At 36.8% G+C, this 144,179-nt stretch overlaps 1 protein-coding gene across 1 annotated transcript; it reads left to right on the top strand.

Moving 5' to 3' along the window:
- The first annotated feature begins 39,865 nt into the window (after positions 1-39,865).
- On the top strand, positions 39,866-130,275 carry KLHL4 (kelch like family member 4). The gene is made up of 11 exons (XM_007537942.2): positions 39,866-40,400; positions 52,901-53,068; positions 54,098-54,234; positions 75,289-75,485; positions 81,469-81,681; positions 85,023-85,209; positions 101,718-101,942; positions 116,629-116,791; positions 120,637-120,849; positions 127,834-128,005; positions 129,781-130,275. The coding sequence occupies exons 1-11, from the start codon at positions 39,982-39,984 to the stop codon at positions 129,838-129,840; spliced, it is 2,154 nt and encodes a 717-aa protein (XP_007538004.1). The 5' UTR covers positions 39,866-39,981; the 3' UTR covers positions 129,841-130,275.
- The last annotated feature ends 13,904 nt before the right edge of the window (positions 130,276-144,179 follow it).

Raw genomic sequence — 144,179 nt, 5'->3', positions numbered from 1 at the left:
TCTATTGATATGACCATGTGGTTTTTGGTCTTGCTTTTATTGATGTGGTGGATCACATTGATTGATTTACATATATTAAACAAACTTGCGTCCCTGGGATGAACCCCACTTGGTCATGATGAACAATCTTTTTAATAGACTGTTGTATCCAGTTAGCTAGAATTTTGTTCAATATTTTAGCATCTACGTTCATCAGAGATATTTGTCTGTAGTTTCCTTTTTTGGTTGTGTCCCCATCTGCTTTTGGTATCAAAGTGATGTTGGCTCCATAGAAGCTGGAAGGGAGTATTCCAGTGTCTTCAATCTTCTGGAAGACTTTTAAAAATAGTGGTATTAGTTCTTTTTTGAAGGTTTTGTAGAATTCACTTGTAAAACTATCAGGTCCAGGACTTTTATTTTTGGGAAAGTTTATGACAACTGCTTCAATTTCATTAGCTGTGATGGGCCTGTTCATGTTATCTAGTTCCTCTTTACTTAATTGTGGAAGTTCATAGGTATCTAGGAAATCATCCATTTCTTCCAGGTTCTCCAGCTTGGTAGCATATAGTTGTTCATAGAAGCCTCACATGATATGTTGAATTTCTGTGGTGTCTGTTGTGATATCTCCTCTTTCATTTATAATCCAATATATTTGGGTCTTCTCTCTTTTTTGTTTTGTGAGTCTGGCTAAAGTTTGTCGATTTTGCTCTCTCATTTGAAGAACCAACATTTATGTTCGTTGATCTTTTGTATGCTTTTCTTACTTCTAATCTAATTTGCAATGCTATTTATTTTTGCCCTAACTTTGGTGATTTCTGTCCTTTTGGTTGCTTTATGGTTCCTTTCTTCTTCTTCTTCTTCTTCTTCTTCTTCTTCTTCTTCTTCTTCTTCTTCTTCTTCTTCTTCTTCTAAGGTGTTCAATAAGGCTGTTTATTTGTGTGGTTTTTTATATCCTAATATGTGCTTGTATGGCTATGAACTTTCCTCTCAGTACTGCCTAAGCTTAATTCCAAATATTTTGATAGCTTGTGTCTTCATTTTCATCGAACTCTTGAAACATTTTGATTTCTTCCTTTATTTCCTCTTTGACCCATGTAGTTGTCAAATAGTGTACTGTGTTGCTTCCACATATTGGGACCACTACTAATCTTTTGCTGATTCTTAAGTGTTAGTTTAATTCCACTGTGGTCTGAGAAGATGCTTGGGATGATTTCAATGTTCTTGAATTTGCTGATGCTATCTTTGTGGCCAAACATATGGTCTATCCTTGAAAATGACCCATGTGGAATTGAATAAAATGTGTATTCCAGTTTGTTGGGATGAATGACTATGAAAATGTCCAATAATTCTATTTTATCTATCTCATCATTTAGCCCCCTCATGTCTTTATTGATTTTCTGCCTGGATTATCTCTCAAGTTGAGAGAGTGGGGTGTTGAAGTTCCCTACTATGACTTTGTTGCTGTTAATATCTTGCTGTAGCTCTTTCAATAGATGTTTGATGTATTTAGGTGGCTTCTCAGTGGCACATAGATGTTAATAATTGTTAAGTTATCTTGATTTACTGATCCACTCAGTATTAAGTATTGTCCTTCTCTTATCTTTTTTAATTTTATGTATTTGAAAGTCTATCATATCAGATATGAGAATAGCAGTTCCTACCCCTTTTTGTGGGCCATTGGCTTGTATGATAGTTTTCCATCCTTTCACTTTGAGTCTATGTTTGTCTTGTTGAGTTAGATGGGTTTCCTGTAGACAGCATATTGTTGGGTTGTGTTTTCTGATCCATCTTCCTACTTTGTGCCTTTTAATAGGTGAATTCAGACCATTGGTATTTGCTGATATCAAGATTGAAGATATTTTAATGCCATTCTTGTAGAGTTTTAGAGTATTCTGTTAGGTGGCCTATTTATGGTGGTCTGCTTATAGGAGACCTTTCAGAACTTATTTCAGGGCAGGCTTGGTGATAGCTGATTCTTTCAACAGGTGCTTGTCTGAGAGGTTTTTATGCCTCCATCTAGTCTGAATGACAGTCACAGTATACAGTAGTCTTGGTTGAAAGCCTTTCTCATTGAGCACTCCATAGATATCTTGCCATACTCTTCTGGCCTGTAGTGTTTGTGTGGAGAAGTCTGCTGCTAATATTGGGTTTTCCTCTGTAGGTGACTCTTTGTTTTTCTCTTGAAGCCTTCAGGATCCTTTTTAATCCTTATTTCTTTCCATTCTCAATATGATGTGTCTTAGTGTCCTTACGTCTGGGTTAATTCTGTTTAGGACCTACTGGGCTTCTTGAACCTTTATGTCTTTTATGTTGTCTAGACTAGAGATGTTCTCACATATTATGTCCTGTAGAATGTTTTTTCCCTTCCCTCTTTTTCTTTCTCTGGTAAGCCAATAATGCGTATATTTTTCTTTTTAAGTCATCCCATAGGTCTCTGTTGTTGTTTTCAGTATCTCTTAATCTCTTTTTGAGTTCTCTTCTTGTTTAGTTGCCTCTAATTTCTCCTAGATCTTGCTAATCCTGTCTTGCTAATACTCATTTATTCTATTCTCTCTCCTCTCTATTGTTTTCTGGAGTTCATCTATTTTGTTACCCTGTTCTGATTCTGTTTTAGCTTGTTCAGCTATTTGTGTTCTGAGCTCAATTATGTCAGCTTTCAGCTCTCTAATAACCTTGAGATAATTAATGTTTTCTTCCAGAGTTTTATTTGTTGTTTCTGCATTTCTGATGACAATTCTTTCAAACTCTTTACTCACTCCTGTGATTATTTCCTTAACTAGTGCTTGGATGTTGACCTCATTATTTTTTGCTTCAACCTTTGGGGTTTTTTTAGCTGGACTCTTGCCCTGGTTCATTTCTCCAATATTTCTTCTTGTTGGTTAAACCATTCTATATAGTATGTTATGAGGTCCCTTTCTCAGTACTTTTCAAATTACTGATTACTCTTGTCTGAATTGACTAGTGTCTAAGTAAGGTACTTAAAGAGTTCACAGTTGTGCAAATTGACAGTTGTTTCAATAGTATTTTAATCCCTGAGTTGGAACTTAGTAGCTTAAATGCCTCTTTTGTTCTTTTTCTTCCCTGTAGGCTATGGGATCCTGAAGGATTTTAAAGTATAAGTAGGCTCCTTAGCTTAATCTCTGACTCCTGACCATGACATATACCAGGGTGGGGCAGAGATAATCCAGTGGTTATGCAGAGACACTTTCACAGCTCCACCTCTAGGCCACCAAGGTATAAATCTTCTTCTGAGTTTCCTCATTAGTTCTCTGTCCTCTGGTGTCAGCACAGGGCCTCCTCCCCCAACTCCCCCCAACCCGTTCCAGATTCTGAACGCAGTAGCAATGGAGACTCACAGTTGCATTTGGTGAGTCTCAGGGTGTCTTCTCCTATCTGACATTCCCTTGTTGTTGAAACAGACAGGAGGTGGTGTGTCAACTGGTAAACTGTCAGACTGTTACCAGCCACTTAATCTCTCCCTATCCTCCTCTCTGTCCACAAGCCACATGTGTTTGCACTCACTGGTGATTTGGTGGGTTCCTGAAGTCATTCTAGTCCTGTCCTGTTGCGGTCCCAGGTGGTTTCCTCATTTTATTTTATTATTTCACAATTTCTGCTGATATTTAGGTGTATTTGTTTATGTGATGTTTTTGTTTCATTTGTAATGTCAGTTTCTTTATTTTATATCTTTATTCTTTATTAATATGAAACTATATTGGTTTGAATATTTATTTATTCCCTTTTGTTGCCCTTGTTGTTTTATTGTTGTAGTTATTATTGTTGTTGTTACTGTTGTTCTCGTTGTTGGATAGGACAGAGAGATGTGGAGAGAGGAGGGGAAGACATAGAGAGGGAGAGAATTATTGACACTTGCAGACCTGCTTCACTTCCTGTGAAGCGACTTCCCTGCAAGTGGGGAGCCAGGGACTTGAACAGGGATCCTTACGCTGGTCCTTATACTTTGCGCCATGTGCATTTAACCTGCTGCATCTACCACACAACTCCCAAAAATATATTGATATGTATTTCCCTCTTAGAATTACTTTGCTGCACTTTACATTATTGACAACCTTGTTTCTTCATTTTGTTGTCCTCAAGATTATTATTATTTTTATTGATTTAATAATGATCAACAGGGCTGTAGGATAAGAGTCTATATCAGCAGTCTATATCACATCCCCTCCATTGGAAGCTTTCTTGTTCTTTATACCTCTGGGAGCATGGACCCAGGATTACTATGGGATGCACAGGGGCGTCGGTAGGTTGATCCATACTCCAGACTATTGCTATCTTTCTCTAGTGTGGCAGGTCTCTGCAGAGGTGAGGTTCCAGGTTAACTTGGTGAGGTCATCTGTACAGTGAATTCAGGTTGACATCATGGTAGCTTCTGCAACTTGGTGACTGAGAAAGAATTAAGATGTAAAGCAGAACAAATTGCTGAATTATCAAGAAACTAATGGTAAGGCTATAGCAGATAAGATTTTGGTCTCCATTTTGGAAAAACTAGTAGGTCTCTTTTAGGTATATTCAAAGACAGCTATGAATTTACTAATTTTTGCTTGATCCCGACAGCTAACATGCAGGTTGGTTAAAGGTATTGTCTTGAGAGATAGTGTCAGAGTGGGAAATAGGACAAGAAACCTAGGTCAGGGAAGAGAGTAGCTCCAAAATATGGGAAAAGTATATAAATATTGTAAACTGTAAACCTCATCAATCTGATCTGGGACCCATATTCAGTATAGGAGCCTGTTCTTCTTCTAGCGTTTGCCATAGAAGCCTGTGTAACTGTGTATCTCTTTGGGTTTGAGCTTGCATTCTATAGTCATAGCAAGGAATATTCCATACTGCACTCTTTGTATAGGACTGGGCTTCTTCAAGTGGAAGAGTATGTTGACCCAGCCTCCCTTCACAGAATGGGGCAGTCCCTACAAGTGTTGACCTACATTGATGGCAAGGTCATATAGAGGCCCACAAGAGGGTGACTATGTTGTTCCTGATGGAGATGACCAGTAACAGTGGAGAGAGGCATCTGTTAGAGGTCTAGGCTCAACATGTCTATGTGGGAAAGCCAGGATTCCCTGACTAAGGCCCTGGATTAAGGGGTGGCTTGGTAGTGAAAAGAGGTGCCATCATTAAAGTAAACCGGTCTCTTGTCCTTCCCCTGCTTTTGTAGTCTGATAAGATTAGCTTGTCTGATAAGATTAGCTTTGGGGTGACTGAGGGAAGTGAAATAGGAAGAAGATGAGGAAGGTATCTAGGTCTAAGTAGAAACTATTTGATTAAGTACTTTTTAGTGCTTAATCTTAAAAAGAGTTTTTTAGGCCTTTCTACTTGCTTGCTGCACTTACTGAGTCACTGCAAACTACTGTGCACGTTTACATTAAGGTATATGTTTCCCCTTAACCTATGGATACATGTGCACATGTACTCTGTCTCATGGGCCTTGGTCTACACGTAGGTTCTGTGACTTTGTTAGGAAGTGCACCATGTGATACGGAATTGAGGAGTCCTATGTGCTAGGAAAGGTCTCACTGTAGTACTGGAGCTGAAGGGTTGACATTCCACACCTGGTGTCTCTGGACACAGTTGGAGGTGAAACATGTCAAGGTGATACTAGTTGCATTTATTTTGTTGACCTCAGCAGATACAGTATCAAGTGGTATGGATAAGACTATCAGTAGAATTCTCCACACAAAATCTAAAAGCCAGAAAAAGAAAGGAAAGATATCTATAGAGCTTTCAATGTAAAAGAGTTTCAACCAAGTATAGTATATACTGCTAGACTGTCATTCAGACTAGATGGAGGGATAAAAACCTTCTCAGAGTAATGAAGCTGAAGGGTTGTCATTCTACACGTGAAGTCTCTGGACACAGTCTGAGGTGAAGCATGTTGAGGTGGCAATTGTTGTGTTGGTTAGGTTGTGATCGTCGGATGCAATATTATTTAGTATGGATTGGGAGAGGCATACGGGAAAGTGGGCCCTATCCAAGGGTTCCAGGACTGGGGGAAGTAGGGGCTCTATAGTGGAGATGCGAGGTTCCTGCTGTCTTAGGGTTCAAAAAGACAATCGATAGTTAATGTTATCATCACATTATTTGGTAATTGGGTTAACTTTGAAAAGTCCTTTTGTTATGGTTTTCTGTACAGTATCCAGTATCTTGTATTCACTTTCTAACAAAGTCCCATAACCTAGATATACACCAGCTTCTGTGAGAGAGAGCTTATGTTCACACGTATCCATAAACTACTGCAAAATATATACCTGAAAGCAGAAGTACACTAGAGTTTGCAGTGAGTACCTCCCTAACACTTCCTCTCCACTATTCCAAGCTTTGGGTCCATGATTGCTCAACAATTTGTTTGGCTTCGTATGTTAACTCTCTTTTCAATCACCAGGTTCCAGATGCCACCAGAATGCTGGCTAGGCTTCCCTGGAGTGAAGACCCCACCAATGTGTCCTGGAGCTCAGCTTCCCCAGAGACACACCCTACTAGGGAAATATAGAGGCAGACTGGGAGTATGGACCAACCAGTCAATGCCCATGTTCAGCGGGGAAGCAATTACAGAAGCCAGATCTTCTACCTTCTGCAACCCTCAATGACCCTGGGTCCATGCTCCCAGAGAGACAGAGAATGGGAAAGCTATCAGGGGAGGGGGTGGGATATGGAGATTGGGTGGTGGGAATTGTGTGGAGTTGTACCCCTCCTACCCTATGGTTTTGTTAACTAATCCTTTCTTAAATAAAAAAAAAACCTTCTCAGACTAGCAACAATTAAATTAGGTAACTATCACCAAGCCTGCCCTGAAAAAAGTTCTAAAAGACCTCCTATAAATATTATTAACATCACCAAAAACTTTACCATATATCAGAATACTCCAAAAAGTGTTGAATAATCACACTCAAATACCTTAAATCCATAATACAAGTTAATGTCAGTGACTTAACTTCACCCATTAAAAGGCACACAGTAGGAGGATGGATCAGAAAACACAGTCCAACCATATGCTGTCTGCAGGAATCCCACCACCTGACTCAATAAGACAAATACAGACTCAAAGTGAAAGAATGGAAAATTACTATACAAGTTAATGGAAAACACACACAAACACACACACACACACACACACACACACACAGAGACAGACAGACAGACAGACAGACACACACACACAAGGCAGGAACAGCTATTCTCTTCTTGTAGGTATGAGAGACCACTTCAGAAAATGTATTGATGGAGTTTCCCCTTTTGAATTTTCTCTTCACTCCCTCCTGCTCGTCATTGACAGTTGCCATTTCTGTTAATCTTTTCCCCAAGATTTAATGATGCCTTAGTACCGGGGACATACACATGGTTAAGCTGAACACTGGTAAACTAAGTTTATTTATATATCTAAAATGTTGTTTGTTATTAATAGTTTGTTACTAGATCGTAAGGTTACAATGTATAGTTCCACATAACACCTGCCACCAAACTTCTGTATCCTCACCCTCCCAAAGATAACAATATTACAACTCAAAAGTCTTACAATTTGTTTGCTTCTATTTTGTTTGAATATTTTTCTTTCTTTTTTAAATATTTATTTATTTCCTTTTGTTGCCCTTGTTTTATTGTTGCAGTTATTATTGTTGTTGTTATTGATGTCATCGTTGTTAGGACAGAGAGAAATGGAGAGAGGAAGGGAAGACAGAGGGGGAAAGAAAGACAGACACCTGCAGACCTGCTTCACCACTTGTGAAGTAACCCCCCCTGCAGATGGGGATCTCGGGGCTCAAACCAGGATCCTTAGGCCCGGTCCTTGCATTTTGTGCCACCTGCGCTTAACCCGCTGTGCTACTGCCCGACTCCCTTGAATATTTTTCATATAAATCAGATTTCTAGATTCCACATATGAGTGAAACCATCTGATAGTTGTCTTTCATCTCTTTAATTATTTCACTAAAGACCTCCAGTTCTATCCATTTTATTTCAAAAGACATAGTATCAGTTTTTATTACAGAGTAGTATCCTAATAATAAATAAAATAAACAGGCCTAAATTGAGGGTGAAAGTGTTCTGCAGACACTCATCATGGGGAGATTTGAAATCGTATCCATGTTTCAAGAATAAACTATTGTCCCCACTTAATAAAATGATTTTAAAAATTCCAAATAAAAAAACCTGAGAAAAAAAGAGCTGATCTTCTGCATAGAAGACATATAGATGCCAGCAGACACATGAAAAAAAAAATGCTCTCTATAATTTACAGTCAATGAAATGCAAAACACAAAAACCGTGGATAGATGAATGGTTCATATTGCATAATAGACAAGGAAGACCTAAGTCAGGGGTTAGAGTGCTCTGTGGAAAATTGAGAAATGTTACACATGTACAAACTACTATATTTTATTGTTTACTGTGAACCATTAATCCCCGCAGTACAGGAAAAGATGGTTCATAATATAAAGGTCAAAAACATCAATACAGATTTTTAGATGAAGTCAGAATGTTTTCCTCCTCACCTCCAACTCTCTTTTATTTTGTATTTGTCATTAAAGTAATAAATGAAATGGGAAGGGGTTGTGATAAAGCTAATTATTATGTAGGTAAACTCATTGTGAAAAAGAACAATGATTCTCATCTTGATTTTTTTTCCTTGCCATAGCTTCACTACTCTGAGCTATTTTTTTCAGATATCAACTAAGAAAGATACAGTACATGAAACAGTTATGATAGTAACAAATTTCCCCCAATGTCATAATAGTTCTATATAGTGTACAGTGAGTTGGAACCTGGTTTATTTGCATGACAAAGGAGGTACATTCACAGGTAAGCTTCTTTAATTATTTTTCTGAATTTCTGTATTGCTGTTGTGTAGACTTAATTGACATAGAGACAGGCTGGGAGTATGGATCGACCTGTCAACACCCATGTTCAGTGGGAAGCAATTACAGAAGCCAGACCTCCTACCTTCTGCACCCCATAGTGACCCTGGGTCCATACTCCCAGAGGGATAAAGAATAGAACAGCTGTGGAAGCACAGCGGGTTAAGTGCAAGTGGCACAAACCGTGAGGACTGGCATAGTCTTCTGTAATTTCTTCTCCACTGGATATGGGCATTAACAGGTTGACCCATACCTCAGACTGTTTCTGTTTTTCCCTAGTGGAGTACGGCTCTGAAGAGCTGAGGTTCCAAGACACATTGTTGAGATCATCTCCCCAGGGAAGTCAAGTTGGTTTCATCGTAACATCTGCAACTTGGTGGCAGAGTATTGGAGCTTGAGGGTTGATATCTCAGGCCTGGTATCTCTGTACACAGTCTAAAGTGAAACATGGCAAAGTAGCACCTGTTGAATTGATTTGGTTGAGATCAGAAGCAGAATCAAATGTTAGGGTCAAGAGAATCATGAAAGAGAAAAAGAAAAACCCCAAAGGTTCCAGGACTGGGAGAAATAAGGGTTTTGCAGAACATGAAGAAGGTTCATTGCTACATTAGATCTTAAGAAGCCAGTAGATAATGATTATAATAACCAAGTTATTTGGGAACTTAGTTTACTTTGAAAATTCCATTGTTAGGATTTCCTGTCTCTCTCTTTCCCTAGTGGGGCAGATCTCCAGGGAAGCAGGGCTCCAAGGTACATTGGTAGGATCATCTGCCAGGGAAGTACATTTGGAATTATGGTAGTGTCTGGAACCTGGTGGCTGAAAAAAATAGTTAACATATAAAGCCAAATAAATTGTTTACTAATCATGAACCTAAAGGTTCAGATTATTTCTAATGTTTCATCATTTTCTTCCTGAGACAAGATACCCTGAACCATAAGAAAGAAAACTGTTAATAGTCTTTTTTCTGATAAATATTTGAGAATAGTTAAAAACAAACAAAGCTGACTTGCAGACACCATAGAGTTAAGAAAATTTTCACCATTATTTTTTACTACAAAATGTGAGAATTTTACCTACAAAGGTGATACATTTCATGATGTTCTATTTTAGCTTGCTCCATTTAACAAGTGTTTCCTTTTAGAAGATATATCTGGCATTTTAGGATAGTTAAGATACTGAATGAAGTATATATCTTAAGGAAAGTTTTCTATATACTTCTTTTGTCACTGATACTATTAAAATTAATTTCCATATGAACTCACTTAATACCAGGGCTGACCATTTAGGAAGACAAAGAGAAAAGCAATTCATTTGTGTATGAAAAAGTTACTATAATAAATGGAGCAACATATCCACTCTCTCAGTTGTTGCAACACTTGATATTATGTAGTGTCATGGCTTTAGACAGTGTCATTTTTTATTTGCATTGAAATGTGATATCCAGCAAGACTCAGGGTAGGAGTTCTGAGTGATACTACAACTAAGAAACAAACAATAGCAGCAAGAAAAAAACAAAGGCATAGAAAAAAAGAGAGCAAAATTGGCAGTGATGAATGTTGGTGAATCACAACCAACTTTATTTTTTTCTTTTTTAATTTTAATTTTATTAGTTATTTAATAATGATCAACAAGATTGTGGGATAGGTTGACATTATGCAACTTGGTGACTGAAAAGCATTAAGATATAAAGCAGACCAAATTGTTTAATAATCAGGAACCTAAAGGTAATATAGCAGATGAAATTGGGGGCATTTATGTTAGAAGAAGCTCGGAAGCCTATTTTAGGTATATTCTTTTTAAAAATATATTATTTATTTATTTATTTATTCCCTTTTGTTGCCTTTGTTGTTTTTTATTGTTGTTGTAGTTATTATTGTTGTTGTTATCGATGTTGTCATTGTTGAACTAAAATCAATCCATTAAAATGCTTGAGGTATTCGATCTATTTTCCCCCTCTCATACTTATTAAGTAGAGATTTAAAAGACTATAATTTATGTACTATTGTCATAGGACAGAGAGAAATGTAGAGAGGAGGGGAAGACAAGACAGGGAGAGAGAAAGACAGACACCTGCAGACCTGCTTCACCGCCTGTGAAGCGACTAACCTGCAGTTAGGGAGTCGGGAGCTCGAACCAGGATCCTTATACTGGTTAGGTGTTTTTGTCATTTAATGCTATTTAAAAATAACTATATATTATATACTAACAAGACTGGTTGACTCTTGTCTCCTTGGACTAAGATTATAGGTGATTTAATGCTTTATTTAAAAAGTTATTATATGAAATGCCTTAACACTTTAAGCCCAATGTTAAAAGTCAATCCGTTTACTGATTTGAAATCTTAAGTGCTTAGAGTGAAGGAGTATATACTCAGAACTGAAGTCTATCCATTAAAATGCTTGAGGTATTCAATCTATTTTCCCCCTCTCATACTGATTAAATAGAGATTTAAAAGACTATAATTTAATAGTATATATTAGCACCATTCCCACCACCGAAGGTCTATGTCCCTATGCCCACCTCCATACAGTTTAATTGAAGATATACCCTCCCCCTACCCCACTCTTCTCTTTCTTATTTATCTCACTTAACATAATTACTTCTAGCTCCATCCAAGATGGGATAGAGAAGATGGATTTATTATTCTTAATGGCTGAATAGGATTTCATAGTGCATTTATACTACAACTCTCTCAGGCATTTATCTGTTGTTGGACACCTTGGTTGTTTCTAGGTTTGGGCTAGTATAAATTGTGATGCTATGAAGATAAGTGTATAGATATCTTTTTGTATGGGTGTGTTAGACTCTTTAGGATATATTCTTATGAGAGCAATTACTGGTTCATAAGGAAGGTCCATTTCTGGCCTTGTGAGGATTCTTCAGACTGTTGTCCACAGGAATTGGACTAATTTAATTTCCCACCAGTAGTGCAGGATAGTACCTTTGTGATACTATAACCAGGAAAACAAACAATAGCAACAAGAAAAACAAAGACATAGAAAGGAAGAGAGCAAAATTGGCAGAGTGATGCAGTCAAATGTTCTTGAATCATGACCATCTTGAAAAAGAACAATGTCAATATTGTAAGTTAGATACAAAGCCCATGATAAATATAAAACAAAATATAGAACAAAGACCCGTAGTAATCATAAATGTAGTAGATTTAGCTATTATAGAAAATCATCTACACAAAATAGCTAATAGAAAAAAACAGGAAAGACTGGGGAGATAGCATAATATTTATGCAAAAGACATGTCTGAGACAATGGTAGGTCCCTTATTCAATCCCCAGCACCACCATAAGCCATAGCTAAGCAGTACTCTGGTCCTTCGCTCTAAATATTTCTCTCTCTGTCTTTGTATCTCATTAAAATAAGAACAAAATAAAAAATATTGGAAAAAAGAAGCAAACAGGAAAAGAATCAACAGGAACATAATGCAACTTCAAACAGAAACTAGAATGGCTACATGTAAACTGGCATATATTAGTAATCACCCTAAATGTGAACAGCTTAGATTCACCAATTGAATGAATCAGAGTGACTGAGTGAATTAAAAAGTAGAATCCATATATTCCATGTCTCCAGAAAATACTCATCTAAAGGAGAGAGAAACAGAAGCTCAAATTGACATGCTAGAAGAAGGTGTTCCAAGCCAATAATGCTGGAAACACTAGAAGAACTGCAATTATGCTATCAGATAAAATAAACTTCTAAGCAAAGTAAATGTTGAGAGTTAGATAGATACTATATATTGGCCAACTTGTTCAGGAGATTGAAAGGCTAACTTTGACATTTCCCAGCTATCTATTTCATGAGTTCATCATGTAGTCTCTTAAAATAATTATAAGGAAACATATGTGATAGATATTTAATTCCTTATCTTCTTTATTAAGTTATGAGGTAGAAATTATATAGAAGTGAAGTTACAGAGTTAGTTTCCCTCAAAGGATAAGACCTCAGTTTACATATTTTTTAAAAGGGGCCTTTCTCTGTGAAAACTATCTCCTCTTAAACTTTACATATGTCACACTTATGCCAGCCTCCTATTGTCAAGCTGGAAGCACCATGTGTAGTCACCTTACCCAAATTCCTTCCACAGTGTGCAAGTTCTATGCTTGTGCAATAATCTTGTACCCTGATTCCCATGCCCCATGTGTGCAAACGTGGTACAACAAAGTATATATGTTCTCCATGGCTCTTCCTATGCTTTTCCTGATCTCAACAAGGTGATAAATCTACGAGAAGATACAGTCATTATATATTGAGACACACTGACTGATAGTAACACGATAATAGTAGGAGATCTCAATATATAACTCATAGCAAGAGATAGATTACGAAGACAAAAAGGAAACAGTGGCTTAAATGAAGTTTTATGGGGCTGGATGGTTGTGCACCTGTGGGATTATGTGAAAGCATGGTAGAGCATAGGGGAATTCCCCATCCTTGGGATGGAGGTCTGAAAAGACACCTCACTTGTCAGTCTCTCCCTTTCCAGGATAGAGCTTGGAGGAAAACACTTTCCTGACTTAGTTCCCCCTTGTCAGTCACCCAGGCTTCACAGAGGCCTGCAACCTCTAACACTTAACTGAGTCCTCTGCCGCAAACCAAATGGTTGCCTGCTTGAAAGTTCATTTAAAGTTCACTATAAGTTCACCATCTTTTGATCACATACAAAATATACTTCATCACTGCCTTGCCAGTAACTTAACAATGAGGCCCCCACACACCTTATTCCTCCTTCTTTGATCACCATGCTTTACATCAATGCTCTGCCTTTCTCTGCTTTATCTCACTTTGCTGGATTAACCACCATGTTTTTCTTAATGTCTTTAGATAATTAACATCTCTTGCTTCATGGAAACTAATTGCTTTGACCTTTTGGTATTTTATCAATTCCCATCATTCCTTAGCCCTCCCCGCCATAGGGTACTGACCTTTTGGAAACATATGATTACTGACATAGTGGAAAATGTTCTTTGTTCCACTTTGTTATATAAGCCTTTTCTTTTCCTGAATAAAATTGGAAGTTCATACCTGAATTTCTCCTGGTGTCCCCTTCTATATCACGCACATCCCTTGAATTGATGATGGGGAAGCCAGTGGCTTGCCTCTGTTGCGAGGCCACCCATGTGAGCACCAGCAGCACCCAGTAGAGCACACACATTACCATGCATAAGGACCCAGGTGCATACCCTGAGCCCCTATGTACAGGGCAGAAGATTCACAAGAGGTAAAAGAAGTGCTTCATTTCAGTCTCTTTCATACCCTATTTCCCCCTTCCCTTTCAATTTCCTTTTAATGTCTATCAAAATGTATAAACAAAGTAAAATATTTAAAAAAGTAAAATCATATATGAGTTAAACTTAAAAGATATTTTCAGGATGGCAGTATGGCTGTTGTGATATTACATTCTGGCTCACAATAGGAATTTGAACACAATTAGCATAAAGCTAATGTCAAGCTGGCATACTTATGTAAACCAAGTTATTTAACTTGCAGGTGGCCACAAGTCTGGTCTCTTCTTTACCTGGATCTCACTGTTCCTGGACTCTAATCTCCCAGCTCCCACTTTCCTGTGTGCTCATTGTGCCTGCATGGCTGCTTCTCCAGGGAATTGAACTCGTGTAACTGAGCTAGCCAGTAAACTTAGCTTATAAGACTCTCCTCTATGGTCATAATGACTAACATGTATCTCTGCTGATAATTGCCTAGTTTGCTGTACCTAAAATATACCATTCTGTAATACTGTACTGCCATGTAATAAATCTTGACTGTTTTAAATCTGCACCAAGCAACTGTGCTCCAGAAAATTCATTTTATTTTTTATTACAATAGATGGTGACTGCAGACTTAATTATGTTTACACAGTACTATTTACAAGGACCCATGCAAAAACCCAGGTTCTTTTTTTTTTAATTTTTTATTTAAGAAAAGATTAGTGAACAAAAGCATAAGGTAGGAGGGGTACAACTCCACACAATTCCCACCACCCAATCCCCATAACCCACCCCCTCCCATGGTAGCTTTCCCATTCTCTATCCCTCTGGGAGCATGGACCCAGGGTCATTGAGGGTTGCAGAAGGTAGAAGGTCTGGCTTCTGTAATGGCTTCCCAGCTGAACATGGGCGTTGACTGGTCGGTCCATACCCCCAGTCTGCCTCTCTCTTTCCCTAGCATGGTGTGTCTCTGGGGAAGCTGAGCTCGAGGACACATTGGTGGGGTCTTCAATCCAGGGAAGCCTAGCCAGCATCCTGGTGGCATCTGGAACCTGGTGATTGAAAAGAGAGTTAACATATGAAGCCAAACAATTTGTTGAGCAATCATGGATCCCAAGCTTGGAATAGTGGAGAGGAAGTGTTAGGGAGGTACTCACTGCAAACTCTAGTGTAATCCTGCTTTCAGGTATATATTTTGCAGTAGTTTATGGATACGTGTGCACATAAGCTCTCTCTCACAGAAACTGGTGTATATCTAGGTTATGGGACTTTGTTAGAAAGTGAACTACCTGAGATGAAATTAGAGTGTACTATTAAAGGAAAGGTCTCACCCGAGTAATGAAGCTGAAGGGTTGTCATTCCACACGTGAAGTCTCTGGATACAGTCTGAGGTGAAGCATGTTGAGGTGGCAATCGTTGCTTTGGTTAGGTTGTGATCGGCGGATGCAATATTATTTGGTTTGGATTGGGAGATGCATACGGGAAAGTGGGCCCTATCCAAGGGTGTCAGGACTGGGGGAAGTAGGGGCTCTATAGTGAAGATGTGAGGTTCCTGCTGTCTTGGGGTTCAAAAAGACAATTAATAGTTAATATTATTATCACATTATTTGTTAATTGGGTTAACTTTGAAAAGTCCCTTTGTTATGGTTTGCTGTACAGTACCCAGTATCTTGTATATAGCTGTGCTATTGGAAGCTTCTAATCTACTTGGTCTAGGTTTTTGAGAGAGTCCGCATATCAAATACATAGCCTATATATTAAAAAGATTCAGTTTGTCTTTTGAGAAACTTTGAGACATACAATTGACTTCCCCCTCTCATATTAATTAACTACTGATTTATATGTCTACATTTTGCTAGGAGTGTACATAAACACCATTCCCACCACCAAAGGACTGTGACCCATCCCTCCCGCCCACTCCCACCCCCCACTGGCCCAGGAAGCTACATGTCTAGCCCTCACCACTGGGTTTTTACTTTGGTGCCCTACTTACAATTTGATCAGGTCCTGCTTTTAGTTTCCCTTTCAGAAAAACCCAGGTTCTAACCCCTGCTTCCCACCTGCAGGAGAGATGCTTTACAAGCAGTGAAATAGATCGACAGGTCTTTATCTCTCTCTATCTTTATCCCCCTACCCTCTCAATTTTTCTCTGCCCTATCAAATAAAAATAGAGGAAAAAAGAAAAAAAAAATCACTTCCAGAAGTGGTGGGTTCATAGTGCAATCTTTGAACCCCAGTCATAAACCTTGATACAATGGCAACAACAAAATATTTTCAGAACCTGTCATCCCAAAATAAATGAATGTACAAAGAAAGCCTTAATTAATATGTGAATACTGAATTCAAAAAATGTCTTTTGACAATGTGGGTGTGAGATTAGGAATAAATCACAAAAAAGAAAAAAAGAAATACCTTTGAAGTATTGAGACTAAACAGTATACTTTTAAATAACACCTGTATCACTGTGGAAATCAAAAGAGACCTTAAAAATTATTTTGACAACAAAAAATAGCAAAACTTGTGGGACATGGCAAAAACAGTCCATAAATGGAAGTTTAGAGCAATATAGAACTGCATTAACAAAAAAGCAAATATTTCAAGTAAACTATTAAACATTGCAACTGAAGAAACTAGAAAAGGAGCAACAGAATGATAAAAAGTCAGCAGGAGAAGGGAAATAGTTGAAATAAATATAGAAATTAATGAAGTAGAAAAAATTAAAAATATTCAATAGGTTCAAAGGGATGAATAAAATAGGCACTCCACTGTATTGAATTTTAAAAAATAAAAATAAAACAGGAAGCTATGATAAAAATCATAAACTAGATAAGTGAAGTTAGTACTAATAATGGAGATATATAGAGAATTAAATGATAATATTATGAAGATCTCTATAGAAATAAATTGGATAACTTAGATGAAATAGATGCATTCAGGAGTTGGGTGCTAGTGCTGGTTAAGCATATGTGACGCAAAGTGCAAGGACCAGCATATGGATCCCGGTTCTAGCACCCAGCTCCCCACCTGCAGGGGCGTCCATTCACAGGTGGTGAAGCAGGTATGCAGGTGTTTATCACTCTGACTTCCCCTCCTCTCTCCATTTATCTGTCCTATCTGACAATAATAATAACTACAACAATAAAACAAAGGCAACAAAAGAGAATAAATAAATAATATTTTAATTATAAAAATAATAATAAAAAAGGAATAGATGCATTCCTAGAATCCTACCACCTGGATGTGAGGCCAAGATGGCTGCATGTAGACAGTGGTAGGCTAACTTTACTCAAGAAGTTTCTTCAGATACTGGCATCTCTGAATGGAAATAAGATCCCAAACCAGTAGGAGAGAAACAGCAGAGGAGGGAATAAAAAAATCATGAAGGAAATGTTTTAGGTGTATATGAACAGCAAAGAGTTCTGAAAAGGATAAAGGACAGTGATGAATTTTCTGCCTCATCCCCCCACACCTGATCTCATGGCCAGAATAGGGTCAATTCAGAGAGGCTTCTACATTTCAAAGGACCCCCAGAAGATAAATTACCTGGATGCATTCCAGGAGTAGGCTGTATCTCAGATCCCTACAAGAAAGAGTCTGTTTCTATCTACAGCTTAGACTTATGCAAGCAACAAAGCAGCTAATCTAAAACTTGACCCACTAAACTGGTACACTACTATCAAAGAAACTTGTGAACCAGGTTTTATTGTTTACCCCACCTTCATCTCAATTAAAGAATAGCCTTAAGTATACTGTTCCTCTGGGTTTCTGACAGAATTTTCCCCTGGGACTCACTTATATCTGCAGAGGAAATATGCTCCACATATCCTGCATAGAGATAAATACATTGCAGGTAACACCTGTAAAAAACTACATAGGTAAACACCCATGCCACAAATTTTAAAGTAACCAAATATAACCATAAGGCAAAGAAGAAGTGATCCAGCAATGAATAAGTTTCGGGGTGTCTCTCTCCTTCTCCGGCAGGGTGTCCTCCAGGGGAAAGGTAACGGGCTGGTTCTTTCTCGCTCACAACAGGGGTGACACGAAGTAAAAGATACCAGGGGACTCTTAGCGTGAATCTAGAATCTGAGTCCTTAGAGTCCCAGAATCCTAGAGTCCGTTTATTGGCAAAGTGGACATGAGTTAAATAGAAAAGCAATGGAGGTAATTATTGTTGCAATATGACAGAAATTACAGGTTTCTTAACAGTCAGCATGCCCCTAAGGTAGGGGGTTGGTATGACAGGAATTGATGAGATACAAGACAGTTGTTTTCCATAACACAAGCAACTTAATTATCCAAAGGTATTTGAGAGAAGCATAGGGGTTAAACCCATAGGGTGAGACAGAGAGAAGATGGATATCAAAAGGCCATATAGTTTGGAATTTCTCTTGTCTGGGCTCTGAGGTGTGTGATGAAGTGTGTGATAAGGTGTGTTCTTCTGTGATCAGAAGGTGACTTTGAATGAGTGAATCTGTGGCCATGTGGCCTGCAGTTAATGGAGGGAAGTACTGGGGTATCTGTGGGCCTGAGAGTCAAGAAGGAAAGACCAAGTCTGAGTTTCCCCCCTTATGCTCACCTCGGTTGAGAGAGACTTACCAAGAGGTTATCTTCTCAGACCTCCATCCAAAGATGGGGGTGGTTCTCCCTAAGCTCTATCAGGCTCACACATGTTCCCAACAAATAAGGGCATAATAAAAAATAAAAAAATAAATTAAAAAAGAAGCGAATATGAACTATGAAAAATTCAAACCTTAATCGATATGTTAATCATAGGTATAAAGACAGCCTTTGATGTAAATACTAATAGAGATGGGAAAACAACGAAGGAGACTGTGAGGGAAATCAGGAACTATTTTGAGGTAAAGAAAGAGCTAAAATCTGAAATAGCTAAGTTCAAAACTAAAACAATAACTGAGAAAGGTAACAAAACAGATGAACTAAGTTAAAGCTGAGAGAAGTGAGAGTAGAAAACTGAAATAGAAAACAGAATTAGAAGGACTGAGGACTAATTAGAGAAAACTAAAAATGAATTAGAAAAATTGAAAAAGACAATAAGAGACACTGAAAAGAACACCAGAGACATAAGGGATAACATCAGAAAAAGTAATATAAGCATTATTGGTCTTCCAGAAGAAGGCAAAAAGGAGAAAGAAAAAAAATTGGGTCAGATAATAGCAGAAAATTTCCCTGAACCAAGCAACTGGGTGGATATGAATACACTAAAAGAATACTAAAAAGAATCAAATCAGATCTACATACATCAAGGGCCCTAATTAAAATGGCTAAGAATAAAGATAAAAATTATTCTAAATATTCCAAGAAGAAAACTAAGAGTTAAATATAGAGAAAAATCTGTAAAATTATTAACAAATTTCTACACAAAATTCTAAAATTCAGAAGGAAATGACAGCATATACAGCAAGTACTCACTTAAAAAGCCTTTTAGCCAAGAATATTCTATATGCCACACTATAATTCAGATTATACAGAGAAATAAAAATTTACTCATAAAGCAATAGGTGAAAGAACCGGCCATCAACAAAACTGCTTTACAAGAACTTCTAAAAGTGGTCCTATATGCTATAGCAACAAAAACCTTGTCACAAATAAAACACCTGAGAATAGTTTAGAAAAACAGAATTGAACTATCTTAAATCCAAGATATCAATAAATATCAATGGTCTGAACTCACCTATTAAAAGGCAGAGAACAGGAAGATAAATGCTATAACATAAAATGACTATATGTTCTCTTCAGGAATCACATCTAACTCAAGACAAAAAAAATAATAAGAAGACTCAAAATAAAAGGATGGAAAACTATCATAGAATCCAAAAAGTGTAGAAACTCATCCATTCCTATGTGACACAACATATTCTAAAATAAATAAAGTAACAAAAGATAGGAATGGACATTACATAATGCTCAAAGGTTCAGTCAACCACGAGGACCTAACAATTATTAACATTTATGTGCCCAATGGGAGGCCAGCTAAATATGTCAAACACTGAAAGTGCAGCACAGAAATAGTAGGAAACTTCTACACTACATTCTCCCAAATAGACATATAATCCAGCATAAAGTTAATAAAAACAAAAAAATTAATTGAAGAAAAAGACTGATTAGAATTATTTGACATTTTTGGAGTCCTTCAACCTAAAAACTGGAATATATGTTTCTTTTGAGTCCGTATGGGACATTATCAAGGGTAGACCATATGTTATGCCACAAAAACAATGTGAGAAAATTCAAGCACTGGAGTTAAGCCAAACATCTTCTCAGACTATAGTGGAATAAACTAAGACAAGCAGAAAAATCAGTAAATTGAAAATCATTAAAAGTTCCAAAATATGATAACTCAACAGTATACTGCTTAACAACTACTGGGTCATAAAAGAAATTAAGTAAGAATATAAGTGTTGCTAGAATCAAATGAAAAATGAGATGTGATATATCAAAATATTTAGGATATATCTAAAACAATAACAACAGAGAAATTAATAGCCATACAGACATACATTAGGGAATAAGACCAAGCCCCACTCTCCTGGCAGGCTTCCTGTGGAGCTAGATTCTTTATCAAGATTCCTGGATCAGCAGGAGTGTCATCAAAAGGAGGAGGGATATCTCCTTAAGCAAAGATTTTTTTTTCTTTTTGAAGGGTGCTGAAGCTCTATTTGGGTGGCAGAATTAGGGCCTCAGCCTTGCTTGGGTTAGATTACCTGTATTTCTTCATCTACCTCTTGAGTTGGTTTGACAGTTGTTTCTTGTAATTGTTTGTTTTTGCATGGTTTAGGAAGAGGCTATGTGCAGTCAATATGGAGTGGTCTATTCAGCAGACTATTAAGGTTTTTAATTTATTATTATTATTATTATTATTATTATTATTATTATTATTATTTGCACTTGTCTTGTTTTCCCTATTCTCCAGGTTGACCAAAATAAGCTGTTGTTGCTTTTTTCCACTGATAGGTGACTGGGTGTGCTATCCATTGTGAGAGGAACTTGCTTTTATCTCTCTTTTCTCCACTTTCCTTTTTCTTTCCTCCTAGCTGATCCAAAAAATCATTTTCCTTTCACTGATTTCTTTTTCTTTCTCTTTCTATATTCATTTGCATTCATCTGTGAATTACTTGTGGAAGAAGTCTGACTGAGAGTGGACTCTTTATCTGTGTATGTGTCTCTCTATCTTTTCTACTTTATTTTCTCTTGACACTATCTCTAGAAATTGTAGTTGACAGTTGAATTGCATAATTGTCTATTCTTGTTTTGTCTCTTTTATTTTTTCTTTTCTTTTTTTTTTTTGGAGTGGAGGTGGTGCTTGGATAACTGGTTTTAGTTGAACTACATCAATCTTTGCTTCAGTTGCTATTGTTGTACTTCTTATGGTTTGTGACTTCATTTGTGAAAAGACTTCAGTTTAGTGTGATTTTCATTAACACAACAAAAACTGAAAGAAAAATACAAACAACATCAATAAAAATAAATAGTTAAATTGAGAGCAGATAAAACTGCTCAGACAATCAGGAGTGGAGCCCAGAAGAAACATCAAATAAGTCAGAAGCAAGTATAAATAAGGAAAGTATCCAAACAGTAATTGACAAATTAATTACAGAAATAAGGATAGATATTAAGGAAAAGACAATTAGAAATAGGGAAACAACAGATGAGACCCTTAAGGAAAATACTAGCTACCTCAAGGTAATTAAAGAACTGAAAGTTGAAATAGCTGAGCTAAGAAGCCAACAGGCAGAACAAGCAGGTAATGTAACTCAGCAAGGTAAAAAAAAAAAAAAAATCTGAACTAAAGAAGGAAGCTGAGGGAATGGAAAACAGATTATCAGAAGCAGAAAACAGGATTAGTCAGACAGAGGATGAGCTAAAGAAAAATAAGAAGGAGGTAAAAGAGCTAAAAAAGGAAATTGAGAGACAATGAAAACTATAACAGAAACATATGGGATGATCTCAAAATAAGTAGCATTCCCATAACTGACCTACCAGAGGAAGAAAGATAAGGAGGTGGAATTAAGTATCCTAGAGGAAATAATAGAAGAAAATTTCCCAGCCCTAAGCAACAGAACAGACATTAAGATTCAAGAGACTCTGAGAGTCCCAAACAGAATCAACCCAGACCTGAAGACACCAAGACACATAATAGTTACAACAAAAATAAGTAAGGATAAAGAAAGGGTTCTACCTTGCCCTCAATGTGGATCAATAATGGTAGAGAATGTTCCACTCTCCAAAGGGAGGTTGGACAACATACACCACCTACTACCTGAGGAAGATGGATCTTGAATTTAGTGCTGCCTGGAATGTTCCTAACAGTGACCACAGAATGTAAGCCTAGACCTACAGGGATGGAGAAGAACATAGGCTCCTGTGCTGATTATGGGCCCCAGATCAAAATTGACGGGCTTTACAATTAACAATATTTATAAACTTTCTCTATATTTGTGAACTACTTTCTTCCCTGATCCAGCTTTATAGTCCTGGGTCCACCTGCATATCAGATGTCAGGTTCAGGCAAAAACTAATAAAGTCATTGGCCCTCTGGAATATACCTAAAATAGACCTACTAGCTTTTTCCAAACTAGAGACCCCAATCTTCATCTGCAATATTCCAGCATTTAGGTTCATGATTAGCCAACAATTTTTTCTGCTTTACATCTTAACTACTTTCCAGCCACCAGGTTCTAGATGACACCATGATGCCAACATGAATTCCATGGGCAGAGGATCCCACCAACGTGTCTTGGAGAACTGCTCCCCAGGTCCCTGCCCCACTAGGGAATGAGAGAGACAGGTTGGGATTTTGGAACGACCTGCCAACACCAAGTTCAGCAGAAAAGCAGTTACAGAAGCCAGGCCTTCCACCTTCTGCATCCCACTGTGATCCTGGGTCCATATACCCAGAGGGATAAAGAATAGGAAAGTTATCAAGGGAGGGGATTGGATATGGGGCTCTGGGGGTGGGAATTGTGTGGAAATGTACCACTGAAATCCTATGGTCTTGTCAATGTTTCCATTTTATAAATAAAAATATGTACTAAAAAAGAAAAAGAAAGTTCCTAAATGCTGCAAGAGAAAAACAATAAGTCATATACAAGGGAAAACTCATAAGACTATCAGCAGACTTCTCCACTCAAACTCTAAAAGACAGAAGAGAATAGCAAGGTATCTATCAAGCCCTCAATGAAAAAGGGTTTCAACCAAGGATAATATATTCTTCTTGACTTTAATTCAGACAAGATGAAAGGATAAAACCTTTCTCAGAAAAGCAATAGTTAAAGAAGGCAACCATCACCAAACCTGCCCTGAAAGAGGTTCTAAAAGACCTACTATAAGCAAGAATAAAACCAAAATACTTGTCATATATCAGAGAAAATAAAAGAAATTTTGAATAATGACACTGCAATATTTTAAATTCACAATATCAATAAATATCAGTGGCTTAAATTCCCCCATTAAAAGCCACAGAGTATGAGGATAGATCAGAAAACACAACCCAACCATATGCCGCTGGCAAGAATCACACTTGGCCCAACAAGACAAACAAGGACTTAAAGTGAAAGAATGGAAAGATATTATACAGGCTAACAGACAACAAAAAAGGGGGCAGGAACAGCTATCCTCAAATTCTACAAAACTTTCAGGAAGTAGTTAATACCTATACTTTTAAAGGTCTTTCAAAATATTAAAAAAAAAACAAAAAGACAGGAACATTCCCTTCCACCTCTGTGAAGCCAACATAACCCTGATGCCAAAAGCAGATAGGGACACAACAAAAAGGGAAAACTATAGGTCGATGTCTCTGATAAACATTAATGCTAAAGTACTAAACAAGATCCTAGCCAACTGGATATAGCAGTATATCAAAAACATTGTTCACCACGACCAAGTGGGACTTATCCCAGGAATGCAAGGCTAGTTCAGTATACACAAGTCAATTAATCTGATTCACCACATCAATAAAAGCAACACCAAAACCCACATGATTATCTCAATAGATGCAGAGAAAGCCTTTGACAAAATCCCACACCTGTCCATGCTCAGAATACTACAAAAAATGGAAATAGATGGAAAATTCCTCAAGATAGTGAAATCCATATACAGAAAACCTACAGCCAAAATCATACTCAATGCATACAACCTGTAAGAATTCCCCCTCAGATCAGGGACTAGATAAGTCCATTATCAACACTACTTTTCAACACAGTATTGGAAGTTATTGCCATAGCCATCATAGCAAATCAACCACCTTTGGTGGTGGGAATTGTGTTAATATACACTCCTATTAACTTACAGTCTCACAAGTAACTATTTAATTAATAGGAGAAGGGAAAATGGCTTTACTGTCTCAAACATTTTGATGCATAGACCATAGGCTGAGTTGATAAATCAGTTTTTAATTTTAGTAGGATTTAATTTTAACAGTGAGCTCAAACTGTTAATACATTTCTAATAATGACTTGTTCTTTGAAATGCTGTCTCCAAAAAGCTTAGACAGGGAGAACAGATGCAACTGGTGGCGTTACTTTGTAAGATACAGCTATTTATAAATAGCATAAAAGGACATAAATTATGGTGAAGTCGTGTATGATACAAAAAATCCTAACAATGGCAATTGTGGCAATAATTGTATATTGCCTTCTTAAACCCTAAGACAGAAGGTACCTTCCCCTTTCTCTATAAAGCCCATACATCTCCCAGTCCTGGAATGTCTAGGGCAGGGGTAACTTTCCTGCACGCTTCTCTCAAGTCATACCAAATGATACTGACTGCATCTGCTGGTTCTAACCTAATAAATGCAACCAGTACAACCTCAGCATGTTTCAGTTCAGACCAGAAACTTCAGGTGTGGAACGTCAAACCTGCAATTTATTTACTCTGGTGAGACTTTTCTTAGATAATAGGACTCCTTAATTACATTTCAGTTGGCATGCTTCTTAAAAAGGCCTCAAAACTTAGATATAGATGAAGGCCCATGAAATCAGGCATATGTATATGTATCCATAAGTTAGGGGAAAATATATACCTTAAAGCAAAAGTGCACAGTAGTTTGCAATTAGTCAGTAAATGCAGTAAGCAAGTAGAAAGACCTAAAAAGACACCTTAAAGTTCCCAATGGAACAGTTTCTCCTTAGGCCTAGATACCCTTCTCACCTACCTCCTTTGACACATCCCTCAATCACTCCAAAATAACCTTGTAAGACAAAACAAGGACTACAAAACCTGAATAAAGGCAAGAGACTGGCATACTTTAATGATGACCTTTTAGTCACTACCAGGTCACGCCAACACCTAGGGCCCTGGTCAGGGAGTCCTGGGATTCCCACATAATGTGCTTAGACCTCTAACAGAACCCCCTTTACCACTCTCAGTGGTCATCTCCATCAGGAACAACATAATGAACTCCTTTGTGGGACCCTATAGGACATTTCCCTCAATGTGTATGAACAATGGTAGGAACTGTTCCATTCTTTGAAGGCAGGTTGGAAAATACGCTGGAGGAAGATGGGTCCTGAAATTAGTGCAGCCTAATATTCCTAGCTGTAACTACAGAATGTATGCTCAGACCTACAGGGATGCAGAGGTTACATAGGCTCCTGTGCTGAATATGGGCCCTAGCTCAAATGGAAGGGGGTTACAGTTAATAATATTTATATACTTTACACATATTTTAGAAGTACTCTTCCCTGATACAGCTTTCTAGTCCTTTTTTCAAATATGACACCATCTCCCCAGACAATAACATGGGTCCACCTGCATATTAGATGTCAAGTGCAGGCAAAGTAGTCATGGGTCCATTGGAATATACCTAAAAGAGACCTACTAGCTTTTTCCAAACTGGAGAACCCAAATCTCCATTTGCAATATTCTTGCTTTTAGGTTCATGATCAGTCAACAATTTATTCTGCTTTATATCTTAACTTTTTTTAGCCACCAGGTTTCAAATGATACCATGATGCCAACCTATATTCCCTGGGCAGAGGACCCCACAATGTGTCTTAAAGCCCTGCCTCCCCAGGTCCCTGCCCCACTAGCGAAAGAGAGAGAAAGGCTGGGAGTATGGATCAACATACCAATGCCTATATTCAGCGAAGAAGCAGTTACAGAAGCCAGATATTCCACCTTTTGCACCCAACAATGATCCTGGGTCCATATTCCCAGAGAAGTAAAGAATAGGGAAGCTATCAAGGGAGGGGATTGTATATGGAGCTCTGGGCGTGGGCATTGTGTGGAAATGTACCCCTCTTACATGATAGTCTTGTCAATATTTCCATCTTATAAATAAAAAATTTTATAAATAAGAAATTTTAAAAATAAGAAATTCAAGTTTCATTTCAGTTTTCTAAGAAAACCCAAATGCCATTAAGATAGAGAAGTTTGAGGAACTGTAAAAAATATCCTGGAAACTTATAACCTTCCAAACTTGAACCAAATGGAACAAGAAAATTAGAAATCTATATCCAGAAGTTTACAGATGAATTCTACAAAACCTTCAATAATCAGTTAATCACTATACTTTTCAACCTCTTCCAATATGTATATGGCTCACGACTAACTTCTGTGAAGCCAACATTACCATGATGCTAAAGTCAGGCAGAGACACAACAATAACAAAAAGAAAGAAAGAAAGAAAGAAAGAAAGAAAGAAAGAAAGAAAGAAAGAAAGAAAACTATATGCATCTCTGATGCATACAGATGCTAAAGGGGAGACTTCCGAAGGCAGGGCTACAGAAGAGCAGCAGCTGTGTTTTTCTCCTCTCCTCTCCCAGGTCAACTAGCTGAACAAGCTAAAACAGTATCAGAACAGGGTAACAAAATAGATGAACTCCAGAGAACAGTAGAGGGAAGAGAGAATAGAATAAATGAGGCTTAAGACAGAATTAGCAATATCAAGAATGAATTAGAGACAGCTAAGAAAGAAGTAAGAGATCTCAAAAAAATTAAGATATACTGAAAGCAACAACAGAGACTTATGCAGTGAATTCAAAAGAAATAATATATGCATTATTGTCTTGCCAGAGGAAGAAAGAGAGGGAGGGGAAGAAAGCATTCTTCAGGACATAAAGATGAGAGATTCTCTAGTCTAGACAACAGCAAAGACATAAATGTTCAAGAAGCCCAGAGGATCTCAAACAGAATTAACCCAGACTTAAAGACACCAAGACATATCATATTTAGAATGGAAAAGAATAAGGATACAAAAGGGATCTGCAAGAGAAAAACACAAACAGCCTGACTGCACATCTTAAAGACCTAAAAGAAGAACAAAGGAACCCTAAAGCAACCAGAAGGACAGAAATAACTAAATTTATGGCAGAAATAAATAACATTGCAAATAAGAAAAACATACAAAAGACCAACGAAAGTAAATGTTAGTTCTTTGAAAGACTGAACAAAATCGACAAACCTTTAGCCAGACTCACAAAACAAAAAAGGGAGAAGACCCAAATAAATCGGATCATAAATGAAAGAGGAGATACCACAACGGACACTGCAGAAATTCAACATATCATTCGAGGCTTCTATGAACAGCTATATGCCAAGCTAGAAAACCTGAAAGAAATGGATGATTTCCTAGATACCTGCGAACTTCCAAATTTAAGTAAAGAGGAACTAGATAACCTGAATAGGCCCATCACAGCTAATGAAATTGAAACAGTTATCAAAAACCTTCCCAAAAATAAAAGTCCTGAACCTGATGGTTTTACAAATGAATTCTACGAAACCTTTAAAGAAGAACTAATGCCTCTTCTTTTAAAATTCTTCCATTTTGCGCTAGCGTGGGGGTGCCTCTTCCTAGGAGCATACTCTCTGGGTTAGAGAGAACTTGACCGGAGCCAGCCTAGGCTGCTACTCACTCAGCGATGCCAGAGAGATATGACTCATGAACTTGTGGCATAATGGTAATGCAATGTCTTTATTGATCAGATAGCCAACGCTTTTAAAGGGTAGACCTAGAAGAGGCAAGTCAGAAATGGAAATTGCTAGGAAGGGGGTGGAGAGAGGCAAAGGAAAACTGGAAAGGTAGGAAATTCCTTAGCAACTGTTGTGAGGGTTTTAACTGGTAGGATTACTATTACCCTGCAGGCAGGAAGGGTCTCAAGGTAAAAAGAAGATAGATCAAAGGAATGGAATGAATGGGGATCTCTCAGGCAAAACAGTGATTATGTTTGTAGGCCATATTATCAGGAATGCAGGGTGCTTTGTGAGGTTCCTCACAATTACCCAACACTTCCAGAAGATTGAAGACACTGGAATACTCCATTCCAGCTTCTATGAAGCCAATATCAGTCTGATACCAAAAGCATACAGGGACACACACACACATACACACACAGAAAAAGAGATAGATAGAAATCTACAAACCAATATCTCTGATGAACATAGATGCTAAAATATTGAACAAAATTCTTGCCAACCGGATGCAGCAATATATTAAAAATATTGTTCATAATGACCAACTGTGGTTTATCCCAGGCATGCACAGTTGGTTTAATATACGTAAATAAATCATTGTGATCCACCACAACAAAAAAGCAAGACCAAAACCACATGGTCATATCAATAGATGCAGAGAAAGCCTTTGACAAAATACAATATCCCGTTATGATCAAAACACTACAAAAAATGGGGATAGATGGAAAATTACTGAAGATAGTGGAGTTTATATGTAGCAAACCTACAGCCAACATCATACTCAATGGTGAAAAACTGGAAGCATTTCCCCTCAGATCAGGTACTAGACAGGGCTGCCAACTATCACCATTACTATTCAACATAGTGTTGGAAGTTGTTGCCATAGCAATCAGTCAGGAGCAAGGAATTAAAGGCATACAGATTGGAAGAGAAGTCAAACTTTTCCTGTTTGCAGATGACATGATTAAAAAAAACCTAAGGAATCCAGCAAGAAGCTTTTTGAAATCATCAGGCAATACAGTAAGGTGTCAGGCTACAAAATTAACATTCAAAAGTCAGTGGCATTCCTCTATGCAAACACTAAGTTAGAAAAAGTTGAAATCCAGAAATCAATTCCTTTTACCATAGTAACAAAAACAACAAAGTAGGAATAAACCTAACCATAGAAGTGAAAGACTTGTATACTGAAAATTAGGAATCACTACTCAAAGAAATTGAAAAAGACACAAAGAAGTGGAAAGATATTCCATGTTCATGGGTTGGAGGAATTAACATTATAAAAATGAATATGCTACCCAGAGTTATATACAAACTTAATACTATGCTAATCAAGACCCCAACCACATTTTTAGGAGAATAGAACAAATGCTATAAATGTTTATCTGAATCCAGAAAATACCTAGAATTGTCAAAACAATTTTAAGAATCAAGAACAGAACTGGAGGCATCACACTCCCAGATCTCAAATTGTATTATAGGGCCACTGTCATCAAAACTGTTTGTTACTGGAACATGAACAGACACACTGATAAGTGGAATATAATTGAGAGCCCAGAAGTAAGTCCCCACACCTATGGAATCTTATCTTTGACAAAGATGTTCTGACTATGAAATGGGGAAAGCAGAGTGTCTTCAACAAATAGTGTTGGAAAAAATGGGTTGAAACATGCAGAAGAATGAAACTGAACCACTATATTTCACCAAACACAAAAGCAAATTCCAAGTGGATCAAGGAATTGGATGTTAGACCAGATACTATCAGGTAGTTAGAGGAAACTATTGGCACATCTCTTTTCCACATAAATTTTAAAGACATCTTCAGTGAAACAAATCCATTTACAAAGAAGACTAAGGCAAGCATAAACCTATGGAACTACATCAAATTAAAAAGCTTCTGCACAGCAAAAGAAACCACTACCCAAACCAAGAGACCCCTCACAGAATGGGAGAAGATCTTTACATGCCATACATCAGACGAGAGGCTAATAACCAGAATATATAAAGAGCTTGCCAAACTCAACAACAACAACAAAAACAATAACCCCATCGAAAAATGGGGAGAGGACATGGACAGAATATTCACCACCGAAGAGATCTAAAAGGCCAAGAAACACATTAAAAAATGATCCAAGTCTTTGATTATCAGAGAAATACAAATAAAGACAACAATGAGATACCACTTCACTCCTGTAAGAATGTCATACATCAGAAAAAGTAACAGCAGCCAATGCTGGAGTGGATGTGGTATCAAAGGGACCCTCCTGCACCTCTGGTGGGAATGTAAATTGGTGCAGCCTCTTCAAAGAACAGTCTGGAGAACTCTCAGAAGGCTAGAAATTGACTTACCCTATGATACTGCAATTCCTCACCTAGGGATATATTGCAAGGAACCCAATACACCCATCCAAAGAGATCTGTGTACACATATGTTCTTAGTAGCATAATTTGTAATAGCCAAAACTTGGAAGCAACCCAGGTGTCCAACAACAGATAAATAGCTGATCAATCTGTGGTATATATTCACAATGGAATACTACTCAGCTATTAAAAATGGTGACTTCACCATTTTCAGCTGATCTTAGATGGACTTTGAAAAATTCATGTTAAGTGAAATGTGTCAGAAACAGAAGGATCAATATGGGATGATCTCACTCTCAGGCAGATGTTGTAAAACAAGATCAGAAGAGAAAACACAAATAGAACCTGAACTGGAATTAGGATGACATAGGACTTAGTGGGGGGTTGAACTGTTATATGGAAAACTGGGAAATGTTATGTATGCATATACAAACTATTGTATTTACTGTTGAATGTAAAATATCAATTTCCCAATAAATAAATTTTAAAAAAGAAATGAGATGCTAAAATATTTAACAATATTCTCTCCAATTGGATACAGCATTGTATCATAGAGATTATATGTCACACCTAGTGAAATTTATCCCAAAGATGTAAGGGTACTTCAAAATACATACATCAATAAATTTGTTCCACCAAATCAATAAAGTAGAAACAAAAATGTGATTATCTCAGTATATGCAACACCACTTCATGAAAAAAGAAATACTGGGGAAATGATGGGAAATCCCTTATCCTAGTGGAGTTTGTATACAGCAAACCTACAGGAAACATTATTCTCAATGGTGAGAAACTGGAAGCATTTCCATTTAGGTGAGGTCATATAAGGGCTGCCCACTATCACTTTACTATTCAACAAGTGTTGGAAGTTCTTATCATAGCAATTAGGAAATGGAAATGAACTAGGAGGTACAGATTGGATGAGAAGATGTTAAACTGTGACTATTTTCAGATGATACAATAACATACATAGAAAAACCTAAAGAATCCAGTAGGAAGCTCCTGGAAATTATCAATCAGTATAGGAAGTTGTCAGACTATGATATCCATATAGAAAAATTGGTAGCATTTCTTTATGCAAACAATGTCAGGAAAGGAAGAAATTCAAAAATCAGTCCCATTTACTACACCAGCAAAAACAAGCAAACAAATATGCAATAAAATATCTAGTGATAAACCTAACAAAACTGAAAGATTTGTATACTGAGGAGTATGTCATTATTCAAGGAATAAAAAAGAAAGAATTTGAAATATATCTCATGTTCATAGATTAGAAAAATTAACATTACCAACATGAATATTCTACTCAGAGCATTATACAAATTCAGTGCAATCCCCATCAATGTCCCACCAAATTATTACTGTTATTGGGTAGGTAAATGGTTTATAGCCAATAATGACTACAGCTGTTGGTACATGTGTTAAATTTTCTCATATTTCTGCAAAGCATTCTAACCTTCAGCTAAGGTCCTACTCCACATTCATGCACCAGGACCTGAAATATTCCTCCAGCCAACCCTCCCCAAAGTTCTTTGTTTTGGTAAAATATAACAACACTAGTCCAAATTCTACTTTGTTTCTCCTTCTGTTATTTCTCAACTTCTGTCTACGAATGAATTCATACAACATTTATTCTGGTTTATCTCTCTTGTCATGATTCCTTCAAATCCCATCCAAGATATGCTGAAAAAAGTGAGTTAATAATTTTTTCAGATGTATCTGCTTTCATTTTCTTTATAATATTAAGAGGAGGAAGAGGAAGTGGAAGATTGATGAGAGTAAGAGACCACTGCAGGTAATTTCAAGGTAATTTCCAAGTCTGTTAGTTCAGCAATATCTCTGGATTACACTTTTGCTTGAACTTCACACTTAGCTAGTTCACTATTGACTGCAACCCAGGGCTTCTTCAAACAGATGAAATTCAAACTATTTTCCACCTCTTAGTCTTTGTCATAACTTCTATAACTTCAGAGTCTTACCCCAAACCCAGGTTTATGACTCCAATTTAAATATGTAAATTTAGGGAATGTAATGCCAGTGCCTTATTTATTTATTTATTTATTTATTTTTTATAAAATGGAAGTAGTGGCAAGACCATAGGATAAGATGGGTACAACTCCATATAATTCCCACCACCAGAATAATTTTTAACAGACTAGTCATATCCCATTGTGTGTATATATCACAACTTTCTTATCCACTCATCTGTTTTTGGATACCTAGGTTGATTCTAGGTTTTGGCTATTACAAATTAAAAATTGTGCTGCTACAAATACAGGTATGCATACATCTTTTTGAATTGGTGTGTATGTTTCCTTAGAATAATATCCTAGGAGAGGAATTGCTTTGTCATAGGGTAGGTCAATTTCTAGCCTTCTGAGAATCCTCTAGACTGCTCCCCACAGGCAACAGACCAATTTATATTCTCAGCAGCAGTGCAGGAGGGTTGCTTTTCCCCCACAAGCTGCTAGCTTTTCTGATGTTTGATGTTCTCTCAGGAGTGAAGTAGTATCTCAGTGTTGTCTGAATTTGCATTTCCCTGACTAGCAGTGGCTTGGAGAATTTTTTCATATGTCTGTTGTCCTTTCGGATGTCTTCTTTGGTGAAGATTCTTTTTATTTACTTACTTTTTATTTTTTAATTTATTGGGGGATTAATGATTTACAGTTGACAGTAAAATAGAATAGTTTGTACATAAATAACATTTCCCAGTCTTCCACATAACAATTCAGCTCCCTCTAGGTCCTCCTCCACCATCATGTTCCATGACCTGAACCCTCCCTGCCACCAGTCTTTTACTTTGTTGCAATGAACCAAACCCAGTCCCAGTTATGCTTTTTGTTTTCCTATTTTCAACATCATCATTATCATTATTATTAGTGACTTAATAATGATCAACAAGATTGTGGGATGGGGGGGGGTACAATTCCATATAATTCCCACCACTAGAGTGTCTTATCTCATCCTTTCCATTGGAAGCTACCCTATTCTTTATCCTTCTGGGATTATGAACCAAAGATGACAATGATCTTGGGTCCATATGTTAGATTCGGTAATCCAAGAAAATCACCAAGAGATCAGGGTGATACAAAGAGCTTTATTCTAGCTGGCTAAGTCTGAATTATCGGGGGGGCTGGTGCAACAGCCTTCTGTCAGTCAACCCCGTACCCAAGTCTTATTAGGGTTTATATACCTTTTACATTACATGGCTACATGACAAGGTTAAGCTGCACAGTATGGTTACATGACAGTTTTACAACAATAGTTATCTATAGCCCCCAGGTGCAGGGGAGGGGAGGGGGTCTTTTTTTGGCCTCGAAGTTATTTCCTTTTCCTGACCCTAGGCTCCTAGACTGTTTTCTCAGAGTCTGTCCTTGGATTTATCTCCTGCCTTGCAGACTCCCAGGCTTGTCTCTATTTATAGCTTTAACTCCTGAGAATTGCTTTTTTCCTCAGGGACAGGCCTGTCTTATAATTGCCTACTTAACCCTTAGGTTTCCTGAGACTAGGTTCATTTGCCTCATTATTTACCATCTTACATTAATTTCTTTTTGTTCAGTTCCTACACATACTCCCAGAGGGATAAAGAATAGGAAAGCTATCAGGGGAGGGGATGGGATACAGAGATCTGGTGGTGGGATTTGTGTTTAGTTGTACCCCTCTTTCCTATGGTTTTGCTAATGTCTCCTTTTAAAAATAAGTGTAAAAAATAAAAAAATAAAAGAAAAAAAGATCTCTATGGGGATCGGAAAGTGGGAGTTCCAGCTTCTGTAATTTCTTCTCTACTGGACATGGGCACTGACAGGTCAATTCATACCCACAGCCTTCAGCTGAGGCAGCAGCCAGTAGGCCCTGTGCTGACATCAGGAGACTAGTCCTGATTGGGCAACTCAGAAGACATATACTCCCAGTGGTCTGGAAGTAGGGCTGTATAGTGGCAGCTTTTCCACATTGTTCTCCTAAGGAATTTGGAGACATTTTGAGCCCTTGGGAGTAAAAACAGGATTTGTTTAAAAACTCACAGAGCCAAGGACTGCTGTCCTTCTTGGTTCTGACTGCTGTCAGAGAAACTATTGGGCCTGGGCTTGCTTTGGACCCTCGGGGTGTGAGAGTCTCTTTGCATAACCACCCTGTTTTATCTCTAGGTTAGGTGTGAGTAATTAAGCTAAAAATGCTACTTAAAATTAAAAAGCCTTCAGGCTCCAATAGCTTACAGGAAAGATAAAAGAACAAAAGAGGGTTTAACAGCCTCCTCATTGAGACAATGAAACAACTGTTAATTTCCATAACTGGGAACTCTTTAAGTACCTTATTTAGACCCAAGTCAGTCCAGGCAAGTGTGACAATAGTAACAGAAACTCACAGTTGCATTTGGTGAGCCTTAGGGGATCCTCTCCTCCCATCAGAAGTTTATTTGTTAATAAAACTCACACTGGAGGTGGTGCCTCAACTGGCAGACTGTGGGATTGTTATTAGTCTCTCTGAGTAGGTATGGGCTTTCAGTCTCAGAAATCCCTTTTAGGCCCCTCTTTGTTTACAAGTTACAGGTGTTTGCACTCACTAGTGACTTGGTGGGTTCTCATAATATCCCAAGTCTTGTCTTTTTGTGTGCTCAGGTAATCTTTAGTTATTCTTAATTAACCAGGAGAGGAGAGAGATGCAGCTTCTATTACTCTGTAGCCCAACATCCAGAAATCTCTTTTTACTTTATTTGGATGTCTTGAATAATGGTGCCTGTGGGACTGTGTCCTTTCAACACTTAAATACTTGCCCAAGTCCCCTGTCCTGTCACAAAATAATCACCAACATTTTCTGAGAAATAATGCCTAATACTAGTATAGTCTATTATGGATTTTTGCTCAATTAACAACTTTTTTTGGTGACTTGTTATTAAATTTACCACCATGTATTCAACTCTGGAAATATAATTACTTTATTACTTCCAATGTGTATTATTAAAGTGGGAAAATCATTTTTCATAACTTGATATATACAGATCTATACAGACATATAAGCCAATGACCCAAATAAATGCCAACATGTTTAAACAGCTGATAGTTTTAACAAAGATAATATGTGGATTATGACAAAGTTCAAGGTTATATTTATGTATGCTTGTTTATTTTAATATTACTTAATGAGGATTATGATCCATTTTCCCCAGTTCTTATTGAGTACTTCAATGTTTTTCTTAAGTTCTTGCCTGTGAGCTACCTGCAATGAAAATAACCTAAGCAACTTCTGAAAACAGTTTAAGTAACTGTAAAAAAAACTTATTTATAGACACTGATGAAAAACTGCTGAATCAGAATCACCTGGGAGTCGAGCAGTAGCACAGCAGGTTAAGCACAGGCATCACAATGCACAAGAACCAGTGTAAGGATCCCAGTTCAAGCCCCTGGCTCCCCACTTGCAGGTAACTAGTATTTTAATTAGTTTAACTAGTAACTAGTTTTATGGTAACTAGTGTGTATAATAGTGAGAATAATTTGTTGAAATCTACTAATTAACTTACTTATCAAAATTACAAGTTACTTTGACTATAAACTGGAAAAATTAGATAATCAAATAAAGTTATAATCCTTCAATATTGATTAAACTTCAGCAGTTATCCTAAAACACTTTTGCAGCATATTCCTATGAAATTTTTGAAGTGATATAAACCCAGTACATTTAAAATAGTCTGTTGTGAAGGTTACTTTATCATTTTTAATAATTGAGTACATTGCGAATGTACACCACAACTTTTTTAGCCACTTGTTTGTTGTTGGATACCTAGGTTCCATCCAAGTTTTGAGTATTATAAATGGTGCTACTATGACTGGAATGAGTACAGGGAGAAGGGTGGGAGAGGGGGTCTTTCAGGACCAGGTAAATTATGATGGAAAAGGGTCTAACCTGGGGGTGAGAGTGTTTTGCAGATATCCATCATGGCAAGATGAGAAATTATACCCTTGTGCCAACAACTGTACAATAAACCATTAACCATTCAATTAAAAAACTGAAACAATAAATAAAGACATAAAATATTCCCTGGTAGGTAGACTGGTCGGTGGCTAACCTGTTTCAGTTTACAACCTACTATGCATAACAGTTTGGGTTCAGTTCCCCAATCCCTATCTACAGAGAAATAAGCTTCATTAGTGGTAAAGCAGTGGTAAAAGTGTTTCCTTTTCTTGCTCTCTCTCTCTCTCCCTCCCACATACACTCCTCCATCTCCCCACACCTATCAATTTATCTCTGTCCTATTAAATAAAATAAATAAATCTATAAGAATATACCATTTAATAAAATGTATTGTGTCAGAATTTACCCAGTGGCAAAATATACAATTTCAGGCATATTGGTAAGGAATGGATGGTATGCCTATAAATATTTAAAATTACATTCAAACATATATTATTAAATCTAAATAAGGTGATTATTTGATACTTTTATTATTCCTGTGTTTGTATCAGTTTGATTATGCTTATGTTTAGTTTTTCAGATATTGTGTGTAATATAAAGGCCTAAAATACAGATCATGAGTCCAGGGAATTTACCTAGAATCTTATCCTCCCAAATAAAATGAAAACAATTCATGACTAGTTGCCAATATCCACTGAAATACCTGCAGCTAATCAGAAGTACTGAAATTCATTTTCATTATTTATATGCTGAATATCTGAAGGAAGTAAGAAACTCACTAAGGAGATGAATGATAGATGCTAAAACTGAGCCTGTTGGAAAATTGGAAAATAGAGATAAAATTAATTGCTTTATAAGTGCCATAACATTAACTACATTATCAGTGTATACTGATTAATTTTGTGTTTTAAGGAAAAATAAAACTATTTTATCGGTCAGGTTTTTCCAGAAAAACTTAATCAAAAAGTGTGTGTGTTTGTGTGTGTGTGTGTGTGTGTGTGTATAAATGTGTGACATATCCAGATAGAGTGATACACAGAAGGGGAGGGGCAAAGGAGAGGGAGAAAGGAGCCACAGTACTGATGTTTCTTTAATGTGATGGATGCTGGGCTAGAACCTGGTGTGAAATTATGACAAAGCAATGCTCTATTCAAGTGATCTATTTTGCTTACCTGGGCTATTCATGTTCAAAATCCAGTCACTTAGAGAAGACATCTCTTCTAGCCTTAACTAACTTTGGAAAAAATGTTCTGAGGCTAAGGTAATAATTCAGCTTGTTAGGGCACCAAAATGTATACCTGAGGCCCCAGGGTTCACAGATTCGACTCCTAGAAACATCTTACACCAGAACTGGATAGTTTTCTGGTCCGCTTTTCCTCTTCTCATTCTCTTCTTTGTAATAAACAAATAAGCTTAAAGCATTTTTTTAAAAAATAAAAGTAATATTATCTTTCATTATGCATAAACTTAACATAGTTTCCACATACCCTACTGTGATATGTATATTTATTTGTAGGTAGCAAAATTTCATCTGTTCTTGAAATTGTTTAGGTTTTCAAAATTAATTAATATAAAGATCTTCACATTTTCAGTTTAAAAAACAAACTATCATCCTTTAAGAGATGTCTAGTGACAAAATTTTTTGCCTTGGGAGTCAGGTGGTAGTGCAGCTGGTTAAGCGCACGTGGCACAAAGCTCAAGGACCAAAGTCAGAATCCTCCAGCCCCGGCTCCCCACCTGCAAGGGAGTCGCTTCACAGGGGGTGAAGCAGGTCTGCAGGTGTCTATCTTTCTCTCTCTCTCTCTCTCTCTCTATCTTCCCCTCCTCTTTCCATTTCTCTCTGTCCTATCCAACAACAAAGACATCAATAACAACAATAATAATTACAACAATAAAATAAGGCAACAAAAGGGAATAAATAAATAAGTAAAAATCTTTTTAAAAGCTAATTTTTTTCTTAATGATCCAAGTAAATTTATTTTTTATTTATATAATTTTTATGTATGTCCATGATTGTTCAACAATTTGTTTGGCTTTGTATGTTAACTATTTTCAGCCACCAGGTTCCAGATGTCATCAGGATGCCAGTCAGGCTTCCCTGGACTGAAGACCCCACCAATGTGTCCTGGAGCTCTGTTTCCCCAGAGACCCACCCTACTAGGGAAAGAGAGAGGCAGACTGGGAGTATGGACCAACCAGTCAACGTCCATGTTTAGCAGGGAAGCAATTACAAAAGCCAGACCTTCCACCTTCTGCAACCCACAAGGACCCATGCTCCCACAGGAATAGAAAATGGGAAATCTATTGGGAAGGGGATGGGATATGGAGATTAGGTGGCGGGAATTGTGTGGAGTTGTACCCCTCCTATCCTACAGTTTTGTTAATGTCTCCTTTCTTAAATAAAATAATAATAATAATAATAATAAAATGAAAATACTGACAAGACCATAGAATAAGAGGAGTACAATTCCACACAGTTCCTGCCACCATAATTCAGTATCCCATACCCTCCCTTTACAGCTTTCCTATTCTTTATCACTCTCGTAGTATGGTCCCAAGATCATTATGGGGTGCAGAAGGTGGAAGGTCTGTCTTCTGTAATTCTTTCCCCGCTGAACATGGGCATTGACAGGTTGATCCATACTCCCAGCCTGTCTCTCTTTCCCTAGTGAGGCGGGGGTCTGGGGAGGCAGTGCTCTAGGACACATTGGTGGAGCTGTCTGCCCAGGGAAGCCAGATTGGCATCATGATAGCATCTGAAACCTGGTGGCTGAAAAAGAGTTAAGATAGAAAGCAGAACAAATTGTTTACTACACTGAACCTAAAAGCTGGAATATTGCAGATGAAGATTTGGGGTCTCCATTTTGAGAAAAGCCAATAGGTCTATTTTAGGTATATTCCAAGGGGCCCATAACTTTACTAGTTTTTGCCTGAGCCATAAATTTTCTGAAGAGAAAGGCCCTGCAAATTAGCTCACCTCCTTAATATACCTACTTTGTTAAGAACACAACCCAGCTTCCATACAGGATCCCACCACACATTGGGGAAGCTTTGGTTCTGTGGCATCTGTCTCTGCCTCTCTGTTTTTACCTCTTTTGATCTGATAAAATCTTGCCAGAACCGTGGCATCCTGGGAACAAGAAAACAATTTTTTGTAAAACCCAAATTCTCTCGTAATAGCCCACTACTAGAAAATTTTCTAGGATAAATTTATACATTTTTAGAAGTGAGCTTCCAAGAAAGAAATCTGGCAAAATGTAGGGTGAATAGAGGGAATTCTGAAGGAAGTTAGTTTAGACACATAGTTTTTGTTCATCTACCTGGGTTTAAACTGTAATTGGGTTTTAACTATTTTAGTTAGGAAGAAGCTGGGTTGTATATTTGCAAGTCCAGGAGGGAGAGCTGCAAATGTGCAGATCTAGCAGCTGGAGTGTGTTGTGGCTACTGCTTTCCTGTGTTAAGCTGATTTACTTGTTTAAGGTCTGACCTCATCATCCTGTTAGCATGGATTCCCACCTACACTATGTGCTGCTTTCTTCTTCAGCTAGAAAGCTAGACAAACACTCACAGTGTACCACAAATAACAGGAGGTGGGGGGAGGCAATTGCTTTCTGCACTTACACTTTAATTAGTTCTGCAGAAGAAGCAAAGATATAAAAGATAACAAGGCTGCACTTCCTCTTCTGAGAGAGAAAACATTTGTCTTTCTTCCTGCAAATATGCCAGTGTCTGGCAAGAAAGAATTTGATGTGAAACAGATCCTAAGGCTACGGTGGAGGTGGTTTAGTCATACTTCTCAAGATTCACCCAACACTGGAAACTTCCTTCAACAGGAAGGATATGAGCATAGAGGGGCTCCAGTTCAGGGAAGGTTGAAAAACCACTCTAGGGACAGAAAAGGACTGAAGAAAAGCAGTAGTCCTGTCCACCACATACTGGCACAAGTGCCCGAACCAACCTTTACACATCAAAAAACCTTTCCTTCTTGGCACCAACACAATTTGATAGAATATTTTCAACCAAATGAAGATACTCCTAAAGCATTTCCAGAGGACAATTTCTTCCAAGAAGCATGTGAGAAGCACTCACAGGATTTGGATATGATGCCTGGTGAAAATACAGGAGAATCTACAGTGAGGTAGGTGTTTTCTCCCAAATAAATGAAAACTATAATTTAGGATAATTTATTTTGCCACAGTTTACATTAGTGTTTAAATGGGAGAACTGAAAAGTCTCTGAATTTTAAGTGATGAGTCAGTTTCCCAAGAAACTTTATAAGTATAGAAAAAAATGTATTTGATAATCAACAGATAACATTTAAACTTGTGAATTAATTTATCTCATTCTACCTGTAATTATGTTTCAAATATAAGAAGTTTTTACTATTAATAATTCCTTATAAATATTTTATTAATTGATTTTGAATTTTATACAGGTATAAATAATCACAAAGAACTCTTTCTGACTGTGAGCCAGGCCAACCCTGAAAAAAATAATAGCTCTACTATTCAGCACATTCTTATCAGCTCCTTAGTACATGCTTGCTATACTGATACTTGATAAATTGTTATATATATATGTGAGAATATTGAACAATTTCCTTTGACATTTGAGATTTATTTCAGATTGTATTAATTTTGTGACTAGTTCTCAATCATGAACTTATTTTGTATGCATTAATTAAAAATGCTGCTTGTAGCAGTAAAATATTAAAGTAGGAAATAAAACATATCAGTTATTTCAGGAAATGAAGTTATAAGTATAGTTTCAGTAAAGTTTATAGACTATTTTATCACTTATGTATTCATTGACATTGCTAAAATGAGGAAATATTTGTTTTTCTTCTAACACTGTATTATTACATCTTTATATATACTTTATATTTAATATGTTATTTTTATTTTTTGTCATCAGCATATTATATTTTCTCAAAACATTTTTAAATACAATTACTAACACTGGCAATGTAATCAAGATGAAAAAGAGCTATAGAAAAAAAATATTGTATGCTTTGAATTGCAATTATGTCCAACATGAAGTTATGCTGATTTATATGCTGGCATTTGATATCCCTGTATTCCATATACTATGTCTCTTCATAAATACTGAAGAGAAAATAAGCAAATTTAATTCATGATATTTTTTTCAGTAATTTCAGAACATAATATTAATGCTAGAAGAAGCATAGTGATTTTAAAATTACCACATCTCACCATCAACAAAAATATGAAACATTGTTGATTGTGGAGGTGAATAAATATATCTGACTGTTATAAAGAAAATTAAATGATCTATAGTGAACAGCTGTCAAAATAATTTGAGGGTCCTGAGTTAACTTTCTAGCATGAGAAAATTTACATAAATTAAATTTATAATGCAATAAATTAAGTTGCCAAGAGAAAATGTAAATGTCGCACAAAATGTAAACTGGAAAGTCTAACAAGTAATATTCTTAAAATATATTGATTTTATTTGTCATAGAAATATTTTGTTACAATGCAAATTTAGTCATTTTTCATAATTAATATATGGAATGGTTTTATAGGTGTTCTAAGGATATTTTAAGTGGAGTGAAGGGGTAAATTGTGGACTTTATTAGTTGAAATATGATAGCTTGCTAGCCCATATAATTATCCAATCTAAATTTTCATATCTTAGTACTGACATAATTAACAAGTAGGGTTTTTTTGTAATTGTTTCCCTTTATTTTTATAGAGACAGTAAGATGATAGAGAGAGAGACAGAATAATGAAAAGAAAGAGGTCCACCTGCAACACTGCTCCAATACTTGTAAAACACCCCCTGCAGGTGGGGACTGTGGGCTTGAATCACCTGGGTCTTCCTTTATAGTAACTTATGTACTTTACTGGGTGTACCACTCTGGTCCCAAGAAGCAGGTTTCATATGTCCTCTTTCTCTAATACCTCTATCCTTTTTTTTTTTTTTAAGCATTATTACAGAGCAAGAGTTAAGGATACTGACAAGTAGACAACATTCTGCCATTCCCTCAAAAGATTTCTTTTGCTTTTAAAACAAACCTAGGGAGTCAGGCAGTAGTGCAGTGGGTTAAGCTCACGTGGCACAAAGCTCAAAGACCTGTGTAAGGATCCCCAGTTGGAGCCCCCAGCTGCCCACAGGCAGGGGAGTCACTTCACAGGTGGTGAAGCAGATCTGCAGGTGTCTTTCTCTCCCCCTTTCTGTCTTCCCTCCTCTTTCCATTTCTCTTTGTCCTATCTTTCTCTCCCCCTGTCTTCCCTTCCTATCTCCATTTCTCTCTGTCCTATCCAACAACGACAACATCATCAAGAACAACAATAATAACTACAACAACAATGAAAAACGACAAGGGCAACAAAAGGGAAAATAAATAAATAAATAAATAAATAAATATTAAAAAAATTTTAAAAAACGAAGTCAATGTGGAGAATTATCACACTAAAACAAAATGAGTTCCAACATTCAGGAAAAAGAATGGTTTTTAAGCTATGTTGCTTTCTACGGATATTGCAGGAAATATATAAAGAATGAACTTATTTTGCCTACTAACTGTGTCTTTGCTTCTTTCTGCCTGTCTTCCTCAATCTTCTTTCTTTTCTTCATTTAAATTGCAGCATTCTAAATATAAAAACAAGTCTTATGATTGTATTCCCTTCTTATATGTTGGAATAATTTAGTTTTACACACACATATATGATTTCATAATTACAAAGGTATATTCCAATGTTGTTTTGTTTTAGATAAGTGAAATAAATTTTCTAAGACAAATTAAACTCTGTCTTCATTATTTTAGATATTGTTGAATTAAAAATGCTGATGGTTTATGTATAATCCAAAATAACGTGTTCCAGTATAATGTTAGAGATTCATAGGAATGTCTAGTTTTAACATATTGGAATGAACAGGAATCATGCCTTCATCCTGCATACTGCAGCTTAAGGCTTCTTCATAATCTACCAACTATATATAATTTTATTTGTCTTTGTGCCTATTGAACTGTTAGATAAGACTCCAAATTCCCTCTCAAATTGGGTTCTTTCCAATTTTCTGCTGGGGAAAATGAGAGAGAGAGAGAGAGAGAGAGAGAGAGAGAGAGAGAGAGAGAGAGAGAGGGATTGTATAATGGGAAATTCCAAACAAAGGAGTATTAGAGTAATATGATTTAAAAATCATTAAAAAATCATTCCACAGATACTGAGTACTGGTATATAAGGCATATTTCTAAATTCTAGGCATTAGGATAAAACTGGAACAAAGCTGAGGACCTATTTTTTTTTTTTTTTTTTTTTTTTGGGTCGCTGAGGACCTATTTTTATGAAATATATATTCTTATAGTCAATTCATTCTTTCTTTGTCTCTTCCTTCCTTGATTACTTTCTTTATTTCATCTCCCAGTTTTTCTTGTTTTTGCTATTAAGGTTGTGGCTTCACTTACCTGCTATTTTACAGCTTTGACCCACTTATTTAATTCAGATACAGAGACAGAGAGAAGGGGACCTCAACACCAAAGTTTCTCTTGTCATACCTCCTCCCTGTATCTGATTCTAATATTTGAATCTGGGTCGCTAGCATCCTAATGCAATCACAGTACCCAGTGAGATATCCTTCCACTCTCAGAATTTATATTCTAATGTGAGAGAAAGACAATAAAACCAAGTAAAATATAATACTTAAGTTGGTATATTAGTTAGAATAAAAAGCAAATTAAGAGTAATTGAAGGATACCCCTTCATACAGGGATGGTAATATTTGTATAGACATTTTAATAAACTGAAGTGGAAAGCCACTAGTATATCTGATTAAAGAGTTCAAAGCAAGTAAGAAGTACTACTTCTATTGAACAAACATGTTATTAGCCATCATCTATTCATCATTTTTATTCACATAAATACTGATATTTCTACACAATCTATTGGCTTAATGTGCAAAATATCCTTTAGTTGGCAAAATTAAATTACCCTAACACGTTCATTATAGTGATTTTAAAATCACATGCATGGTCACAGGGGTGACATTCCAGTCATCCTGTAACCATGATACCATTTTCTCATCTATAGATCTGACTTGTCTGCTAGCAGACTACATGCCTCATGTACAGAGACCTGTGCCGTTTGTAAAAACAGACACAGGATGATGCTTTTGCCTTTTTAACAAAGGTATTCAGATGGGGTTAAAGGTATTATATGTCTCATCCTCAACATAATCCAACAGTGAAATATAATACTCTTGTAAAATATGCAAATGAAAATTCCACAACATGATTTTCTTTCTTTTCTTTCCCTTTATGTGTGTGAGTAAGCTACACATTTACAAGGAAAACTTTCCAGGAAGACATAATAGCAATATTGAGAACCCTAGTATTAGAGTATGTTTAATATGTTCAAACACATGAGGTCACTGAAACTGGAGTTCTCAGTGGGGAAAGAGATGTGATAATTTTAGAAAGGTAATCATAAATCAATAATAATACATTATTTAAAATTAAATCATGTATAGATACTGTGTACCAGGTACTAAATCCTTTATATTGTTCTCATTCCTCCAAGGTAACTCTCTTAATGTGGAGATAGTGTTCAAATTTACAGATAGCATTTCTCCATCTATTAGTTTGTTGGACACCTCATACTGCTTTGGTTTAACTTCTTTTTCTGTTATTTTGTCATGGCTAGAACTTGACAACTCTAGTATGACTTTTCTAATTCAAAGAGAGAGTAACATATGCTATTATGAATATAAGTGTGCAAAAATCTCATTGTTATAGCTCAAATTTGGAAGCAACCTATATGTCCAACAAAAAAGATAAGTGACTAAGAAAGATGTGGTATATATGCATAGTGGAATACTACTCAGCTGTTAACAATGATGATATCACCTTCACATCATTTAGTACGAAGCTTGATGGAATCATGTAAAGTGGGTTAAGACAAAAGAGGAAGATGAATTAGAGATGATCTCACTCATGAGCAGAACTTTACAAATAATAACAGGAAGTGGTAACAAAGGAAAACGTGTACTGGGTTTGGTGAATTGCACCAAAGCAAAGGACTTTGAGGAAGGAGGACAAGGAAAGAGCTGGAGGAGAGAAAGCTTTGGGTGCATGACAATGGAAAAGTACCCAAGTGGAGGGTGAGAGTGTTTTGCAGACACCTATCATGGCAAGACAAGAAATTGTACTCATATGACAACAGCTGTATCATAAACCATTAACCACCCAATACAAAAATAGCAGTGATAGAGAGGGAAAGACTATCCATCTCGCCCCTGCCCTTTTTAGTGGGAGTTCTGCTAGAAACTGTGTGGTATGTATGGAAGAACAGACACAATCTAAAGTGGTCTGGCTCACCGGTTGCTTTTGTTTTCTTCTTCTGAGAAAAAAAAATATTTAATTTTCTAAAGTTTAGAGTTAACCTTGCTTTAATTAATATATAGTTCACTATTCACCATAAAATATGATAGATAGATGATAGATGAATGATAGATAGATAGATAGATAGATAGATAGACAGATAGATAGATAGAAATATGCCTATACAATTGCTTTACCATTAGGGAAACTTCCATCCTGCAGGTGAGGACTGTGGGATTAAAACCCAGTAATTCTGCATGGTAGCATGTGTATTCAATCAGCCCCTAATTTTAACTGTTAATCCTTAAAATTTAAAGACCTTGCAGAGCAAATTGACCATCCTATATAAAAATTTATTTCCAATATATCATTGTTAATATTTATGCTTCATCTTCTTTAGTTATTATTTGCCAAGTTTTTTTTTAATTAGGCCTATTAACGGTTTATAGTAAATGTAGTTGTTGGTACATGTGTCTAATTTCTCAGATTTCTTCAAACACTCTCACCCCCAGCTTAAGTCCTTCTTTACCATCATGCACAGGACCCGAAAGCCCCCACCCAGAGTCCTTTACTTTGGTTTTATACACCAAACCCAGTTCAAGTTTAACTTTGTATTTACCCTTTCTCTTCTTATTTGTTAACTTCTGTCATAAATAAGGTCATCCTATATTCATCATTCACTTTCTGGCTTATCTCAACATGATTCTTTTAAGCTTCATGCAAGATGAGGTAAAGGTTTATTCACTACTCTTAAGAACAAAACCTGAAAGCAACTCGGTGTACAAAAACAGATGAGTGGTTAGGAAAACTGAGGTATACATAAACAATGGAATATTATTTTGCCATGTATTTAAAATAAGTTTCACAGTCAATGTGCTGAGAGTACAAAAAGAGCCTATAGTAGCAAGGAATAGTGTTTCTCCTAGGGACTTAAGAGGAGACAGGGCACATTCAACTGATCTGATGAACTGCATCATAGGTTATCATATAGGCATTGAGTATAAGTGCTTTTCTTTTTTTTTTTCTTTTTCTTTTAAGTATAATAGAATTCTGAAGGACTTCTCAATTTGGGCTAAAAATTCTAAAGGCAGCAGACATTTGTTTAATTGGTTGGTTCACTCTGATTTTATTTCTGTATAACAAAAACACTAAGAGAAGTACAAAATTACTTTAAATTTTCTCCCCATATTTCCTTATCAAACAGTGAACAGCTAGCCCAGATGTATTTTGGAGGTGATTGCTCACCTTTAAACTCGAACTAAGTATAGAACATCCTTGATAACTCTCTGTTCAATATTAGTATCACTGAAACTTTTTCATGTTTGTAGTTATTATTTAAAAAAATTATTTTTGCCTCCAGGGTTATCGCTGGGGCTCGGTACCTTCACCACGAATCCACTGCTCCTGGAGGTCGTTTTTCCCATTTTGTTGCCCTTGTTGTTGCTATAGCTGTTGTTGTTGTTGGATAGGACAGAGAGAAGTCAAGAGAGGATGGGAAGACAGAGAGGTTAGAGAAAGATAGACACCTGCAGACTGCTTCACTGCTTGTGAGGCAACCCCCTGCAGGTGAGGGACTGGGGGATCTAACCCCTTCACCATCCTTGCATTTTGTGCCATGTGCTACCTTCCCACTCCACAGCCCTTTATACTTCTGTACATATATTCACTAATTCATTCACTGGCTGCTTTGAAAACCAGAAAACAGATTGTAAAACAAGTCCCAGCAATTCTTTTTGTATCTTGACAGAAATAAGAGCCAGTTCTCTACCTGAGTAATCTACCGTTCTTACTCACAAACCACTGATGAAACTTTACTATAGATGAGTGCCAGACTAAAGTTCCCTGCTAGGGCAGAGGTGATATTGGCTCTGACTGCAGCAGCAGAAGCAGTCAGTGTTGGTAATATTGATAACTACAATGGTGATATCCTAATTTAATGGTGTGGAAGAGAACAGTGAATAGTAGCTAAAAAAATATCAAGTTTTCGTTGGAAATTGTTTTTTAAAATTAATTTCCCAAGGGAAAATTAGTCTGGTACTCATCTGAAATGAAGTTTCATCAGTGGTTTTGTGATTAAGAACACTGGATTACTCAGGTAGAGAACCAATTGTTATTCTTTTTTTAGAGAATCAGACATAATTGGAAGATACTATATGTCACCTGCAATGTTGGATCAAGACAACAGCTTGAAGGAAACACAAAATTCAGAACTATGTAAATCACCTGATGAATACTCAAAGTTATTATCTTAGATATGTTCACTGAATTGAGAAGAATTGTAGAGGGATGCAAGAAATTCAGATAAATAAAAAAGAAAATGAATAGATAAGTTAATAGTAGCAATCAGAAGAATAGTGAAGTAACAGAGCCAAAAGTCACAGAAGAGTAGAACATCTGCAGAAAGACACACACAAAAAAAAACTGAAGTGGAGAATAAGAATAAGAAAAAGATAGAAATAATCCAAAAAGACAACAAAAAGAAAAATACTGAAACAAAGATAATATTATGGGACAGTATCAAGAAGGTTACAAAAAAGTGAAAAGGGACACAATTCAAATTTAAAGAAATTTTACTTCATGATTTCCCCAAATTAAAGAAGGGAGTGGGCCCCAGAATCAGGAGTATTGAAAGGATACAAGAAAAATTAATATAGATTTCAGTTGACAGTGGCACATTATAGAGGTTAAAATCACAAAGAGCAAAGAGATAATTCTAAAAGTTTCTAGAGAGTAGCATAGTAATTTATAAAGAAAATCCCAAAAGACTGTTAGCTGATTTTCAACTGAAACTCTAGAAGACAGACAAAACTGGAATCCTATATTCAATGTTCTGAATGGGGAAATCCTTTACCCTTCAACTTTTTTTATTGTCATATATTTAGACCAAGTTTGATGGTGACACAAAGACAAGTTATAAATAGATGTCTTTGTAGCTGATTACATTAACTAACTTTATTTTGATAATCATATGACCACTAACCTGGACATACAAGAGATACTAAATGGGCCTCACATGAAATTTAAACATAGAATGACCTCATTCATGTGGGGTAAATGAATAAATCAAGTACAGTAAGCAAATCGGACAACATAACTGAAATTAACAAACGGTTATGGGGTTACCTATAGAGAAGGGAGTAGTTAAGTGGACTTTGAAAATATTTTTGTGCTTTTGTGATACTTGTGGTGAAGCAACACATTTTTTCTTTTTTTTGTCTTTTCTTTCTTTTTTTAATATTTATTTTCCCTCTTTGTTGCCCTTCTTTTATTGTTATAGTTATTATTGTTGTTGTTATTGATGTCATTGTTGGATAGGATAGAGAGAGATGAAGACAGGAGGGGAAGACAGAGGGGGAGAGAAAGCTAGACACTTGCAGACCTGCTTCACCACCTATGAAGCGACTCCCCTGCAGGTAGGGAGCTGGGGGCTCCAATCTGGATCCTTACGCTGGTCCTTGGGCTTTGTGCCACGTGAGTTTAACCTGCTGCACTACTGCCCAACCACCAAAGCAACACATTTTAAGGACATTACAAATTGCACTTTTTTGTTCCTTTTCTTTTTTTCTTGTTTTATTTTATTATTACTCTGTAGTTCATAGGACAGAAATAAATTGAGAAAATAGAGGGAGATGAAGAAGGTCAGATAAGGAATGACACCTGGAACACTGCTTCTCCACTTGTAAAGCTTGTCCCTTGGTGATGGAGGCTGGGGGCTTGAACCTGGGTCTTTGCACATGATAACATGTGTGATCAACCAAGAGTACCACTTCAAACCCCCCCCACACACACACACACACAAATTGTACTTTTAAAGTACAATTTGGTTTAAATCCCCTCTGCTTAACACTATTCTATTTACGTAACCACTTCATTATATTTACATAACTAGTGCAGCACTATTGTCGGGTTGTGTCGCGGGGGAGAGAACTCGACCAGAGCCAACCTGGGCTGCTGCTTACTCAGCTACATGGGAGGGGAACCAGGAACTCGTGGCTGAGTGGGAACGCAATGCAATGCCTTTATTGATCAGAGAAAACGCCTTTATACCTTCTGAAATGGAAGTGACAGATCGGGGAAGGAAATGGGTAGGAGAGGGGGTGGAGAAAAGAAAAGAGAGCGAAGGTAGCAAGCTTCCATCTAATCAGTGGGGATTAAACCAGTACCCTGTAGGCAGGGCAGGTCTCAGGCAAAACAATGATTATGTAAATAGACCACAACATTAAGCAATGCAGGGGACCTGGCATAATGACCGACACACTATAGGCTTGAAAACCAAAGTCACCTAAAAAACAAATGAAAACTAATGTTAAATTTAATATATATATCCTAACAAAGTAGCTGATTACAAGCTATCAGAATATTTGGGACAGGACATTTGCTATCCATGGCATTCCAATTTATATCCTGTCTCCTCCTTCATTTTTAAAAAAGCAAACTTGTAGGACTGTGGTGGCCAGATAAGGCTTGATGCCTTCTTATTCCCCAGAAAAATCTCTTCTGTCAGCATACAGCCACATGCACAAAGACACACACACACTGACGCACACACACACACACACACACACACACACACACACACACACACTTTTTTCCCCCTCTTTCCTTGATAGGACAGAAAAATTGAAAGGGGAAAAGGAGATAAAAAGGGAGAGAGACAATTATACACAGTACTTGCTTCACCACTTCCTGAACCCTCCCCAAAGGAGGGGCTGACAAAATTTCTTAATAGGACTCCCTGTCCTGTGCTGGTATTTTACTGATAATTTATTACACTGTTTATTTTTTCTTTCATTTTAAAAATTTTTTTAATTTATAAAAAGGAAACATTGACTAAACCATAGGGTAAAAGGGGTACAACTTCACACAATTCTCACTACCAGAACTCTGTATTGATGCCTTCCCATGATAGCTTTCCTATTCTTTAACCCTCTGGTAGTATGGACCCAAGGTCATTGTGGGATGCACAAAGTGGAAGGTCTGGCTTCTGTAGTTGCTTCCCTACTGAACATGGGCGTTGACAGGTTGATCCATACTGTGGATCCATACTGTGTGGGAGGGTGTTGTTTTCGATGGGTTAGGTTGTTTTCGCCAGGCTGGCTTCATGGGCGGGTAACAGACGACCAGGAACTCATGGTTGAGCTGTAGGCAGTACCTCTTTATTCATGCAGGACGTAGCACAATCTAAGACGAGCTAAGCTAAACTCAAGTACCCTAAAACTCACAATGCTGTCTTTATATATACTTGCCAAGTAGGGTGGAAACAGGATGTGACATAGAGAGGGTGGAGAGAAAAGTGACTGGTGAAAATCAGAGTGTGACAAGGAGGGGGTGGAGCAGGCGAGAATCCTATCACTGAACCACCAATGCCCTGGAGGGAGGGTGGAACTTGTTAACAGTGGTTATGTAAATAGAATGAAGTGGTTATGTAAATAGAATAGTGTTAAGCAGAGGGGATTTAAACCAAATGAAACAGAAGGGGTCTCATGCATACCAACAGGAGGGCTCTGGGGAAGTGGAGCTCTAGTATGTATTGGTGGGGTTGTCTGACCATGGAAGTCTGGTCAGCATCATACTAGCATTTGGAACCTGGTGGTTGAAAAGAGATAACATACAAAGCCAAACAAATTGTTGGCAAATTATGGACTTAAAGGCTGGACTAGTGCAGATGAAGAGTTGGGGTTCCTCCATTTTGTAGGTAGCTAGTAGGCATATTTTAGTTATATTCCAAAGGGCCTGTGGTTATGCAAGTGTTTTTTGTTTGTTTTGCTTTTTTTTCCTGAGCGTGAGCCTGAACCTGAACTGAAATCTGATACGCAGGTGGACCCTAATTATCATCTGGGGAGATTAAGTCATGGCTGGCAGAAGGACCAGAAAGCTGGATCAGGGAAGAGAGTAGCTCCCAAATATGGGAAAGGTGTATAAATACTGTTGACTATAAACCCCATAAATTTGATGAGATCTGGAGCCCATATTCAGCTTACAAGCCTATGTGACCTCTGCATCCCTCTAGATTTGAGCTCACATTCTGTGGTCATGAGTAGGAATGTTCCAAGCTGCCCTAATATCAGGACCCATCTTCCTCAGGCGTAGCATAGAGTATATTGCTAGCCTCCCCTGAGAGAATGGAACATTCTCTACCATTGTTGATCCAAGTTGAGGGCAAGGTCATATGGGGGTCCACAAAGAGGTCTATTGTGTTGCTCCTGAGAGAAATGAACGGTAACAATGGAGAGAGGGATTTATTCAAGGTCTAGGCCCATCATTTCTGTTTGGGAATCTCAGGACTCCCCGACTAGGGACACAGCTGATGGGGTAGCCTGATAGTGACTAAAGAGTCATAGTTAAAGTATGCCAGTCTCTTGCCCTTATTCAGCTTTTGCAGCCCTTGCTTTTATGAGTTTAACTTTGGAGTGAGTGAGAGAACTGTAATAAGAAGTAGGTGAGGAGGGTTTCTAAGTCTAAATAAACACTATTTCATTATGAACTTTATACTGACTCACAGATTATTATGTATTATGTAGACACTATTTCATTATGAACTTTATACTGACTAGCAGATTATTGTGTTTTTTGCTTTCAGGTATATATTTTGCCCTAATTTATGGATACATGTGAACATATGCTCTATCTTATGGGACCTGGTCTATATCTAAGTTTTGGGACTTTGTTAGGATGTGAACCTCCTGGAATGGGATTAGAGACTACCATGAAAGAAAAGGTCTCACCTCAGTAATGAGGGTGAAGGGTTGATATTCCAGGCCTGACATCTCTGGACACAGTCTGAAGTGAAGCATGCTGAGGTGGTACTCGTTGCGTTGATTAGGTTGGGATGGGCGGATGCAATATCATTTGGTATGGATTGAGAGAAGCATGCAGGAAAGTATGCCCCACTCATAAATTAGTGTGAATGTGTGTGTGTATGTGTGTGTGTATTTGCGTGTATAATATACTATCTAGGGAAGGTTGATATATTTTAAATTGCATCATGGAGATTTTGAACCCAAGGTTCTTCAAGAAATATTTTATGTGTAGTGAATGAATATTTCATATAAAAAATAGGACATGCACAAATTTAAGTGTATTTTGATTTATGCTAGTCTTTCGTGACTAATGATGTAATTTTTGACAAATACTAACCATAGTACTTCACTGTAATCGTAGGCTTGGCAGTAATTATAGTGAAATATTTAAGATTAACAGATTAAAAAAATTACCTACTTTAGAAATAATTTTCTTAAGTTTCTACAGGTTATTTTCATACTCACTGAGAATGAACCAAATAATTATTCTTATAGATTAGCTCCACAACATCCTGAAATAATGAATGTTAAGAGACTTGAGGAGAAGTTCCACACTATTGACCATGCAGAGAAAACTCTAAATAAAATGGAAAACTACCTGAAAGAAAAACAGCTGTGTGATGTGAAACTCATTGCTGGACATCTTCGAATTCCTGCACATCGGTACGTATCCTAATTCAGAAAAAAATAGGTTGAATAGAATGAATTATGACTGGAAAGCCAGACCACTAATTATGAATTGAAATACTGGAAAGCAGACTTATGCCATTTTATATTGAAAAATAATTATCATATATAAATAATTATCTTCTATATCTAGAAAAGCAGTTTAAATTGATGAAGAAAATAAAAATGCTTTAAAATAAAATTAATTTGTATATTTAATTTCATTATATGTAAGTTAATTGTGAAACAATTTTTTGTTTTTATTTTTATATACTTATTTCACTTATTAATTTTAGGTGGAGATATAGAGGTAAAGCAGAGAGAGAGAGAAAGAGAGTATAAGAGATCTCAATGCTGAAGCCTCCTTTAATGGTTTCAAACCTGGTTTGCACAAATGACAATGGCAAAGCAGTGTATGATACAATTAAGCTATTTTGCTGGGCCAATTAAGTATCTATTATCAATTAAGTATTTATGAGAGAGAGAGAGAGAAAGAGAGAGAGAGAGAGGGAGAGAGAGAGGGGAGAGAGGGGGGAGAGAGAAAGGGGAGAGAGAGAGAGAGAGAGAGAGAGAGAGAGAGAGAGAGGAGCACCACTCACCTTATTGCAGTGCCAGGGACTGAAAGTGGGATTTCTGAAGAATCTGACATGCAAATTCTGTACTGTATCTTGATCCAGGACCACGCCGTAGTACACTGGGAAAAGCACACACCTGGGTTCAAGCTCCTGGCCCCACCTATAGGGAGAAAGCTTCACTAGCTGTGAAGCTGTGCTTCAAGGGTCTTTCTTTTACTCTACTTTATCTCCTTTGTCCTTTTCAATTTCTCTCTGTATGTATCTAAAATGTAAATAATAAAATAAACACATTTATATGTTTTTTAAAAAAGCATGTTGCTCTATCTTTCAGTGTTTGAACTGTGATTTATTCAGAAAACAGACACATGTTAGAATATCACTGACTGTATTTTATGCTTTCCAATACAATTCCAGTATAATTTGTGTTCCTATAAATCACTACTATTTACAGATTGGTTCTCAGTGCAGTTTCTGACTATTTTGCTGCAATGTTCACCAACGATGTGCTTGAAGCCCAACAAGAAGAGGTCAAGATGGAAGGAATTGATCCCAATGCACTTAATTCTTTAGTGCAGTATGCTTATACAGGTAAGTTCTTCACATATAGTAAAGCATTATATCCTCATAATATCCATTAAAATATGCCATTATTATCATCATAATTATTGTTTTTAATTATTCAGAGTCTGTGTGATTAGACTTAAACATGTCAGTTAACTAACTTTCCTAAAGTAATGAGTTGTAAAGTTGGGTTCTAAATTCAATAGTATAAAAGATTAAGAGAAAATAATGGGGCCTGCTTAAGTGCATACATTGTCATGGGCCTGCTTAAGTGCAGAAATTGCCATGTGCAAGAACCCAGGTTCAAGCCCTCAGTTCCACTTGCAGGGGAAAGCTTCGCAAGTGGTGAATCAGGGTTGCAGGTGTCCCTATATTACCCTGCCCTCTCAATTTTTTTCTGTCTTATAAAATTAAGTAAATGAAGTTTAATTAAAAAATAAAAGTATGTCATGACTTAAACATAGATAAATAATATATGAAAACATTGTTATCATGACAGAATCTATCTAATTTAAGACAAAGATACAGAAACACAACTCTTCCTCATTTAAATGAAATAGGTGTATTCTCGTTTGTGAAAACAAGAATGGTAGGAGGATATTCAAATCTTACATAAGATATTTAGTCAGTCTTTTTCCATTAAAATTAGAAACTTATATTTATTTAAAATATAATACAAGACACAATTTAACACTTTACTATTAGATATAATTATAATATATTTTAATACTTAGAATTAATGCTTGATAGGAGTGAAAAATACACCTTTTAATCTACATATCAGCATTATCCCCTCCCACACTATGGCAATCACCTCTTTTTCCAAAAAATAAGCTTTCTCTCCTCTTTTATTTTTTGGTGGGGGCAGGGTTAGTAGTTTTTGGTAAATACAGTTGTTGATACATGAGTAAAATTTCTTAATTATCTATAAAACATTCTCACCACCTACCTAGGTCTTCCTCCACCATTATGCACCAGGACTTGAAAATGACCGCTACATCCCACCAGAGAAGATTGCTATTGTGTAATACACTAAACACAATCCAAGTTCTACTTTGTGTTTCCCCTTTCTGTTCTTGTTTTTTGCTTCTATCCGTGAGTGAGATCATTCCATATTTATTATTCTTTTGTTTTATTTAAGAAAGGATAAATTTAAAAAACCATAGGGTAGGAGGGGTACAATTCCACATAATTCCCGCCATCCAATCTCCATATCCCACCCCCTCCCCTGATAGTTTTCCCATTCTCTGTTCCTCTGGGAGCATGGACCCAGAAGCATTGTGGGTTGCAGAAGGTGGAAGGTCTGGCTTCTGTAATTGCTTCCCCACTGAACATGGACGTTGACTGGTTGGTCCATACTCCCAGTCTGCCTCTCTTTTTCCCTAGTAGGGTATGTGTCTGGGGAAGCAGAGCTCCAGGACACATTGGTGTAGTCTTCAGTCCAGGGAAGCCTGGCTGGCATACTGATGGCATCTGGAACCTGGTGACTGAAGAGAGCTAACATACAAAGCCAAACAAATTGTGGAGCAATCATGGACCCAAAGCTTGGAATAGTGAGAAGAAGTGTTAGGGGGGTACTCACTGCAAACTCTAGTGTGCTTCTGCTTTCAGGTATATATTTTGCAGTAGTTTACGGATACGTGTGAACATATGCTCTCTCACACAGAAACTGGTGTGTATCTAGGTTTTGGGACTTTGTTATGAAGTGAACCACCTAGGATGGAATTAGAGAATACTATGAAAGGAAAGGTCTCACCTGAGTAATGAAGCTGAAGGGTTGTCATTCCACACGTGAAGTCTCTGGACATAGTCTGAGCTGAAGTATGTTGAGGTGGCAATCGTTGTGTTGATTAGGTTGTGATCGGCTGATGCAATATTATTTGATATGGATTGAGAGACATACGGGAAAGTGGGCCCTATCCAAAGGTTCCAGGACTGGGGGAAGTAGAGGCTCTATAATGGGGATGTGAGGTTTCTGCTGTCTTAGGGTTCAAAAAGACAATCAATAGTTAATGTTATCATCACATTATTTGGTAATTGGGTTAACTTTGAAAAGTCCTTTTGTTAGGGTTTGCTGTACTGTACCCAGTATCTTGTATATAACTGTGCTATTGGTTGCTTCTGATCTACTTGGTCTAGGCTTTTGAGAGAGTCTGCATATCAATTACACTGCATATATTGAGAAAAGATTCAGTTTGTGTTTTGAAAAACTTCGAGACATACAATTAATTTTCCCCCTCTCATATTAATTACCTAGTGATTTAAATGACTACATTTTACTAGGAGTGTACATAAACACCATTCCCACCACCAAAAGACTGTGACCCATCCCTCCCACCCACTCCCACCCCCCTTGACCCAGGAAGCTGCATGTCTACCCCTCACCTCAGGGTTTTTACTTTGGTGCCCTACTTACAATTTGGTCAGGTCCTGCTTTTAGTTTCCCTTTCAGATCTTCTTCCTCAACTTCTGTAGATGAGTGGGATGATCCCATACTCAACTTTATCTTTCTTACTTAGCTCACTTAACATAATACCTTCTAACTCCGTCCAAGATGGGTCAGAGAAGGTGGGTTCATTATTCTTCGTAGCTGCATAGTATTCCATTGTGTATATATACCAAAGCTTTCTCAGCCACTCATCTGTTGTTGGGCACCTGGGTTGCTTCCAGGTTTTAGCTATTATGAATTGTGCTGCTATGAACATAGGAGTACACACCTCTTTTTGGCTGGGTGTTATGGAGTCCTTGGGGTATAAGCCCAGGAGAGGAATTACTGGATCATATGGAAGGTCCATGTCTAGCCTTCTGAGATTTTTCCAGACTGCTCTCCACAGAGGCTGTACCAATTTACATTCCGACCAGCAATGTAAAAGGGTTCCTCTGTCCCCACAACGTCTCCAGCATTTGTTGCTGCTGTCCTTTTTGATGTATGCATTATTCCACGAGTGAGGTGGTATGTTAGTGTTGTCTTAATTTGCATTTCTCTGACAATCAGTGACCTAGAGCAGTTTTTCATATGTTTGTTAGCCTTTTGGATCTCCTCTGAGCTGAATATTTTGTTCATATCCTCTGCCCATTTTTGGATGGGGTGATTTGCTTTTTTAGTGCTAAGTTTGCTGAGCTCTTTATATATTTTGGTGATTAGTTTCTTGTCTGATGTATGGCATGTGAAGATCTTCTCCCATTCTGTGAGGGGCCTCTTTGTTTGTTTAACAGTTTCTTTGGCTGTGCAGAAGCTTTTCAATTTGATGTAGTCTCATTGGTTTGTTTCTGCTTTAGTCTTCCTTGCAATTGGGTTTGATTCATCAAAGATGTCCTTGAGGTGTAGGGGGGAAAGTGTTGTACCAATGTTTTCCTCTAAGTATTTGATTGTTTCGGGTCTAACATCCAGGTCTTTGATCCATTTGGAGTTGATTTTTGTTTCCGGTGAGATAAAGTGGTTGAATTTCATTCTTCTTCATGTTACAACCCAGTTTTCCCAGCACCATTTATTAAAGAGAGCCTCCTACTTCCATTTAATCCTTTGGGACCCCTTATCAAAGATTAGATGTCCATAGGTGTGGGGATTTATTTCTGGGCTTTCAATTCTGTTCCACTGGTCTGTGTGCCTATTTTTGTTCCAGTACCATGCTTTTTTGATGATGATGGCTTTATAATATAGTTTAAGGTCTGGGAGTGTGATGCCTCCATTTCTGTTTCTTTTCTTTAAGATGGTCTTGGCAATTCTAGGTGTTTTCAGGTTCCAGATAAATGATTGCAGTGTTTGTTCTAGTCTCTTAAAGAAGCTTGGTGGAACTTTGATGGGTATTGCATTAAATTTGTATATGGTTCTGGGGAGAATATTCATTTTGATGATATTTATTCTTCCAATTTATTCTTCCAGCATGGGATATCTTTCCATTTCTTGGTATCAGTTTCTATTTCCTTGAGTAGCGACTCATAGTTTTCAGTTTACAAGTCTTTCACGTCTTTGGTCAACTTTATTCCTAGGTATTTGATTGATTTTGCTGAAACAGTAAACGGGAATGATTTCTGGATGTCTTCTTCTTCTTCAGATTTAGTGTTTGCATGAAGAAATGCCATTGATTTTTGTACATTGATTTTGTAGCCTGATACCTTGCTATATTGCCTAATAATTTCCAATAGTTTTCTGCTGGAGTCTTTATGTTTTTCTATGTATACTATCATATCATCTGCAAATAGTGAGAGCTTGACTTCTTCTCTTCCAATCTATGTTCTTTTGATTTCTTTCTCTTGCCTGATTGTTATGGCAAGAGCTTCCAATACTATGTTGAAGAGTAACAGTGACAATGGACAGCCCTGTCTAGTCCCCGATTTGAGGGGGAATGCTTTCAGCTTCTGTCCATTGAGTATGATTTTGGCTGTAGGTTTGCTATATATAGACTCCACTATCTTGAGGAATTCCCCATCTATTCCGATTTTTTGTAGAGTTTTGAGCATGAGTGGGTGTTGGATTTTGTCAAAGGCTTTCTCTGCATCTATTGAAATAATCATGTGGTTTTTGGCTTTGCTTTTATTGATGTGGTGAATGACATTGATTGACTTACATATGTTGAACCAGCCTTGCATTCCTGGGATGAATCCCACTTTGTCGTGATGAACAATCTTTTTGATATGTTGCTATATCCGGTTGGCCAAGATCTTTTTTAATATTTTGCTATCTATGTTCATCAGAGATATTGGTCTGTATTCTTCCTTTTTTGTTCTGTCTCTATCAGCTTTTGGTATCAGGGTGATGTTGGTTTCATAGAAGGTGTAAGGGAGTATACCTGTTTATTTAATTTTATGGAAAAGCTTAAGAAGTGTGGGTACTGTTTCCTGAAAGTTTTGTATAATTCGTTTGTGAAGCCATCTGGTCCAGGACTTTTGTTGTTGGGGAGATTCTTAATAACGGTTTCAATTTCTTTGTCTGTGATTGGTGCTTTTAGGTTTTGTAGTTCTTCTTGGTTCAGTTTTGGAAGGGCATATGTTTCTAGGAATTGTTCCATTTCTTCCAGAATCTCTAGCTTCTTGGCGTATAGTTCTTCATAGTAGTTTCACATGATTCTCTGCATTTCTGTGGTGTCAGCTGTAATATCTCCTCCATCATTTACAATTCTATTAATTTGAGTCTTCTCTCTCTTTTTTTTTTTTTTTTGGTGAATCTGGCTAGGGGTTTGTCAATTTTGTTTAATCTTTCAAAGAACCAACATTTGGCTTCATTGATCTTTTGTATAGTTCTTTATTTTCAATGTTGTTTATTTCTGCTCCAATTTTAGTGATTTCTGTCCTTCTGGTTGCTTTAGGGTTCCTTTATTCCTCTTACTCTAAGTCCTTGAAGTGTGCAGTAAGGTCGTTCATTTGAGCTTCTTCTTGGTGTTTAATATGTGATTGTATGGCTATAAGTTTCCCTCTCAGTTTAGCTGTGTCCCAAATATTTTGATAGGTTGTGTCTTCATTTTCATTAGTTTCCAGGAACATTTGAATTTCCTGCTTGAGTGTCTCTCTGACACAGTGGTTCTTAAGGAGTATGTTCTTTATTTTCCAAATTCTGTGACTTTTAATAATTTTTGGTTTGTTGTTTAATGTTAGTTTTACTCCACTGTGGTCTGAGAAGATACTTGGGATGATTTCGATGCTCTTGAAATTATTGATACTGTCTTTGTTGCCTAACATGTGGTCTATCCTTGAGTATGTGTTTTGTGCACTTGAAAAGAAGTTGTATTCCAGTTTTTGGCGTGAAGGTCTCTGAAAATGTCCAAGAGGTCTAGTCTGTAAATCTCTCCATTAAATTCTCTTGTATCTTTGTTGATTCTCTGCTTTGTTGATCTGTCTAAGTGTGAGAGTGGGGTATTGAAGTCTCCCACTATTATTGTATTACTATTGATGTATTTTTGAAATTCTTTCAGTAAGTGCTTGACATATTTTAATGGTCCTTCATTGGGTGCACAGATGTTAATAATTTTTAAGTCTTCTTGGCTGATTGATCCTCTAATCTTTATATAATATCCTTGCCTATCTTTTATTACTTTATTTAATTTAAAGTCTATTGTGTCTGAGATGAGAATGGCTGTTCCTGCCCATTTTTGTGGTCCTTTATGTATGATAGTTTTCCATTCTTTCACTTTAAGTTTGTGTTTATTTTGTTGTGACAGATGGGATTCTTGCATGCTGTATATGGTTGGGTTATGTTTTCTGATCCATCCCCCGACCCTGTGCTTTTTGATGGGTGAGTTTAAGCCATTTACATTTATTGATATTATGGATTTAATGCATTATAGTGCCATTGTTATAAAAAAATTTGCTCTGGTATATTGCAAGTATTATAGTGATGTTCTTGTTTATAAGAGGTCTTTTAGAACCTCTTTCAGGGCCGGCTTGGTGATGGTTGCCTCCTTTAACTGTTGTTTATCTAAGAAGGTTTTGATCCCTCCATCTAGTTTGAATGAAAGGCTAGTAGGATATATTATCCTTGGTTGAAACCCTTTTTCATTCAGGGCTCGATGGATATCTTGCCATTCTCTTGTGGCTTTAGAGTTTGAGTGGAGAAGTCTGCAGATAATCTTATGGTTTTTCCCCTTTATGTGACTTTTTGTTTCTCTCTTGCAGCCTTTAGGATCCTTTCTTTATCCTTACTCCTTCTCATTGTGACTATGATGTGTCTTGGTGTCTTCAGGTCTGGGTTGATTCTGTTTGGGACTCTCTGGGCCTCTTGAATCTTGATGTCCTTTCTGTTATTCAGGCCTGGGAAGTTTTCTTCTATTATTTCTCTAGAATGTTTCCTTCCCCTTCATCTCTTTCTTCCTCTGGCAGGCCAATTATACGAATGTTACTTCTTTTGAGATCATCCCATATGTTTCTTGTTGTTCATTTCAGTGTCTCTCAATCCCTTTTTGTGCTCTTTCACCTCTCTCTTAGTTTTCTCTAACTCATCCTCTGTCTGACTAATTCTGTTTTCTGCTTCTGTTAGTCTGCTTTCCCTTCCCTCAGCTTCTGTCTTCAGTTCAGCTATTTCAGCTTTAAGTTCTCTAATTGCCTCAAGATAATCAGTATTTACCTTGGGGGTCTCAACTGTTGTTTCCCTAATACTGCCATTCCTTTCTCCAATGTTGTTTTCATTTCTGTGATAATAAGTTTATTGTTGCTTGCATACTTTTCTTATCTATGGTTACTTCTGGCTGATTTGTAGTTTCTTCTGGGCTCTTGTCTTCATTCATTGGAGTAGCAGTTTTATTTTTTTTTTGATCTACCCATTTTTTTGATTTATATGTTTCTTTTTTTCTATGCTCTGTTGTTCCTCAATTGTTGTTTGAGTACAAGCAACACTGTACTAAATACCTTTATGGCAAATGAGCTCTCCAACCTCAGGAATTACAATAACAACTGAAGCATGTATTGAAGCAGTTTAATCACTACCAGTTAGCCAAACAATGTCTCCTGTCCATGAAAAAATAGCAACAAAGTCCATGTGAAGAAGAAAGAGAAAAGAAAGAAGGGATAGCCAGAATAGACAGTTATGCAAATCTACTATCCACTGGATATTCTAGGGGTAACAAGAGGAAAAAGGGAAGTAGAGCAGAGATACACACATAGAGAGTCTACCCTGAGTCAGATTTCTTCCCTAAAATAATTCACAAATTCAGAAAGGCAAAGAAGGAAGGAAGAAGTATATGACAAGTTAAAAAACAAAGAGAGAAACAAGAGAGAGAAAAGAGAAAAAGATAAGAAAAAGAGCTGTAATTAAAGAGCAGTGAAAGGAAAGTTTTTTTAATTGAATACTTTATTTTTTATTTTATTTTATTTTTTAATTAGCTAGGAGGAGGAAGAAGAGGAGAGTCTGTAGAGGAGGTAAGAGTAACGAGACAAGTTCCTCTCACAATAGATAAGATGCCCACTACCCTAGCAATGAAAGATACCCTAAGAGTTAATTCTGATCAACCTAAAGGGGGGGATATATGCCTTTATATAATATTAATAATAAAATAGAGCAGGGTAAAAAACCCTGTCTCAGATTGCCTCAAGCTTCCTGAGCAGAGGCAGCTGATTGTTAAGAAAGAAAAAAAAACCCTCAGGACTAGACAAGGATAGCAGGAATAGACAGTTATGCAAATCTACTATCCACTGTATATTCTAGGTTGTAGCTAAAGGAGAAAGGGAAGTTGAGCAGAGATACACACAGAGAGAGACCATTCGAAGTCAGATTTCTTCCCCAAAATAATTCCCAAACGTGTATCCATGAATTCAGAAAGCTGAAGGATTAAGGTAGAAAGGATGACAAGAATGATAAAAAGGAAAAAAAAAGAAAGAGAGAAAAAAGAAAAAGATAAGAAAGAAACAGTAATAAAATAGTGGTGAAAGGAAAATGTTTTTTATTTATTTATTTTTTATTATTTAATTAGCTATGCAGGGGGGGGGAGGGAGGGAGGGGAGCTGCCTGAGCAGAGGCAGCTGGTTGGCTACTTAGAGAAAAAAAGACCAAAGGTTTCAGAAGGGAATAGACTTAGAATGAATGATACCCCCTGGTGGGACAGGAATCTTGGTATGGAAAGAAGCTCAGCAGGGGAGCCTTCTAGGAGCTGGTCCCCAGGGACTGGTTATGGGGGGGTGCGCTTTGGGAATAATAATTAAAAAAAATTTTTTTTCCTTTCTTTTTACTCTATTTTTTTAACCCAAATTAAGTTATAGTTACCTCCTTGGTGTCACCACTAGGACTCCTTATTGACTGGCTTACTAAAGGCAGAAAATCCTACCGTTTTCCAGTCTATGTGGTCAGAGCTCAAGCCACTAGCAGCTTCTCAGTCTGCCATCTTCCCTCTCAGTCCATATTAATTATTCTTTTTCTGTCTTATCTTACTTAGTATTATCCCTTCAAGTACTATCTAAGTTGAATTGAAGAAGGTGGAATCATCATTCATCATTCATAAGAGCTGCATAGTATTTCATTGTGCATATATACTATAACTTTCTTAGCCACTGATCTATTGTTGGAAATCAATGCTGCTTACAAATTTGGGCTATTACAAATGGTGCTGCTATGAAAATAGATATACAAAGATCTCTTTGGATAAATATATTTGATTCCTTAAGATATATCTTTAGGAAAAAAATGGCTGGGTCATAGAGTAGGTCCATTCTAGACTGCTCTCTAGAGAGGGGGGCGAATATACACTCTTACCAGAAGTGTGGGAGAGTTCCATTGGTCCTGAACTCTCTCCAATATCTTTTGTTACTATCCTTTCTGATGACTGACATTCTCATAGTAATTAAGTGGTGTTATATTGTTGTATTTATTTGCATTTATCTGACAATGACTTGAGATTTTTTTCATATATATTTTCATTTTTTGTAATAGCTTCTTTGGTGAATATACTATGCATATATTCTTCCCACTTTTGGTTTGGGTTGATCATTTTTATGTTACTGAGTTTGTTGAGTTATTTATGTATTTTGATTATCAGCCTTTTGTCTGATGTACAGTATGCTGATTTCTCTCATTGTATAAGGAATAGTTTTTGTTTGGGTTGTGGTTTCTTTTGCCATGTCAAGATGTTCAATTAATATATATATATATATATATATATATATATATATGTATATTTTTCCTTGCATATAAGCTTGAGTCATTGATGGTTCCTATAAAAATTAGATGGAAAATAGTTCAGCCAAATAATTTCTGGTATAACAACCAAGTCCTTGATCTATTTGTAGTTTAGGTTTGTGGGTGATAAATTATAATGGTTCTTGGTTTCATTCTTCTGCACATTTCATCCCAATTTTTGTAGCATCGTTTGTTGAAGAGACTTTTCTTTTTGAAAAATTTTTATTATCTTTATTTATTGGATAGAGAAAGCTAGAAATTGGGAATGTAGGGGAGATAGAGATAGAGAGAGAAAGAGAAACACTTACAGTACTGCTTCAGCACTTGCAAAGCTTTCCCTCTGCTGGTGGTGACTGGGGGCTTAAACCCAGGTCCTTGAATACTGTAACATGTGTGCTCAACCGTGTTTATGCTGATGTGGTTGTTTATAGGAGATATTTCAGAACTTCTTTCAGGGAAGGCTTGGTGATAGTTGATTCCTTCAACTGTTGGTTGTAAAAAGGTTTTTATGCCTCCATCTAGTTTGAATGACAGTCTAGCAGGACATAGTAATCTTGGTTGAAAGCCTTTCTCATTGAGCATTTAATATTTGTACCTTGCCATTCTCTTCTGGCCTGTAATGTTTTGTGTAGAGAAATATGCTGCTAATCTTGTGGGTTTTCCTTTGTAGGTGACTGTTTTTTGGATATCTTCTTCTTTTGACTTAGTGTACGTTTAAAGGGATGTCATTGATTTTCACTTAGTAATTTTGTAGCATTTTACCTTACTGTATTGCCTAATCATTTCCAGAAGCTTTCTGCTGGATTCTTTAGATTTCTCTATGTATACTCTCATATCATCTGCAAATAGTGAGAGTTCAGCTGTTTCCCTTCCAGTCTGTATTCCTTTGATTATTTTCTCTTGCATGAGAGCTATGGCAAGAACTTCCAGTACTATGTTGAAGATTAATGATGATAGTGGGCAGCCCTGTCTAGTACCTTGTCTAAGTGGTAATGCTTTCAGCATTTCCCATTGAGACTGACGTTGCCTATAGTTTTGCTGTATATGAACTTCACTATCTTAAGGAACTTTCCATCTATTCCCATTCTTTGTAGTTTATTATTATTTTTATTTTTTATATATTTTTTGCCTCCAAGGGTATCGCTGGGACTTAGGCTTGAACTATGAATCCACTGCTTCTGTGGCCATTTATTTTATTTTGGATACTACAAATAGTAATTGAGAGGAAGAGAGAGAGAAGGAGAGAGATAGATACCTGCAGACCTGCTTTACCACTTATGAAGCAACTCCCCCTGCAGGTGAGGAGCTGGGGGCTCTAACTGGGCTCCTGACACAGATCCTTGCACTTTACTATGTGCACCCAGCCCTTCTTTTTAGTATTTTGATTATGAAGGGACGTTCAGTTTTGTCAAAGTTTTTCTCTGCATCTACTAAGATCATTATGTGGCTTTTGGTTTATATATTTTTTCTTTTTTTTAAGAAAGGATTAATTAACAAAACCATAGGGTAGGAGGGGTACAACTCCACACAATTCCCACCACCCAATCTTCATATCCCAACCCCTCCCCTGATAGCTTTCCTACTCTCTATCCCTCTAGGAGCATGGACCTAGGGTCATTGTGGGTTGTAGAAGGTTTATATTTTTTTGATGTGGTGGATCAGATCTATTAATTTATGTATATTGAAGCAGCCTTACATTCCTTGAATAAATGCCACTTGTTCATTGTGTACAAACTTAACAATATATTATTGTACCCAGTTAGCATCTATATTCATCAGAGATAATTTAGGTCTGTGGTTTTCTATTTTGTTGTATCCCTGTCTGCTTTTTTTTTAAATCAGGGCAGTGCTAGCTTCATAGAAAATCTAAGAAAGCATTTGTGTCTTCAATATTTTTAAAGAGCTTAAAAATATGTAAAATAAGTTTTCCTTGAAGATTTTGTGGAATTCATTTTTAGAACCATCTGGTCCTGTACTTTTATTGCTGGGACATTTCTTGATAATTACATTTCTTCAAGCTAATTAACAACAGTTTGTTAAAAAAATTGTGTGGGGCTACAAAGAATAAATCAATCAATAAATAAATATAACACAAATACCCAAACCCCATCTGAGAAAAATGAAAGAGAAAATGGAGGTATTACAATCTCAAACTTTGGTTTATTATATAAGGCATTAGTAAATAAAACAGTATGGTGTTATATTAAATATAGACACTTGGATTAATGGAGAAGAATTGAGAGCCTAATAATGAGCCCACACATATACAGCCACCTAATACAAGACAAAGGGACCAAAATGATTCAGTAGAGCAAAGATATTTTCAACAAATACTGCTGGGAAAAATTGGACAAACATATGTAGAAACTATACCACCACCTATCAACATCCATCAAAAATCAAATAAAAATGGGTCAAAGATCAATATATTAGATCATAAACTCTAAAATTTATAGAAGAAAACAGCAATGACACTGTGAAAGACATACACATCAAAGATGTATTAAGAGACTCAACTTCTTGGGTATGGGAAATATCAATAATAAATAAATGACACAATATCACACTATATGTTTCTACACATCAAAAGCAAAATAACAAGGTTTACCAGGCTATCTGGTAAATGAGAAAAGATATTTTCACATCACATATCATTAATGAGACTTATAATCAGACATCCATACTGAATTGGTAGAGATCTAGAAAATAAGTAAAACTAACCCAATAAAGAAGTGGGCCAATGAACTATACAGACAGTTATTGAAAGAAGAGTTATATATGTCCCACAATAAGAAGAAATGCTTCACTTCACCTATTATAGAAATGCAAATTAATACTACAATTCTTCTTCTAGCGTTTGCCCTTCTTCCGTAGCCAGTCAACAGCGTCAGGTTGAGCCTGATGTAAAGTTTCGAGACCTCCTTTGAATCTGGAGAGGTGGCAGTCGTTGACTATGTGGGTCATAGTCTGTCTGTAGCCGCAGGGGCAGTTCGGGTCGTCTCTGGCTCCCCAGCGATGGAACATAGCGGTGCACCGGCCGTGGCCTGTTCGATAGCGATTGAGGAGGGCCCAATCATAATGTGCTAGGTCAAAGCCGGGTTGACGCTTGCAGGGGTCTGTGATGAGGTGTTTGTTCTTTACCTCAGCTGACTGCCAACTCTGTTTCCAAGAGTCTGGAACAGAGAAGTTCAGTGTAGGCATAGGAGGCCAGATTGGATGACGAGATATCAAGCGTTGAACAGGGTGGGCGAAGATATCCGCATATATTGGCAGGTCCGGTCGAGCATAGACGTGGGAAATGAACTTAGATGATGCTGCATCCCAACGAATATCTGGTGGGGTGATGTTGCTAAGAACTGGCAGCCATGGAACCGGGGTGGAACGGATGGTTCCAGAAATTATCCTCTTGGAGGAATATACTTTGGAATCGACCAAGTGGATATGGGAGCTACGGAACCATACTGGGGCACAGTATTCTGCAGTGGAATAGCATAATGGCAGAGATGATTATCGAAGTGTGGAAGCGCTCGCGCCCCATGAGGAGCTGGCCAGTCTTGCAATGATGTTATTCCTCACGCCCACCTTTGCTGCAGTTTTTATGAGATGTTCGTGAAATGACAGGGTGCGATCGAGAGTAACGCCAAGGTAGACTGGCTGGGCTTCATGCCGGATTCTCATATCGTCAAGCTGCACATTAAGCTCACATGAGGCCGAGGCATGGTGTAGATGGAAAACAGATGATACTGGATGATACTCACGGAAAGTCTGAACTTCACCCACTCAAGTAGGAAGGCCTGGAAGCTTCTTCGTAGTCAGGGTGCTGGTAGCCAACCCACTCCTGTCTCCCATCCTCCCATATCTCCAAACTCAGTGGCAAGTCACCTAACTCAAGTTGGACGGACGTGCTAAGATCGACCCAGTCTGGAAAAGAGAAATTTCCCATTAGTGGTCATCCCACTTCCGTTTATCTTGTCCATCTCCAAAACTCTCTCCCTTTACACTGTCTGAACTGGAAGATGCTTTGAAGAAGGTTAAACCGGGAACGGCTACTGGCTATGATAACATCACCCCAGAGCTCATTCTTAACTTGGGCCCCGCGGCAAAGAAGTGGCTCACTTCATTCCTGTCCCACATCTTGGAATCCGAATCTATGCCCAAAATTTGGTGTCGTGCGAAGATAATAGCAGTTTTGAAACCAAAGAAAGACCCAACACTGGCCGCCAACTATAGACCAATTTCTCTCCTCTCCGTGTGTTACAAACTCCTTGAGAGGCTGCTTCTGTCATGTATTTCTCCTCTTACAGAGAAATTCCTATCACCTGCCCAAGCTGGTTTCCACCCAGGAAGATCTACCTGCGAACAAGCCCTGGCCCTCTCAACTTACATTGAAAATGGATTCCAGAAGAATTTAGAGACAGGTGCTGTCTTTGTTGATCTCACAGCAGCCTATGACACGGTCTGGCACCGTGGTCTCCTAGTCAAGATCTCAAGATGCCTGCCTCCATGGGTGGCCAAAACTATATCATTTCTTCTCCAAAACAGAAGATTCCGGGTGCATCTGGGTGACAAGTCTAGCAGATGGAGACTTGTCTCAAGTGGCCTCCCCCAGGGCTCTGTTCTGGCTCCTACGCTATTTAATATTTACATCAATGACCTTCCAGAAACTTCTTCAAGGAAGTTCATCTACGCCGATGACATCTGCTGTGCAACTCAGGCATCCAAGTTTGACATCCTCGAGGAAACACTCACGAAAGACATGTCTCTGATATCTGATTACTGTAAAAAATGGCGACTAATCCCTAGCACTGCAAATACTACAGTGAGATTCTACCTCACACCTATTAAAAGTACTTAAATCAACAAAACACAAAAAGGAATGTCTTGGAGGAAATTTGTAGAGAAAAAGGACTCTTCTACAGAGTTAATGGAAATGCCAATTGGTGCAGGTCCTCAAAAAGATTGTACAGAGAGGCCTTAAACAAATAAAAACGGACTTACCTTATGATCCAGAAATACCACTCTTAAGCACTTTTCCAAAGGATATTCAGAGGTTAAGTGGTGGTGCACCTGGTTAAGCACACACATTGCAATGCAAAAGGAACCACGTTCAAACTCCCGGTACCCATATCCAGGGGGAAAGCTTCCCAAGTGGTAAAGCAGGGCTGCAGATGTCTCACTGTCTCTCTCCCTCTCCCCATCTCAACTACTTTCTGTCTCTATCCAATACTAAATAAGTAAATAAATATTAAAAACAAAGGATATTCAAACACTAACTCCAATGGAAAATGTACTTATATATTCATAGCTGTTTTATTAATAATATCCTACCACAGAAGTAGCCTAAATGCCCATCAACAGATGACTAGCTAAGGAAGTTATGGGATAAGTATTCCATGGAATTAAAAAGATGCAATCAAAAAGATGATACTAAGTCTTTTGTTACAAAATGTATAAAACTGGAGTCAGTAATGCTTAGCGAAATAAGTAAAGAAATGAAAGACTACCAGATGGTTTTACTCATCTGTGTAATCTAGTTTATTAAATCCTAGGAACCTGAATATATAGTAGTACAGCAAAAAAAAAAAAGGCATACATCATGAACAAGTGGGATTTATCACGGGGATACAAGTCCTGTTCAATATATGTTAATCAATAAATATCATTCACCACATCAACAAAAATAAATTTTAAAAACCCAACATAATACTATCTCATTAGATGCAGAAAAAGATTTTGATAAGATTCAACATCACTTCATGGTAAAAATATTTAACATAATGGGTAGATGAAAAATTCCTCAAGCTATTCAACACTATTTACAGCAATATTATAGCCCAGCATCATATTCAATGGAGATAAAATAAAAGCTTTCTCTTTGTGGTTAGTTACAAGACAAAGCTTTCCACTGTATTCATCGCTATTCAGAACAGTTTTGTAATTCCTAGTCAGAGCAATAAGATAAGAGAAATAGATATGGATTGGAAGAGAAAATGAATCATCACTATCCACAATGATATGAATACTATACATAGAAAATCTTAAATAATCCTGTGGGAAACGCCTGGAAATTATTAAGCAATATAGTAAGGTGGTAGGCTATGAAATCAACATATAAAAATCAGATCCATTCCTCTAGCTCACACCAAACTAAAAGAAGAATTCCAGAATCAATTATATTCATCTTAGCAAAAATAAATAAATAAATAAATAAATAAATAAATAAAATTTTAAAAATTCCTAGAATTAAACCTAAGAGGATATTTACACTGGCAACCATGAGACATTTCTAAAGGAAACCAAAAAAAGAAACAAAGAAATGGAAAAACCTGTCATGCTCATGGGTTGGAAGAATTAACAACAAATTGACTATTCTACCCAGAGTCAAATACAGATTAACACAATCTCTATCAAAGTCCTAAGTTTCTTTTTTATTTATTTTAATTTATCAGTGACTTAATATTGATTTAAAAATTATAAGATAACAGGGGTATAATTCCACACTGCTCCCACCACCAGAGTTCTGTATCCCCGTTCCCTCCAATAGAAGCTACAGCAGTTTTCCCAAGGTTACAGATATAGGTTGACTGTTATTTCTATAACCATCTATCTATATTAATCTATATTTACACATATTCCATGGTCCTGTCTTATCTTCCATTCTAAGCCACACCAATACCTATTACTGCTTCCAAATGTTCTTCCTTTATTCTCTTCTCTCTCTGAGTTGTGGTGCAGTTGGTTTCAGACCCCTCTGCTCACCTTCACCTTATCCCTTCTCCCTTTCTATGAGTATGGGCCAAAATTCTTTTGGGGGAGCAGAAGGTGGGAGTTCTAGCTTCTATAATTTCTTCTCCACTGGACATGTGTGTTGTCAGTTCGATCCTTACCCCGAGCCTGCTTCTGTATTTCCCTAGTCAGGTAAGGCTCTGGAGAGGTGAGGTTCTGAAACATATTGCTGAGGTCATCTACCAAGGGAAGTCAGGATGGGTTCATGATAGCATCTCTAATGTGGTAGCTGAAAGGCAGTAATATATAAAGCAGGACAAAATGATAAACAGAAACCAAAAATAGGAACAGAGAAGATGAGAATAGTCCCATGTGTTAGGAAATATCTCACCAGATAGAGAAGTTAGGCAGTTGATATCTCAGGTTTGGTGTCTCTGGCCACAATCCACAGTACCAAGTCATTAGTGGCATAATGCAGCATAGCAGCACTGGTAGCATTGATTTAATTGAATCAATAGAGGCAATATTATGATAAGGAATCAGAGAAAAGAAAGATCCAGAAATATGAGCATAATCTTAGAGGTTCCAGGACTCGGAGAAATAAAGATATTGGCGAGAATAGGAAGGGTTCCTTGTAGTCTTAGAAAGAGTTTAAAATAGCAATACTTTATTATTATTTTAGTTAAGTTTGTTGGGATTTTTTTCTTCTATTAAAATCCAATGGTTAAGATCTACAGTAATATATTTGACCTCACTATGCTTTCCTATCTAGTTTCTTCAACAGAGAAGAATAAAAACACAAAAGTTTACCTTGAGACAGAAAATACCCAGAATAACCAAATGATATTAAGAGGAAAAAAGCAAAAGATGGGGGAATTATGCTTACTGACTTCAAAACATACTACAGAACCATTATAATCAAAACAGCCTGGTACTGGAATGAAAACAAACACAGAGACTAGTGGATATAATTGAGATCCCATATTAATCCCCATGCCTATGAAACATTTAGAAGAATGAAACTGAACCACTTTATCTCACCAGAAACAAAAGTCAGCTCCAAATATGTTAAGAACTTGGATGTTAGACCAGAAACTATCAAATACTTAAATGAAAATATTGGCAGATCACTTTCCCACATAAAACTCAAGGACATCTTTGATGACAAACCCAATTGCAAGGAAGACTAAATCAAAACATATTAATGAGACTACATCAAATTGAAAAGCCTCTGTACAGCAAAAGAAAACAAGCTGTAAAAAGGGAACCCAAAACATCAAGTGGAAAGAAGAGTCTATTCAACAAATGTTATTGTGGAAAAAGGGGTGTAAACATGCAAAAGAGGGGGCTGGGCGGTGGCACAGCAGGTTAAGCGCACATGGCACAAAGCACAAGGGCCTGGCGCAAGGATCCCAGTTCAAGCTCCCAGTCTGCAGTCTGCAGGTGTCTATCTTTCTCTGCCCCCTCTCTGTCCTTCCTTTCTCTCTCGATTTCTCTCTGTCCTATCCAACAACAAAGACAGCAATTACAACAATAATGACAACTATAAACAACAAGGGCAACAAAAAGAAAAAAAATAGCCTCCAGGAGCAGTGGATTCATAGTGCAGGCACCAAGTCCCAGTAATAACCCTGAAGGCAAAAACAAACAGACAACAACAAACTGAGGGGAGCAGGAGGTGGCACACCTGGCTAAACACACACATTACCATACATTGGGATTTGTGCTGAAACCTCCAATCTTCTCCCCGCAGGGCAGATCAAGAAAAGGTCACATACACTTGCACTATGATCAACATTTATATTGCCCTGAAGGCAGATTGTAGTTCAAAGGATCCCTGCTCAGAGTCTTTGCCCATTCCTTTTCTAATGCCACTGGAGCTATTCTGTATTATCTGTTGGTCCTGTTGCTCCTGCTGTTTCTGAAAATCCTGTCTGGTCTTAACACTGGCAGTAAGAATTAGGGTAGGCTTGGTAGAAGACTGCACTCTCTGGAAAGGTTAATCACTAATCTTGGGTAGCCACAGGCAGTCCACTAAAATTGATTCTCTAGACCTCCACATAATTCACACCTTCGGATATTCTCCAGGGACAGAAATCTGACTAATTAGTCCTCCCTCCCTAGGTGATGGTCTTGAAAGCACTCCTTTGGACACGTGTGTGTGTGTGTGTGTGTGTGTGTGTGTGTGTGTGTGTGTGTGTACACGTATGCATGAACACATGGAGGTCTTCTGATTTAAGGACAGCTGAGACCCACTCTTTTTTCCCTCTCTCTCTCTTATATTATTGTATCAGGAAGTTATTGGTTTATAGTATAGTTGTTGACACATGGGTGAAATTTATCTACCTGAGTTAGGTGTCCACAAAATACTCTTACTCTTCAGTTTAAGTCCCCCTCCATCATCATGCTCTGGGGCCCCAAAGCCCCTGCAACCAAACCTCCCTATAGTCAGTCACCAGAATGCTGTACTTTGGTGCAATACATCAAATATGGTCCTTGAAACCCACTCTTCTGAGTGTAGCTGCCAAGGAGGGCTTTTTCTAGTTCCCAGAGAGTTATATCCTATTGGAGACTATTCTAGGGTACAGGTTACCTCTGGAATGTAGCCAGACAGGTTCTCAGAGGTGCAATGCAATGTATCTCTGGAATGCAGACTCTGTACTTAAACTTTAAATCAGCTGACCTGAGTGCTGGCAGAGGAGTAGTTGGGGGGGTTCCCTTTTTCTATAGCTGGGTGATCCAACAGGTCTATTTCCTCAAGGTAGAACATTCAAAAACTCCTTTATTACTCTGTATTTGAATCCTGTATTTTTTTTACTCTTGAAATACACTGCAGATTTCCTGTGTGATTTCTCCTCCTCCTCTTCCTCTTTCTTCTTCTCCTCCTCTTTCTCCTTCTTTTCCTCCTCTTTTTCTTCCTCCTTTTTCTTCTTATTTGGTTATATGGCATCTCCTTCTCTGCAGCTTCTTTGATGCTGATTTTAGATTGGTTTCTACTTGAATCTACCAGAGTCTGAACATATTTCTAATATAAAAACACCCTTGACTTGCCTTCACACAGCCATCTCTCAGGGAGGGCTAAATATGCATATCAAAATATTACCTTTCTATATGTCAAGACAATCATATAAATAAACATTTGTTTTGGACTCCTGGCAGTTTTTGTGTGAAACAGTATCAGACCATAACCACATGCATAAAATGTGGACAAGATAATCTTTATTAAACAATACATTCAAATCACAAAATTGTACATGTGAATCCAATGGTCTTCTTATTCAAATATTTTTACTACAAATGTATCAGTTACTTGTATGATCAAGTTTTTGGTCCTTATACAACATTATATAATTCTTTTTAAGGAATAATGTAGATAGTTTGGGTAAGTGAAATAGCTAATTGGATAGTGTGATGCTTTGCCTTGTGTGTGACCCAGATTCAAGTCTGGCCTCTAGCACATTGAAAGAAACTTCTACGTGGTCTCTTTCATGTTCCCTCTGCCTTTCTATCTCTACTTCAAAAAACGTAAAAAGTTTTTCAAATAACATCTAGATAAACATACAAGATGATAAAATATATATCAAGTTGTTCTCTGCAATGTTTGTTTGTTGGAGAGTGGGGCCCACAGTCCTGGAAAGTCAAGGCATTGTTTTCATGAGGTCCAAGCAGGTTGACCCCCAACTCTTTCTTCGAATCAAGACAAGGGCAGGTTCCCAGGGTCTCTGGAATTTATGATGGCTGACATGGGCGCCTTTCTACACATGCCACCTTCCCCCCCTTTTCTTCTTTAATTAAAAGCCGTGGATTACTGTGTGTGCGGTTCACTTTAAAACCTCCAGAAAACATCCTGATTGCTCAGCTGCTTCCCTTTCTTCCTTGCTGCCCTAAAGTGCCTGCAATCTACCTTCGGAAATATGTACATTGTAAAGCTTGTGACCAAATCTTGTATGGTAACCTTTTACTTGTGATCAAACAGTCTGTTAGAGCACTATGTTTGGGTTAATGGTTACCCCAACCTTCTCCCCAAGTTATGGATATTTACCTGCTTTTTCTTTTAATAAAATAATTGTCCCACTGAGGCTTTTCCAGAGCTGACTGCCCTATCTCTCTGTGCACTTTGCCCTTGACACATGGAGCTACCCCAGAACCCCCCGCATGGCTGTTCTGACCTTTGTCTCCCCAACGGCCGATTGAGGCAGGCGGGCCCTGGAGTGGCAGGCCCCACATTTGTTATTTTTCCATTACTACTTTTTATTACTTTATTTATAAAATAAAAATATTGATAAGACAGTAGGATAAGAGGGGTACAATTCCACTTAATTCCCACCACCAAAACTCCATATCCTTTCCCCTCCCTTGAAAATTTTCCTATGCTTTATCCTTTTGGGAACATGGACCTAAAGTCATTATGGTGTGCAGAAGGTGGGAGGTCTGACTTCTATAATTACTTCTCTGTTGAACATGGGCATTGGCAGATTGAACCATACTCCCAGCCTGTCCCTTTCTTTCCCTAGTCAGGCAGAGTGCTGGAGAGGTGGGTATCCAGGGTACATTCTATCCTGTCTGGATTCCTATAGACAACTTCATAGTACATTTATATTACATGTTAACAAAAAGGTATTCCCTCGCTTCTGAGTGTTAACTAGAAAATAGAGCCTTATTGATGTGAGGCATTGAAATATTCAACTGGTTATCTCTGTTTGTCTTATTTTATAGTATATATAAATCAAATTTTATCTTATTTTCAAACCCTTTAGGTGTTCTGCAATTGAAAGAAGAAACTGTTGAAAATTTGCTGACTGCAGCTTGTCTTCTACAGCTGACTCAGGTCATTGAAGTCTGCTCCAATTTTCTCATAAAACAGCTCCATCCTTCAAACTGCTTAGGGATTCGATCATTTGGAGATGTGCAGGGCTGTACAGAGCTCCTGAGTGTGGCACACAAGTACACAATGGTAAAATTAATTAAATGAGTGTATTGATGAATTTTTATTCTTTATTTTTTAATTTATCATATCACTGGTAATGTAAATAGTTCACAGTACAGTTGTTGACACATAGGTACAATTTGTGTCCCCATGATAAGTGTCTACAGAATACTCTCACTCCAAACTTAGGTCATTTTTCATCATCATGCATCACAACCCCAACACACCCTGCCTTCCCCTTTGCTTTAGTGCAATACACCACACACCAAGTCCAAGTTTACTTGGTATTTCTCCTTTTCTGTCCTTGTTTCTTAAATTCTACATATGAGTTAAATCACTGGTTTTTATCCTCCTTCCTTTGGCGTATCTCACTTAATATGGTTCCTTTAAGGTCCATCAATGATGAAGCAAAGAAGATGACTTCATTACTTTTTAACAGCTGCATAGTAATCATTTCATGGAATAAGACTATTCAGTCATGTGACAGTGACATAAATAAATTGTGAGGAGACAAGGAACTATAGATAGTGGATATATATATATATATATATATATATATATATATATATATATATATCCTTTACCATTCTAATAATTCCTTAATGGAAAGAAGAAAATTAGGTTTTACACCTTGGAAGTAGGGAGCGACACAATAGATGGGTATTATGAGGCCGGATGGTGGTGCAGCTGGTTGAGCACACATGTTACAATGTGCACAGACCCAGGTTCAAGTCCCCAGTCCCCACTTGCAGGGGGATAGCCTCATGAGTGGTGAATCAGGGCTACAGGTGTCTGTTTCTCTCCCTCTCTATCTCTCTTTCTCTCTCAATTTCTCTGTGTATACCCAATAAATGAATAAAGATAAAATATTTTTAAAGACTGGTAATTCTGTGAAACCCAGTAAAATATAAATATTTAGTAAAAATAAATATTTATAAATACAAATATTTAGTAAAAATATTTATATAGTCAGTTTGGATGGAGACAGAATGAAATCAAGAAGGAACAGGTGGGGGAGATACTAAGGTAGAAAGAGAGACACCTGCAGCACTGCTTCACCACTTGTGAACTTTCCACCTTGCAAGTAAACACTGGGGCTTGGATATGTGTCTTCATTCATGGTAAAATGTACACTCAAACAGATGTGTCCGACGTGGAATATAAAGATAAACATTTAGTGGAAAAAAAATCTACTTCAGATTTTAAGTTGAGAGGACAGGGATCTGGGTGGTGGTGTACACCCTGTTGATTACACAATGAACAAAGACATAGATTCAATCTCTCATACCTGCCTGCAGGAAGGAAGCCTTCAGAGTGGTGAAACAGTGCTGCAAATATCTCTCTATTTCTCTCTTTTTTTATCTCCTCCTTCTCTCTCAGTTTCCTTCTGTCACTATTCAAAAAATAAATAAATGAAAATAATTTAAAAATGTAAACAATTGAGAAAATATTGGGAAACCAATGTACAATGATGCAGTAAAACTTCAGTTTGTGATGGGAGTGATACACAAATAGCTATCATGAGGAGATAAGAAACAATATACATTTGCCAACAGCTGCCTTGTAAATCATTATTATTCTTAGTAAAATTATTTTTAAAAACAATAGAGAATCACATCTGAAAATAATACTAATATTGTTATTTGATTGCAATACACATAAACATTATCAAATTGAATATGGATTTTAAATATTCCATATGTCTAGTATTCTTAAAAATGTTTTTTTTTTAATTTGACCCTCTTCTTCTCATCCTAAATCATTATTCAATATTTGAAGTTTCTGACTTACTCCTAAAAATCCTATTGTGTGTAGAATCATATTATGGTAATGAGTTGTCATGTTAACATATATTATTTAGTTACACTATTTATATCTCTGTGTCTTAAGTGCAGATACTATGTAATCAATAGGAGCAGCAATTATATAGTTCAAAGGTTAGTTCTATCACAAAAGCACAAACACAAAGACTTCCTGTTAAATTACTTAAATTCTTCAACTAAGCATTAACAGTTTCCTGTCTTGGTATCTTACTCTTACAGACAAAACATAGTCTGATAAACAGCTTGAATTATTTTTGTTGCTTAAAATGAACTTTTCTTCCTTTTCCTATTATGTAACTGAAGTTGAATGTTAAAGCAGGATGTGCACAGAAATACAATATTGCTGTCTCTATTAATACCCATTCGACTATTTTATTATTATTATTTTAAATTTATTTTTAATTTAAGAAAGGATAAATTAATTTAGGATAAATAAATTATTTTATTATTTTTAAATTAAATTATACGGGTCTTGGCATTTTATTGCATTTTTGTAATACTATACTGATAATGCAGGTATGCAACTAATTTTATTAAGAATAATTTTTAATTGTGAGGATTAACTTGCAGACATTTGAATCACAGATTGAGTTAATAAATGCCATCTATGATATGAGTGAACAAAACCTTCACACTCTAAATAATATTTAGTAGCATATTTGGACACTCTTGTGACTCAGTTAATATCACTCACAAAAATAAGTTATGAAAATTATATGTAAACAGTAGTGTGATTCAATGAACCATGTTACAAGTATACTATATGCATTGAGTATGTTTTACAAAAATGTATGTATTAAACATAGATATAAAACCAAAACTACAAAAGAACATTATAGGAGTGATGCATAGCAGAAAGTAATTACTTTGAAATTAAGAATAAAATAAATCCAAAATAAAATTGAAAATTAATATTTAATTATATTTTTCTATACTATTAAGTAATTTAGTAGTATAAGTATATAATTTTAAAGTTATTTATTTTTATTGTCACCAGAGTTATCAATGGGACTTGGTGCTTGCACTACAAATCCACCACTCTGGGCAGACACTGATATTTCCTCCTTTTTCTTCTTTACTTTATTTGATAGAACAGATAAATTGAAAGGAGAGGTATGATCAAGGAGAGAGACAGAAAGATAACTGCAATACTGCTTCACTGCTTATGTATTCACTGCTTCACTGCTTATGTATCACATCCCTCCCCCCCGCAGGTGGAGACCTTTAGCTTGAATTTGGGTTCCTGTGCAAGGCAATGGTTGTGCTCAACCAGGTGTGCCACTGCCTGGTCCCTCATATGTAGATGCTTCGACCAACACACTTAATCTTACTGAAATTAAATCTTATTGAAATTAGTCTTAGCACAAAACATTTTAAAGTCATGACATGTTTTATCAGAAACATCTCATTTCTGGATATACATATTACATACCATATTAATTGTTTCTTAACAGTCTCAAATGTGCAACCAAATTTTATGGACTGTACTATTATATACAGTAGCCACTGAGAAATTTTTATATTCAGCCAATTTATCTCTCTCTCTCTCTTTTAATTAGAGAATGTATGAATAAAAGAATAAGGCCTGGTATCTTCAATATTAAAGTTTAAAAGTTTACATAATAATTAACCATAAGATTTAGAGATTTGTTTTTTCTTAATTACTTCATAAAAATATTGCACCATTTTAAAATACAGTTTCAGTATTGAAGAAAAATAAATAAAGCAAGCCTAAATGATAAATAAAACAAGCCTAAATGATTTGATTTCAATTCATTCTTTGCCATTTGCTATACAGATGATCAAATTGTCCACATGTTCTTTTTTGTCATAAGAATAATTTCACTATATTGATTATGACTTAATGTTTGTGGGAAAAGATCATGAAATATTGACATCTATCTTGAGGAAATGTGCACATCTACCTTGTGAATAACAATCAACATTTCTTCAATAAAGTGATACTGAAGTTGATTTAAATAAAGTATAAACTGTAATACAAGTATACCGTATTAACAGTTGTTATCTAGTTGCCCATATTTTGCTATAGGAGAGAGGTTTAATTACTTGCCTTTGTTACAAAAAAGATTATTTGTCTAAATAAACAAATTAACTTAGAATCCATGGAATTAGGGCTATAGTTGACTCTATCAAACTTCATAGTAACTGTATAGTTGTTGCTATTAAGTTAACTCACCTCCGCAATGAGTTAAACTCAGAGTAAATATGAAGTCATGATTTGGTTATCAAGCCTCCTTCAGTCACTTAAGTCTGTCTGAAGTTGTTTCTAGCATGTATATGTATTGTGTGATATAAATTACAAATAAGTGATTTTTGTTTCTATTAATTAAATCCTGAAGACGCAAAATACTGGTTAGTGTGCCTAATTTTCCAAGCACCTTCCCTAGGTTTGAGACTGACTTCTACTATACTGGAGGAATCTTCAGTTCTATGTAGTCTTTCCCTCTGCCTCTTTCATTTTATTCTTTTCCTCCACTTTACTGATTGGTTAATAACTTTTGATCTCATCATTGATATATTGGTACATCCTTTCATCACCCTATGATAGATGTCTGTAGCACACTTTCTCCTCCAAACTAGGTCCTTTTTTATTATGCCCAAGGACCAGCATCCCTCTATCCCACCTATTTCCCTTGAACTCCATAGTCTTTTACTTTTGTACAACACACTACACCCAGTTCAAGTTCCATATGATGTTTCCCTTACTGTCTTTGCTATTTTATTTCTACCTATGAGTGAGATCATTAAATTTCTGTCTTTCTATCTGAAAAAGTCAGCCTGAAATGTTGAAGCCCTAGTGACAACAAGCAACCAAAGCCTAAAACCAAACAACAAATTTAAAATTAAAAAACAATTAAGTATTTATTTCCTTTTGTTGCCCTTGTTGTTTTATTGTTGTGGTGATTGTTGTTATTGATATCATTGTTGTTGGATAGAACAGAGAGAAATGGAGAGTGGAGGGGAAGACAGAGAGGGGGAGAAAGATAGACACCTACAGACCTGCTTCACCATTTGTGAAGTGACTCCCCTGCAGGTGGGGAGCCGGGAATCTAACTGGGATCCTTAAGCAGGTCCTTGCACTTTGTGCCACTTGCGCTTAACCTCTGCGCTACCGCCCAACTCCCCAAACTTAACATTTTTATTCTGAAACGTGTTATAAATGGTAATTGTATGTTCAAATAAAAATGATAACATTATAAATGATAAAGTGTGGTCCTGGTTTGATTAAAAAAATCAAAACACAACTACCTAATACTCGATATTGGAAAAGATACAATATGTCTAAGTGACAAAAGGGAATACTGAGGTATAATGTATTAAAATTGAAAGAACACTCCACCCCTTCATCTCCACAATAAATAGGTAGAGGTCCTGTGAGATTGCCCTGAATTTAGCTTTCTTTTTAAATCAATTATAAAATATATATTGCCTTGGTTAATAAATTATCATGTTTTCCAGTAAAAGCAGACTTTCCATCAATCTTTTTCTCATTTCAAAGGAGTTCATTATGCTATGATCTCAAATGCACAGAAATAGCTACTCCCCTAAACTCTCAAAATAACCCCCACCTTGAAAGTTTTCAATCACTACATTAATATTGTTTAATATAAAATTAACTAGATATCAATCAGTTCTGGACTCTTACTACCTAAACTCTCTGGGAAAGAAAAGCCCTGATATCAATTTAACCCATTCCATGTGGCCTTTGAGGAAGTTAAAACCTTACATTGGGTTCAGTAATTTCCAGTGGAAGCATTTGGTTCCTCAAGTACTCCCCCCAAATTTCTCTCATGAGCAACAGTAACAATTTTTGCTATAAATATATGACCTCTCTCAATTGCTTGCTCGCTCATGACCTCGCTTTCTCACTCACTTGCTTTCTCTCCTCTTTCTCTCTCTTTCTCTCCCTCTCTCTCTCTCTCTCTCTCTCTCACACACACACACACACACACACACACACACACACACTTTTTCTGAAGTTTAGAAATATGAAATGCTTGTTAATCATTATTAAATTACTAAACTGTAAAGAAAAATCTATAATAAATTTATACTGCTTAAAATATAAGGGAAAGGGAAAGTAAACAAAAAAACTAAAATACACTGATATTCTTATTTTGCAGTTTTTAGGGTACAAAGTTTCAGTAAACAACTTTCTATTTTAGGAGAACTTCACTGAGGTACTGAAGAACCAAGAATTCCTTCAGCTTCCAGCAAATGAAATTTCAAAACTGCTATGCAGTGATGACATTAATGTACCTGATGAAGAAACCATTTTTCATGCTCTAATGCAGTGGGTAGGACATGATGTGCAGGCAAGGCAACGAGACCTAGCAATGCTACTTTCTTACATTAGACTGCCATTCCTTTCACCACAGGTATGACAATTTACCTATATAATGTAGATTATAGTTCTAAACTTCCACTAGACACTAAAGTATTCTTTATTTGCTAATATTTTGCAAATGTTTATGAGAATTGGAATGTACATGATTTATTTTTTTAAAAGATGTATTCACCCTACAGTTAGACTAATTACAGAGAATAAGCATAAAGATAATCCACACACAAGGACTGGCATAAGGGTCGTGGTTCAAGCCCCCAGTTCCCCACCTGTAGGGGAGTCACTTCACAAGCAGTGAAGCAGGTCTGCAGGTGTCTATCTCTCCCCATCTCTGCCTTCCCCTCCTCTCTCCATTTCTCTCTGTCCTATCCAACAACGACATCAATAACTACAACAATAAAAAACTAAAAAATTAAATAAATGCGTTTTAAAAAAGATAATCCATAAGATTTAGCATACTCATAGATTGTTTCCTTTCTTAAGAAATAGTAAATGTAACAAGCAGAAAAAAAATGAACTTTTCCTTTTCCTGACCACTTTGTAAACAAAATAATAGTAATAATCAGCTTACTACCATTCTTATAGGACACACTAAAAAAGGACTTAAGATTTAGGATAATACCCATTAAAATGGGTAATTATGCTGAAATCTTGTTATATGAATGCATACTAAAGAATATAGTGAAAATGTTTAGAGTGGGAAGTGAGCAGACTCAGTAGATTCAGTTATGTTGTTCCCCTCCAAGAAAGAGACATGAAATCAAGTTATCCTTTCAGTTACTAATTTTATTTATTTAACCAGAGAACTGATCAGCTCTGGATTATGGTGGTGCAGGGCACTGAACCTCAGATTTAGGAACCTCAGGCATAAGAATATGTTTGCATAGCCATTATACTATCTACCCACTCCCACAGTTACTAATATTATTATTTTATTTTAGATTGAAGAGAGTGAATCTGGTATCACAGACCTGGAGAAATTGCACTTGAAATCAGGCAACTTTGGGGACTTTCTCATGTACCTGTGCCTGTAATCTTAGTAACTTTTACATTCACTTTCACTGACCAGAAAGTGTTCCCAAACCCTAGTATCTAGAATAATAACTGCAGATCCTTCTTTTCTGAGATAAAGAAGTGTCCTTCAATGCTGCCAGTAACACATTTTAAGAGTATTTTGTTTGTTTGTTTGTTTTATTGGTTTCAGAGGGAAATAATGCAAGTGGTGAATGAGTTAGAGTGCATACATTACTATGCCTGAGGAGAACTAGACTTTAAACTTTCAGTTACACCCGCATGGAAGACATTTCACTACTGTTGAAGTAATGATGCAGGTGTATCTTTACTAATAATGCAGTAATGATGCAGTAATGATGCAGGTGAAGTAATGATGCAGGTGTATGATGCAGTAATTATGCAGGTAATGATGCAGGTAATGATGCAGGTGAAGTAATGATGCAGGTGTATAATAACAACTGCAGATCCTTCTTTTCTGAGATAAAGAAGTGTCCTTCAATGCTGCCAGTAACACATTTTAAGAGTATTTTGTTTGTTTGTTTGTTTGTTTGGTTTCAGAGGGAAATAATGCAAGTGGTGAATGAGTTAGAGTGCATACATTACTATGCCTGAGGAGAACTAGACTTTAAACTTTCAGTTACACCAGCATGGAAGACATTTCACTACTGTTGAAGTAATGATGCAGGTGTATCTTTCTCCCTCTCTCCCCCTATCTTGCCCCTGTTTCTTTCTGTCTGTGTCACATGATAAAGAAAACAAGAACAGAACAAAGGGGAAGGGAACGGAATAGAATGGAAGAAAAGGGAAGGGAAGGGGAGGGGAGGGGAGGGGAGGGGAGGGGAGGGGAGGGGAGGGGAGGGGAGGGAAAGGAAGGGAAGAGAAGGGAAGGGAAGGGAAGGGAAGGGAAGGGAAGGGAAGGGAAGGGAAGGGAAGGGAAGGGAAGGGAAGGGAAGGGAAGGGAAGGGAAGGGAAGGGAAGGGAAGGGAAGGGAAGGGAAGTTTGCAAGGTGCAATGGATTAATCATGTACATACTGAGCCCCAGCAACAATCCATATGGAAATAAATAATAATAAAATGAGTATTTTTCAGGCCAACAAACATATGAAAAAATACTCCAAGTCATTGATTGTCAGAGAAATGCAAATAAAGACAACACTAAATATCACTTCACTCCTGTGAGAATGTCATACATCAGGAAACGTAGCAACAAAATATGCTGGAGAGGTCGTGGGGACAAAGGAACCTCCACGCACTGCTGGTGGGAATGTAAATTGGTCCAACACCTATGGAGAGCAGTCTGGAGAACTCTCAGAAGACTAAATGTGGGCCTACTCTATGCCTCTGCAATTCCTCTCCTGGGGATATATCTTAAGGAAAAAAACATATCCATCCAAAAAGATTTGTATATACATATGTTCATAGCTGCACGATTTGTAATAGCCGAAACGTAGATGTAACTCAGGTGTCCAACAAGAGATGAGTAGCTGAGCAATTTGTGTTCTATATACACAATGGAATACTACTCAGTTATTAAAAATGGTAACTTCACCATTTTACCCCATCTTAGATGAAGCTTGAAGGGGTCATGTTGAGTGAGTTAAGTCAGAAACAGAAGAATGAACATGGAATGATCTCACTCATAGGCAGAAGTTTAAAAACAAGATCAGAAGGGAAAACACTAGGCAGAACCTGGACTGGAGTTGGTGTATTGCACCAAAGTAAAAGCCTCTGGTGGATGGTGGAGGGGCTCACATCCTGGAACATGATGGCAGAGGAGGACCTAGTGGAGGTCATATTGTTATGTGGAAAACTGGGAAATGTTATATATATACAAACTACTGTATTTTACTGTCAACTGTAAACCATTAATCCCTCATAAAGATATTTTTAAAAATGAAATAAGTATTTTTGAACTTTTCACTTTATGAAAATGCATGTATGTAAACAGGGTTTTTTTTTCCTTTTTATGATAAAGGCAGAGAAAAGTGGAAAGGGAGGGAAGAGAGTGGGGGAGAGAGGAAGAGAGATACCTGCAGCACTTCAACAGCTTATAAATATTCCTTTCTACAGGAAGGAACTGAAAGCTTGAACTCAGCTCCTCAAGCATGATAAAGTTTGTGCTCTACCATGTGCTACTTCTGTATGTACCCATTCTAAAGCAAGCAATGATATATATCATTAGTGGTAGTTTCAGTCAGTTTAAGTAAATAAAGATGAAAACATGAACCTCAGTAACCTAAAGTAGGAAATAATGGAAATGATTACATTTGAATTACCTAAAGTTTTACCTGAAGTTATATAAATTAAAATTATTTTTGTAATGACTTCTAAGTTCCCATATCATGCATCATTTGTTTTCAGTTACTGGCAGATCTTGAAAACAGTTCTATGTTTACTGATGATCTAGAATGTCAGAAGCTCCTTATGGAAGCTATGAAATATCATCTCTTACCTGAGAGAAGACCTTTGATGCAAAGTCCACGGACAAAGCCTAGAAAATCAACTGTAGGATCACTTTATGCTGTTGGGGGCATGGATTCTATGAAAGGTAAAATAAATTAATTATTTAATGTAGAAAATATCATTCAAATAAAAAGATATATTCAAGATTTTACCTCCTAGATTATAAGGGGAATATGAATGTGGTTTCAGATTTGTGCATCTAAATTAGTTTTCATAAATAGAATGTTTCATGCAATATTGTGATGAAATATTTGTCCTTATTTTAAGTAATATTGCTATCTTGTTGTTATTGGCTAAACCCTCAATGATTAATTTTGCACTATGGAAACTTCATAAATTTGAGGATTTTTTTTTGTAATGTAAGGTATTTCTGGTAAAAACATAAGGTTTTACAAAAGGTCAACAGACATATGAAAAATTGCCTCAAGTCACTTATTGTCAGAGAAATGCAAATAAAGACAACAAAGAGATGCATCCCCACCCCTGTGAGAATATCATACATCGGAAATGACAGCAACAACAAATGCTGGAGAGGTTGAGGGTATAAAGGAACCCTCTTGCAGTAATGGTGGGAATGTAAAATAGTCCAACACCTGTTAAGAGCAGTCTGGAGAACTCTCACAAGGCTATAAATGAATCTTCCCTATATCCCAATAATTCTTCTCCTAGAGATATATCCTAAGGGGTACACCCATCCAAAAGCTATACGTACACTTGTGTTGATGGTAGCATAATTTGTAATAGCCAAAACCTGAAAGCAACCCAGGTATCCAACAACAGAAAGTTGTGGTATATATACACAATGGAAGACTACTCAGCTTTAGAGAATAATGAACCTACATTCCCTGACACATCTTGGATGAAGCTAGAAGGACTTAAGTCAGTGGCATAAGTCAGAAATTGAAAGACAAGTATGGCATGATCTCAGTCATAAACAGAAGTTAAGAAAGAACAGAAAGGGAAATGCAAAGAAGAATTTGAGTGAGTTTGGACTATTGCACCTTAGTAAAAAAAAATGTCAGGAAGGGTGAAGGTAAATTTTCAGTTCCACCATCAGAGGGTGGGGTAGGGACACAGATCTTTGGTGGCATAAATGGAGTTAGCATACACTTCTATTTATTTATCGTCTTATAAATCACTATTTAATCAATATGAGAGGGGAAAATAGATTGACTGTCTCAAACTTTCTGATGCAAAGGCCTCAGTTCTGAGTATGTATTCCTTGAGACTAAGCACCTAAGGTTCACACTGGTAACCTGCCTGAGTTTAAACAGTGGGCTTAAACTATTAATACATTTATAATAATAACTTTTTCTTTGAAATATTGAACCACATATAATCTTAGACAAAGGAGAGCAGAAGCAGCTGGTCTTGTTGGTATATAAAATGGTTATTTGTAAATAGCATTAAATTACATAAATCATGGTAACGTCTTATATATCGTACAGTGAATCCTAACAATGGAATTCTCAAAGTAAAATAAATTCTTAAATAGCTTGGTTATAACAATAATTAGATTTTGCCTTCTTAAACTCTAAGACAGCAAGGAACATTCCCAATTCTCTATAAAATGTATATTTTTCCCAGTCCTGAAACCTCTGGATCGTAGCTCATTTTCCTTCATGCTTCTCTCAATCCATACCATTTGATTATTCATCTGCTGATCTTAACCAAATCAGTGTGATCAGTACTACCTCGACATGTTTCACTTCAGATTGTGTCCAGAGATACTGGGAGTGGGATGTCAACCATTCTGCTCTATTACTCTGGTGAGACCTTTCCTAGATCATATGACTTCTTAATTCCATTTCAGGTGGCATACTTCCTAACAAAGCCACAGAAACTAGATATAGACTAGGGCCCATAAGACAATGCACATGTGCACATTTATCCATAAGTAAGGGGGAAATGTATACCTTAAGGTAAAAGTGCACTATAGTCTTCAGTGACTCAATAAGTGCAGCAAGCAAGCAAGTAGAAAGACCTAAAAAAGACAACATGAAGTACTTAATCAAATAGTTTATACTTAAATCTAAATACCCTCCTTACCTCCTTCCTCATTCACTTCCCTCAATCACCCTAAGGCTAACCTTGTCAGACAAAGTAAGAACTACAAAGGTTGAATAAGGTCAAGAGACCAGCACATTTTAATAATGGCCCTTTTGGTCACTACAAGGCCACCCCATCATCCTGGGTCCTAGTTGGGGAATCCTGGGTCTCCCAAATAGATATGATGGGCTTACACCTCTAACAGATCCCTTTCTTCACCATATCTGGCCATATCCACCAGAAAGAACATCATAAACCCTCTTGTGGGCCTCTACAGGACCTTGATCTCTTTGTGGACCAACAATGGTAGATACTGATCCACTCTTCTAAGGAAGACTGGGTCAACATATTCTGCCATTAAAGGAAGATGGTTCCTGAAATGAGTGCAGCCTAGACTGTTCCTAGCAATGACCATGGAATGTGAGCTCAGACCTGCAGGGATACAGAGGATATACGTGCTGAATATGGGCTCCAGATAACATCAATAGGGTTTACAGTTAACACTATTTATATAATTTTCCCTTATTTGGGAGCTACTCTGTTCCTTGATCCAGTTTTGTAGTACTATTTCCAACTCTGACACCACCTCCTCAGACAATAATTTTAGCCCAGCTGGATGATAGTTGGTGGGTTCTGGCAAATAATTTTTGTTCTATTCTCTTAAAGAAACTTGGTGGGACTTTAATGGGTATCACATTAAATTTGTATATGGCTCTGGGTAGAATACTCATTTTGATGGTATTAATTCTTCCAGTCCATGAGCATGGAATATCTTTCCATTTCTTGGTATCACTTTCTATTTCTTTGAATAGCGACTCAGTTTTTAATACAAGTCTTTCACTTCTTTGGTTAGCTTTATTCCTAGGTATTTTATAGATTTTGCTGTGACAGTGAATAGCAGTGATCTCTAGACATCCTCTTCTTCGCAATAGTGTTTACATAATGAAGTGCCACTGATTTTTGTACATTGATTTTGTAGTCTGACACTTTGATATATTGTCTAATGATTCCCAGTAGTTTTCTGCTGAATTCTTTTTTTTCTATATATAATATCATATTATCTGCAAAGAGTGAGAGTTTGACTTCTTCCCTTCCAATCTATATTTCTTTGATTCATTTATCTTGCTTGATTGTTATGGCAAGAACTTCCAGTACAATGTTCAAGAGTAGTGGTGATAACGGAAAGCCCTGTCTTTTCTCCTATCTGAAGTGGATTGCTTTCAGCTTCAGTCCATTGAGTATGATGTTGACTGTAGGTTTTCTGAATATGGACTCCACTATCTTGAGGAATTTGCCATTTATTCCCATTTTTGTAGTGTTTTGAGTGTGAATGGGTGTTGGATTTTGTCCTAGGCTTTCTATGCATCTATTGAAATAATCATGTGGGTTTTGGTGTTGCTTTTATCGATGTGGTGAATCACATTGATTGACTTGCATATACTGAACCAGCCTTGTATTCCTGGAATGAATCCCACTTGGTCGTGATGGACAATCTTTTTGATATACTGCGGTACCCGGTTGGCTAGGAGGTTGTTCAATATTTTAGCACCTATGTTCATCAGAGATATTGGTCTGTAATTTTCCTTTTTTGTTGTGTCCCTATCTGCTTTTGGTATCAGAATGATTCTGGCTTCATATAAGGTAGAAAGGATTGTACCTGTTCCTTCGAATTTTTGGAAGAGCTCTAAAAGTATAGGTATTAACTGTGTCCTCAAGGATTTGTAAAATTCATTTGTAAAGCCTGGACTTTTGTTATTGGGAAGATTCTTAATAACTGTTTTGATATCTTTGTGAGCAGTACATTTAGATTTTGCAGTTCTTCCTGGTTCATTTTTGGCAGGGTATACGTTTCTACGAATTCTTCTGTTTCTTCCATATTCTCTAGCTTGGTGGCAGATAATTGTTCATAGAAGCTTCACATGTTTTTTATTATTATTATTTCTGTGGTATTTGTTGTGATATCTCCACTATCATTTACAATTCTATTTATTTGAGTCTCCCCTTTTTTTCTTTTTTTTTTGATTCTGGCTAGGATTTTGTCAATTTTGTTTAATATTTCAAAGAACCAACATTTGGCTTCATTGATTTTTTTGTATGGATCTCTTATTTTGGATGTTGTTTACTTCCTATCTAATTTTAGTGATTTCATTCCTTCTAGCTGTTTTGTGGTTCCATTGTTCTTCTTCTTCTAGAGTCACCAAAGCCACCGGGCGTTTGTTTTTCTTCTTCTAGAGTCACGAAAGCCGCCGGGCGTTCTTCTTCTTCTAAGTCTTTAAGGTATGCAGTGAGGTCGTTTAATTGAGATTTTTCTTGTTCTCTAATATGTCCTTGTATGGCTATGAGTTTCCCTCTAAGTACTGTCTTAGCTGTGTCCAAATATTTTGGTAGCTTGTGTCTTCATTTTCATTTGTTTCTAGTAAACTTTGTATTTCTTGCTTGACTTCCTTTTTGACACAGTGGTTATTAAGCTATATGTTGTTGAGTTTCCAAATTTTGTGACTTTTACTGATTTATGTTTGTTATTGAGTGTTAGCTTTACTCCACTGTGGTCTGAGAAGTTGGTTGGGATGATTTCAATGCTCTTGAATTTGTTGATACTCTCTTTGTGGCCTAACATGTGGTCTATCCTTGAGGATGGGTTGTGTGGATTTGAAAAGGATGTGTATTCCAGTTTCTTGGGGTGAAGAACTCTGAAGATGTCCAGGAGGTCTATTGTTGTATGCTTTACATTGGGTTCTAGTTCTCCCCCGCCAAGAGAATTAGATCAGTCCTGTTAATTTCGCGGGCCCGCTTGGCCCCTCCCCTAGGAAACCCGCCAGAGTTCCAGAGTGACAAAGTTCCTGGGTTCCTGAGTTTGAGAGTTTGAGAGAGTGCTTGTGCCGCCGCAAAGAGACAGCAGAGTTCTGTTTGGTGATTAGTTTGTCTTAGTTTATGAATCGTTGTTCCTGAATAAAGAAATACAGCTTCCCTGCCCAGCCGTTGTCTCCGCGTCTCTGTTACCCGCCCGTGAAGCTAGCCCGCCCGGCAAGAGCCTCTGAATTTTAACAACAAATGGCGCCCAACCTGGGGCTCGAACCCACGACCCTGAGATTAAGAGTCTCATGCTCTACCGACTGAGCTAGCCGGGCCTGACCTGCGCATCTGTCAGATAAGTAAAGACAATTTGGCTACCTATACACTATGGCCTTCTCTTCTGCTTGTGAAGAGATCTCCAAAGGCCTCTGCTCTTTCTTCACGAGGCTGTTTTGCTGTTTCTGGAACATTTATCTCTGGACCACTCTGTGGTTTCCACTCGCTCGGGCAAACTCAGAACAGCCAGCGGGAAGAGCCAGCGGGAGGGAGGTGAGGCATGGAGCTGCCGTTTCCACCTGGTTAAACAGCCAGCCAGCCAGCTGCACCCAGACAACCCCGCGCACCGCGCCAGCAGCCCCACAGCCCCGCAGCCCCGCAGACCGCAGGAGGCCGACGCCAGCACACAAGAGCCCCAGGAGCCCGATGCCAACATGCTGGAGCCCAATGCCAACACGCTGGAGCCCGAGGCCAACACGCAAGAGCCCGAGGCCAGCCCACAGGAGCCGGCTCTCCACCGCATGGCGCAGGGCATTGGACGCGTGATCCCTCCACGCTGCTCGGCAACTGCGAGCAGGGCAGCAGACATGGCAGGGCCATGGGGCAGGGCCGCGGCAGCCTATCATGGCCGCCACCCCTGGGCACCTAGGCCCACACCTTCTACAAAACTGGCTGGCAAGAGCCTACGAATTTTAACAACAAATGGCGCCCACGTGGACCTGACCTGCGCATCTCTCAGATAAGTAAAGACAATTTGGCTACCTATGTACTATGGCCTTCTCTTCTGCTTGTGAAGAGATCTCCAAAGGCCTCTGCTCTTTCTTCACGAGACTGTTTTGCTGTTTCTGGAACATTTATCTCTGGACCACTCTGTGGTTTCCACTCACTCAGGCAAACTCAGAACAGCCAGCGGGAAGAGCCAGCGGGAGGGAGGCGAGGCATGGAGCTGCCGTTTCCACCTGGTTAAACAGCCAGCCAGCCAGCTGTGCCCAGACAACCCCGCGCACCGTGCCCGCAGCCCTGCAGCCCGCAGGAGGCCGACGCCAGCACACAAGAGCCCCAGGAGCCCGATGCCAACATGCTGGAGCCCGATGCCAACACGCTGGAGCCCAAGGCCAACACGCAAGAGCCTGAGGCCAGCCCACAGGAGCCGGCTCTCCACCGCGTGGCGCAGGGCACTGGACGCGTGATCCCTCCATGCTGCTCGGCCACTGCGAACAGGGCAGCAGACATGGCAGGGCCATGGGGCAGGGCCGCAGCGGCCTATCATGGCCGCCACCCCTGGGCACCTAGGCCCACGCCTTCTACAAAACTGGCCTGCCTGCCCTCTTGCTATAAATTCTGGAACCATTCCGGGCCTCCCAGACCCCCGGGCTCCCTGCCGAAACTGGGCACACGAGATCTCCAGCCGCCTGTACGGTCTGAAGGCAGACAAGCTGGAGTACGCAGAGATTTGTGCAGAGATCGCAACCTGCAATTCCTAGAAGTGAAGCTGCGCGAGAAGCCACCTCCGGATGGTGAAAACCCCCCCCAACAACTAAGACAGTACAGATTTAAATTCGTGTTTAAAATGACATGTCTTCGTAACAAAGGTTTCTCTCCTCGTGTATTAATGACCATGTTTATGTGTGTGTTTAAAGTTTGGTAAACAGTAACTTTAAGGCTAAATTCTTACTAGACAAAGTTAAATGAAAAAGGTTTTCAACGTAATTCTCATAAAGATAAAATTAACTTACATTTAAAGTCTGAGGTAAAAATTAGTTAACAATCAATATATTTTAACTAAGTTGGTCTAAACAAAAGGTTAAATAGACTTGTTGATATGTAAATCTCTCCACTACCTTCTCTATTAGAAATGGTAGATCGCACAATGGCTATGCTAATTATTCTCATGCCTGAAGTTTCCTCTCCGGCCCACACCTAGGGTGTGTCTCCATCTTGAATGGGTGCAACAAAAGGTTAAAAGACGTTGTTGATATGTAAAAGTCTCAAATTCCTTCTCTATTAGAAACGTTGGATCGTGCAGTAGATATGCTAATAACAAGTTTTGTTTCATAGTAAGTAAATTGCAGCCAGCTGCCTTTGGGACTCTAGGCCGTTCCCCGCCCCCATGCAAATGCCCGTCGAAAAAAGTACGCCCCCCAGAGGCAAGAAATGTTTTTTTTAAGCTGATAAAGTTTAGCCCACAGAGGCAGATATGGCCCCCTCAGGTCTTCCCTTGGCAACACGCTGGTTCTTGTTATTTGCTTGCATGTTTCTCCATGTTTGTGCCAGTTTCTTTTTTAAAAATGCCTGTATGATATATGTTTCTGTTCACCCCACACCCTTGATACTGTAGCCATTTAGTTAAAAGAAAAGGGGGAATTGTTGTATGCTTTACATTGGGTTCTAGTTCTCCCCCGCCAAGAAAATTAGATCAGTCCTGTTAATTTCGCGGGCCTGCTTGGCCCTGCCCCTAGGAAACCTGCCAGAGTTCCAGAGTGACAGAGTTCCTGGGTTCCTGAGTTTGAGAGAGTGCTTGTGCCGCCGCAAAGAGACAGCAGAGTTCTGTTTGGTGATTAGTTTGTCTTAGTTTATGAATCGTTGTTCCTGAATAAAGAAATACAGCTTCCCTGCCCAGCCGTTGTCTCCGCGTCTCTGTTACCCGCCCATGAAGCTAGCCCGCCCAGCAAGAGCCTCCGAATTTTAACAACAGTCTAGTATATCCATCTCTTTATTTAATTCTCTTGTTTCTTTGTTGATTCTCTGCTTAGTTGATCTAAGTGTGAGAGTGGGGTGTTGAAGTCTCTTACTGTTACTGTGTTACTATTGATGTATTTCCATAGTTCCTTCAATAGGTGTTTGATGTCCCTTATTGGGTGCATAGATGTTAATAATTGTTCAATTTTCTTGCTTGATTTATCCTCTGATCATTACGTAATGGTCTTGCCTATCTTTATTACTTTATTTAATTTAAAGTCTTAATTTAATTAATTTGTATTAAAGTCCATTATGTCAGAAATGAGAATGGCTATTCATGCCTTTTTTGTGGTGCTTTAGCCTGTATGATAGTTTTCCACCCTTTCGCTTTAAGTCTGTGTTTGTCTTATTGGGTCAGGTCGGATTCTTGCAAGCAGCATATGGTTGGGCTGTGTTTTCTGATCCATCCTTATACTCTGTGCCTTTTAATGGGTGAATTTAAGCCATTGACATTTTTTAAATTTCTTTAGACAATTATTGATATCATGGATTTATGCTATTTCAGTGCCATTATTCAACAATTTTTTATTTGCTCTGATATATGACAAGCATTTTGGTGATGTTCTTGTTTATAGGAGGTTTTTTAGTGCTGGGCTAGCTTCACAGGAGGGAAAGAGAGACGACAAGGGACTCATGTCTGAGTGGTACACAGTTCAGTCTTTATTCATGTGGAACACAGCACAATCTAAGCTATCTCTAATCACAATCCTGTCCTTATATATCCTGAGGCAGAAGTGTCAGGTCTGAAGAGGATGTACATAGGATAGGGGGTGGGGAGAAGGAAAAAGCGCACAAACCAATGAGGATTAAACCAATGCCCTGGAGGCAGGGTGGTGCTTAGTTAACAGTGGTTATGTAAATAGAATACAGTGTTAAACAGGGGGATTAAACCATTTAAACAGAAGGGGTTTTAGAAGCAGAATTAGAAGCATACAAACATTTTAGAACCTATTTCAGGGCAGGCTTTGGTGATGGCTGCCTCCTTTAACTCTTGCTTATATGAGAAGGTTTTTTATCCCTCCACCTATTCTGAACAAAAGTCTAGCAGGATATACTATACTTGGTTGAAACCCTTTTTCACTGAGGGCTAGATAGATATCTTACCATTCTCCTCTGGCTTTTGGAGTTTGAGTGGAGAAATATGCTGATAGTCTTCTGGGTTTTTCACCTCTATGTGACTTTTTTTTCCTCTTGAAGCCTTTGGGATCCTTTCTTTATCCTTACTTTATTTCATTGTAACTATGATGAGTCTTGGTGTCTTCAGGTATGGGTTGATCCTATTTGGGGCTCTCTGGCCCTCTTGACTCTTAATGTTTTTTTCTGTTGATTAGGGCTGGGAAGTGTTCTTCTATTATTACTCTGGAATTCTTTATTTTCCTTCCTCTCTTTCTTCCTCTGGTAGGCCATTTATATGAAGGTTACTTCTTTTGAGATCACCCCCATATGTCTCTGTTGTTGTTTTTAGTGTCTCTCAATGTCTTTTTTTTCTTTTTTTAGCTCTTTTCACCTCCTTTGTTTTCTACAGCTCATCCTCTGTCTGGCTAATTCTATTTTCTGCTTCTGTTAATCTGCTTTCCCTTCCCTCAGCTTCCCTTTTCAGTTAAGATATATTTTTTATATATGCTCAGTTACAGCATTAGCTTGTTTTGATAGTTGTTCAGTTAACTCGGCTATTCAGCTTTCAGTTCTCTAATTACCTGGAGGTAGCTAGTATTTTCCTTGATGGTCTCATTTGTTGTTTCCCTATTTCTGATAGCCTTTTCCTCATTTATATGATTAATAAGTCAATTAATGTTTGGATATTTTTCTTATTTATAGTAGCTTCTGGCATACTTGGGATTTTTTCCTGGGCTTCTGTCCTGATTCATTGCTTTAGTTGATTTTTTGCTTTCAATTTGACCATCTTTTTTTACTCATGTCTTTTGTATTTTTGTGCCTTGGTTATTTACATTCAGTAGTAATGTAGAATCCAGTAGAATTCAGTAGTAATCCAGAAGTTGACTAATAAGAAAGAGTTCTGTCCCTCTTGAGAAGAGAAATAAATAAATAAATAAACAAATACCTCCTTCTGATGATTCCCTAATGATCTTGGAATCTTGGGAATGAAGTTGTCTCTGCAGCAAGTTCCCTTTATCTGTAACTTGTTCCCTTACCCCTCCAAAATGAGGGGTTTGGGGTGGGGGATGATACAAAGGAGAATTATAACTCACATGGATCTGGTATGTTTGTTGTCCTTTCTGTAGCCTATTTCAGCCTATCTGTGATCTGTGGCTTCTTCTTCAGTTCTGCTTTGATCTGTCCTGTATGCTTCCCCAATCAGTGGTCTAGAAATCCTGCCGTCACTCTATATTCCCAGGATTTAAGCAGCTGCTTTGCAGAGAGAAAGTCAGGCATTGTCATCACACCTCCATCTTGACTCTGCCCCCCGACCAGAGTTTGGTGTCATAATCCCTTCCATTCAAAATTTCAGTCATTCTCCTGAGGTCACAGATATGGATTGACTTTATATCTATAACTATGTATCTCTCTCTCTCTCTCTCTCTCTCTCTCTCTCTCTATATATATATATATATATATATATATATATATATATATATATTGCCCATTTTTCTATGCTCTTGCCTTCACTTCCTTTCTAATTTACATGTACACCTATTACTACTTCTGAGTGTTCTTAATTTTTATCTCTTCTCTCTCAGAGAAGGGAAATAGTAGTTGGCTTCCTATGGTGTTTTCCACATTCACTTTCCTTTCACTGGTGGTATAAATACAAAAATTTTTTGGTGTATTGCACCAAAAGAAAGGACTCAAGGGTGGATGGGTTTTCATGTCCTGGTGCATGATGTTAAAGAACCTTACCTGGGGGTGACGGTGTTTTGCAGAAAACTGAAAAACTGTACACATGTACTAGTAATTGTATTTACTGTAAAGCATTAGTCTCCCTTAAAATAAAACTTAAAAAAATATTGCTGGTTACAAACACTTTGGGTCCTTATGGAATGGGGACTCAAAGCCCTTTGGTCTTCTTCCCCTATTATTTACCCTTCTGAGAATATAAGCCAGAGTACTTTTTTGGAGTGCAGAAGGTGAGAGTTTTGGCTTTTGTAATTACTTATCCACTGGACATGGATGTTGGTATGTCAATCCACATCCCTAACCTTTTTCTAGTGGAGTAAGGCTCTGGAAAGGTGAGGATCCAGTACACATTGTTGAGGTTGTCTGCACAGGGAGGTAAGGATGGAATCATAGTAGCATTTGGAACTTGATAGCTGAAAGGTAGTAAGATGTAAAGCAGAACATAATGATTAATAAACAGGAAACAAAAGGTATGAATAGAGCAGATGAGAATATGGACCTTAAGGTGGAAAGAAACGAGGAAATCTATTTTAGGTATGTTTCTAGGAGCCTATGACTTAAGTAATCTTTGCTTTGGCTTTGTAGCTAACATGGAGGTAGACTAGAAAAGTTGTCTGGGAAGATGGTGTCAAGAGTTGAGAATAGAACTAGAAAGCCAGATTAAGGCTCTCAAAGTTGAAGAAAATATATAAATACAAATAATTGTTTACCATATTGATCTGACCTAGGGCTCATATATAGAGAAAAACTCTTAAATGATCAAATTGAAAACTTTGAACATTCAGATATAGTGAATATTTAGCTACCTCTTATTTATTAAAAACAATGACTTACGTGAGGGCAGTATGATAGCTTACAACTTTAAAGTAAATATTAGTCATTTTAGATTATTTTAAAAATGGATTAATGCCTCACTAAGTCAGATGTGTTACAATCCAGAAACTTCCATATTTACAATAGAAAAGCAAAGTTTGATAATTCTGTTTTCCTATGAATAAATTTTAAGTGATGTTTGCAAAGAAGCTTAGAAATGAAGTGCGACTTAAAATAAGGAAATAACATATAGGGACAGAAAGGGAGCACACAAAGTGAAACATGCATTCAGCATGATGTATTGCATAAAACCAAAGGACTGTGAGATAGGAAGGTGAAGGAGGGGCAGATGAGAACTACTGAGCCCTGGTACATAAGGAAACTGTACCCACATGCCGAAGACTGCATTGTAAATCATTAATCCCCTAATATTTAAAAAAGAAAAAAAAGAACTGAAGAAACAATATTTAAAGAATTTAGGGGAGAATGTCACTTTGGGCAGAAAATGATAAAGTTATATACTCTAAGGAGAGATATTATTAAAAATGAAATATATGTTTTCCCATAAAATATATAGTTATATTAGTAAACCAACCAGATTAGCAGTATTGAGGTGTTCAAATGTGATGATAAACCTTCAGAATTCAACGTAAGAGCTATTGATATGAATGTTCATGGATGTAATAAAGAGAAATATGTTTATTTTATCTTTATATCTAATTTAACGCCCAGAAAAATAATCTGAACTAAAGTAGACATGTAAATTTTCACTATAGATATTCTATGTTTATCTAACTAATACATATTTGCACAATTTTCTAATTACTTTAAGTTTATATTCTTAATTATAATTGTAATTAATTATAACACTTTGTTTTACCATCATGGGGCATTGTATGAATCAGCATCAAAGTCAAACTTAAAATGTAGGAGATGATATCTCAGAATTGTACTTTAAAATTATAAATCATAACTTATTCTAAATTATAATTATCTGTGTCACTGTCATGAGATACTATATTAAGCAATATCACATAAAATTTTAAGAGACATTTCTCTTTTGGGGCCTTCAGTAGTTTGCATTCTAGATAAACACATAACAAATTGAATAGAAGAAAATGACATAAATTAATGTACTGGATGACTATACCACTACAATGGATGTGTAAAGAATAATAAAGTCTAACATATTTACAGTAAATAATGATGCATCACACATGTTTTAGTACTACTAGTAAAATAGTGTAGCAATAAAACTATTAAGAAGGTATAAATCATAATTTAGATAAATTAGTTTTACTTCATTTTTCTTAATACATGTATCTATTACTGGTAGATTTATGTAACAATTTTTATTCATTTTTATTTTATTAATGATGTAATAATTGTTTTATGGATTACAAGTCTACAGGTGTATAGTTCTATACCAGACACGTCACCAAATTTCTATACACCAAACTCTCCAATAACCAGTTTCTCTTAAAACTTTAGAGACCGTTTGGCTACTTGTTGAAAAATCAACACATGGCTCCATTTAAGGTTAAACAAGTGAGAGATTTATTCATAAAAATCACTGTAAACATGAGGGAAGAATTCTAGTTAAGAAAATAGGCAAAAGCCCGAAGTTTGCAACTAAGCTACCCAAGAACACCACGTGATGAGATCAGGATCAATTCAGAGTTTCACCATCAGGAGAGTGAGTGAAGAAGGTATCCAATCAAGAGAGCAATCAGCTGCAGGTCCTTACCTATGTAGTCCCTGCACCCACATTCCCTTGTGACTGTGCTCAGTAGTCAGGCTAAGGTCATTCGGTTCCTATACTAATTGTCCCAAATTCCTGTTGGGGTCACAACAGCTACTCCTCTTCTTTTGCACATTTTGATGCATTTTCAATTATTTATATTACATATATGAGCAAAACCATCTGATAGCTGTCTTTCACCTTTGTATTTATTTAACTTAATTTAATCACTTTAAATTTCACACATTGCGTCCAAAGGATAAAGTATCATCTTTCTGTAATTGAAGAGTAGCATTCAAATATATATGGTATTTTTTTTTATTTAAGAAAGGATTAATTAACAAAACTATAAGGTAGGAGGGGTACAACTCCACACAATTCCCACCACCCAATCCTCATAACCCACCCCCTCCCCTGATAGCTTTCCCATTCTCTATCCCTCTGGGAGCATGAACCCAGGGTCGTTGAGGGTTGCAGAAGGTAGAAGGTCTGGCTTCTGTAATTGCTTCCCCGCTGAACATGGGCATTGACTGGTCGGTCCATACTCCCAGTATGCCTCTCTCTTTCCCTAGTAGGGTGTGTCTCTGGGGAAGCTGAGCTCCAGAACACATTGGTGGGGGCTTCAATCCAGGGAAGCCTGGCCAGCATCCTGGTGGCATCTGGAACCTGGTGATTGAAAAGAGAGTTAACATACGAAGCCAAACAAATTGTTGAGCAATCATGGATCCAAAGCTTGGAATAGTGGAGAAGAAGTGTTAGGGAGGTACTCACTGCAAACTCTAGTGTACTTCTGCTTTCAGGTATATATTTTGCAGTAGTTTATGGATACGTGTGAACATAAGCTCTCTCTCACAGAAACTGGTGTATATCTAGGTTATGGGACTTTGTTAGAAAGTGAACCACCTGAGATGAAATTAGAGTGTACTATAAAAGGAAAAGTCTCACCTGAGTAATGAAGCTGAAGGGTTGTCATTCCACTCGTGAAGTCTCTGGACACAGTCTGAGGTGAAGCATGTTGAGGTGGCAATTATTGCGTTGGTTAGGTTGTGATCGTTGGATGCAATATTATTTGGTATGGATTGGGAGACGCATACTGGAAAGTGGGCCCTATCCAAGGGTTCCAGGACTGAGGGAAGTAGGGGCTCCATAGTGGAGATGTGAGGTTCCTGCTGTCTTAGGGTTCAAAAAGACAATCGATAGTTAAGGTTATCATCACATTATTTGGTAATTGGGTTAACTTTGAAAAGTCCTTTTGTTATGGTTTGCTGTACAGTATCCAGTATCTTGTATATAGCTGTGCTATTGGATGCTTCTAATCTACTTGGTCTAGGCTTTTGAGAGAGTCTGCATATCAAATACACAGCCTATATATTAAAAAGATTCAGTTTGTGTTTTGAAAAACTTTGAGACACACAATTGATTTTACCCCTCTCATATTAATCAACTACTGATTTATATGTCTACATTTTGCTAGGAGTATACATAAACACCATTCCCACCACCAAAAGACTGTGACCCGTCCCTCCCACCCACTCCCACCCCCCACTGTCCCAGGAAGCTGCATGTCTACCCCTCACCACAGGGTTTTTACTTTGGTGCCCTACTTACAATTTGATCAGGTCCTGCTTTTAGTTTCCCTTTCAGATCTTCTTCCTCAACTTCTGTTGATGAGTGGGATAATCCTATACTCATCTTTATCTTTCTGACTTAGCTCACTTAACATAATACCTTCTAGCTCTGTCCAAGATGGGTCAGAGAAGGTGGGTTCATTGTTCTTGATAGTTGCATAGTATTCCATTGTGTATATACACCACAGCTTTCTCAGCCTCTCATCTGTTGTTGGGCACCTGGGTTGCTTCCACGTTTTAGCTATTATGAATTGTGCTGCTATGAACATAGGAGTACACACCTCTTTTTGGTTGGGTGTTATGGAGTCCTTGGGGTATAACCCCAGGAGAGGAATTACTGGATCATATGGAAGGTCCATGTCTAGCCTTCTGAGAGTTTTCCAGACTGCTCTCCACAGAGGCTGGACCAATTTACATTCCCACCAGCAATGTAAAAGGGTTCCTCTGTCCCCACAACCTCTCCAGCATTTGTTGCTGCTGTCCTTTTTGATGTATGGCATTCCTACAGGAGTGAGGTGGTATCTTAGTGTTGTCTTAATTTGCATTTTTCTGACAATCAGTGACCTAGAGCAGTTTTTCATATGTTTGTTAGCCTTTTGGATCTCCTCTGTGGTGAATGTTTTGTTCATTTCCTCTGCCCATTTTTGGATGGGGTCATTTGCTTTTTTGGTGCTGAGTTTGCTGAGGTCTTTATATATTTTGGTGATTAGTTTCTTGTCTGATGTCTGGCATGTGAAGATCTTCTCCCATTCTGTGAGGGGTCTCTCTGTTTGTTTAATAGTTTCTTTGGATGTGCAGAAGCTTTTCAATTTGATGTAGTCCCATTGGTTTGTTTCTGCTTTAGTCTTCCTGGCAATTGGGTTTGATTCATCAAAGATGTCCTTGAGGTGTAGGTGGGAAAGTGTTTTACCAATGTTTTCCTCTAAGTATTTGATTGTTAATGGATATGATATTATTTTTACTATATATATATATATGATATTATTTAACTAGTAATCTATCAATGAACACTTACATTCTTTACACAGCTTGGCTAATGTGAATAATGTGGTTATGAATATGAGAGTGTATATGTCTATTTGAATTAGTGCCTTCATGTCTTCTGGATAAATGCCCAGTTAAGTTACTGTATTGTAATATATTTGCATATGTATTTGTTTAAGTATTCCCCATTTCTTACCCAAAATGGCTACACCATGGGCACATTAGATTAAGCTCACATAGTACTAAACTCAAGGATCTGCTGCTGGTTCAAGCCTCAGGCACCCAACCTGCAAGGGGTTGCTTCACAAGTGATGAAGCAGATCTGCAGGTGTCTGTCTCTCTCCCTCTTTATTTCTTCCTGCCCTCTCAATTCCTCTCTGTCCTATCCAATATAATGAAAAATGTCCGCCAGGAGCTGTGGATTCATAGGGTGGGCACCAAGCCTCAGAAATAGCTCTGGAGGAAAAAAAAACTACACAAGATAACAGATTATTTTAATTCAAAGATAAATTAATTTTATTATACTTCATTTGGATTGAGTGGTAAAATATGACCCTTGATTTTGTCTCCTAGAATGGAGATATTTCTGGGATATTTAGTTTATTTTGATTTGCAATCACTATTTGCATACTATAAATTATATTGCTATCTTACATTTAATGTTAATGGTACTAAGTATAATTTTATGCAGATGAATTTTATTATTTTTAACAGGTACTACTACAATAGAGAAATATGACCTCAGGACCAATAGTTGGCTACATATTGGTACCATGTGTGGCCATAGGCTTCAGTTCGGTGTTGCAGTTATTGATAATAAACTTTATGTTGTGGGAGGAAGAGATGGTTTAAAAACTTTGAATACAGTGGAATGTTTAAATCCAGTTGGTAAAATATGGACAGTGATGCCTCCCATGTCAACACATAGACATGGTTTAGGTAAGAGTTTGTGTTATATACTTTCTAAACTATTTGTGTATAAATGCATCTTTTATAGCATAATTATCATTTTGTTAACGAATATTTTACTGACATAAAGTTGGTTTACAAGTCTGTATTAATTTTAGGTGAATTATTTCCCTTTCAAAATGTGTGTTGCAACACTATATTACATTCAACTCACAGTATTGGCATTTTGCCAAATACTTTGAGAATATATATTCTAAATATGAAAACATATATATATATATATGCAAATGGTGAATCAGTGAAAAATTGTTATTGTTGATGCCATTCTTATTAATCATGCCTCCTTTCATTATGATGATGATGATGCCTCCAAGACTTTACTAGTGTTTCAAATCTTCATGATTTCACTCCTCCGAGAGGACTCTACTCTATATTTTTCCTTTTGTTCAGGTGACAAGGAGATCAGTCAGTGAGGGAGAAAGGAACACACCATAGCACTGCTCCACTCACTTGGGAAGCTTTCCCTTTGCAAGTGCTCCCATGTGGTAGTGGATAGGGCTTGAACACAGGTTCTTGTGTACATATGTATGTTCTACTAGGTGAGCTATCTCCCAACTCTATCCACTATTATTTTTAAGTGTTCCAATTCTTGAAAGAATAAGCATTGTAGTAGAGCTACATTGCTGAGAAATATAAAAATTATAAATAATAAATAAATACAAATTATTTGTGTCTCAATTTATATAAAAGTGGTCATGACAATGGAGACTTTGTGTTTTTAGTTAGATGAATCATATTCCTTTCCCTAAGAGGCACACCAATATTCCAACAGAATTTTAAAATATTTACCTAAGTCAGAAATATTTATAAAAAACACTTTGGTTTATAACAACTCTGATTATGCTATAGCCAAAAGTTTCCAATAAATTATTTAAAAAATGGAATGGAAACTTTTTATAACTGGGTATTTTTTGGTTCTCTTGAATAGGTGAAGGTACATTTTTGCATGTCAGATTCCATGTGTCTTCAATGTCATACACTTTAAAACTGGTTTTAAGACCTAACTTCTTTTTTATTTTATATTTTATATTTTATATTTTTTATTTATAAAAAGTAAACATTGACTAAACCATAGGATAAGAAGAGTAAAACATCACACAATTCCCACCACCGGAACTCTGTATCCCACCCCTCCCCTGATAGCTTTTCTTTTCTTTAATTCTCTGGGAGTATGGACCCAAGAAGACCTAATTTCTTAAATAACATAAATATGGCAGAACAAGGACAGATACTATTACTCCAAATAATCTGAAAGGTATTTTGTGTCAGAGTAGTTATTGCATGATTATTCCATTTTTATCATAGTGCTTCCTACATTTTGCATAGAAAATATGAATTACAGGGAGTCGGGCTGTAGTGCAGTGGGCTAAGCACAGGTGGCGCAAGGCACAAGGACCGGCATAAGGATCCCTGTTTGAACCCCGGCTCCCTGCCTGCAGGGGAGTAGCTTCACAGGCGGTGAAGCAGGTCTGCAGGTGTCTATCTTTCTCTCCTCCTCTCTGTCTTCCCCTCCCTCTCTCCATTTCTCTCTGTCCTATCCAACAACGACAACAACAATAATAACTACAACAATAAAACAACAACGGCAACAAAAGGGAATAAATAAATAAAATAAATATAAAAAAATTTTAAAAGAGAAAATATGAATTACAGAGGCATCAGAAAAGCTTTAAAATATAAACATATGGGTGAGGATATTAAGATATTTAATTGAAATAATTTATTCAGATAATAAATCCAGTAGAAAAGCTAATCATGTAAATACTCATAGCAAGCAAATAAGTCATAACATCTACTAAAACAATGCCTAAATAAATTTCAAAATAACTAAATAGGAAACATTTTTTACCCTGTAATAGAGAACATGAATTGCAGAGTTATTCTCCACCATGCCCCCAAAATAAAATTGAATACACTACTTCCTCTAGTGTACATGAAACATTCTCAAGTACAATTCACATGCTCGGGGTCTGGGGGGCCGGGGAAGAATGCATCATCAGTGGCCAAGTGGTGGTGCAGTGTGTTAAGTGCATATGTTACAATGTGCAAGGACCTGAATTCAAGCCCCCAGTTTCCCCCTGCATAGGGGAAAGCTTAATGGCAAGTAAAACAGTGCAGCACATTTATCTCTGTTTCTTTCCCTATCTCCCCTTCCTGCTTTACTTCTCTCTGTCTCTATTCAGTAAATAAATAAAAATATTTTAATAGAGCATCAATAAGTTCAGAAGCATTGAAATGCAAAGATTGTCTATTCAGAATCCAGGTCAATTAAACTAGCTATCAGGTACAAAACGAAAGATGGAAAAACTTCATAGCATGTTCATAAGATGAGACTTATGAACATGCTATGAAATGACTATTGAACCAAGAAAGAAGGCAAAGAGGAAATTCAGTTATATCTGTAACACAAACAGAAATTAAGATACAAACTATTAGAATATATAGTACAAAGGAAAAGCAGTGCTAGAGAGAATTCTATAACTACATAGGTCCATATAGGGAAACAGGAACAAAAAAACTACATAAACAGTCTAGCCTCACATTTAAAGATTCTAGAAAAAAAATGAAAGAAACCAACAGTTAGTACAAGAAATAGTAAACATTAAACATAAAAGAATCATACTGAAAACAAAAGCATATATAAGCTATCAATGAAGTTACATGTTTATTCAAAAGGGTAAAAAAGAATGATAGACACTAATCAGAACGATTAAGAAATTTACAGTGATAATTCAAATAAATAGGATAAAATAAAAGAGTAACTAATAATGCAGTAATTCAACAGATCATAAGATGTTATCATGAAGAAAATATCAGCCTCTACAGAGAAGAGATAAATTAATTTTTAGAATCATAACTTCCTAATACCTAATCATGAGGAACTAGAAAATATGAACTAGCCAATAACATGCAAGAAAATTGAAACAGCAATAAAAAACTTACCTAACTTTCAAGGTCCAAGAATGATAACAGTAAGTTTTACTAAACGTTCAAGGACAACATATTACCTATTATTTCCAAATTCTTACAGAGTGTGAAGATAATGGAATATCACCAAATACTTTACTTTAAAGTTTTGTTTATTTTTAAATGTTGATGTAGTTATTTGTTGGATTTTTTTTTTAAAGAGAAATTGAGATAGGAAGGAGAAATACGGAGATAGTGAAGCTCCTCCCTTCTAGGTGGGGATCAGGAACTTGAACCTGGGCTGTTTTGCAGGTAATATGCACATTTATACAGCTGTACCACCACCTGACTCCCCAAATACTTTCTTTGAATTAAAAAAAACACTAATATCAAAAGCTGAGTCATAAAAAACCAAAACAAAAACTATGCCAATATATCTGAGGAACATAGATGCTAAGATCTGAAGCAAAACATTAGTAAGTTAATTCAAAATTGCATTAAACAGACTGTGCCTCATGACCATTGTAAGATGTAGAATAGGGATGAAAATGGGTTTTAAAGATGGTTCAGCATATGTAAGTCAATTAACATAATTCACCTTATCAACAAAATGTACAACAACAAGAAAAATGACTTATTTGTATATACTTAGAAAGATTTCAACAAAATTCAGCATCCATTTGTGATGAAAATACATTAAAATGGGGAGAGAAGGGACATTCCTCAACTCAGTAAAGATTTTACACAAGTCCACAACTGAAATAATACTTAATGAAGAGAAACTGAAGGCTTTTCCTATAAAATCAGGAGCAGGAACTGTTTGCATTAAGAAAGAATAACAATGAACCAAGGGAAACTAGGAAATATGAGTAGGACAATAACAGCCAAGGAAGTTTAAATAATTATGAAGAGCCTTCCCAACAATGAAAATCCAGGCCCATAGGATATATGCCCAGGAGAAGAACTGCAGGATCATAGGGTAGGTCCATTTCTAGCCTTCTGAGAGTTCTCCAGACTGTTCTCCACAGAGGTTGGACCAATTTACATTCCCAACAGCAGTGCAGGAGGGTTCCTTTGACCCCACACCCTCTCCAGCATTTGCTGCTGTTACCTTTTCTGATGTATGGCGTTCTCATAGGAGTGAAGTGATATCTCATTGTTGTCTTTATTTGCATTTCTCTGACAATCAGAGACTTGGAGCATTTTTTCATGTGTTTCTTGGCCTCTTGGATCTCTTCTGTGGTGAATACTCTGTCCAAGTCCTCCCCCCATTTTTGGATGGGGTTATTTGTTGTCTTGTTGTTGAGTCTGGCAAGCTCTTTATATATGTTGGTTATTAAATTTTATCTGGTGTATGACATGTAAAGATCTTCTCCCATTCTGTGAGGGGTCTTTTGGTTTGGGTAGTGGTTTCTTTTGCTGTGAAGAAGCTTTTTAATTTGATGTAGTCCCATAGGTTTATACTTGCCTTAGTCTTCTTTGTAATTGGATTCATTTCATTGAAAATGTCTTTAAAATTTATGCAGAAAAGAGTTTTGCCAATATTTTCCTCTAAGTATTTGATAGTTTGTGGTCTAACATACAAGTCCTTGATCCACTTGGAATTTACTTTTGTATTTGGTGAAATACAGTGATTCAGTTTCATTCTTCTGCATGTTTCAATCCATTGTTTCCAACACCATTTGTTGAAGAGACTCTGCTTTCCCCATGTAATAGTCTGGGCACCTTTGTCAAAGATTAGTTGTCCATAGGTGTGGGGCCTCATTTCTGGGCTCTCAATTCTATTCCACTGGTCAGTGTGTCTATTCATGTTCCAGTACCAAGCAGTTTTGATGACAATGGCCCTATAATACAGTTTGAGATCTCGGAGTGTGATGCCTCCAGTTCTGTTCTTTTTTCTCAAGATTGTTTTCGCAATTCTAGGTCTTTTCTGGTTCCAGATAAACATTTGTAGCATTTGTTCTATTCTCCTAAAAAATGTGCTTGGGATCTTGATGGGGATAGCATTAAATTTGTAGATGGCTCTGGGTAATATATTCATTTTGATGATGTTAATTTTTCCAACCCATGAACATGGAATATCTTTCCACTTCTTTGTGTCTTTTTCAATTTCTTTGAGTAGTGACTCATAATTTTCAGTATACAAGTCTTTCACTTCTTTCGTTAGGTTTGCTCCTAGATATTTTATTGTTTTTGTTGCTATAGTAAAAGGAATTGATTTCTGGATTTCAATTTCTTCTAACTTAGTGTTTGCATAGAGGAATGTCACTGACTTTTGAATGTTAATTTTGTAGCCTGACACCTTACTGTATTGCCTGATGATTTCCAAAAGCTTCTTGCTGGATTCCTTGGGTTTTTCCATGTATACTATCATGTCATCTGCAAATAAGGAGAGTTTGACTTCTTCTCTTCCAATCTGTATCCCTTTAATTCCTTGCTCCTGCCTGATTGCTATGGCAAGAACTTCCAACACTATGTTGAATAGTAATGGTGATAGTGGGCAACCCTGTCTAGTACCTGATCTGAGTGGAAATGCTTTTAGTTTTTCACCATTGAGTATGATGGTGGCTTGTAGGTTTGATATATATAGACTCCACTATCTTCAGGAATTTTCCATCTATTCCCATTTTTTGTAGTGTTTTGATCATAAAGGGATGTTGTATTTTGTCAAAGGCTTTCTCTGCATCTATTGATATGAACATGTGGTTTTTGGTCTTGCTTTTGTTGATGTGGTGGATCACATTGATTGATTTACTTATATTAAACCAACCTTGCATGCCTGGGATAAACCCCACTTGGTCATGATGAACAATCTTTTTGATATACTGCTGTATCCGCTTGGCTAGAATTCTGTTCAATATTTTCACATCTATGTTCATCAGAGATATTGGTCTGTAGTTTTCTTTTTTGGTTGTGTCCCTGTCTGCTCAACACATCCATCCAAAAAGATCTGTGTACACATATGTTCTTGGCAGCACAATTTGTAATAGCCCAAACCTGGAAGCAACCCAGGTGTCCAACAACAGATGAGTGGCTGAGCAGTTGTGGTATATATACATAATGGAATAGTAATCAGCTGTAAAAAATGGTGACTTCACTGTTTTCAGCCAATCTTGGATGGACCTTGAAAAAATCATGTTGAGTGAAATAAGTCAGAAACAGAAGGATGAATATGGGGTGATCTCACTCTCATGCAGAAGTTGAAAAACAAGACCAGAAAAAAAAACACAAGTAGAACCTGAAATGGAATTGGCATATTGCACCCAAGTAAAAGACTCTGGGGTGGGTGGGTGGGGAGAAAACAGGTCCATGAAGGATGATAAATGACATAGTGGGGGTTGTATTGTTAAATGGGAAACTGGGGGATGTTATGCATGTACAAACTATTGTATTTACTGTTGAATGTAAAACATTAATTCCCCAATAAAGAAATAAATTTTAAAAATAAAATAAAATAAATTTAAAAAAAAGAAAATCCAGGCCCAGTTTTACAAATGAATTCTATAAAACCTTCAATGAAGACTTAATACCTATACTTTTTAAGCTCTTCTAAAATTTTCAAGATAGAGATATCCCCTTTCAGCTTCTATAAAGCCATATAACACCATACAGATAATAAAATCAAACAGGAGCATAGAAAAGAAAGAAAAAAAAAAAGAAACCTAAAGACCAATATCTCTAATGAATATAAATGCCAAAGTACTGGAAAAAAGTCCTAGCCAAAAAGACACAGCAGCACATTAAATAGATTGTACATAAAAATCAAGTGGGACTTATCCCAGAGATTCAAGGCTGGTTTAATATATGCAAAACAATCAATGTGATTCAACACATCAATAAAATAAAATAAAATAACCACATGATTATTTCAATATATGCAGAGTAAGCATTTGACAAAACGCGACATCCTTTCATAATCAGCACACTACAAATAATCCGAACAGATGAAAAATAATTTAACCTAGTGGAGTTCTTAAACAACAAAGCTACAGCCAATATAATATTGAATGGTGAAACACTCAAAGCATTCCTACTCAGATCAGGTATTCCATAGGGTTGCACACTATCACAGTTGCTATTCAACATAGTGTTTGAAGTTCTTTGGAATCAGGCAAAAGCAAGGAATTGATGTGATACAGATTGGAAGAGGAGAAATCAAACTGTAACTATTTTCAGATTGTATAATAGTATACACAGAAAAACCTAAAATATTCCAGCAAAAAGCTCCTAGAAATCATCGGGCAATATATTACGGAATCAGGCTACAATATTAACATTCAAAAGTTGGTGACATTCCTTTATACAAACACTAAATCAGAAAAAGAAGAAATACAGAAGTCAGTCCTATTTACTATATTAGTAAAAACAATAATATACCTATGAATAAACCTAACAAAAGAAGTGAAAGGCTTGTATACTGAAAGATATGAATCACTACTTAAGGAAATAGAAGAAGATACAAAGAAGTGGAAAAATATTCCGTGTTCATGGACTGGGAGAATTAACATCATCGCAATTACTGTTATACCCAGAGCACTATACAAATTTAATTCAATCTTCATCAGATTCACATTTTTTAATAGAATAAAGGCTACAAAAGTTTATCTGGAACTAGAAAGTACTGAGAATAGCCAAAGCAATCTAAGAAAATTGATCAGAACTGGAGGCAACATGCTCCTAGATGTCAAGCTATATTATAGGGCCTTTGTAATCATAACTGGCTAGTGCTGGAGGGAAAAAAAGAATATTGATCAGTGGAATAGAAATGAGAACCCATAAATAAGCTGCCACAAATATGGATATCTAATTTTTGACAAGGGGGGTCCAAACTATTAAAGAGGGAAAGAAGAGTCTCTTCAACAAATGGTGCTGGGGAAATTGAATTGAAATGTGCAAGAAGAATGAAACTGAACACTACATTTTGCACACAGAAGTAAAATCTAAGTGGATCAAAGACTTGGATGTTAGACCAGAAACTATTATATTAAATATTTACAGGAAAATATTGATAGAATTATTTTCCAGCTAAGTTTTATGGGCATCTTCAGTGACACAACCCCCTTTGAAAAGAAGACAAAAACAAAAATAAGCCATCAACTTGGATAGCTTATACACAGCAAAAGAAACCACCACCCCAATTAAGAGATTCCTTATTGAATGGGAGACTGTTACATGCCATACATCAGACAAAAATCTAATTTCCAAAATACATAAAGAGCTCACCAAACTCAGCAACCAAAAAAAAAAAAATTGACCCCATCCAAAAGTGGGGAGAGGATATGAACATAATATTTACCAAAGAAAAAAATATAAAAGGCCAACAAGTATATGAAAACATGCTCCAAGTCACTGATTGTCAGAGAAATGCAAATAAAGACATCAACGGGATACCATTTTGGAGAATAGCATGCATCAGAAAGGATTGAAACAACAAATGCAGGAAAGTTTTCAGGGGTAAAGGAACACTCCTGCATTACTAGTGGGAATGTAAATCGATCCAGCTTATTTGGAGACCCATCTAGAGAACTCTCAAAAGGCTAGAAATGGACCTGCTAAAATGGCGCTTTCTGTTCTGGGAATATATTCTAAGGAGTCATATACACCCATCTAAAAATATGTGTGCATATCTATGATCCTAGGAGAACAATTTGTAATGGCCAAAATCTGCATACAGCCTAGGTGTCCTAAAACAGATGAGTGACTGAGAATGTTACGGTAATCATACACAATGGAATATTACTCAGTTATGAAGAATGATGCATTTATCTTCTTTACTTCCACTTGAATGGAGCTACGAGGAATCACGTTAAGTGAGAGAAGCCAGAAAGAGAAGGATGAATATGGGATGATCTCACTTAGACAGAACCTGAGAAATAAGTGCAGAAAGGGGAAACACAGTGGAGAACTTGGACTGTGATGTATTGCACCAAAGTAAAGGCCTCTTGGGGGGACACTTTCAGGTCCTGCTGGAAGAGAACCTAGGTTGGAGATGAAAGGGTTTTTCAGAAAACTGAGAATTTTTTTACATATATGAACAACTATAGTTATGTAACCATTAATCCCCCCAATAAAAATATAATTAAAAAATAAAAGGAAGGGAAATAAAAACAAAATAAAATAATCCATTATGAAGATAAGTAATAAAACTACAACTATCAATAGGTGGCATGATAATATACTTGGAAAACCCTTGAGATTTCAGTGAGGAAAAACACTTTTTGAAGTAATGTATCAATTTTTCTCAGCATCTAAATATGTATGTTCATCAGGGATATCAGCTTGTATTTTTCTTTTTTTGTTCCATCTGCTTTTGTTCTCATGTAATGTGTTAGGAACCATATTTGTGACCATGATATTTTGGAACTGTTTGTAAAGTATAAGTAAGACTTTTCCTAAAATATTTTGTTGAATTCATTTGTAAAAACTTTCCAGACCTGGACTTATGGAGTTTCTTTGTTTGTTTGTTTGTTTGTTTGTTTGTTTGTTTTTTACTGTCTTATTGTCTTTGGTTGTAATCAGTCTGTTCATGTTTTCCAGTTCTTTCTTGTTCAGTTTTGGGAGGTTGTATGCTTCTAAGAACTTAACTATTCCTTCCTAATTCTCTAACTTTTTGGCATACAGTTGTTCATAAAAATGGCTCATGAGAGCCTTATAAAAATATGGAATAAAGTGGGAAGAGTAATAAAGTATGAAAAAAATCTCACATGATATTTTAAAATTCTAGAATGCCTTCTTTTACTTTTTTATTATATATATTGCAAATCTGGCCAAGGATTTGTCTATTCTGTCTATTCTTTTGAAGAACCAACTCTTAGCTTCTTTGATCTTTTGTATCACATTTTTTTGTTCTGTGTGATTGATCTGTCTGCTTAATAAAGGGAGATGTTAAAATCCACTCCTATAATTGTGTTTCTATTGATATATTTTTGATACGCTCAATTACTATTTTGTACTTGCTGCCCCTTCCTTTGGAGCATAGGTGTTAATTATTGTGAGCTCCTCTTAGTTGACTGAACCTTTAAGTATTATGTAATACCCATTTATATCTTTTATTATTTTAAGTATTGTGAAGTTCATTGTGTCAGATATGGGTATAGTTGCCTCTGTTTTTTTTTTTTTTTGAGGTCTATTAGTTTATATGATTTTCCATCCTTCTTTTATTTTGAGTATTTTTTGTCCTGTCAAGTCATGGTTCAGTTTTTTTTCTATTCCATAATGAATTCAAACCATTAACACTTAACAAAATTAAAGGTTTATGATATTTCAGTGTCATTGTTTTTAGCATGTCTTGAATGGTAATGCATTTTTTTCTTTATTTACAAGTTCCTTTAAAGAATCTTGTAGAGCAGATTTATCAGTAAATGATTCTTTCAACTGTCCCTTTTCTGAGAATGATTTTATACCTCCATCCAATATGAGTAACAGTCTGGAAAGATTCAGTAATCTTGATTGGAAGCCTTTCACTTTTAATTATCTATTAATATCTTTCTATCTTCTAGTTTTTAGAATTTCAATTGAGAAATATGCTGGTAGCCTTAAGGATTTACCTCTGTATGTGATTTTTTTTCTTTTTCCTTTCACTATCCTTTCTTTATCTCTGGTCTTCGTCCATGTAATTATGATATATCTTGGCATAAGAAGATGATGGGTAAAAAAGTAAACATTCTCGGGAGTCGGGTGGTAGTGCAGCGGGTTAAGCACACATGGCGCGAAGTGCAAGGACCACCGTTAAGGATCCCGGTTCCAGTCCCAGGCTCCCCACCAGCAGCGGAGTCGCTTCGCAGGCAGTGAAGCAGGTCTGCAGGTGTCTTTCGGATCTCCCCCTCTCTGTCTTCCCCTCCTCTCTTCATTTCTCTCTGTCCTATCCAACAACGACATCAATAATAACAGCAGCAATAATAAAAAGACAACAAGGACAACAAAAGGAAAATAAATTAAATTAAAAAAATACTCTTCTGTACATAAGCAAGAAACTAGATAAAACAAACTATTACCATTTGCAATAGCATCAAAATAATTCAATTTATGTATATTTTTATTTGACTAGCCCCTTGTATAGTCATTTACTGCAATGTAACTGTTTTCAATGTAACTTTCAATAAATAAAAGCATGATTTTTAATTTGTTTGTGATTTAATATTAAATTACAAAATTATGAGATAATAGGGATACAATTCTACATTATTCCCACCACCAGAGTTCTGTGTCTCCATTTTCTCCAATGGAATCTAGAGTCACAGTTGTGGGTTTAATATTATTTCTATAAGTAAATAAATATATGCCCATTTTTCACTGGTTCTGCCTTCTCTTTTCTAAGTCATATCTATACTCATTACTACTTCTGAACCTGGGACCTGGGAAGCTCAGGCATGACAGTTGGTTTTCAAAGCAATTTTGCTGTCTCTCCTCACCCCTCTATTTAGGCATAAATTTAATAAATGTGGTTAAGGGTTTTTACCCTGAAAATTATTAGTCACTATTAAAGTACATAAAGGAAGACAAAAGTAAATGGAAACACAGCTCATGTTAGTGGATTGGAAGAAATAACATCCTTAAAATGATCATTCTTTTCAAATATATATATATATATATATATATATATATATATTTAATGTAATTCATATCAAAATACAAAAAATTGAACAAATGGTACAGCGATATGTTTGAAATCACAAATGGTTGAGAATTCCCGAAGTGGACCAGATGAAAAATAACAAGAACAGAGAGATAACATTTCTTGACTATAAACCATATTATGGCATGATAGTACTCAAAGATATGTGTATTGCAATAAAAGTATGCACATAATTTAATGGAGTAAAATTGAGTGTTCTGCAATGAACTCTAAAACAGGTAGTGAATGTACCTTGCTATGATCCAGGTTCAGTCGCTCTCATCTCTACTGCAGCAGGTTAAGTGCAGGTGGCACAAAGCGCAAGGACCGGCATAAAGATCCTGGTTCAAGCCCCCAGCTCCCCACCCGCAGGGGAGTCGCTTCACAGAAGGTGAAGCAGGTCTGTAGGTGTCTTTCTCCTTCTCTGTCTTCCCCTCCTCTCTCCATTTCTCTCTGTCCTATCCAATAATGACGACAACAATAATAACAACAATAAAACAACAAGGGCAACATAAGGTAAATAAATAAATATTTTTAAAAAGAATAGTATATGAACAAATTCTGAGCTCTGTAAGAAAAGCTGCACACACATGGACAATTGATTTGTCAAAAAATTATCCAGATAATTACATGGAGAATAAATCCTTTTAATAAATGATGTTGAGAAAATTGAGTAGTTACATGAAGAACAAAACAGGATCAGTATATCTCATTAGGTCGCTTAATGAATTATAATATTAGATGTTAGACTGCAATCATTAGATATATAGATGGAAACATACTCCTTGATGTAAACATCAGTAACGTCTTTGAAGAATTGAGTCTACATGTAAGTACAATAAAACAGTGTGATCATATAAAACTGAAAAGTATCTGCATGACTGAAGTTTATCAGTCATGAAAAAAAAAACACTCTTCTGGATGGAGTTATTCACATACTAAACATAGGGCTAATAACAAAGACAAAAAAATTCAACAACAAAAATCAAATGGACATGTTAGAAAAGTGGGGAAAGGATCTGAATAGACTCTTCACCAAAGGACATATTCAGATGATACACAGACAAATGAAAACACTGTTGATAGAACTGATTATTAAAGAAGTGCAAATGAAGACAACATTAAGATACAACTTCACACTGTTGAGAATGAGTACATTATAATATGAAATAAACAAGTGCTGGTGATCTTGTGATTAAAAAATATATTAGGGGAGGGGTGGAAAATATATTAGTAAAGCATAGGTCCTTTGGAATATATTTAAAAGAGACTTCCTACCTTCTTCCAACATGAAGACTACAAATCTCACCTTCTAGATTCTTACCTTTAGGTTTCTGCTTACCAAACAATTTGTTCTGCTTTATAATTTAATGCTTTTCAGCCAACACATTGCAGATGCTACCATGACACCAACCTAACTTCCCTGGTAGACAACCTCACCAATGAGTCCTGGATGTCTAACTCCCCAGACTCCACCTGACTAGGAAAAGATAGAAAGAGGCTGGGGGTATGGATCGACCTGTCAATACCCATTTGCAAAGAAGAAGCAATTACAGAAGCCAGACCTCCCACCTTTAGTACCCCGTAAAGATGTTTGGTCCATACTCCCAGAGAGATAAAGAATAGGGAGGCTTCTAATGGAGGAATGAGATGGGAACCTCTGCTGGTGGGAATTGTGTAGAATTATACCCCTCTTATCCCACAATCTTGTTGATAATTATTAAATCACTAATAAAAAATTAAAGGACCTCTTTTACACTGCTATTAGAAATCTGAATTGATCTAGACACTGTGGGAAACAGGGAATTTCTCAAAACAAACAAAAGATCTACCATATGGTCTTGTATTTGTCTTCTAGTTATCTAACCAAAAAACATAACAATACTTATATGTGCGTATATCTGTGTAAGTGTTTGTGTGTTCATCACTCTGTTATATGTAGTAGCCATGATTTGGAGGGAAAAACCCTCAAAATGACAGTTTACTAGGTTAGGACTGTGTGGTATGTACACTCACTGAAATACTACTTGGTTGTAAGGAAACAAAAGCTCTCTTTTGCTACAATGGATATAAGTAGATGGTATCATGCTAGGTAAATTGTTTAGGTGAACAAATACTGGATCATCTTATTCACTAATAAGATTTAAGAATGCAAATAAATACTGGAACCCAGTACTTCTGGTAACTGACAAACTCAGAGATTGTTTACATCCTTTCTAGGGAAAAGAATACTTTATGTTAATCTTTGAATGGTGATTGATGGCATTTAACCTAATAAGTTGAGCCTGAGAAGAAAATAAAAATTTCTATGTAAAGAAATTTTTTTTTCTGCTTGGTACCATTTCCAAGATCTCAAAATCCTAAAAAGGCGGGATATTTTTGTTCTAATCTACGATTAAAATTTTATCAGTACAACAAAAAAAGTAACGGAAAATAAGGGGTGGTAGCTCCAGTGGCAAAGCCAGCATGCAGTACTTATAAACAATAGGGAAAGTATTAATAAACTTTTTTTTGTTTGTTTTCTGCATTGGTTTTTGCTGGGGCTCAGTACCAGTACTTCAAATCCACTGCTCTTGGGGACCATTATTTTTTCCCATTGACAATGACAATGTCTCTTCCTCCTCTTCTTCCTCCTCCTCCTCCTCATTATTATAATTCTTCTCTTCCACCATCTCTTCCTCCTTATTATTTTCCTCCTCTAGCACTTCACCCTTCTTCTTATTCTCCTCCTCCTCCTCCTCTTCTACTCTTCTAATTTTTTGATAAGACAGAGAAAAATTGAGAGGGAATGGAAAATATTCCAAGATGCAGTATCCTATCTCATCTATATGTTACATTAAAGTTGCTTTGAAGTCATGTCTGAAAAAATAATCTTGTATTTGCATTACATACCTAGAAATGAGGTCTTCTACTAACTTAAACTTTTGCTTTGATAAATTCCTATTATATCATAACAAAAACTAAGCCTAAAAACTTCCTGTAGTTAACAGTACATATTTAGTTTACATAATAATAAATACATTTTCAATTTCACACAAAATTACTCAAGAAATGAGAACAAAGTTTATGCAGTTATTTGTATAATGAAATGTTACCCATTAAGCTGTTTCTCCTCATGTTATTTTTATCCTCTAGGTGTAGCCACACTTGGAGGACCAATGTATGCTGTTGGTGGTCATGATGGATGGAGTTATCTTAATACTGTAGAAAGGTGGGACCCCGAAGGACGTCAGTGGAATTATGTGGCCAGTATGACAACTCCTAGAAGTGCAGTAGGCGTTGTGGCATTAAACAACAAGTGAGTGAAATGAAGCATGACAAAATCTATTAATATATAAGCATGACAAAATCTATTAATATATAAGCATTCCAATGACAAGGGCATTCTAGCTATCGAATACAAAAGACCTTTATTGGAGCCTTCCATTTATTATGATAAAAAATACTTCTATAGGGGCTGGACGGTTAGCACACTGGGTTAAGCACACATGGTATGAAGCACAAGGACCCAAGCAAATATCCCGGTTCAAACTTCCAGCTCCTCACCTGCAGGGGGTGAATTCACAAGCAGTGAAACGGGTCTGCAGGTGTCTTTCTCTCCCCCTCTCTGTTTTCCCCTCCTCACTCACTCTCTCTTTCCTATCCAACAATAACAACAGCAGCAACAACAACAATGGAAAAAAATAGATGGCTACCGGGAGCAGTAGATTCATAGTGAAAGCACCCAGTCCCAGCGACAACCATGGAGACAAAAAAAAAAAAAAGTATAAAGTTAACATTTAAATAAACATTTTGTAGTTCCTTTTAACTCATTGTATGACATAAAGACTAACAGTGTCATTATCTGAGATCTATTTAGAATTATTTGATTATCTCAGAGAGTTCACTTGGAAGGGCACCAGTGTCACAGTATGTACAACACATATTCAAATCCCAACACCACACAGATGAAATCATGGTGATGGAATAATCTCTGGTGCTACAGTATTTTCCCTCTGACTCTCTATATAAATAAATAAGTGGCCAGGTGCAGTGAAATTATGACTATGTTGAAAGACTATGCGAGGCCACAGCTCAAAAGAAAAACAAGACAAAAAAAAACCCCTGAGTCTAGCCCTACCTTAAATATCATAAATCATAATTATCATGTTATTGGTATCTTCATATGACTTGTTTGAATATTAAATATGAGAAGTATTTTTCTTTATGGGGGTTAATGGTTTATAGTCAACAGTAAAATATAGTAGTTTGTACATGTGTAACATTTCTCAGTTTTCAACATAATAATTCAGTCCCCTCTGGGTCCTCCTCTGCCATCATGTTCCAGGACCTTAATCTCCCTCACCCCCAGAATCTTTTACTTTGGTACAATACACCAAACCCAATCCAAGTTCTGTTTTGTATTTTCTTACTTTTCAACTTCATTTTTATTAGCGATTTAATAATGATTAACAAGATTGTGGGGTAAGGGGTACAATTCTATACAATTCCCATCACCAGAGTGTTATATCCTATTCTCTCTGTTGGAAGGGTACCTGTTTTGTTTTGTTTTTTTCCCCTGGGAGTATGGAACAAAGTTATCTATGGGATGAAGAAGGTGGGAGGTCTGGTTTCTATAATTGCTTATGAGAAGTTTTTTTTTTTTTTATAGAAAAGGAAACACTAACAAAACCATAGGATAAGAGGGGTACAGCTCCACACAATTCCCACCACCAGAACTCAGGCAAAGCAGTATTATCTTTTACACTGTGATTTATTTTTGATTTATCAAACTATTCTAATAAGCAAATATTTTAGTTCTTTCTATTCTATTTCTTGAGTGTTCAGGATTTCAAACTCTAGAATTATATCTAGTGCTGTCTTTCTAAATCTTTCATTCCTCCTGATCATACATATGAGATAAAACTATTATATTAAAATATTTTAGTTATCTTTATTTATTTATAAAATAGAGACAGCCAGAAATCAAGAGGGAGGGAAGAGATAGAAAGGGAAAGATACCGACAGACACCTGCAGCACTGCTTCACCACTTACAAAGCTTTCCCCCTAAAGGTGGCGACCAGGGACTCAAACCCATGTCCTTGCACATTGTAACATGTGCACTCACCTAAGTGCGCCACCACCCAGCCCTGTATTAAGATTTAATGATGCTAGAGGTTGCTATGAAATTCAACTGTTAGCCCTATAGATAATTGTTCTTTATTTTTTTAAAATTGTATTTATTTTTATAGTCTTTAACACATAGTCTCTCCTCTCCCCTTGAGTGACATTTAGGAGATACACCAGGATCTCAATGTCCCTTCAATCAGCCCCTTTTCCTCCTTCTCTAGAGTCCTTAGTTTTGTTCCAATACAGCACACTCAGTCAAGTTTCACCTTATGTTTTCCCTTTCTGTTCTTAAGTTCTGCCTACAAGTGAGATGATTTGGTATTGGTCTTTCTGTTTCTGGCTTGACTCACTCAGCAAATTTGAAAAGTGAGTAGGGTGTGTCAATAGCATGTTATGACCTTGTTTTGACATACTGATTGTGCATAAAGTCTATAACTCATATTATAAATGGACCCACAAAAACATTTGAAGACATAATAGTTCCCTGTGTAAGAAGGAATATAAAAATATGTATTGTTAATAGGAGAACTGGTTTTATAGAAACTTAGACCTCAATGTATTTACAAATATGATTACTTCTCACTGACCTTAATGATCAGATGACTGAGTTACCACCAATGAATGACTCATCTAAATTTATTTTTTTGACTAGTTATTGTTTATAACTAAGTTTAAAGAGTTGTTGGTTTTAGATTCATAGTTTTGCAAAGGTACAACTCTTAATTTATGTTGTATTTAATTTAACTAGATTAAATTATTGCTCATCAAAATAATTGCCACTGAAGCACACAGTGAGGTGGCTGAGTTGAGAGAGCATAGAATTTGCAATCTGAGACCCCAGATTCAATTTCCAGTACCTTGTATGCTAGAACAGCGCTCTGATTTCTCTCATACAAATTATCTGCCCCTCTCTGCATCTCTTTGCTTCTTTCTCATAAAATATAGTGCATCATAAAAATAGTTGACAGTGTAAAGTTTATGAAATGAGTATAATAAATATATATTATTATTAAGTAGTTTTGTAGGTTCTATAACATTCTTTTAGTTGGTATTAAGTTAATTTGTTACTGAAATGATATATTTTTTTGTACTAAGGTAGTCTAAAAAATATATACTGCTAGAAAACTAGCTGTAAGTAACAAGATCACCATCATTGTTCTTTAAAAGTAACCGAGTCACCCTCTTTATAAAAATTTATAACTTTATTTATCATAATTCAGAAATATTGCAAGGATCGTGAAATAGTATATTTATGCAAAAATATTTTATTTTATTGGGACTTAGAGGTCCCAGGTTCAATCCCCAGAAACTTCGTAAGTCACACCTGAGTAGTATTCCTCTCCTCCTGCCTCTTTTTTACACTGTTTCACACACATAATTTATATTTCTCATTAAAATAAATAAAATAATATATATTTTATTTATTAATATTTCATAAGAACTATTGCCAGGGTCTGTCATTGGCACACTCTTGAACACACATGTTATCTTGCAAAAGAACTTTGGTTCAAGCCCTCAGTTTCCACTTGCAAATGGGAAGTTTCTCATGCTGTCAAGAAGTGTTGCATGTAACTCTCTTTCTCCCTCTACCTCCCCCTCCTCCCTCAATTTCTCTTTGTCCTATCAAGTAAAAGGAAAAAAACTATCTGCCATGAGAGATGTATTCATAGTGCAGGTACTAATTCCCAGTGATAACCATGATGAAAAACATCATATTAAAAAAGGAATATTCCAAACTTGCCTCATATATGCTTCATTTCTTTGTACTTCATATCCTATGACACTTTTAAATCTATTATATTAAATTAATTCTTAAAATATTTAAATATGGATAGAATAAATATGACTAGATGTACTCAGTTAACTAACTTTTCACCATTTCAAGCAATCTTATTTTAAAATAGCAAGGGTATAGATTATATAACTATAACTCTGAAATACATTGTACAAGTATCCATTGCTTTCATACACTGCACAGATTAGAAAATATAAACATATTTGTATATACACATAAATTTGCACTTTTTTTCTAGAATATATGCCATTGGTGGACGTGATGGAAGTTCCTGCCTTAAATCAATGGAATATTTTGACCCACACACTAACAAGTGGAATCTATGTGCTCCAATGTCCAAAAGACGAGGAGGTGTGGGAGTTGCAACATACAATGGGTTATTATACGTTGTTGGAGGTCATGATGCTCCTGCCCCTAACCATTGTTCTAGGCTTTCTGATTGTGTGGAAAGGTAAATCAAATGTTAGGTCTTATATTTTTATTTGCTCAATTATTTATTTTAGTAAAAACTTTATCTTAATTTTAATGATTCTTCTAGGGCTCTGTCTTCTCCATATGCTCACTAAAACATCATACAGACCAAGATATTGGCCTGTAGTTTTCTTTTATTGTATCCCTGTCTGCTTTTGCTATTAGAATAATGTTCGCTTCATAGAAGCTGTAAGGGAGTATTCTGGTGTTTTCAATCTTTTGGAAGAGTTTTAAAAGTAGAGGTATTAGCTCCTCCTTGAAGGTTTTGTAGAATTCATTTGTAAAACCATCTGGTCCAGGATGTTTATTAATGGGAAGATTCTTGATAACTGCTTCAATTTCTTTGGCTGTGATTGGCCTGTTTATATTTTCTAAGTCCTATTTAATTTCAGAAGTTTTAGGTATCTAGGAACTCATCCATTTCTTCCAGATTATCTAGCTTGGTGGCAATCCTCACATGATACATTGGATTTCTGTTGTGTCTGTTGTGATATCTCCTACTTCATTTACAATCTGATTTGTTTGACTCTTCTCCCTTTTTTGTTTTGTAAGTCTGGATAAGTTTTTGTCTATGTTGATTTCTCTTTGGAAGAACCAACATTTAGCCTCATTAATCTTTTGTATGGTTTTCTTTTTCTTTCTTTGCATAAATGTGTAATGTAATATAGGTTTTTAAGAGAGAAATATAGTGTTCCACTCTGTGCTTTATTATACTGAATATTTTTAAATTATTTATAAAAAGGAAACAGTTACAAAAACCATAGGATAAAAGGGGTACAACTCCACACAATTCCCACCACCAGTACTTTATATCCCATCCCCTCCCTTGATAGCTTTCCTATTCTTTAACCCTCTGGGAGTATGGACTCAAGGTCATTGTGAGATGCAGAAAGTGGTAGGTCTGGATTATGGAATTGCTTTCCCGCTGAACATGGGCATTGACAGATCAATCCATACTCCCAGCCTGTCTCTCTCTTTCCCAAGTGGGGTGGGGTCTGGGGAATCGGAGCTCCAAGACACAGTGGTGGGCTTGTCTGTCTAGGGAAGTCTGGTTGGCATCACGATAGCATCTGGAACCTGGTGGCTGAAAACAGAGTTAACTTATGAAGCCAAACATATTGTTGACCAATCATGAACATAAAGGCTGGAATAGTGCATATGAAGAGTTGGAGGGGTCTCTGTTTTGAAGATAGCTACTAGGCATATTTTAGTTATATTCCAAAGGGCTGTGGCTATACTAGTTTTTTTTTTTCTTTTTCTTTTTTTTTTTTTTTTTTCCTGAGCCTGAAATCTGATATGCAGGTGAATCCAAGGTATTGTTTGGGGAGATGATGTCATGGCTGGTAGAAGGACCAGAAAGCTGGATCAGGGAAGAGAGTACCTCCCTAATATGGGAAAGGAGTATAAATATTGTTGACTGTAAACCCCATTGATTTTATGTGATCTTTGGCCCATATTCAGTTTAGGAGCCTATGTGACCTCTGCATCCCTGTAGATCTGAGCTTGAATTTGTGGTTATGAGTAGGAATGTTCCAAGCTGCCTCAGTTTCAGTACCCATCTTCTTTAGTTGTAGCATAGAGTATGTTGTCCAGCCTCACTTCAGAGGATGGAACATTCTCTACCATGTTGATCCAAGTTGAGGGCAAGGTCCTGTGGGGGTCCACAAAGGAGTTTATTTTGTTGTTACTGATATTGATGACTAGTAACAGTGGAGAGAGGGATTTATTCAAGGTCTAGGCCCATCATTTCTGTTTGAGAATCTCAGGACTCTTCAACTAGTGCCACAGCTGATGGGGAGGCCTGATAATGATGACTAAAAAGTCATCATTAAAGTATGCCAGTCTCTTACCCTTATTCAGCTTTTGCAGTCCTGGCTTTGGTAAGGTTGACTTTGGGGTGAGTGAAGAAGTGTAATAAGAAGCAGGTGAGGAGGGTATCTAAGTCTAACTAAACACTATTTCATTATGAACTTTTTACTTACTCATTGCAGACTATTGTGCATTTTTTGCTTTCAGGTATATATTTTGCCCTAATTTATGGATACATGTGAACATATGCTCTACCTCACTGGATCTGGTCTATATGTAGGTTTTGGGACTTTGTTAGGAAGTGAACTACCTGAAATGAAATTAGAGAATCCTATGAAAGGAAAGGTCTCACCTGAGTAATGAGGGTGAAGGGTTTACATTCCATGCTTGACATCTCTGGGCATAGTCTGAAGTGAAGCATGCTGAGGTGGTGCTCGTTGCATTGATTAGACTGGGATGGGTGGATGCAATATCATTTGGTATAAATTGAGAGAAACATGCAAGAATGTGAGCCCCCCTCTTGAGGTTCCAGGACTGGGGGAAATATAAGCTCTATATAGGAAGTGGTAGGTTCCTACTTTCTTAAGGTTTAAGAAGGCAATTGATAGTTATTGCTATAATCACATTATTTGTCAATTGGGTTTGTTTTGTAATATCACCATAATTTATGTCCTTTGACATTATTTTTATATAGCTGTGCCACCAGTTGCTTCTGCTCTTCCTGGTCTAAGCTTTTAAGAGAGTCAACATATCAAAGACTCAGCCTATGGTCTGTGCATTAAAAATTTTGAGACATTCAATCATATTGAATCATATTAATAGTGATTTATATGACTACAAATTAATAGGAGCATACATAAACACCATTCCCACCACCAAAAGACTATGTCCCATCCCATCCTCCCCTCACTCCCCATCCCATGACCAGACATCCAACCCAGGGTTTTTACTTTGGTGCCCTACTCCTAGTTCAGACAAATCCTGCTTTGAGTTTTCATTTCTGTTCTTCTTTCTCAACTTCTGTTTATGAGTGGGATCATCCCACACTCGTCTTTATCTTTCTGATTTAGCTCACTTAACATAATTCCTTCTAGCTACATCCAAGATGGGTCAGAGAAGGGAGGTTCATTATTCTTAATAGCTGCATAGTATTCCATTGGGTATATATACCACAGCTTTCTCAGCCACTTATCTGTTTCTGGACACCCAGGTTGCTTCCAGGTTTTAGCTATTATGAACTGTACTGCTATGAACATTGGTGTACAAATATCTTTTTGGTTGTGTGTTATGGAGTCCTTGGGTATATCCTTAGGGGATGAATTACTGAGTCATATGAAAGGTCCATGTCTAGCCTTGTGAGAGTTCTCCAGACTGTTCTTCACAGAGTTTGGACCAATTTACATTCTCAGCAGCTGTGGAGAAGGGTTCCTTTGTCCCCACAGCCTCTTCAGCATCTGTTGCTGCTGTCCTTTTTGATGTATGCCATTCTCACAGAAGTGAGGTGGTATCTCAATGTTGTCTTTATTTGCATTTTTCTGACAATCTGTGACCTGGGGCAATTTTTCATGCGTTTGTTGGCCTTTTAGATCTCTTCTGTAGTGAATGTTCTGTTCATATCCTCTGACCATTTTTGGATGGGTTCATTTGGTTTTTTTTGTTGCTAAGTTTGCTGAGCTTTTTGTATATTTTGGTGATTAGTCTCTTGTCTGATGAAAGGCATTTGAGTATTTTCCTTCATTCTGTGAGGGATCTCTTTGTGTGATAGTTTCTTTGTGCAGAAGCTTTTCAATTTGATACATTACCATTGATTTGTTTCTATTTAGTCTTCCTTGCAATTGCGTTTGAATCGTCAACGATGTCCTTGAGGTTTAGGTTGGAAAGTGTTCCATCAATATTTTCCTCTAAGTATTTGATAGTTTCTGGTCTAACATCCAGGTCCTTGGTCCATTTGGTGTTGACTTTCGTTTCTGGTGAGTGGTTCAGTTTCATTCTTCTGCATGTTTCAACCAAGTTTTCCCAGAACCATTTATTGAAGAGAGCTTCCTTTCTCCATTTAATACTTTGGGTCCTCTTATCAAAGATTAGAAGTCCTTAGGTGTGGGGGTGTATTTCAATTAATATATATTACATTGGATAGTATAGCCACCTTAATATCTGTTCTTCCTTTCTATGAACATAGTGTATTCTTCTATTTTGTTGTGTTTCTATTTCTTTTGGCAATACCCTATATTATTTATTATTATAGATATATTTTACCTCTTTTGCTAACTTTATTGCAAGGAATTTTCTCTCTCTTTCTTTTATTTCTTTCTTTCTTTTTCTTTTCTTTTATTTGTTCTTTTTGTGAAACTTTGAATGGGGTTGCTTCTTTCATTTCCCTTTCCTCCAACTCATAATTTGTGTTTAGTAATGTAACCAATTTATGTATACTGAAATTTTATCCTTTCATTCTGCTTAATTTACTGATAGTTTCTAGTCATTTTTTTCATTGTTTCTTTAGGATTTTCTATGTATAGTATCAGGTCTTGTTAAAATAGTAATAGTTTAACTTCTCCTTTCCAGTTATCATTCATTTAATGTCTGTTTATTGCCTAATTACCCTGATATGATTTTCAAGGACTATACTCAGCATTAGTGGTAAAAGTGGACATACGTGTCCAGTTCCAGATTTTAGGGGGGAAACTTTAATAGTTTTGCCATTGAGTATGATGTTAATTGTTTATTGCATATGTTCTTTATTATGTTGTAGTATAATCACTTTATTACCAAGCTCTTAAGAGTCTATCATAAATGGGTGTTGAACCTTGTCAATGTTTTTTTTCTTTCCCTTTTTATTGACTTAGCAATGATCAACAAGACCATAGGATAAGAGAGGTACAATTGTGTGGAGTTGCACCCCTCTTATCCTATGGTTTTGTTAATGTTTCCTTTTTTTATAAATAAAATAAAATAGAGGTATAATTACACACAATGTTTTATCTAATTAACTTACATTGTGAAAATCATTTTGTTCTTATGAAAAAATGGAAATATAGTAGTATCAACCATATAGGTTGCACTTTAAATATGTGTAATAAACAGTATATTCTGGTATATAATAAATACTTAATAGAAGTTAGTTGGTGTTTTGTGTTTTATATTTGTAGTTAGTATTTTTATTATTGTCTATCTCATTGGCCTTTCTTAAGATAATCATTGTGAATAACAGTTATAATAAAATATAATGTTAAATTATAAAATTATGACTATACAGATATATTCAATTTTTACGTAAATAAGGGGTCAGGTGGGTGGCACACCAGATAGAGTGTATGTATTATCATGTGCTAGGATCCAGCTTCAAGCCTCCAGTTCCCACCTGCAGAAGGATAATTCTTCACAGCAGTGGGGGTGATTCTGCAGTTATCTCTCCTTTCTTCCATTCTCCTTCTCCTCCTTCTTCTTCTGCACCTACTTCTCCTACTACTTCCCTTCTTCCTCCTACTCCTTCTTATTATTTTCTCTTTCTGTCTCTGTCTCTCTTTGCCTTTCTCTGTCTCTCATTTTCTATTAAAAGTGGCTTTCCTCTGGGAGCAGTGGAGCTTTGTCCTAGAAATAACCCTAATAGGGAAAAAATATTTTCTTAATGTAGCAACCCATAGATTTTAAACCATATTTGAGTGGATTTTAAAGATATGTAGACAATTCAAATGCTGAAACAATTGTTATCATATGCAAAAGCAATTAATATATTATTGAAAAGAAAATAAACTCTTTGAGGCAGTCATTTATATATGGTGGAAGTCAATTCTTTATCAGGTGACTTTCAGTTGTACTGTTTTGTATAATAACTCCAAGGAAACCAAAATTTTACAACTTTTTTATCAATTAAGTTGTGAAATAGAATTTTCAGTAGAAAAGCAACTTATTCTCTAGAATCAGATGTTATCATTTCTATGTACTATGCACTTTTCCTTACACAATTATCTTCCTGGTTTGCCTAGAACTTTAGGAAGCTCATTCAGTTATTTATGATCACAATTTAATTTAAATTATTTTAAGACCTCATTTTAATCTTGAATCAGGCTGAGATTATAATTTCTGTATTGTTTAGAAGAAAATTGAGGTATATGAGTGAGGGGAAATAATTCCTATTACTCAACATGGAGTAGTAAGTCTATGACAAATTATTCAAACTTCAGGCTCCATTTTACTTCTACTAAAACATGCATACATATTTTCCAAGTAAAGAGGAATAGAATAACAAACAGAAAGAAGTAGCAGTACTAGGATGCTATTTTAATTTAAAAGTGATGGGAATGGTTAACTTTTAATTTTTAACTGTTCCTGTTTATCCTTTAAGTCATTTTCCACATTTTCAAAAGATTTAACAGTTCCCACATAAACAGTATGAAATATGTCATGAATAACCTTGATAAATAGAGAATAAGAAAATAAGAAAAGCCCTAAAACAAGTATACAAAATGTGGAGGCCGAGCCGTGGTGCATCTAGTTAAGCACACATAATACATAGTGCAAGTATATACTCAGAGAACCCCTGGCTCCTCACCTGTAGGGGGGTCAGCTTCAGGAGCAGTGAAACAGGTCTTCAGGTGTCTATCTTTCTCTCTCCTTTTCTATCTCCTTTTCTATCTCCCTCTCCCTTCTCGAATTCTCTCTGTTCTATTGAATGAAAAGAAACAAGGAAAGAAAGGGAGGGAGGGAGGGAGGAAAGAAGGGAAGGAGGGAAGGAAGAAGGAATGAAGGAAGGAAGGAAGGAAGGAAGGAAGGAAGGAAGGAAGGAAGGAAAGAAGGTAGGTAGGTGGCAGCTAGGAGCTGAGGATTCATAGTGCATACACCAAGGTCTGTCAGTTAGAAGCAAAAAAAAAAAAAAGGCAGCTAATTTTTCACACAAATTTAAGAAGCTGAATGCTGATCAGAAAAATGCAAAGTATCATTACTGGGTATTTCTTAAAATTACTTTGAGTTACTTGCAGTACCAGAAAATAATTTTGTTTTGTACATTTCTTAAACAATGATTAGATAATACATAATAAATATGAGGTATTTTAATTCCTTGTAATGTACAAACATATGTTATTTTGTCAATCCCAGCTATTTTTTAATTTAACACTCCTGACTTTCACCTTCCAATTACATTCCTACACATCTTAAGGTATGACCCCAAAACTGATTCATGGTCAACTGTGGCACCTCTGAATGTTCCTCGTGATGCTGTTGCTGTGTGTTCCCTTGGAGATAAACTGTATGTGGTTGGAGGTTATGATGGACATACTTATTTGAATACTGTTGAGTCATATGATACACAGAAAGACGAATGGAAAAAGGTACTTTTGCTAAAAGTATTCAAATTTATATATTATAAGGTTCAATAAAATATTTCAAAATACATGTTTGAAATGGGTCTCATTCTCTTGCTCTCTAAGGCATAACAAAATTTTTTTGTTAAATATTAATATGTGCTTATTTATACTATAGAAAATTACTAATTGGTCTAATTGGTCATTGTCAGGATCCATCAGTACTTTTGTAAAAGGCAACATACTCTTAAATTAATAGATTACTTTATTTCATGGAAAGCTGAATCAGATTCCATAATTTAAGAGTTTTACTATTTTGTCCATTTTTATATATTTATTATGACTTGGGAAGCAAATAACAATTACCTAGATAGAGAGGAAGAGATACAGAGAGACACCTGCAAAAAAAATAAATAATTACCTATTTCACAAATGTCTGTTCTCTTTAAAGGGGGAGGTGGAAAACAAATTGATGACAGCCTATTTTACAAACATATATTCTACCACTAAACTATATCCTCAACCCTCGTTTATTTTTATTGGCAACACCCAGGAGATTATTTTTTCAATTACCTCCTTTTTCAGATTATACACATTGCAATAATAGTAAATCCTAATCAAACATTCAAGGAATTTAGTACATATTATGAAACCAGTGTTAAAATATCTCAAGTGTAATGGGCATCTGATAAAGCAAGTTCAAGGAAGGTGCAAAAGTCACTGTAAAGAATGCTAAAAAGAAAGTTGATGCTTCTGACAGTTTTTCCAGGAATTTGTCTATATTTATTTCAAGCTATATATCAGTGTTGTGTTAATGAAATTATGAATTAATAAAAGTGAAGTATAATTTATTATTCACCATTTTCACAAATGGGCAGTTTTATGTTTGGCACTACCTCATATAATAAAATTCATGTTGTCTCATAGCTCATGTACAATAATATATATGTATATATATATATATATATATATATAGTCTAATACACATTCACTCTAATGCATATATATTCTAATAATGACAACAGAACATTAATATTTTTTACTGTCTATTCCTTCTAGTAACATTATCAAATTCCTAAAATGTTTTTAAATATCTACCATTTAGGTAGTTCCTCACTTTAAAAATCTTTAGGATCTACTAGAAATTAAGGGTAATAATGAAGACAGGAGTTAGTTCACATACAACAATCAATATAAGTTATTTGTTCATGTTTATGGAATTTAGTTTCCTTGAAATTATAGAAAAGTAGAAAAGAGACCTAGATTCTATCTGACTTTTCAGTTTCATGTTTTACTTTGGAAACATGAAAGAGAACAAATAATGAGAATATAGCTGCTATATACCCAATTTCATTTTCAGTCCATGTATTTCCAACATAATCTTGAATAGTATTCATTAACTCTAAATAATTTATTAAATTAAATATAATGTATTAGTTATAGGAGAGGTGAAACTTTGCCAAGGTCATTTGTTCCACAACCTATTTTTTAACATATATATGAAACAAAGAGCATCACTTTCCCATGTATGACGTGAGGTATAGAACTAATGTCCTTATGCTTAAGAGTTCAGCACCTTATCTACTGCATCATCTCTCAGGTAGCAAACTCATTTAACTTGAATGATTATGATCTTTCCATGACACCAGATTTTAATCTAGTACACAGTTTTCCCTTAACTTTATACAGGTGACTTTTAACCATAGTAGCTAAGGGCTTATTTCAATTCCACTTTCTTATATAATGCTGTAGACAAAGTTTTATTCAATCACCATTTCTTTCCCTATTTTCTTACGTGTTAGGAAGTTCCTGTTAACATTGGAAGAGCAGGTGCATGTGTTGTGGTGGTGAAGCTACCATAAAATTATATTTATCAAATGGAAGAAAACTGGATAACTTTAAGAAACAGAATAAGAAGAATAAAGGAAGATGACACATGTTCTTCAATTAGTAAGAATACAAAATTCTTGTGACATTTTAATATGCTGTTATAATTTATTTCACTTGTAAAGTCAAAATATGCTTTTAAACATTAATTACATACAGGTGTTAAGTGAAGTTTTGTCACAGCTGCTATGAAATATACATATATATATGATAAGGTTGTGAATATTTATCATGAAAATTCAACCTCAAGCTCTAAAATGCCAGGAATCACATGTATAGAACCTAATATTCCACTTAAATATTTTGTGAACTCCGTAAGCACCTACTTTTAAATAAACCAATGACCCACAACCCAGCCAGGGCCTTCCTCATGTTCAGATTCATCATCCTGAACCATTTATTCATTTAGATGGAGAGAGAGAGAGAGAGAGAGAGAGAGAGAGAGAGAGAGAGGGAGAGAGAGGGAGAGAATTGGAACTTTTTCCAGTGCTATGACACTATGTGGTGTCGGAGCTGGAACCTGGGCTGTTTCACAGCAAGGCAATGCTCTACCAATGAGTTATTTCTCTACCCCAAGCTAAGCAAGTGGATCACCCAGTTTAATGCACAGAGTACTATGCTCAAGGACCTGCTCAAGCAACCAGGTTCAAGCCTTCATTTCCTGTGTGTGTGTGTGTGTGTGTGTGTGTGTGTGTGTGTGTGTGTGTGTGTGTGTGTGTGTGTGTGTGTAGGGGGGCACTTCAAGAGTAATGAAGCAAATCTGTAGGTGTCTTTCTCTTTCCTTATCTCCCACTCTCCACTCAATTTCTCTCTGTCCTATCCAATAAAATAGGGGAAAAAAATAGAAAAAAAAATGACCACCAGTAGCATCAGATTCATAGTGTAAGGACTCAGCCCCAGCAACAAACCTGGTGGCAAAAATAAATAAATAAAATAAATTATAAGTGTAGCAAAATGATATGCATAATACTAACATACAGAATAGTAGATGTTCAATATGCATTGCTAATTCTATAATTGCCTATGATGTACGAATGGATGTTTTATCTGTTAATATATATTTCATTCAGCACATAATGTTAAGAATGTATGTACTATTAAAATCATAAAATCTTTAAAAAAAATAGAAACTACTTGAGGTATCATGAAATTCTGAGTCCCATTTAACTCATTATAAAACTGTTAGACAACTGTTGCAAAATTTTGTTGTAACATTTCAAGTAAATATAAAATTGTATAATTTCTTCTGTATACTCTTTTAAACAGACTTTATATTGTATTACATGAAACTAGAAAACTAATTCTAAAGTGTATTGCTAATGTCTACATCTATAACAAGTAAAATATAATTTGTATAAGTTTAAATGTACTTGACAAGTTGGATTAAATAAACTGTTTCATCCAGGTATAAAATGTAGACTTTATAATATGCAAAATGAAATTTGAATTGAATTTTAGACTTATTGTCCTACTAGATAAAATATAAAAAAACTAGAACTTGTATTTTGTTTCTTTTTTTACTCTTTTTAAATTTTTCTTTATACAATAGAAATATTGACAAGACTATAGGATAAAAGGGGTACATTTCCACATAATTCTAACCATCAGAGTTCCATATCCAATCCCCTTCCCCTATTTGTTGGAGAGTAGGGTCCATTGTCCTAAAGAGTCTCGGCCATTGTTTCCATGAGGTTCAAGCAAGTTGAACCCCAACTCTCCCTTTAGGTCTAGAGAAGGGCAGGTTTCCCTGACCTCTTGAACTAATGCTGGATGGCTTCCCTGGAAAGGGGGCTACCTTTCTGCACATGCCTCTCTTATCCCCTTAAAACAACGGCCACGGATTACTGTACATTGTGTTTGACCTAACTTGAAAGCCATCACATACGTTTGGGCTCAACTGCCCCTCCTCCTCCCCCTTCCTCTGAAGTGCTTGTAATTTACCCTGAGGTACCTGTAAATTACCCCCCTGGAGAAATATGCATTGTGAAGCTTGTGATCAAACCTTGTATGGTAATTCTTCATTTGTGATCAAGTAGTTTATATGTCAGCATGCAGCTATGCATTGTGTTGCTCTGTGCTTGGGTTAATGATTACCTTGACCTTCTACCTGGGCAATGGGTACATGTACTTGCTTTCTCCCTCAAATAAACAAATTGCCCTGTGGGGTTTTTCCCAGGGATGACTGAGTATTTGTTTCCCTGAGTGGAGTGCCCCTGACATGCTGAGCTGCTCCGGGAGCCCTGGGAGCTGCTCTTGACCTCCATCTCCCAATGGCCGGGGAGACAGGAAGACCCAGGAATGAGCCTGCACCTATTCTTTATCCCTCTGGGAGTATGGACCCAGTATTATTGTGGGGTACAGAAGGTGGAAGGTCTGGCTTCTGTAATTGCTTCCCCGCTGAACATGGGCTTTGACAGGTAGATCCATACTCCCAGCCTGTCTCTCTCTTTCCTTACTGGGGCAGGGATCTGGGGAGGAGAGGCTCCAAGACACATGGTGGGGTTGTCTATCCAGGGACATCAGGTTGGAATCATGGTAGCATCTGAAACTTGGTGCTGAAAAAGAGTTAAGATATAAAGCAGAACAGTTTGTTGACTAATCATGAACTTAAAGGCAAAAATATTGGTGGTGAAGATTTGGAGTCTCCGTTTTGGAAAAAGCAAGTAGGTCTATTTTAGGTATATTCCAAGGGGCCCATGACTTGACTAGTTTTTACCTTCACCTGACATCTAATATATAGGTAGACCCAAGATAGTATGAAGCCAAGAGCAATGTTATACCTAAAGCAGACAGGGATACAACAACAAAAAAAGAAAACTATAGATCAATATCTCTGATGAACATAGACGCTAAAATATTGAACAAAATTCCAGCCATCCAGATACAGCAGTATATTAAAAAAAATTGTTCATTATAACCAAGTGGGGTTAATCCCAGGGATGCAAGGTTGGTTTAATACAAGTAAATTAATCTACATGATCCACCACATCAATAAAAGCAAGACCAAAAACCACATGGTTATATCAATAGATGCAGAGAAATCCTTTAACAAAATACAACATTATTTCATGATTAAAACACTACAAAAGATGGGAATAGATGGAGAATTCCTTAAGATAGTGGAGTCTGTATATATCAAAGCTGCAGCCAACATCATACTCAGTGGTAAAAAACTGGAAGCAATGCCCCCTTAGATCAGGTATTAAAAAGAATTGGCCACTATCACCATTACTATTCAACATAATGTTGGGAATTCTTGCCATAACAATCAGGCAAGAGTAAAGAATTAAAGGTATACAGATTGAGGGGCCAGGTGGTTATGAAAATGGTTGAGCACACATGCTACAATGCACAAGAAACCAGATTCAAGCCCCTAGTCCCCACCTGTAGAAGGAAAGATTTGCAAGTGGTGAATCAGGCTGCAGGTGTCTCGCTGTCTCTCTCCCTCCCTATTTTGAGAGCCCTTCCCACTTGATTTCTGGCTGTCTCTAATCAATAAATAAATAAAATAATTTAAACATTTTTTAAAAAGATAAAGATTAGAAGGGAAGAAGTCAAACTCACTACTTGAAGATTGCATGTTAGCATACATGGATAAACTAAAAGAATCCAGCAGGAAGCTCTGAGAAACTATCAGGCAATATAATAAAGTGTCAGGCTGCAAAGTTAACATACAAAACTCACTGGAATTCCTCTGCAAAAACTAAGGTAGCAGAAGAAGAAATCTAGAAATCAATCCCTTATACTGTTGCAACAAAACAATAAAATATCTAGGAATAAGCCTAACAAAAGAAGTGAAAGACTTGTATACTAATAATTATCAATCATTATTTAAGAAAATAGAAAAAGACACAAAGAAGTGGAAAGACATTCCATGTTCATGAGTTGTAAGAATTAACATCATCAAAATATATCATCCATAGCTATCTACAAATTTAATGCAATCCCCATCAAGATCCCATCCAATTATTTAAGGAGACTAGAACAAAAGCTACTAATGTTTATCTGTAACCAGAAAATACCCTAGAATTGTCAAAAAAATCTTGAGAAGAAAGAATAGAACTAGAACCATCTTACTCTAAGACCTCAAACTGTATTACAGGGACATTGTAATTAACATTTCTTGGTCACTAAAGCATAAATAGACACACTGACAAGTGAAATAAAATTGAGAGTTCAGAAGTAGCCCCCCACACCTACTATCATCTAATCTTTGACAAAGGTGCCCAGACTATTAAATGGGGAAACGAGAATCTCTTCAACAAATGATGTTGGAAAAACTGGGTTGAAATGTGCAGAAGAATGAAACTGAACCACTATATTTCACCAAACACAAAAATGAATTCCAAATGGATCTAGGACTTGGATGTCAGACTATCAAATACTTATAGGAAAATATTGGCAGAACTCTTTTCCATCTACATTTTAAAAGCATTTTCAGTAATACGGATCCAGTTACAAAGAAGACTAAAACAAAAATAAACCAACAGGATTACTTACAATTGAAAAGCTTCTGTACATCAAAAGAAACCACCACATGGAGACCCCATAAAGAATGGGAGAATATCTTTACATGTCATATGTCAGACAAAAGGCTAATATTCAAAATATATAAAGAGCTCACCAAACTCAGCAACAAGAAAACAACAAAAAATGACCCCATCCAAAAATGTGGAGAGGATATGAACATAATATTAATGATAGAAGAGATCCAAAAGGCCAGCAAACATATGAACAATGCTCCAAGTCACTGATTGTTAGAGAAATGCAAATAAAAACAACAATGAGATACCATTTCACTCCTGTGAGAATGTCATACATCAGAAAAGGTAGGAGCAACAAATATTGGAGAAGTTTTGTGGGAAAAGGAACCCTCCTGCACTGCCAGTGGGAATGGAATTTAGTCTAACTCATGTGGAAAGGATTCTGGAGAACTCTCAGAAGGTTAGAAATGGACCTACCTTATGACCCTGCAATTCCTCTCCTGTGGATATATGCCAAAGTTCCAAACACAACCATCCAAAATGATTTGTGTATACCTATATTCATAGCAGCACAATTTGTAATAGCCAAGACCTGGAATCAACTCAGGTGTCCAACAATGGATAAGTAGCTGAGTAAGATGGGATATGCTATTAAAATTTGTTGACTCGGGGGGCGGAGCCAAGATGGCTACTTGAAAACAGCAACTGCTGTGAGCTCCAAACAGAAGCAGTTTACAACCTGGGATTCTCTGGATAGGGTAAGATACTGGGCTGTCTGTAGGAGGGTGAACACGGGCTGGTCAGGATGACACCAAAATAGAGTCCCATAATTCATTCTTGGGATGACAAACAGAGGTCAAAAGGATAAACAAAGGAAAATCTTTTTGGCTTGATTATTTCTAAACTCACCCCTCCCTCCACCCCAGAAACAGCACCCAGGGGCTGGGCAGGTGCTTGCAGGAGACTTCCTGCTGAGGTATTTTCTGGCTCACCAGGGTTGTCATTCCAAGCCTTTTTCTCTTTGTTTTCTTACTCTTTTTTTTTTAGGAGACTGGAGCTCTATTTGAGTGACAAAATACCTGACCAAACAGAGCCTCAGCCCTGTCAGAGAAAGTCTACTGGAGGTTTTTTTTTTTGGATAAATTTTATAATTTTATAATTAGCTGTCTTTGCTCAGGCTACCTGCAACCCATCTAGAGCAGTCCAAGCAGCAGACTATTAGGATTTTTTAGTCTATTTTATTATTATGACTATTATTATATACACTTGTCCCATTTCCCTCCTCCTTCCTCAGGTTGACCAAAATTAATTGCTGTTTTTCTTCAATTGATAGGTGACTGAGTGTCCTATCCACTGTGAGAGGAACTTATTTCTCTCCCTCTTCCCTCTACTTTGCTTTTTCTTTCATCCTAGCTAATTCAAAATAAGTAAACAAATAACTCTTTCCTTTTACTGCTTTTGTTTCTTTCCTTCCATCTTTTGCTTTCTGAATTCACTGATACTCATTTGGGAATTATTTAGTGGAAGAAATCTGACTCAGAGGGGAATCACTGTGTGTGTGCATGTATTTCTTTTCTACTTCCCTTTCTCTTCTTGCTATCCATAGAATTTACAGTGGACAGTAGATTTGCATAATTGTCTATTCTTGCTCTCCTTTTTTCCCTATATTTTTCTTTTTCTTTTGTTTTTGGTTGTAATTTTTTTCTTGAGCTGGTGGTGCTGTTTCTGAGGTTTCTGACTGCATTTGTGAAAGGGCTTTAGTATAGTGTGGCTTGTACTCAAAACACAACAACTAGAGAATGACAGAACAAAAAAATAAAAACCAAATCAATAAAAAATGGTTAAATCAAGAGCAAATAAAACTATTACCACAATGAATCAGGACAGGATCCCAGAAGAAACTCCAAATCAGTCAGAAGTAACCATAAATAAGAAAAGTATGCAAACAGTAATAAACCTAATAACCACAGAAATGAAGACAACCATGGAGGAATGGGGTATCATAATTCGGGAAAAAAAAACAGATGAGAACCTCAAGGAAAATACTAGCTACTTAGAGGTAATTAGAGAACTGAAAGCTGAAATAGCTGAGCTAAAAGGCCAATTATCAGAACAAACTAATACTATAACTTAATTGAAAAAAGAAGTTGAGGGAAGGGAAAACAGACTAACAGAAGCAGAAAACAGAATTATCTGGACAGAGGATGAGACAGAGAAAACAAAGAAAGAGGTACAAGAGCTCAACAAGAGATTAAAAGATTCTAAAAACAACGATAGAGACATATGGAATGTTCTCAAAAGAAGTAACATTCGCATGATTGGCCTACCAGAGGAAGAAAGAGAGGAAGGGGAACTTAACATTCTAGAGGAAATAATAGAAGAAAAATTCCCAAACCTAAACAACAGAAAGGACATTAAAATCCAAGCAGATCAGATATTCACAAACAAAATCAACCCAGACCTGAAGACACCAAGACACACCATAGTTACAAGGAAAAGAAGTAAGAATAAAGAGAGAATCCTAAAGGCCGCAAGAGAAAAAACAAAAAGTCACATACAGGGAATAACCCATAAGACTATCAGCAGACTTCTACACTCAAACTCTAAAAGCCAGAAGAGAATGGCAAGATATCTATCTAGCCCTAAATGAAAAAGGATTTCAAAAATATTAAAAAAATAAAGAAAAGTAAAAGGCTTTCAACCAAGAATAATATATCCTGCTAGACTTTCATTCAAACTAGATGGAGGGATCAAAATCTTCTCAGACAGGCAACAGGTAAAGGAGGCAACCATCAACAAGCATGCCCTGAAAGAGGTTCTAAAAGACTTATAAACAAGAATTTCACCATACTACTGGCCATATCAGAGAAAATTAAAAAATATTGAATAATGGTACTATAATACACTAAATCCAAAATATCACTAAATGTCTATGGCTTAAACTCACCCATTAAAAGGCACAGAGTGGGAGGATGAGTCAGAAAACGAAACCCAAGGATATGCTGTATGCAGAATTCCACCTGACCCCTGGTCTGGGAGGTGGCACAGTGGATAAGGCACTAGACTTTCAAGAATGAGGTCTTGAGTTCGATCCCAGCAGCACATGTACCAGAGTTCTGTCTGGTTCTTTCTCTCTCTCCTATCTTTCTCACTAATAAATAAATAAAATCTTAAAAAAAAAAAAGAATTCCACCTGACCCAACAAAACAAAAACAGACTTAAAGTGAAAGGATGAAAAACTATCATACCTGCTAATGGACACAAAAAAGGCAGGAAAAGGCATTCTTATTTCTGACACCACAGACTTTAAATTAAATAAAATAATAAAAGATAGACAAGACCATTTCATAATATTAGAGGATCAATCAACCAAGAAGGTTTAACAATTATTAAATTCTATGCACCCAATGAGGGACCTTCTAAATATATCAAAAACCTACTGAAAACTACTAAAATGCATTAATAGTAATACAATAATAGTGGGAGACTTCAACATCCCACTCTCACACTTAGACAGATCAACTAAGCAGAGACTCAACAAAGAAAGAAGAAAATTAAATGAAGAGATGAACCAACTAGACCTCCTGGACATTTTCAGAGTTCTTCATCCCCCCCAAAATGGAGTACACATTCTTTTCAAATCCACACAGCACATACTCAAGGACCACATGCTCAGCCACAAAGAGAGTATCAACAATTTCAAGAGCATTGAAATTATTCCAAGTATCTTTTCAGACCACAGTGGAGTAAAGCTAACATTCAACAACAGAAAATTACTAAAAGTCACAAAACGTGGAAACTCAACATCATGCTGCTTAAGAAACTCTGGGTCAGAGAAGAATTCAAGCAAGAAATTCAAATGTTCCTGGAAACAAATAAAAATGAAGACACAAGCTATCAAAATATTTGGGACACAGCTAAAGCAGTACTGAGAGGGACACTCATAGCCATACAATCAAACATTGGAGAACAAGAAAAAGCTCAAATAAACTATCATACTGCACAGCTTAAGGACTTATAGAAAGAGGAACAAAGGTACCCTAAAGCAACCAGACAGACAGAAATCACTAAAATTAGAGAAGAAATCAACAACATAGATAATAAGAGAACCATAAAAACCATCAATGAAAACAAATATTGGTTCTTTGAAAAATTAAACAAGATTGACAAACCCCTAGCCAGACTCACTAAAATAAAAAAAGAAAGAAAAAGAAAAAGAAAAAAAGAAGTCTCAGATAAATAGAATTGTAAATTATAGAGGAGATAACACAACCGAAAGCACAGAAAACCAGAAAATTATGAGAAACTTCTACAAAGAACTATATGCCACCAAGCTAGAGAATGTGGGAGAAATAGAAGAATTCCTAGAAACATATGCCTTTCCAAAACTGAACCAAGAAGAACTACAAAACCTAAATGCACCAATCAAAGACAGAGAAATTGAAACAGTTACTAAGAGTCTTCCCCACAACAAAAGTCCTGGACCAGATGGCTTTACATATGATTTCTACAAAACCTTCAGGAAACAGCTAATACCTATACTTCTAAAGCTCTTCCACAACATCGAAGAAACAGGAAGACTCCCACCTTATATGAAGCCAACATCACCCTGATACCAAAAGCAGATAGGGACACAACAAAAAAGGAAAACTACAGACCACTACCTCTGATAAACATAGATGCCAAAATATTAAACAAGATCTTGTCCAACCGGATACAGCCGTATATATAACAACAACAACAAAAAAAGATTGTTCATCATGACAAAGTGGGATTTATCCCAGGAATGCAAGGCTGGTTCAACATCTGTAAGTCAATCAATGTCATTCACCACATCAATAAAAGCAAAACCAAAAACCACACGATTATCTCAATAGATGCAGAGAAAGCCTTTGACAAAATCCAACACCCATTCATGCTCAAAACACTACAAAAAATGGGGATAGATGGGAAATTCCTCAAGATAATGGAATCCATATATAGCAAACCTACAGGCAACTTCATACTCAATGGACAAAAGCTGAAAGCATTCCCCCTCAGATCAAGGAATAGACAGGGCTGTTCATTATTACCATTACTCTTCAAAATAACATTGGGAGTTCTTGCCATAGCAATCAGGCAAGAGAAAGAAATCAAAGGGATACAGATTGGAAGGGAAGAAGTCAAGCTCTCACTATTTGCAGATGATATGATAGTCTACATAGAAAAACCTAAATAATCCAGCAGAAAACTATTGGAAGTTATTAGGCAATATAGCAAGGTATCAGGCTACAAAATCAATGTACAAAAATCAGTGACATTTCTTTATGCAAACACTAAATCCAAAGAAGAAGATGTCCAGAAATCACTCCCACTCACTGCCACAGCAAAATCAATAAAATACCTAGGAATAAACCTGACCAAAGATGTTAAAGACTTGTATACTGAAAACTATGAGTTACTACTCAAGGAAATAGAAACTGATAGCAAGAAATAGAAAGACATCCTATGCTCATGGATTGGAAGAATTAATACCATCAAAATGAATACTCTCCCCAGAGCCATATATAAATTTAATGCAATACCCATCAAAGTTCCACCAAGCTTCTTTAAGAGAATAGAACAAAAACTGCAATCATTTATCTGGAACCAGAAAACACCTAGAATCTCCAAAACAATCTTGAGGAAAAGAAACAGAAATGGAGGCATCACACTCCCAGATATCAAACATATTATAAGGCCATAATCATCAAAACAGCCTGGTACTGGCACAACACAGAGCAATGGAAAAGATTAAAAGCCCAAAACTAAGCCCCTATACTTATGGACAAGTAATCTGTGCTAAAGGGGTACAAAATATTAAATGGAATAAGGAGCCTCTCTTCAATAAATAGTGCTGGGAAAACTTGCTTGAAATAAGCAGAAGAATTAAACTGAACCATTTTATCTCACCAGAAACAAAAATTAACTCTAAATCAATCAAGGACCTGGATGTTAGACAAAAGACTATCATATACTTAGAGCTGGAACACGTTCCCACCTAAACTTCAAGGACATCTTTGATGATTGAAACACAGTTGCAAGGAAGACTAACGCAAAAACAAATCAATGGGACTACATCAAATTTAAAAGCTTCTGCGCAGCCAAAGAAACTATCACACAAACAAATAGATCCCTCACAGAATGGGAGATATTCACATGCTATTCAATAGACTAGAGAATAATAACCAAAATATAGAAAGAGCTCAGCAAACTTAGCAACAAAAACAGCATATGAGCCCACCCAAAAATGTGCAGAGGATATGAACAGAAAATTCACTACAGAAGAGATCCAAAAGGCTAACAAACACATGAAAAAATTGCTCTGGGTCATGGACTGTCAGAGAAATGCAAATAAAGACAACATTGAGATACCACCTCACCCCTGTAAGAATGGTATACATCAAAAAGGACAGCAGCAACAAATGCTGGAGAGGCTGTGAGGACAGAGGAACCCCTCTGTACTACTGGTGGGATTGTAAATTGGTCCAGCCTCTGTGAAGAGCAGTCTGGAGAACTCTCACAAGACTAGACATGGACCTTCCATATGACCGAGTAATTCCTTTTCTGGGGATATATCCCAAGTGATCCATAATACCCAACCAAAAAGATATGTGTACACATATGTTCATACCAGCACAATTTGTAATAGCTAAAACCTGGAAGCAACCCAGGTGCCCAACAACACATCAGTGGCTGAGAAGGCCATAGTATATATACACAATGGAATACTATGCAGCTATTAAGAACAATGAACCTGCCTTCTCTGACCCATCTTCTATGGAGCTAGAAGGAATTATGTTAAGTGAGCTAAGTCAGAAAGATAAAGATAGGTATTTGACGAACAGAAGCAATCGGTGGCACAGCCTCTGTGGAGTCCAGTCTGGAGAACTCTCACAAGGCTAGACATGGACCTTTGATATGACCCAGTAATTCATACCCTAGGGATATACCCAAGGATTCCATAAAACACAACCAAAAAGATATTTGTACACCTATGTTCATAGCAGTACAATTCATAATAGCTAAAACCTGGAAGCAACCTGGGTGTTCAGCAACAGATGAGTGGCTGAGAAAGCTGTGGTATATATACCCAATGGAATACTACGCAGTTATTAAGAATAATGAACCCCCCCTTCTCTGACCCATCTTGGATGTAGCTAGAAGGAATTATGTTAAGTGAGTTAAGTCAGAAAGATAAAGATGAGTGTGGGATGATGTCATTCTGTGACACGGAGAAAGGAGAGAGGAGGTCCAGAGCGAAGAGGAAACACAAATCTTTATTTGTGCTGGCACCTCAGAGTTGGGTGCGAGAGAAACAGGTTGGGCCACGTGGAGGTAGCGAAAATGGCCGCCTCAAGCAGTAACCTTTCCTGTGTCTAAACACCGAAGTGAAGCGCCGGCAAGAGAGAGAGGTGCGGAAGAAGAAGGGCTTTTATAGGAGTAGCTTTCGCGAGAATGGAAAGGGGGAGGAGTAACCATAGCACTCCAGGATAGGATAGTAACTCTCATGAGAATGGGAGGGGGGAGGAGTAACCAAAGCATTCCAAATATCACAGGGAAATAGACAATTCCCTGAGAGCACAACATGGCAGAACAGGCACTCCGAGAATGTCCCAACTCTTGCGGGAACTAGCAGTAGCCTGAGGAGACAACATGGCAGATGTGACTGCATCTGCACAATTTCCCAGCAGGATGATCCCACTCATAAACAGAACTTGAGAAAGAATAACAGAATGCGAATCTCAAAGCAGGATTTGACCAAATCTGGAGTAGGGCACCAAAGAAAAAATACTGGAGTAAGAGTGAGGGTGTATGTTGGGCTTCATGGGGCCCGGTGGGGGTGTGGGGTGAGTGGGAGTGGGGTGTGTGGAATAGGACACAGTCTTTTGGTGGTGGGAATGGTGTTTATGTATTAATCTGTGGTCATATAAATCACTATTTAATTAATATGAGAGGGGAAAAATTGATTGTCTCAAACTTTTTAATATGCTGAGTCTTTGATATGTTGACTCTCTTAAAAGCTTAGACCAGGGAGAACAAAACTAACTGGTGGCACAGCTGTATACAAATAATATCAAAGGGCATAAGTTATGGTGATATTGTGCATGATATAGCAAATTCTAACAAAGGGATTTTTCAAAGTTAACCCGATTGCCAAATAATATGATTATAGCAATAACTATCTATTGCCATAGTGAACCCTAAGACAGCAGGAACCTTCTGCTTCCTCTACAGAGCCTATATTTCCTCAGTCCTGGAACCTTAAGAGAGGGGCTCACTGTCCTGCATGCTACTGTCAATTCATACAAAGTGATATTGCATCTGCTGATACTAACCTAATCAAAGAATAGAGTAACACCTCAGCATGCTTCACTTCAGACTATCCAGAGATGGTAGTCACGGAATGTCAACCCTTCAGTATCATTACTCGGATGAGGCCTTTCCTTTCATAGGATTTTCTAATTCCATTCCAGGTGGTTCATTTCCCAACAAAGCCTCAAAACCTAGATATAGACCAGGTCCCATGAAATAGGGCATATGTTCACATGTATACATAAATTAGGGCAAAATACATACCTGAAAGCAAAAGTACACAATAGTCTACAGTGAGTCAGTATCAAGTTCATAATGAAATAGTGTCTACTATCCCTTTCTGATCTTCTCAACATCTGTTGATGAGTGGGATGATCCCATACTCATCTGTACCTTTCTGACTTAGCTCACTTAACATAATTCCTTCTAGCTCTGACGAAGATGGGTAAGAGAATGTGGGTTCATAGTTCTTGCTAGCTGCATAGTATTCCATTGTGTATATATACCACAGCTTTCTCACCCACTCCTCTGTTGTTGGACACCTGGGATGCTTCCAGGTTTTAACTATGATAAATTGTGCTGCTATGAATATAGCTGTACACACCTCTTTTAGGTTGGGTGTTATGGAGTCCTTGGGGTATAACCATAGGAGAGGAATTACTGGATTACAGCCTTTCCAGCATTTGTTGCTGCTGTCCTTTTTGATGTATGCCATTCTTACAGGAGTGAGGTGGTATCACAATGTTGTCTTAATTTGCATTTCTCTGACAATCAGTGATCTGGAGCAGTTTTTCATATGTTTGTTTGCCTTTTGGATCTCCTCTGAGGTGAAAGTTTTGTTCATCCTTAGCCTGTTTTTGGATGGGGTCATTTGCTTTTTTGGTGCTAAGTTTGCTGAGCTCTTTATATATTTTGGTGATTAGTTTCTTGTCTGATGTATGGCATGTGAAGATCTTCTCCCATTCTTTGAGGGGTCTCTTTGTTTGTTTAATAGTTTATTTGGATGTGTAGAAGCTTTTCAATTTGATGTAGTCCCATTGGTTTGTTTCTGCTTTAGTCTTCCTTGCAATTGGGTTTGATTCATCAAAGATGTCCTTGAGGTGTAGGTGGGAAAGTGTTTTACCAATGTTTTCCTCTAAGTATTTGACTGTTTCTGGTATGACATCTAGGTCTTTGATCCATTTGGAGTTGATTTTTGTTTCTGGAGAGATAAAGTGGTTCAATTTCACTCTTCTGCATGTTTCAATCCAGTTTTACCAGCACCATTTATTGAAGAGAGCCTCCTTCTTCCATTTAATCCTTTGGGCCCCCTTATCAAAGGTTAGATGTCTATAGGAGTGGGGATTTATTTCTGGGATTTTGATTCTGTTCCATTGGTCTGTGTGCCTATTTTTGTTCCAGTACATGCTGTTTTGATGATGATGGCTTTATAATATAGTTTAAGGTCTGGGAGTCTGGTGCCTCCATTTCTGTTTGTTTTCCTCAAGATGGTTTTG

Source organism: Erinaceus europaeus, chromosome X (genome assembly GCF_950295315.1).
Source record: "Erinaceus europaeus chromosome X, mEriEur2.1, whole genome shotgun sequence".
In the NCBI taxonomy this organism is placed as follows: domain Eukaryota; kingdom Metazoa; phylum Chordata; class Mammalia; order Eulipotyphla; family Erinaceidae; genus Erinaceus; species Erinaceus europaeus.
This window is presented reverse-complemented; position numbering and strand designations above follow the sequence as displayed.

Bases quoted from the DNA above. Each gene is read 5' to 3' on its own strand.
- KLHL4 (XM_007537942.2), top strand. From the start codon at position 39,982: ATGCCAGTGTCTGGCAAGAAAGAATTTGATGTGAAACAGATCCTAAGG. The intron at 54,235-75,288 runs GTAAGTTCTTCA...CAAACCCTTTAG, and splicing joins AGTGCAGTATGCTTATACAG to GTGTTCTGCAATTGAAAGAA. The intron at 75,486-81,468 runs GTAAAATTAATT...TTTCTATTTTAG, and splicing joins TGGCACACAAGTACACAATG to GAGAACTTCACTGAGGTACT.